Genomic DNA, 106,104 nt, shown 5'->3' with positions numbered 1-106,104 from the left:
AGTATTAGTTAGCACTTCTGTTACTTTCACTGGAGAACTGTATAAGCAGCTCTTTGCTCTCCAAGCACATACCTGAGGTGGGACTGAGTTCACTGGTTCTAATCATCTGAAAGTTTATTTAGTCCAAGTCAATTAAGTTTCCTTTGAGAGAGTAAGGAATCTCAGGAGGAAACTTGTCCTGCCCGTCTTGATTAACAATTCTAGTACAGTATAAATCAGTCTCTAGAACTACCTGTCCCTCCCATCCCAGAGAAGGAATCTTGAGAGCCAGTGCAGATGAGCAGCATAAGATGAAATTAATTCCACCTGTAAAAATTATAACCTCTTAACCTTCTCCTCTTTAAATTTAGATTTTTCACTAGCAAGCATACTTCCTAATCTATTAATTATTTTCAGGGCTTTTCACTGAAGCCATTCCAATTTGTACAGGGCCAACTTGGACTATGGAAATGTGCAGGGAAAAACATCCCCCCACTAGTCACAGCAGCATTACCATGCACACACATTGTAATACCTAATACATGCACAATAACCTCCTTATCAAGACATGATATCCTGTGTCCTGTTGCTCATTACTTTAATTATTTCTCAAGTTTGCACTGTAGGAGTTCTGGAATATCTTCCTCCATGTTTTCTCCTTCAGGAAAAAACAGAGATTTGCTACTGATGATGGCCTATTTCACCACAACTAAGAATTAGGGAGTGAGTCAGAAGAAACATGGGGGAAAGATGAAAAGAATGAGGAATCAGAAGAATGCAAACCTAGGAGCTTCTTTTGACTCCCATAAAGGTGAAACAAATCAGCAATGAATTAATAATGAAGGCTGGTAGTGGACAGACTGGAAGGGGGCTATCTTTCAAGTGACAGATGGAAACAGTGTGCTGTGACTTCCATAGATGCAAAGCAGCAGGACCATCATGATCAAGAGAAAATAAAATGTCACCAGCCATTATTCACAAGAAAACATTTGGCATGACTGAGAGGCACAACTTGTCTCTTTAGGAACTCTGCACATTAGGTTATTGGTGAAGGACATGGTAGATTTTTTGTTGAAGGGATGAAAGTGTTTCATTTCCTCATGTGTTCTGAAGTATGCCAGTCCATTTGCACAGGAACATTGTTTAGAGGAAAGAGTTGGAATTTCACTGTTCTCATCTGCTTTGCATCTTTAGCTTTTGCTCATCTAGTTCAAGAGAAAAAAAACTGAGCTCAAATAGATTCTAAACAAAGGCCAGTAAAAAAAATAGGCATTACATAGCAAAGACTGTTGGTTTTCAGTTCAGAACGTGTCTTCTGGTCACTACTTTAAAAACACTGATTATCTTTGAGCAACAACCTTTGATAAAGTCTGTCCTTAAGTCTGTCTCTCTCTGAAGCAGCAATATGGTACCTTCTAAGGTACTTTAACTTTTTAAACTTCTTTACATCTACATAAAACCTTGCTTTCCATTCTGTCATTATCCTTGCCTATATGGGTGACCTGTGGACCCATCCCACAGGAATTCTCTATAGCAAGAACTGACATTGCCCATGAACAAACTCAGTGTCTTTAGAAATTGGTACAAGTCCACATCCCAGATGCCATGGCAGTGCAAAGCACCTCTGCATTCAGGTATTTATGCTAATAACAATAGTGAACATCACCCCAAACCTGAAAATTGATTTCTTTTGGAGGAAAATTTTGCAAGAAAAAAGAGAAGCAATAGGAAATTGGATCAGCCTGAACTGTAGCTAATTGTCAGGAAGAGATTAGCACAGTGCAAGGATGAGCTTGACATTGGGGAATTAATTTATGTTAGTTTGAGGGTTTTTCCCTGCTTTTTCTTTGTTGGTTATATTAGTAAGTATGCATATATAATCATTTTTAATCCTTCCATCAGAATGGTGGTTACATCAGTCACGGATTTGTAAAAGTGGGCTCATTAGGACAAACAGATGGAAAGGAAACCAGAGACTATGAAGTAGGATAGCAGGAATGCTTTGAGACATCACATCAGTTTTCTTCCACTCCTTCTTGGGGTTTCATTACACAAGCAGTCTTGATGAATGGCTTCTCTGTGAGATCTAATGAAGGGACATGTGACTGACTCCTTGTTGTGCAGGAGCCTACATAGCCCTCCTCCACTGAATGGGAAGCTGCCTCTATACCCTTTTGACCAGGAAGATCCTTAAGTCCACATAGACAGATGATAATAATAAGAAAGCTAAAATTATTTTGCTATAAAAATTTGTGCACTTGTATTAAATAATCATGGCATCAATCGGGACCTAATTTTGGGTGCTGCTCCTGCCTGGGGGTGGGAAAAGCCTGGGCTGTCACCTTCTCTTGGGGTTCTCCATGATCCTTGCCCCCATCCCCAGGCAGCTGCAGGCCTGGCTGCACCGTGGTTGTCAGACCCGTGTTCTGTCCTTGTGCTGTGGCTCTGTGTGTGCTCAGAATGTCAATGTTTACATTCACTCATTGCTCCTACTAATAGGCTTAATCTTGTAGGTTTTCCATTTAATGATCAGTCCTACTTTTGAATGCATTCTGATTGATAAAATATTCATTTTTTACTTATTAGCTCTAGATGAATGTCAGACTGTGAATGTTGAATTAAAACTCTTGGCTGTTAACATTTACCTCTCCAGTTAACATTCACTGCTAATCAAGATAGATTTCAGTCATGGCTGATGCCACTGTAGAGTGCAGGGACAGTCTAGACAACCTGCTGAGATACCTTGCAGCAGTTTTCCCCTAGTGGAAATCCTGGCATGCAGTTTATGCTCATTTAATTGTGCAGTATTTCAAAAGCACTGACATGCACTGATTGCATGAGAAAAATTTGAAACTGTGCAAAATGTGTGTTTAGAAACATATTTAAATCTGCTTGTCTTCTGCAACAGAATTCAGCAAGCACGAAGGCACTGAGCAGGAGAGCAGCATGGCCTGGTCACAGATTAGGGAGGTGTCAAGCCATGTGCACCCCTCCTTTGAGGGATTCTACACCAAGGATGAAGTGTTGGAGTCAGTAAGTCAGGAGTCTCTCTGATTTCTTCAGAGAGAAATCAGAGTGCAAGGATTGAATTAAAGTCTTTGAATAGAATGAGTAAGTGAATAAATGGAATGAATAAGTAAGTAAATGAAATAAGTTTTAAGTGCATTTAGTGAGTAAAAGGTGTTAGATGCCTGAAAAGTAGTACATGTTCTAGTAAAGATTGAAAAACACACTAGTGTTTCCTTCGAGGCTCCAAGAACTTAGCTTCAGACATAGAAAAGTTAGAGTTAAGAATATTGCTTAAATTTTTCAGTTAGAACAAAATAGGCCATGAACGTAGTATATACATAGCCTGGCATGCTAAGAAACTAGAATTCTAATATGTTAAGAGCATATAAAAGAGCATACATTAGAAAGAGCTGGTGCTCTATGCAATGGCTTTATGCCACGTGCATTTTGCCATTGCATTTTGCCATTGCAGTTTCGCCATTGCTTTTGCCATTGCTTTTATGCCATTGCTTTGCTTTGTTTTTGCCTTTGAGACTGATGTGCTTCTACAATAAATAACTTTATAGCAACTATTAACTTGCTTGGCTTTTTAAAAAAGAAAATAACCCAACAGTGTGGGTGCCCAAAAGGCACCCGGAGTTCCACAAAACCTCACAATGAAGTGCAAGCACCAAATTCACCGGGTGCCTGAAAGCACCAGGGCTCAGGGCATGCTCAGGGCACGTCAGAACAGTGGTGGAAAAAGGTGGGAGGAGAATGAACACCCAGGAATCACTGACAGGGACCTGGCACAGTGGAGTTTGCATTCAGACCGGGAATTTAGAAGAATTCCTGGCTTCAATCACACCCCTGCACCTGAAGCAAGTGCTAATATAGTCTGCAGGTAACAGAGGAATCCATTCTGATGCTTTGGCTAAAGGTTATGTTAACATCCATTTACTTGCCAGCAGGAAATTTCAGAGGTGTGAACCAGCTTGTCCTGAAGAAGAGACTTTTTCCCTGAACGTGTTGAAGAACAACTGTAACACATAAAAACCAACAAAAAACCTGTTGGTTTTTTTAATGCACTGTTTTTTACCAGCCACTGACCAGACAGGAATGAATCATGCACCTAAATTCTAACTCTTACACTTTGTAAATGTGGAGATCTTTGGCTTTGACCCCTACTCCATCAACTTTCCTCAACTAAGTCCTCAAAATTTAGTCCATGGCTCTCAGTACATTTTCTACCAGACAGCATAGCTATTATGCCATTTCATTGCCACAATGACAAAGAGCTTAAGAAAATTTATGAAAACAATGTGTTTTATCTCAGACAAGCTCTAGTCTGAGGTCACAAAACATGGAAGTTCTCAGCTGCTGTATTTTCACAGAAAGTTTGCTCTGCTTTTAGCATCATGCTTTCAAAGGATAATGTGCCAAAAGTCCAGGCAGAACACACTTTATCTATTTAATTAGTTAGAACCACATGGGATGAGAGAAGTAATGGGACAATAAAAACCAGAAACTGAATCCTAATGTGATTAGATGAGAGGGTTCCAGACCAAATAAAAAAATACAAAAAACAACTCATCATCTTTATGCCATCAAAGAGTCTTTATTAGAGTTATGTACACCATTCTGCTCATACCTGTTGAACACAGATACTTTTGGACTGGGGCCTGTGTATGAAATCATTATTAGGATCTGCAAATGTGTGCCCCAATATCTGAGGATCCTAAAGTGCTTGACAAGCATCACAACATTGCAAACAGAAAAGCAAAGAGGGGAATACAGTACCTGCCTAAATGTACCGTGGTGTGCTGGTTTTGGCACAGGCTGGGGTTACTATCACATATGGTGTAAATATTTCAGAAGCAGAAGCTACTGAGATGAAATAAACTAACCTTTGAACCAGACTTTCTGCAGAAGAGAGGAGAGAAAGACCACTAACCTGGCTTTGGGAAAGGTTTGGCCTGCTCTAGGCAGTGCTAGATTTATTCACTAGCAGGATTAAATAATGTGTCCATGAATATACAGAAATAGACTTGATGACACAGATGTTTGCTCTATTGTGTCTTAAAAGGAGTCCTTTTAGGTCTTTGTGCCCACCAACACTCCCACGGACCTTCATGTGACTGTAAGATATGCACCACATACCCTCAAATGCAGGCAAAACAGCCTTCTGTTTCAAACACTAGAAAAAAAAATTAAAATATATTAATTCTTAGAGCTGCAAGAGAAAAATAGGAACCAGAAGAATCCCAGGAATAAGTATTACATAATGGGAACATTAGGAGGCTGTGGCACCTGGCATTAAATACATAAATATAACCATAGCTACTCTTGACAAGAGTCCATAAAATTATCCACTTCTGCTTTTGGAATAGCCTTCCAAAGTCTTCAGTGTTTCATATGGGATTTGAAATGTCTCTGAAAACATTATTTCTGATAATTTGGCAATTGTGTCTCAGGATAAATAGGTCTTGGAGTTTGATTTAATCAGACATTCTTTTAATCAGAGAAAGAATATGTGTTTCTATTTTTATGCTATTTCCTGTCCCTTTATTTTTCTTCGCATTTTCCCTAAAAATGCAGGACTGTATACCCATTGTAGTCAATATTTGTGACTCCCATCACAGATGCCCCTGTCTCTGAACCCCATAAACTCTCACTTGAGGTATTATGGAAGAGGGACAGGGAACCTTCTCCAGACTCTCATGGCCCTGCTTTTTCCTACGTCCAGCTCCAGGAAAAGGAGAATGACAGAGACTGGACAAGTGTCTGGCTCAGAGGATGTCTTGGAGCTGGGAACCTTCTGCCTTGTGCCTGCCGAGTGTGGGAGGTCATGTGTGACTGACATGAGTGCTGGATGGGATCTGTGCAGATACACCAAGACCAAACCAAACACATTCCCATGCTTTGTCCATCCCCAAAGCCCATTCTCCTGGTGCCAGCCTCACAGTAAAGCAAAAACCTGAGCAATGGAAGGAGCTGCTGGGTGTGTAGGGGACCAGCCTAAAGCATCCCAGTGGATTTGATGACGCTGGACGAGCCAGGCTTTGTCCTGTGGGTGGGTCCCTGGGGGTCTCACACACAACTCTGTGTTTGGGGGCTGGTCTGGAGGAGCACTGACACATGTCACTGTCACACAGCACTTGGCACCAGGCGCCAACCCTTATTCCGGGGGGCTGTCACAAGGAAAACACCAGCTGCTCTGGTTGCAGAGTCCCTCCCCTCGGTAGCCTCAGGTGCCCTCCGGCAGCCCCAGTGTGGCTGCAGAGGGGACAGAAGTGGATGCCACCACAACCCAGCAGAGATCCCCGACTGCCGCACCTGGGGAGCTGCGCTGCTCAGCCAGGGGCTGATTCCCTGTCCGGACCGTGCGGGAGGCCGGGCAGAGCCAGCCCAGCCCCAGCCGCAGCCGCAGCCTGTCCGTGCCTGTGGGTCAGCACCCAGCAGCAGCAGCAGCAGCAGCAGCTCCGCTCCGGGCCGGCTCCGCAGCGGGGGCGGTGCCAGCGGCGGGGCGGGACCGGCACAGCCCGGACGGAGCCGAACCGGAGCCGAACCGGAGCCGAACCGGAGCGGGCAGCGCCATGGCCGAGAGATGCGACGTGATCGTGGTCGGGGGCGGCATCTCAGGTGGGTGCGGGGGTCGGGGACGGGGCAGCGCGGCCGGGGATGCGCGACCCCCGCCCGGCCCGAGCGAGCGCATCCCCGGCGGCTCCGTACAGCCCCGGGAGCCGCGCTCGGGCGGAGAGCCGTGTGCTGCAGGCAGCATTTTATTGCTATAAACCATTAATAATTTCAATTGTCGTGTTATTTGAGCTATTTTTATCTTATTTTTATTTTATAATTTATCATTGGTTTAATTATTATTATTATTATTAATTTTTATTATTATGTATTTTATTAGTGTTTATTTTTATTATTACTTATTTTTATTATTTCTTATTTTCATTATTTTTTATTATTTATTTCCATTATTCTTTTTTATTGTTATTTATTTCCATTATTCTTTATTTTTACTGTAATTTATTTTCATAATCATCTATTTTAATTATAATTTATATCCATTATATCGTTCATTTTTACTAATATTTTTCATTTTACTAATTTATTTTTTTTTAAATTCAATTTTATTTTATAGATTGACATTTTATTTTTCTAGTTCTTTCACTGCCCAGTCCTGGCATCCCCTGAACTTGTGCAATTCTTCCAGCATCCCTGGATCTTTTGGACAAGTGAGGCTAGAAGCACTCTGCATTCTCTCCACCCTGTCCAGGGGTGTTAGTCAGAGGCCCTCGGTCACATGTGATTAATTTGAATCCTTGGCTGCCTTTTGTTCAGCGCAGGTAGAGGCATAAAGGAAAAACGCCTGAAATCAGCTGGATGATGAATAGGACGTTTCTAGCTGCCCTTTCAGTATGGGTTTGAGAGCATGAGCAGCCTGGCAGGACGGACAGACAGCGCTGGGAGCCCGGAGCCTTCTTGCACTTGGGTGACAACCAGATGCTTTTACCCAGCCTGGGCTACAAGACCTCTGTGCCTGCCCACAGTCAGTCTCTCCCCTGTGCGTTTATTCCAGATACACCTGCCAAATAAATTGTGCATCAGCAGTAGATTTTTTTTCTCCTTGTGCCTTTGGCATATCAAAGAGTTGTTTTTTGGCCCCTTAGCATTGGGAGGTATGGAGTGATAGCTCCTGTCCCGTGTGGTGATCTCAGAGCATGGGTGTGCACACATCCACAGATCCAAGCAGCCAAACCACAAACAATTACTTGAGATCTGTTACAAAATGTGATTTTGGCCATCCATTTTTCACATGGCTTTTAATTTCCACTACTTACTTACATATAATTCTAGATGTCTGTTTAACCATCATGTTAAATTGTGTAGTGTGCAATTTGAATGATACACAAAATGCAGAGACAAAATCACAGGCATTATTTCCTAAGGACGATTCTCTGATAACAAACTGCTGAATAATGTTTGAATGTTTCAAGTATGTTTATACAAACAGCAAAAATTAACCATTGCTTTTCTATAAAGCACAGTGGATTCTGAACACAATATTATGGCTAATTTTTAACTTACACCGTGTGTCACAGTGAAACTCAATTAAAGTAATTAGCCCGTGGTAAATGTCTGTTCATGCCTTGTAAACAAAAACATTTTCAGTGGCGTGGTTTTGTACAGCAGTAGTGCTACGTTGCCTCTGTTCAATGAGTTGGAGTGAGAGTCAGTGTAACAGCTTTTAAGCTACCCTTGTTATTCGGGTTGCCATGGGAATATTTTCGTGGCAGGCCTGCACAGCCCACTGAGGTTTTTCTGGAAGAGCATCAGAACAGAGAAGCAGTGCTAAGTGTGGTAAATCCTGTGCTTCACTCTCCGCCACCTGTAGACAGCAGCAAGTGGCAGGCGGAACAGTTTTCCATTTACTTCTCTTTGCACTAAATACCCACCAAAATGCTCCTGTGTCATGCTGTGGCAACTTTTCTCCTGTTTTCCCACAAAGGCTGGAAAAATATACAGGCACAAAAATTGCTGTTGACTAAGCACCCTTCTTCAGTCACTTTCCTTTAGCTGTTCTGTCCAGCTCTTGCTTTGCCTCTGATTCACACTTGTCTGTAAATCATTGAGCTTGCAGCCAGGTGATGAAACCATGGCTTTAGCTCTCCTTACACGGATTTAAAACCCCTGCTAGCATTCACAGCTGTTGCAGAGATCTCTTCTCCTGTCCACCAGAGTGTGACTTTTAAAAAGAGGCACTCCTTGGAGACTGGGTTTGTTGCTGCTCCACAGCTGGTGTGTGTTCCTTCAGGAAGTCTGTGCTTTTGAGCTGCCTGAGGCTCTTCTGCCCGTGGCTCTGTGGGTGCTGCCTGTAAAAGCAGCAGAAGGCTCCTGTCACATCGAGCTGTGCTCCAGCCCTGAGCAAAGCAGGTAATTGCAGAGCAAACAAAGACTTGCTGTGCCAGCAGGAGGATGCAAACAAACAAGTGTCACCGAGCTGCCACTTGGTTATCTCCTTTCTGTTTATTTCTGTGAGTAAAACAGGCTGTCCGTTTGCAGGCTCAGACCCCCTTTGGCAGCAGCTCTGCTTGTCTTTTTATTCAGATGTAATTAGTAGGGTCTAAAATTTAAAGAGTGAAAACCTGATAATGAAATAACAGTGCAGAGGCCTTCACAACCCTGGCAGTCTCTGTTCTTTCATCTGAAGATGCCACTTCCTTTGCTGAATCATTTTTAGTGTCCTTTATTGCAGGTCTGATAAAAGGGAAGAATAAAACTAAGGAACTGGCCAATTTAAATTTTATGTAATGAAAATCTACTCAAAATTAGTCTTAATTTCTTTCAAGTCAGAGTAATGGTCTGTGGCTTTTCTGAAGATGTCAGGTAGTCTCAATGATATTAATGATAGACTTTTGAGGAGCAGGAGGATTTACTAAGGGTAGATTCTGTTTTATGGGTAAAACTTCAGCAAAAGTCTTTGAATTTTTTTGCAAATGGTGCAGATTAAAAATAAATATTTTAAAGGAAAATTTCCCAGAGTCAAAAAGTGTATATGAAATGCTTAGCCACACATTGCATGCAGTATTCCTGGTACTAAAGAATATTTAGATCAGAAGCATAACAGACCCTCTTAGAGCTGGAATGTGCATTGTGACAGGTTCTTCTCTTTGCTTAGAGTCTACTTTTTTATTTTGAAGGGTTTCTCTAGCATGAGGGTCAAAACAACTATTAAGAAGCTATAAAGTTACATCATCAAACTTGTTTATCTTCTTAATTGAGACACCAATGACTTCAAATGAAATCTGGAAACGTGCTCAGAGATCTTGTTTAAAGACTTTCTCCTTTTGTTTTCAAAAGTGTCTTACTGTCCCTGCTTTTGCCTTGGGAACTGCTTTACTTGTTTTGCTTTCAAGTAAATTATCAGATTTTATACTAATCTTATTCCAGTCCTACTCAAGAAAATGCTTCTCTTAAATCTCTAGTGCACAGATTTTACAATCAGAGTGAGGTTAATTGATTTTTTTTCCTTAAAGGTGATATATCTTCTTAATTATAATGTTATTTGAAGTATGCTTGATGTTTTGCTGTTCACAAACCACCTGTCATGTTGCTGTAAATTTAGAACCAAAACATTCTGTAAGATAAAGCAATTCTATTGTTATGTTGGGTTTTAAAAATATTTCCATACCTATTCTGACATTATTGAGATGCTACTGTGCTCTCTAATCTTCTTAAGCCGCACTTTTAATTTGTGGGACAATTTAATGTGCTATATAATTACAGTAGCTCTCACCGCATCTATGAACCACAGTTAAGTTACTTTAAAAATAAAAATGAAACCAAAACATCCCGAAACAGACCAGGTCTTTTGAGTGCATTTAATCTGATAATATTCTATCTGTCTAAAAATAGACTGATACAGAGGGTAAAATTGCTTTTTAAAACAAATCTGGGACACATTGTAGGAAAACTTCAGATGTAATACATAATATTCAGTAGAAACTTGTTTCTTTTTGCCCTCTGGTAGTAAATTACAATGTCTCAATACTCCTCCTCAGAAAAGATGGTTTACTAAACAAGACAGTGTTTTTGGAGAACATTACTAGTCTGGGAGTCCTATGCTAGGGGTCCATTTGGAGAAGGGAAAAAAAAAGCCACAAAACGAAATGAGGGCATGGATGAAATCAAATCAGAAATGGATCAGCCAGTGGGGAGGACTCTGACCCTCTCCAGGGAATGTCACCCTCTCTGGGATGCACTCTGGCAAAGGGAATCCAGGAATTTTCCTGTCAGTTGACATGATGAAGCTCTTGGTTCACATTTTCAGTCACCTGTCTGTATCTGACAGCAGGAAATTATTCCTTTTGTACTCAACCACTCTCACTGCTAAAGCAGTATGAGCCAATTAGATGGAACCTGCATTTGACTTCTGGACGTTGCACATTAAAAAACAAACTTGGCAATGCACAGTAAACAGAACAGAAAGCAGCTGCATAATGTTGTGAAATAGTTTGGTAGCCTAGGCAGCAGGGACAGCTCTTGTAATTCACTGTCTGAGACCTCCTAATTGTTCTGAGAGTTGATTTGATAAGAGGCTTTCCAGTCTACCTGCAGGAGCCATCTCATCTCACAAGGCTCAGGGTGATGCATCATTAAGGAAAGGTTTTCCATTAGCTTATTTAACCATTATGAAAGGGAGTTGTTAGGGAAAGTTCATTCAGTCTGTTCAGCAAAATGTGAAAACTACTATGGTAGGGGAAAAGAGGTAAGTTAGGAAGGCAAAACTTTGGGAAAGAAATTGCTGTTATGTCTATTATGGGAAATATGTTAAGCTATTATGGGCAATAAGTGGTAGGGAACCAAAGTTTATGTGCAGCAGTTTGTGCCAAAGTTACAAACTGGAAAGTCCATAGGATTTTCTTATCTGTGCTGCTGATTTTTTTTTTTTTTTTTTTGATAAACAAGATTCTAAACAGGAGAGGCTGGAATCTCTTTGTAAGCAACTTCTGGGCATTGTTTGCTTTGACAACCACCTGCAGGGGTGCTTTTATTTGGTGAGATTTGTCAGAGTTTGGTTGAGCACTTGACTCAAACCTAATCATACTGGAGGTGGGGATTGGTGTTTGTCTGCATTAGGGAGTTGGTTCAGATTTTTTCACATAGACACTGCCAGCTTATTGTCTTGGGAAACTTAAGTTTCCCTGATCAAAGTTACTGACATGGAAAGAGTTAGTATTTCAATTTTGTGCTCTTCTTCCTTCCACGAAGACACAGTTAAAAATTATTTAATTGGTCATCTTGACCACAGATGTGCACCTGCATCCTCCATGTCCATCTTCTCTGTTTTCTCCTTGCCTACTTCTTTTTCTTTCATTTTCTTGTAGCATCAAGAGGCTGCCAAAAGATCACATTCTTCATACTTAGGAGTCGTGATTTGCTCATTTTACTCCTTGGCACCATCAAGTTCAGGAGCTGTTTTAGAGAAATGTAATTCATTGTGCTTCCCCTGCTGTAATGAGTGAGCAGTGTCAGTCCCCAGCAAGTACCACGATGTCAGACACTGCAGTGGCACAGGTCTGGGTTCAACACTGGTGCCTGTGGTCCCAGTGGCTGGGATGAGCAGCCCACTGCTCTGGCTCCCTCCTGGAGTGTTCAGGCTGTCTGGGATGATCTCAGGAGTGTGTTGACAAGGATACTGTTGACTACTAGGGGTACTCTTATCAACTGGTGTGTGTATGTAGTCTTATCCAAAGCTGGAGAGATGTGCCAAAAATCTGTGTATTCATGTTTGCACTGCCTAAGTAGGCAGCCTGAGCAATGTGGGTTTACACAGCCCTGACAGTCCCAGAGGTAAACTTCCAATGCTGCTTGCATTATCATAAACCAGCAGAGAGTTTGCTCTATATTTACATATCTTACACAGCAGCTAATGACAATGAATTAGGCCTTACGCTTAATTTAATAATTTCAAGAGGCTTTTCTCTTTCAGAAGTTATTATTCTGTATGTAAACAATCTGGGGGGGTTTTGGCACATTTCCCACTGCCACAGTTTCCTTCTCCATAGCACAACTGACAACTGTAATTAAATAGTTATGTTATTTCATGATAAAAAGCCATGTTGTCTCACTGCTCCTTCCCAAAACAGGAATTGTTTGCCTTTGTGTTCTGTCTCCGTTCTGTAGCAGTTATTTCACAGAGTGCACTGATACAGCAGTGGAGTTTATCATGGTTATAAATGTTTACTGAGCAGGGCCCTAGACTGAAGATCTTCCTTTGGATTTCCTTTGCTGAGAATGTGTAGTGATGTACTTACAAAGCACTCGGGGATGATTCTAAAATCAATCATCATTCCTGAGGAATTGTAGTCATAGAACAGTTTGGGCTGGAAGTGACCTCCAAATGTCATCTATTCCAACTGCACTGCAATGAGCAGGGACATCTCAGAGCCCTTTCCAGCCTGGCCTTGGATGTTTCCACCACCTCTCCTGTCCAATCTGTTCAGCATTTCCCCATCATCACTGTAAGAAATTACTCTCTTTACATCTAATCTGAATCTACCCTCTTTTAGTCTAAAATCATCCCTTATTGTGACAGGCCTTACCAAGAATTTCATCCTCACCTGTCTTATCAAAGCCTCTTTAGGCACTGGAAGTTGTTGTAGGGTCTTCCCAGAGCCCTCTTTTCTCCAGGCTGAACAACCCAAGTTCTCTCAGCCTTTCCTCATAGGAAAGGTGTTCCATCCCTTGGATCTTCTTTGTGGACCTCCTCTGGACCTGCTGCAATAGGTCCTTGTCTTTTTTTGTGGTGAGGACTCCAGGGCTTCAGCCAGGCTTCAGTTTCTTGAGGAAATTATACTCATCTCAATAAAGTTTCAATCATTTAATTTTTATATAGCCATTTTTGAACTTAACGTGGTTTTCCTTCTGGGCTGAAAACCTATTTCATCTTTTTATAAACTGACGTCAGATATTATTATTATTGCTGCCTTGAAGGATGGTCAAAATATGGTCATTCATCTAATCCACTAACTTTTTTTTTCCTAGTGGACTAATTCATGTCTAATGTTTATAATTTTGTAATGCTGCATTATTCTTGTTTAACATTTTTTTGCTGTTTTCAGTGATCAGTGAGGCTGCACTACAGGTCATTGGTATTTAAACCATGAATGACTATCATTCTTCTAAATAACCCACTCATGCTCTTATATTTTGTACAACTTCCTCTGTCCTGTCAGTTTTCTGTTCAAACAGCTTGCTTAAAAGAAAAATCAGTATAAAGTCACTTGGAAAACTGTATTTTCTCCACAAGTCCTTATTTGGTTTTGGGCTTGAAGGTAAGAGAAAGAAGAATGGTCCTAAGGATCTCGTTTGGGGAAACCCTGTGTTCTGGATAGGTGATTAATAAAAGAGGTGCTGTAAAGTGTAAAGAGAGGAGTTGCATTGACCCAGTCAAGAAACAGAATATTATTTATGGGAAGAGCAGGCTTCTATTCCTATGCCACCCACAGCCCCACAGGACTCAACTGTGAGAGTTTTGTGAGCTCTTAACAGCATCAGGAGCAGCAGCAGCAGCAATGGATGGAGAGCAGGGACATGCACAAGGAAATGATGGGCATCAGTATTTTTTTAGGGGTTCTCTGTGTGATTGTGCAGAAAAAGAGGAGTGCAGGGGAAAGGAGAGCAAAGGATAAGGATGGGGAAATGCAAAGTGAAAACCATCCCTGGAAGAATGGATGGTCTGTCTAGGAAGTCTGAGACCTTGTGGGTTACTTCTAGTAGCTGGCACATCTGGCAAAATAAATCCCAGCTGCACTAATTTTTACCACTGAAGAGTCTTGGCTGTGGCTCATTAGAGGCTTGGGCATCTTGCAAAAATTAAGTTATGATGGTGACCTGGCTTCTGTTGGCACTTTCAGGTGGTTACAAAGTTCCCTGAAGTTTTGATTTATTTTAAACCTGCTCATCTTACAGATATTACTTTGTACTATTCAAGTTTTTCATGCTTTTCAGTTTCCACACAGCTGGAAGTGAGGAGGGTGGGGAGGAAAGATGCCCCTGTAGCCTCCTGCCTCCCAGGCAGCTGGTCTTTATCTTGATGGTATAATTCATATATAAAACATTGAATTGAGTCTGTTCAGTTGACTGCACACAGCAACAGCTGATCAAACAGCAGGTTCATACTGTGCACCATGATTACCTGGATTACTAGGACAGCTTGAGTATAAACTGGGCTCATTTTTGCTTGAGTGATAAATCTGTGTTTGAATGTATTAAATTTGGAGCAAGACACCTCTTTTGTTCCAATATGAATTAATTTTTTATGAGATAGCTTGGCCAGAGGCTCAATCAGTGGGTTATGCTAAATAATGAGCATAAATGAAGAAAGGAAAGGTTGTAAATGCCTTTATTTTCCACTTTAGATATTTATCTTTTCTTCTATGCTTCCTTCACCATTTTTGTCCCTACACATTCTGTCAGAATGGTGCAATTCTAGTGGTAGCATTTTTTCTTTGATAGCAGTGATGTTTTCATGAACTCTTTGGCTCAAACATTCCCCTGCCTGCACTTAGAGGTGGATGGATGGAATCACAAGATTTAGTGGTTCTCTTTTGGGCTTCTCTGCATGACATGTATGTGACATGTATGTTCGCAGCCTTTGTTATCTCAGCTGGGGAATGGTTTGGGCTTTCAGAATGTTTTATTTTAATTTTTCAGTTGTTCAAATAAATAAAATGTTCACAAATCCTTGTAGGCTTTACAATTTAGCCTGTATGTGTGTGTACACACCTACTTGTAGTTGTGGGCTGTGGTGATGATAGGAATTTCCAAAGAGTGTCTGGGGCTCTTTGGAAGTGACACTGAGAGGTGCTCAATATAAATCTGTAATAATTATGTGCTATTTGTGTGAAATTCGTTAGCTGAAGATCAATTAAAATGTAAAGCAAAATGGATAGCCATGGGATGAGGATATGATGAGTCTGCTGGGCTTTGCTGCTGCCCAGCCTGGCCTAGGTGAACACCTAGGAGTCATTAGATACTGAGAGATCTGGGAAATTACATGTTAATATTTAATGTCAAGATATGAAAATGATGTTCTGTTTATTTTTAAAGTTCACTTCTTCCAGTTGATTGTGTTTTTTAGCATCTACTTTTCATGGAGTACTAAAAAAAATGAATTCTTGGCTTGAATTCTTGAGAACAAGCAAGACTTGGCAAAACAGATAAGCATTCTTTTCTGAGGCAACTGTTGCATAGTTTTGCAAAATTTTCTAGATGCAGCTTAGCCTTTTTTTTCCCCACATTGCTGTGTATGAAAGGCAAAACTGTTCTTCACAGTACACCTGTCTGGCATTTTATTTGCTTGTAGATCTCTTCATAATAGTAATGCCTAAAAGGATGCTTTTAGGAAACTTCCTGTATGGAACCTTAGCCAGGTCCCTGTGCTCAGCTTTATTTGATCCAGTGCTATGATCTTTTTGTTGTAGCACTTTCAGTTCTCTCTGTCCTTCTTTTCCCCCTCTGTTGTGTCTATTGTATTCTGAGGCAGCCCAGACTGTAAACTAGCAGAAAGGGATGACCTAAGCTAAAGGAGGCTCTGGGACTGAGGGTGTGTGATAATATCAGAGTATAAAATATACTTACATTATTAATATTAACTTTAACTTTTCAGTGTATCCTGAAGCAATAACAAAGGACACACAGAATGTGTTTGGGTTTGTTTTTTTTTTACGTGACTGAAGCCTAGAAGAAGACTTCTGACATGCTTTTAAAGTGTGAGGTGGGCATGGCTGTTCATGACAAGTCCATTAAATGAAGAGAGCCCAGTAAGTGATTGATTCCAGAAATACTCAGCCTTTGAAAATCTGGAGTGCTCAGTTTTGTCAATCTGAAGTTTCAGGGAGAACTTAAGATGTAAAAGTGAAGTGGAAGCAAGGGAAGCCTTGGGCAGAACAACTGTGCCTTCAGTGCATAAGTCTGGGTACCACTGTAGCAAAGGTGTTGAGTTTCCACCCAAATATCACAAATTGTCTTCATCCCATGCAGGGCCTGAGCTTACCATCCCCCAGCTTTGGTCATCTCACTCATGCCTGCCCAGGCTCTGTATCACTTAACCAGCTGCAATGCCTGGGACAAGTGAAGGCTGAATGTTTGTAATTCTGGTTTTAAGAATTTAATAAATGCTTAATAAATGCTGCTCTCTGCACCATGGATGGATTATCCAGGAGCTCTTGCAGAGAAAAGAGCACAGAAAGCTAGGACTAGAGTTTATGCTCCCATGAAGTCCCATTAACTCATGGGGATGCTCATACTGACCTTGGTGACTAAATTACAGAATTAGAGCTCAGACAGAAGAACTCATTGCCTTGGCTAGACAATGAAATGCCAACAGAAATAAATCATATTTGCTCATATAGTGCTGTATCTTAGGCAAAAATGTTAGGTCTTTTGTACAAATATTTTAAGTAAATGTACATTTTAAGCAGGTAGGTTGATAATGTCTCTTTTTGCTCCTTGGGGTTTCTGAAACTGTTAATTTTGTTGTTTTCCTAAGCTCCATAATGTTCTAGGTGAGTGATGCTCATTTTAATGGCATTAATTGCAGCACAATGATACAGTTTAGGAAAACAGAGTATCTCCCCCCATGGCCAAAATACTTGGGTCGAATAAGAGTTGCTTTGCTAGATTTCACTGTACTGTTTAGGCATGAAGTTAGGCACCAAGAGTAACAATTGACATTGTCCCAGCTTTGCCATGGTTTTAGGTTCTGAACTGTAATTTTTGAATTTTCTGTGATAAGGTTGAGTCAGATATCTAAATTACCATTGTTAAGATGGCCAAATTAGAGAAGTTAAAAGGTTACCTTCACACTGAAGGCACAGTATTCTTCACAAGAACAAAATTCCTCCTTCATGTGAGGAACATTACAGAACAATCCTGTGCCACCTTAACTCACCCAGACCCTGGGCCAACGCTGGTTTTGCTTTTTTGTTGCTGTTGCTGCCTTGGCTTTTGTTTTATTTACAGTCCTTATCTATAATGCCTTGCAGGCATTATTGTCTCAAGCCATTATTTCAATTAAAACATTTTAGCTGGCTAATGATGAGTGACAGAGGTAAAGGTGGCCAGTGCCAGGTTCGATCTCTCAGTGGCAGAGCAGTAATCGGATTGTGTTCATTAGGGCACAAACAAGACCGATGCTATTAAATTGCAATTTCTAGCACAGCAATGCAATAAGGAAGCTGTGGAGGACAAAGGAGAAATCCCACTGGTGCAAAATGCCGGCTTGGCTGTGGGTGAGGTCATTTCCCTGGTCCTGCCCTCCATCCCTCCAGGGTCACAGTGACATGGAAACTGTAGCTCATGCTGATGGCACTGAATTACCGGATGTTGTGGGGACATTTCTTAGAAGGAGGTCAGAGAGCCCTGAGTATAAACAAGGAGGTTTTTATTTGAATTTTTGAGTAATTTTGTCTAAGCAACAGCAAACTGGATTCTTCTGCTAACTGATCTAATTTTTACATGCTAGAAACTTAATTCCTGACCGAGGGAGTTTTTTTTTTTTCCTCTTTCCCCCACAATTTACCTCACCTGCTTGGGGCATATTCCTCTGAGTTTCTTCTTACTTACCTCATTCACTGCAGCTGTATTGACCACTAACAGTGGTGTTCTCCCCAAAATGTCCTTCTGCAACATTAACAGATGGATTTTGTTTCTTTGAGTACAGTGCAGCAGTTTTGGCCAAATTCATTTATTTGCTGTATGTATTTTGCAAACATTCCAAAGATGGTATCGAAAGTGGTAGCATCAAAGGTGGTAGGTCACGGATATTGTACAGAGACATCTAATAGTGAGGAAAGTTGTATTTCTTGTGTGATCCCACAGCAGTACCAACTTCTATAACTTTTTGTAGGTTTTGACAGATTTCCTGTTTTCTTTCTGAACATTTTAAATACTTCGGGCAGGGATTTTCAATTTTTTTGAGGGGGCTTGGGGTTATTTTAGGTTTGCGGTTTTTGTTTGTTTTTTTTTCTTTTGAAACTCATCACTTGAATTAAGAAAAGAAGTTAAATTCACGGCCTCTCTGGTCAAGACATTCATGATCAAGAAGAAGAATACAAAGACTACTGAAATAACAGCTTCAATGTGTTAAATATCCATAGACATCCATCTGTTGAATAATTCTATTAAAAATACTTGATTTCATCTACCTTAGATCCTGCAGTCTTACTTGTCTCTATATAATCAATTACCTTTTGTTTCCTTTTTTTTGCTGTCAGTCTTGTGAAACATTTTTGCATCCCACACTTTCTCCATTAACCCCCGGGCAGAGGACTGTGCTGGTCCTGCAGGCTGAGTGTTGTTATCCCATTTCCAAGGTGCATTTTTGGGCACATCCCCATGCTGAGCCTGGTGCAATGTTTGTTTGCTGCCCTGGACTGCACCAAGGCTGCTCTGCCCACTGGCTGTGTCAAGCAGCATCTGGTACCTGACATCTCTGCAGACTCAGTGATTTAGATGTGGCTGAACAGGTTGACAACCAGGAAAAAAACCAAAAACAACAAACCTTTTCAAACGTATCTTCTGTGTCAAAATAAATAGAGGGAGGAAAATGTTGGCAAATTCCATGAATTGGAGGAAGTTCTGCATTAAGACCTGCAAGTTAATACAGCACAGGTACAATGGCAGCATTTCTTCCTGCTCAATCTACAATTTTAGTAAAAGGGAGGAATTTTTATGCTTATAAGGTGAACAATTTTTTTTGTGCCAGCCATTTTAGAAGCTATTAATTGAATGCCTGTGGCTTAGAACTTTCTTTGCTCCCTCCATGAATTAAAATTTAGAATTTGTGGATGATTTTTATAATTATATAAATGAGATAAGGGAATCTTTTCTTAGAAAGGAGACAATAAATATGGAGTAACGTGATAAGTAGTACAAGATAAAGTACAACAGGAACACCTTCAGAAATTTCCTTCTTTTCAGAGATGGAATTTCCAGTCATGTCCTTTCTAGTGTTTTTTTGTTTGTTTGTTTGTTTTTGGGTTTTTTTTGTTGAAATGCTAAGATTAAAGAATATTTCAGTAAAATTGCTGATTCCAGGCAGAATAGAATGATGCTATTAAATGTCAATCAGATTTTTTAGTAAATATACTTTTAAATACTCTTTAGATAGTCAAATGCATTTGATGATAGGGCTATATTGTAGGGCACATGGGGGTCAGATGAAAAATGAGAGTCTTCTCACATTTGGCAATTCAAATATAAATATAATAAATATGTTATAATATTTGTATTATATATAATACAAGGATCTATAATCCAAATATACATCCATATATATATACATATATAAACTTATATAATTATGGTTGGACTCTATGATCTTGAAGATATTTCCAAACTTTATAATTCTATGAAATAGCAGTTTGGATTTTGCCCTAGCATAAATATTTAAGATTTTCTGTTTTAAAAAAAAAAAAAAAATCTGAATTAGTCATTTTCTCAGGGTAAGAAAGCTGTTGATGTTAGGAAGTGAGGTTGTAACAAAGCTGTTTAGTGAAATGGTGCAATTTAAGGTGTTTAGTAGGTACAGAGACATCAAACAAGAAAGAAATAAGTTGGAGCTGAAGATGAAATAATTACTGTGATGATTACATTGGAGTCCAATCTGTGTGAATGCAGAGTGCTGCACGATGGGGATAGAAATGATTTTCGTGACTTGAACTTGCATTATGAGATTCTGGGGGAGACAATCTCCCACCAGGATCTCTGGGTGGCTGCTGTTGGGTACCGGGTTGCCATGGTAACAGATGGAGGCTTGCCCAGTTAAGCATCCTCTAAACACGGTGGTATTTTCAGTCCAGGGCTTCAAATAATCATCTTTGCTTCTTTGTTGTTTGCATTAATTATCTGCCTGTTGGTTCTTTGAGCAGAACTGCAGGTCAGGCTGCTTAACTCTTTGATTTCTGCTGTATCTCTCTCTATTTATATATATACATATAAACATATATATTTATATATGGCTCCCTGTGACCCCTTGGAAACTGGACCTCGTTTCTGTCTTCTGTGCAGTGGTGGCAAAAGTGGCTGAGCCCTTATATTGCAATTCAGATCTGATTCTACTGGAATGCTCCTGAGGAGGAGGGAAAGTTGCCTCTAGGTGACAAAATGCGCTGCACAAAATAGGAGCAATAATAGCATCAGTCACAGTTTTGGATGGCTTTTGCATTTGAATGCAGCTCTTTGCCTCGTTTGTGAGGAGTGGGGGCAATAGCAAAGATCTGCCTTTTGTTAGTGATGTGTTAGAGTGGCAGGTAAGTCAGATGCAATGCTGGAATGTGAAGGGTTAAACTTCTCAGGGGGGAGACCTTATATCACGTGTGACTGATTTTTCCAGGCTTTGCTTCACAGATATCTTGTGTGCTCTGCAGCAATTGAGGCACAGAGAAAACCTCTGACTCTTGCTCAGAAAAGAGGTTTTGTTTTGTGGGATTTTCTGCAGCAGGTGTTAGTTTGTGAAAAGCTAACCTCAACCTCATGCCCCAATATTCACATTCTAGTGTTCATTTCCATTTTAATACACTTTTGGTGCTTTACCTGCCCTTGTACCACTTTGCCTCAGAGCTCTCCCTCCACAGCATCCAGTCCTCTCACGGGTATTATAGTGACAGTCCAAGAGCCAAGTTTGGGTCCGGCTCCAGGAGCAGGTATGGAGTGATGGGGCAGTACTGTGATTCCCAATGTGTGAGACACCAAAACCAGCAACATTCCCACCTGGCACTTGCACTGTCCTGTGGTATCTGTCACCAGCAGCCTTGAGTTATCCTGTTCTGTGTGTGCTGGTCCTTTGCTGTGCCCTCTGACCCCCCTGACCCTCTGCCTTTGCTTCTTCCATCTTTTTCCTGTTATGTGTTTGTGATGATTTGTGTGGCCAGCTTGGGACCAGAACAGTGATGTGGCTGAGAGGAAGGGGGGAACCACAAACCCTTGAACTGATCAGGTGATGCTTAGTTTGGGAGCCCTGCAGACTGCATCCTCCAAGCTCAAGGACACATCCCTCTCCCTGCAGAGATCAGATCTGCTGGAGGATGGGCATGGGCAGGGCGGTGAGATATATTAACAAGCCTGATCCTTACCTCTACGCTGTTTTGGTTTTTTGTTTTTGCCTCAGGAGAGAGTAAACTCTTGTCTGCCTTAAACAGGTCCATGTGTGAATGTGGCAGGGGGTGGGGGAAAGGTGGCACATGTCCCAGAATAAACAGTGGGAAATAAATGCTAGGTGCAATCAGGTGGATGAAAGGTGCAGGAGGAGTCAAGGAGGTGGCACCTGGGCTGCAAATCAGCTGCATGTCAGTGGAATCTGGAGAGTTATCCTTTCACAAACTTCTCTGTTGGTTCAGCTCCTGGGAATAAACTGCCTTTGTTCCCAGCTGCACTGAAATGTTTATTCATTAGATTTTAATAAAGAAAGTCAAATCTCATTGCCCTTAATCAGTGTTGGTAACTGAATGCTATTAATTGATTACTCAATACCTGTTAGCATGAAAAGCCAGCAGAGGCCTTCAGTGACAACAGCCTTCAGTTTATGCATTCGTTCTGTGAATTATTAATGACTACTATTGATCCTCTCCCAACTAATGAAATATTTGCCTTTTTTTGAGAAGTAGCTTCTTTTTTCTTTAACAGATAAGCCAGACTTTTATTTAGGAGTTTTGTTGCTTATTTTTCCTCCAGAAGCCAATCTCTCTTTGCAAGCTGTTTGAAGGAGTTGTCCATGTTTACATACCATGGCTGTTTCTGTATTATGTTCTTCCTTGGTATCTTCAAATACTTTTGAGTGTAGTCAAGGCCACTGATCCAGCCAGATGTTTTTGCAATATAATTTCCTCAGTAGGAAGTATGGAAAGACCTTTATCAGTTTCATTACTGGTTTTCTCACCAACACTTATGTGAAAACCCAAGATAAATAAGCCCATGAAACTAGGGAAAAAAAAAAAAAGAAGCAGGAGGGTATGATGTATTAATGGAAACATCTGCAGCTTTTCTTCAGAAAATGTCAAATTCTTTAGATAGATAGTTCTACACTATTGTAACTTTTTTCCTTTCTATTTTATTGGTTTTTTTCACATGGGGAAAGAAAGAGCTTATCTGCAGCACATTGTAGCAGTTTCACTCCGGGGCTAGGAACAGGACTGGGTTTTCCTACTCCCAGTCCATGAGCTGGTGACCAGAATGTTCTGTAGCCTCTCCCCAGGACTGCTATACATTCTTCATTTTCATTTCATTCAATCCTGCTATGTTAGCTCGGGCCATCTGTTTTTGCTGTCAGTGCTTTTTGCCATTTCTTCCACGGCTGCTTTCTGCTTGGAACAATCTGCTTGGATGACAACTCAAAAACTGCATGTACTAGGACACACAGAGGGAGCTGATTGCATTCTCATGGTAACAAGGCAGGGAGCCAGAAAGGATAGATAACTTATGATGTATGAGTGTGGCTTCCAGCCTGGCCTCTTGCTGAACTTTATTCAGCACATTCTGCTGGTTCAAAAGGATGGTACAGCCTGCTAGAATATAACTCTTGTCCTACTAGAAATTCACATGTAGCCAAAGTAAGCACCTTGGTTTATTTAAATCTCAGTTTGTGTGCTGAAGTAAAAGGCAGAGATGATCTTGGGAAGCTGAAAGGTTGTGGGCTGGATTCCCTCCATCTGCACCCTTTCTAGTTCCCTTCATGCCCACAGCAGCTTGGCACACTTGCTGCAGGGCTTGACACTGATATTTTCCACTGCAATTTTGAGGATTTATGACATCACAACTAAAAAGAGATATTGCCTCCTCTGTTTTTACACTTGGGTGTCTCAGCATCAAGAGTCTCAAGATGAAAATAGAATCTATTAAAAAATGGATGAGGAAAAAACCAATTCTTTGGGGTAGACTTACCCACACTTTTAGTTCTTGTTGCCACACGCAGCTGCACATTCTGTCTCTTAGTCAGACCATGTGTTCTTCTGGAGATGAGCCCTGTGGCATGACTGTGTGGGAACTTTGTACTTCAAAATATTCAGAACTGGAAAGCAGAGACATCGAACAAGTGTCAGGAAAACTTCACAAATTTAGGACTGTCCTATTAATTCTTCTTCCTTTTTTGTTGTTGGGGTTATAAAAAATGAAATATTGGGGAGGACAGCTTTCTGTTTACAAGAAGTAAAGCTTGTAAGTTCTCTGCCTGGCAGGGTGACCATCGTACCAAGTGCTGGCTGATGCATCAGAATTCCTGAGCATGTGGTGCAAAACTTACTCAGCACATGTAAAATTGGGCAACAAACTATTTAATTAGGTGGCTTCATTTCCATATAATGATTATTGGGTTTTGAGGGTTTTAATTCCACCACCTCACCACTCTGGCATAGTGTTTGAATGAAAAATTCAGGGTTTGGATGGACAGCTATGAGAGTATTTACATATCAAGTCACAAAAGCTGTGCAGTGCAGATACAGAAGTATTCTTTAATTGCTTTTCTTTTTATCTTTTAGGTCTCTCAGCAGCCAAGCTACTGACTGAGTCAGGCTTGAATGTGGTGTTGCTGGAAGCCAATGACAGAGTTGGTGGAAGAACTTTCACCGTTAGGGTAATTATCCCCAGAGCCATTTATATCCTACATATTCATACTTACAGTATGTGCCATGTGGGGGAAAATCTCTAGATTACCAGCAGGTGGGAAATTTCCTGATGTTGTACCAATAAGAGTAAGGGAAGACTGGCACGATGGTGGGGACAGAATATTTCTGTGATCTTCGAGCTGTGGAGTCACCCATCTGAGAAGGAGAACACAATGAGCTAAGTTTCAAAATCATTTCCTGGGGAAAGACACTGCAGAAATCTCTATGGAAGAAACACCCATGAGGCCAACAATGCTGTGAAGAGTCTTGAGCTGAACAGTGACATGGCCCATACAGAGTGGTGTAGGGCAGAGGAGTGTCAGGGCTGGTTGGGAACTCGAAGCACCATGTCTCCTTTCACTCCTTTCTTCTGCTCTGTCATGATGTGGGACACTCTCTCTCACTCTGCCCATTAGAAAATCTTGCCTGTGCTGCTTCCTAGCATAGGATAGTGTGTTTTAAACTGGTCATTGGTGAGATGCCTGACACAGCAAGAGCTGCACAAATGTCTCTGACTCTCTCCTCTCTCTGCCTGCCAGGCTCTTTCCTCTTTTTAAGGCTGTAATGTAACGATGGGCCACCTATTCTGGTTATAAACTCCAAATTATAATCAACATGCTGTTTATGAGCTCAGTAATCACCACACCAGAACTCTACTGAAGAATTTGTTTTCCATGGGGAGAAGAATCTTAGCCAAAATGCTCTGGGAGTATTTAATTTCATTTTGCTCCTCTGGATTGCTCTTTTAACTTGTGTGCTATTTACAAAGGATTTATCTCTTTTGGTTTTTCTTTTTTTCTTCCCTTTTATGTGTGTTGTGTGTGATAAACCAGAATAAGCAAGTTAAATATGTGGACCTTGGAGGGGCTTACGTGGGGCCAACACAGAATCGTCTCCTGCGGCTCTCTAAAGAGCTGGGAATAGAGACATACAAGGTGAATGAAGTTGAGCACCTGATCCACCATGTCAAGGTAAGAGACACTCTCAAGCTTCTGCTGCAAACATGGACATTGTAGTCATGTCCTTTCTCCTTGTTTACCACTTTTGCTGCCCTGGAGAATACCTGTTTGAGTATGCAGCAGCTGAGTTTGTGGGTTAAAAAAATAAGTGTGTTGATAATGAAATGACCAACAAATCACTATACTAGTACAAATTACGACATGCACACGTATTTATGTGTGTACCCTGTGGGTGCATGCTGTTAGCTCATGCCTTGGTTCAGGTCTCACCTCTTAGTTGAAAGCTCTCAAAAAACTTCTTGTTTATGAATGGTGCAACTTTGACTCTTCTGTGCGGGTCAGCTCTGATATGCACTGCCCAAGGTGTCTGAAAATCCCTTTCAGAAGTCCTGGATGTATCTCCAAGCAGGCTGAAAGTCTCTCAGGATGGACTTCCTAAACCAGTGACAATTATTATATTGACAGAGAGAAACGTGAGAGGTTATGTCTGGTTTTGCTGGTGGGGAGACTCAACATGCAGAGTAGCAAAATAGTAACTGCAAAAGGCTCTGGGAATCAGAGTCTTGTGGAGGCAGATCTGAGCGATCTGTTCGTGGTCTGAAATAGAACAGCCATGGAAAGCTGTTAAAAAGCCCACTCAGTAGTCATCCTCCAAAAGAGCATCCTTTCTCCTTTCCTGATATAGACCAGAGTTACACTTGCACAGAAAGGAAACTTTCCAGGTTAGACTCAGGGAAGTTAACTCTGAGTTTCATGATATGCTCGGGAAAAGCCATTGTGCAATGACTGGCAAAATATTTGTAGTTGATGCTTGATCAAAGGTTAAAGAAAACATTGAGAGTTTTTAAAACAGCAATAGAGAAAAGATGTCCTGTCATGCTTTCCGTTATATTTCCACTCAATTGTTATGAAAAAGAAGAGTGTTCTCAAAGTGATTTGCTATGGTTGCTGTCTGTAATTACCATTTCTGTGGTAGAACTAATGGATACATCCACACTGCTCTGTTTTGTGTGCCTCTGGCATTGTCTTCAAAGCAAGATTTTCTGTTTGTTCACAGTATTTAGCCTTCAAATCTCCCCAACAGCAGTAGGTCGTCCTGCCACGAGGGGAAACACTTGACATGGCCAGTCAGGATGGCCAGATTTTCAGGGCAACCTGCTGCCCTAGCATGGTGGTGTTCCAAAATACTGCCAGAAATCACTGTTTCTTGAGGTTGTTCCCAGTCAAGTGTTGAAAGTCTCCAAGGAGAGAGATTCTAGGTGCTGGTTGAGTACTCCCAAACCATACAAAGAGCCTAAAGATTGTATGGAAACAGTTTGTAGGCTCAATTGCCTGTAGGAGTTCCTGGAGAGAGGAAGGAGAGAGCTGTGTGCCAGAACTCCCTGGTAGCCAAGTAAGAAGTAAAGAGAAGAGATAATTCCACAGTCAGTAGCACATCCTTTGCATTTCCTGATTTCATTCCTTTAAAATTCTTTATTCTCGTTTTTATTCTGTGTTTATACATTTGTGGGGAAGTATTAACACAGTTAAAGAATTACAGTTAAATAATTGGCATGTGAACACTATATAATAAACCTATGAACTGTCTTGTGGCTAAATCTTCAGTATGAAATTTCAAATATCTTCAACACATCCCTCACAGGTTTCTGAGCCATGTGGTTTGTCTGTGATTTCCCCAAAAATGAACAGTGCTCATGTGCTCCTGGAAATCCAGGCAGTGCTCCCAAGTTGCAGATTCCAAGTACACAAAGGGCTGTGTCCTCTGTGTGAATTTGAATTCATGTGCTGACCCGAGCTTTGTGACTGTGGCCAAATGTAATTAAATTCTGGACCACAAAATTATCTGAGCCCAGAGAGGCAGTGAAACCTAAAGGTTTTAATTCTTCTTTTGCTACACAAAAAACAGGCATCACAGTGCATCTTGTAAAATCAGCCGCTGTTTTTACTTATACCCAAAGGCAAAATCAAGCCTTTCATAGTTAATTAAATTCATTTTAGAAGCTTTTTAATATGAGTAATATATGCAGCTTCTTTGTACTACAAAATGAAAAGAGTGCATTTTGTTGATCTCTGGGTGGGTCTCTGCTAATTAGGCTTTACCAACTTGATTGGGTTGCATGGTTCTTTTCTCCTTTAATCTTTTTTAATGCCAGGTTGTATTGTGAGATTATTTTTGGTCTTGCTTATATTGCGTGTGATATCTTCACAGAAACTCAGAATTATATTTCTTGCCCTATATTTTTTTCTTTTTCCTCCACTTGTTAAGCAGCCTTTTTCATGGTCTTTGAAAAGAGATTAGTATGTTCTTTTCATTTTTTGTAAATACTGGTTCATCAGCCTTAGTGAGAAAATTAGTATTGCTCTGTAAGTAGTATTTGGTAGGCAAATTGCTGCCTGAACACCATTGATTTTTCAATAGCCTAACTGAAATTAGGTTCATAAATCCAGATTTAAGAAGCAAAAGCAGAACTTTCTGAGAAGTAATCATCTCCTAACAGTTCTCCCACTGGACTGGTAGGCAGCTGTAAAATCTGTAAAAATGCTTCCTAAAATGAGAACTTCTCAGCTGCCCAGGAGAGGATTCAGGGTCCTACCTTAGATATGCAAATTTGCATACTTTTGACTAGTTGGTGTTTATTTTCCTCACTAAAATGACAGTTTTTGTCTTTTAAAAAAGGAAAGCGAAGAGCACATAGTCCTGGTAATTTTTACCACGTAACAGTGCCTGGAAAGACTGAAATATGAAAATGTGCCAATTATTATGGGGTTTTAATTAGCAAATTTTCCTAGTTAATTCAAGCTGTGCTTCACTTCTGTGGAGTCTTGTTAGCCATGCCAACTTTCTGCATTTTAAAACACAAATTTACTGTATTTTCAGTTGTAACACAGGTTCATTGTCCAAGATGACTGTGGAACTGGTTTGCTCTGCTATCCTAAATCTCTATGAGGAAACATTTCTTTATATGAATGGTTTGCCCAATGAATGTTTTTACATTATTCCTTCATATTCTGTGAGGATGATCCACTCTTTGTCCAGCTATGCTGGCAACTGAACATCCTCTGATCCTGTTTTCTACCAGATCTTTTTATGGGATAATGCCATCGATGCTTCCTGGAAATTCCTTATTATAAAAAAATGGTAGGAACATTTGTTCCTTGTAATCTCTGTATTGTCTCAGGGCAGGCTGTGGGTAGTGCTGGTAGCTGGCTGAGGTAGCTGGCTATTTTCACAGCCTGTTGCACCTGACACATTCCTCATGTGGTTATAATTGAGTTATTTCTTTAGTACCAAGGAGGCTCCATTGCCATGGCACCCATCCTGGGGGTCCTTCAGGTTAAGATGCTGGGGGAAATGTGAAGCATCCCCTCCTCAGTCTCTGGTTAAGTTCTTGACAGGAACTTGCCACCACATCATCACCTCAGTGAAGTTCCCTGGATGGAATTTGCCCATACTCATCCCTTTGGAGGTGTCTGAATGCATGTCATGCCCACTTGAAGTTTGGCACCACTTTCATACAAGGATAAATCATTGACAGCTCTGGGGAGAGAGATAATGTGAACCCTGCCTGCAGCACCTCGTGAAGGTGAATATTTAATCCTATGCACACAGTACTTTTAACCAGGACCCCAAACCTGCACTGATTTTGCCAGGTTACCTGCTGATCTACAGTAGACTTGCAGAACAAAATTTTACAGCCCTCTTGGGCGTCATTTATTTTCATCACTATTGTGCTTATTAAAATGTAGTTTGCAGTGGTCTTGTTCATGAATTAGAAATATGATGGCCACGTTGTATTGGGATTTAATTAGCAACTGGATAAGTGACTGCTGTATCTAAAGCTACAGAATTTAGTAGTGTTTCTTCTGTGGTATCTGTGATATATGCACTGAACCTAAGCAATATGATTTATGTAAGCTTAGTTTGCAAAGCTAAGGGCAGTATCTTCTGGCATCGTCTGTAGTATAGAACATAACTGCTTAAATGGATTTTTGAATGACTAAAGTGCTTTCATTGTTCTTTGTATATCTCAATTAGAGTGCAGTCAGAGAATGGAAAGACTGTGAGACTCTCAGTAGATATCAGTTTAAGTGAGATGGAATAGCCTCGTGCATTTGTTTTCTCCCCTTTTTGCTGACAATTTGTAAATAAGAATTTGGGGAACTGAGAAGAAGACATCTGAATGTTGAAGAAGCTGGGCATCTGATATCTTGAAAAGGAAGCCAAGTAAATTTAAAGACACTTAAATTGCTGCAGGGTCTTGATAGTTTCACGTGCCATTATTGGAACACAGATCTATGTTATTTTAACTCTTTACTGGAGATGAGGGTGCAGACATTCCTGCCACAAGATGCTGTGCCATGATCACACTCACTTGTAGCTTCAAAAGTGAGTCTGAGGTTGACCAGGCTCAAGTTGGTGAAAGCATCTTCCAGATCCCTGGAAGGGGTGTCCTCCACTTGGACAAAGAAGAGCAGATTTTGGCAGGAGTATAGGAAAACCTGGACTTGTTTGGTCTCACTGGACCTGCCCTGTAAATAGAGGGGCATCTTCCCTTTTCTCTGTGCCAGCCAGCTGGCAGTATTTGCAAGAAATTTTCTAATTATGACTTTTTAAATTAAAATATAGATATTTGTATTACAGCAGCTTAAAAGAAGCAATTATGGACAGCAAATCTGCAAAGTGATCTCTGTCAAGGGGGCTGTAAAGCAAAGTCTTGCAAAGGGTGTTTATTGATCAGGAAGATTGAATGGAAGGCTGGAAGCTGTGACCTAATGGTGGCATGAGGATGAAAGCAGTAAGAAAAATGAACTGTGAATAAAGTATGCATTTCTTAATTAAATTTGAGGGGAAAAAAATCTTCCTGAGTCTTAGCTTTCCCAGACTCCACGATCTGTTTGTGAGGAGACAAGGAAAAGGACTTGTGCTCCCACCTAGATTATTTAATAGAGGCTGCTGGGAGAAAAGCTTCGATTGCATCTGATTTTTATTTCCCTTGAGAAGCTGATTAATGTCTACAGGAAAACAGAATTAGAGAAATGTATATTTAATACTGGAACAACTGGCTGAGCATGTTTGGTTTCACATGTCTGTAAACTTTTCTGTAAGTTTTCATATTTTTAGCGACCCCAAAGTCATGTTCTACTTAAACCCAGTGTTCTAGCTGTGGGACTTTGTCTACTCAGTTACACTGTGGGCAGATGCTCTTTTGAAGGCTTTCTTTCAAATGAAGCTCCACTTTTATTTTGTTTTCATTTATTTATGCTCCATTTATCTGCTTTTTAGAAGGGAAGGAAGTATTTCTGTATTTCTAAGTCTAGAAATACTGAAAGGTTTTCAACTGATTTTATCGATTTTGTTGACTGGTTTAATTCAGGTGTTGAAAACCACTGCAAGCTCAGTATCAAAGAGTATTTAGAAACAGAGTCCCTATAAATCTATGCTTTATAAGATACCTTAATTTTTTTTCTAAAGGTGTTTTTTGTGTCTGAAAACAAACAAAAAAAATCTCATTCTAGTAGGAAGGAGAGTTGGTTAATTATTTTCAGAGGTGATTAGAACAAATAGTTATGTATTTATGTGGTTATATATAGACTTCAAATTCAGAGCAGATCCTCAAGATCCTCAGTTTCACTTGCTATATCACTTTGATGGTGTTTCTCTAATTCTACTTTATTTCAAGTATGACAAGTATTTACCAGATTGCATGACCAGTGTAGCAGAGTGAGGATGGACTTTATTTCCATAATAAAACAGAAAAAAGTTCTTCTCAATTCGCTCCTTTCCTTATCAGGATGCATATTTCAAGCAACTGTGTCTGACTCTGCAACACTTAAAATGGAATTAGTTTTCATAATGAAATTCCCAAGACATGTTGGCATCCACAGCTTATGAACTCAAATTAAATATTGAAAGATATTTGGAGGACGTTTTGGCATGTCTTAATGTTCTAGCTTTGCACCATCAGTTACATGGTTTTGGTTTTTTTTCTACTGCAATTACATTTTCTAACCTATGATCTTCTCACCTTTAGAATTTTATAGTTACCAGCCAAGCATTTGAGATCCTGAGCAATTTTGCAATGAAGGGAGCTTTAATGAAGCTCAGCTCTGTTACAGTTTCTAAGTAGGTTGTAAAATCTCTCTCATTTTGTTCCAGCTAGTTGCCATTTTTTACTTGAGAATTACGATTATACAAGAGGTTTAGTCTCAAAAATGTGTCGTTAGATGTTATGAATTAAAACCAAAAAAACCTCCAATCAACCAACAAAAAAAACCCCCCAAAACAACAAACAAACACACATACACTTCCCAAAAACAACAAACACATACCCTGCCAAAAAAAACAAACCAAAAAGCACCCACAAAAAAGTCCCAAACCTAAATTATACTTTTCCACAAGGCAGAAGATGAGAAACAGCATCTGAGACAGGTACAGAGTTAAAGCTTGAAGTGATGCTTTTCTGTTTCTCATTTTCCTCGTCACAGCTTGGGGTCTTACAGTTCCTGAGCTCTGTATGAATGCCATTACTGGGATGTTAAACTGGGAAAACAGGGCGTGTGTGGAGCACCAGAGCTGTGAATCAGCAGAGGGCACTACGTGCCAATAAACCTGTGTGGCTGTGAATTAAAATGCAGAGTGACAGGCTTGGTGATGTGAGCCTCAGCTAGTCCAGGGTTTAGATGGTTTAGCTGAGGGAATATCTGTGCTCGGTGAGAGCTGACTTTATTTATAAGATGTTTATACTGTCCTATGAAAAATGCATGGATCGTTGTCACCAGGGGCTTCAGTTCACAGTGCTGCATCTCACTCTGGCACTACCTGGGTCTATAATGTTTAGGGGAGCCTGAAGTTGTCCTGGGCCTGCAAAAGCAGATTTTCTCCCGAGAATCCCACTCTGCATTGAGGTACTGATATTTCCTGGCAGTCCTTGCTCAGCTAAGCATTTTCTGAGGTCTGGTCCCTGTGCCCCACTGAGTGCTGGGGCTGATATCCAAGGGGCTACTGCTATTCAGTTGTCATGTTATGGGATTCTTTCTCCTGTAATAACTCATTTTTTATGTCAGCTATTTGACCTGAAACCGACTTGGTGTGTAAAGAGATTTTATTTCTGCACGACTTACACAGGTCCATCGTCACTCAGCCAAATGTTGGTTGACGTGATACAGATGGAGAAAAATCTATTGGGAATTGTAAAGTTTGTGACAAACACTGGGTTTCTCATTTCCCTGCTGGTTTATTCCTGGGACAGATGGGTTGCATGAGTTTCCTCCCTTTAGTTTCAGCTTCTTCAGTGAGCTTTAACCTCCAGAGCAGCAACAGCCTTTGTGAGCAGCAAGTGATCCATGCAATGGCAGGTAGATCTGCAAGTGCTGATGCTGCTGTTGGGTTTTTGTGAAGCATTGCAAGTGGCATCATGAAACCACTTCTAAAATTTTATACACTAATAAAGAAAGGATAGGAACTACTTCTGAGCATCACAGAACTGGTGTTGAAACACCGTGTCAAGTGATTGGAAGGGATGGTTATTGTTGAAGGTTTTATACAGCTCTGATTTAGGTATAAAAATATTTGGAAAGGAAATGTTTTGTGCATCTTGGTGCATGCAAGTGCCTTTTTTTCTTTAGAGATTACATACCACCAGGAGACACAGAGAATGCTATTCCCAGCAAATAAGCAAATTTTGCCTAAATATCAAAAAGGTTTTTGTGTTTGCAGAAATGCAAATTCAGCACAAGTGCAGCTGAAATGTTTTGGTTTGTTGGTAACTACTCAGAGCCATCTGTAGTCTTTCTTTGCTGCTGCTATTTTTGTTTCTATGTAGAGCCTAGTCTGGCAGTCTCTCCTCAAACAAAATTCTGATTGACAGCTCCTGGAGTTTTGTTTGTGCAAGAAATAAGGATCAGGTCCTTAGGAGATGCCTTAGGAGCTCTTGAAAGTAACTTTCAGAGAAACTCTCTAACTTTGATGACTGTTTTTATTTTTTTTCAGGTAGAAGTTTATTCCAGTTCTTTATGAGACTTACCGCCCCAGATCCCTACACAAGAAACATAGCCAAGGTTTTCCTTCTGGCAGTTCAAATGCAGTGAAATAGAAGAGCAGTAGAACAGAAATATGGTTTGTGTGTCTCTTAGCCGTGCGCTCATGAGGAAGCGCTGCTGGGAATTCATAAGACTTGAGTTAACTCAGAGGGGATAACTGGGTTAGGGTTGCCTCTGGCAGACCAGGAAGCTCAGAACAAAATCAATAATTAGAATAACCCATTCTGATGCTGTCCTGGTTTTCTTGAGCACAGCAGCATGCTTGTTTCATAAACTTAAATTTGGGAAATAGCAGGTGTTTGAAACCAAACTGATAACCTCTAGCTTTGGAATACTTACAGGATGCTGACACAAGTGAAGGCTCCAGAGTTCAGAAGCCACACTAAAACTGACTTCTTGAGGCCACAGGGCCAGTTATGGAATTTTAATGTGCCTCAAATATCTAAAAGGTAATTTCCAACATGGTTCAGATGTTGTCACCTGGGACAGGAAGGCACTTGGTCTGAGAGGTTTAGCTCTTCTCTCACAGCCCTTTGGCAGCCAAGTATGAATTGATGTGTGCCCCAGTATAAATTGATTCCATGTGAAGAGATTCCATGAAAATACCCAGATGTTCATGCTGGGACCACATGCCTCTGATGAAGGAAACTTTTTCTGTTCATCTCAATCTACAGGGGTATATTTTCCTGATTCCAGATTTTGTTTTCCTGATTCCAATATTTTCATACAGTTGAGCACAAAAGATGTAGAAATGCACTTTGATTTCGTGCTGAATGAAAAAAAATAAAGACAGCCCTCCATTTTCTGAATGAACATGTGCCATTATATCCATCCTTAAATTGGAAGTGCTAGGTTTTCGACCTTGGTGCCTCTGGCACATGAAGTGATTGGAGACCTACTCTGGCTATGACAGAACTTCTGATAGAAAACATCTAAAAATTTGTTTTTAGCACTGTAAAAGCCTTGATTTATCCTCCAAAGCACTGCAGAATTAAATTGTTGCCTGGTAGCTACTTCCTGTCCATCTACCAAAGAATTAAATCCTTTTATCTCCATTTTGCTTTCTTCCTAACTTTCATTGCCTTGGTGTTTTTGACAAGGATTCCATTAGAGTCTTCTCTCCATAAAGACTAGGTGAAAAAACAGTTTCTTCCTCACTTTCTCTGACCTGTTTGGGAGATTTGTTAAACTAATTTTCTGCTATTCATAGGTTTGATTTTTTTTTTTTTTTTCTTACTGATTTCTGAGTATCCTTCTCTTTGAATTAAAAGTCCTCAAAGTTGTTAGCCAGCATTTTTCAGTTATATCTCATTTTGTTATTTCCAGACCAAGTTTTGAATCTTTCAGGATCCCCTTGTGCCCTTTTACTGTATCTTCTGGTGCTTTCAGACACCTGCAGATTTGAATAATGTGCTCTCTGTCCCTTCTTTCACAGTATTAATAAAGAAACTAAATCAAATCAGGCCTGACATTTCTTTGAGTAAGTGGTCTTTGGATACTTCTCTTCAAAAAGACACTGTTGTTGTTGTTACCTAGTTATAAATATTAAATCCTGGTGCAGTATGATTTTGTTAAGCCAGTGTGAATACATTTTTACTGATGGCTGGTGTGGCACTGCATCAAATATCTATTAAAAGTTAGTACTTCTACTGTTTGACATTCATGCTCACGCAGTGCACATTTAAATACATAATTTAGTGTAAATTTTGAAAAATCAGCTGTGGCATGCAAAATGGCCTTTATCATTTATCTATCTTATGGACTCCATAATGCATTGTGAAAAAGCAAGTGCACACATAATGCTAATGAGCCTCTCTTTGTGAATTTTTAAAGCTATTGGGCTGCCAGCCATATAGTCAGCCAGGGGAATCCCATGTAAATAAAACAGCTCTACAAACTACCCATTGTCTTCCACTCTTAATTAAGCTAGACTTTCTGAATATCTAGTAATGGAGATTTAGATATAAAAAGTCTATTAAATGTGTAATGATGCAATTTGGACATTGGTATAGGTCACACTAATTTACAGCTAGGGGTCTTGGGATGGAGGAATAAGTCTAATTAGTAAATGCTACATTTTCTGCAGGGCTAATAATTTTTAGGTTAGCTGAGACGTTTTTATCCCCAGGAAGGTGTCTGAGTTATGATTTATTGTATAATGAAGCTTTTGATATAAATAAGCAACTACTTTTGTCTGATTTTGAAAGAAAAAAAACCTCAAACTGCTAAATACAATCAACAGTTAGGTGTTTTCATGAACAATTAGGAGGGATAAATAAATAAATATCTCCTTTTCAATAGTGAGTAGCCAAATTTTCAACTCAGTCAAACAATGCTGTTTCATCTCATTTTTTGAAATCTGATCTTAGTGACTCTACTGCAGGTTGTTAGTTTGGTTGCCCAGAAGTGCCAAATGTGAATTTGAAGGTAAAGTATCAGTTCTACACTGACTTACTGAAGTCTGACTTGCTAATTCAGCTGTGTATCACACCTGAACTGCACATGCAGAATAACAGGAATAACAGAATAACCACCTGAGCTGCTTTCCCAGGATCATGTTCAAGTAACCTCTGAGTATCTCCAGGGATGGAAGGCACCACAACTTCTCTGGGCAATCAGTGCCAGTGCTTTTTGGATCCCAGAAACCTGGGAGTTTTGAGCTTTCTGTGCTTTCTGGCTCTGACCCCCAGGAGAACACTGCTTTTAACCTGAGGCCTTGGAGAAGGCTTCCAAATTTGAGTGATGGAGTTGAAGTCATGGGTGTGTAGTTAAATAGAAGTGTGTGATTTCACATGGTGAAGGGTTTTAAATTTGAGTTTTTTATACTATAGTAATAGGTATGGGACAAGATGGAGGATTTTGAGTATTATCTCTTTTCTATCTTCTTCCTTCTTCATGATTTCAAGTAGTAGTTTCTGGTTGGACAGTCAGTGCTGAACTGAAGGTCACAGGAGTTTGGCTATTGGGTCGAAAGTATAAATAATATAGGTGTGAATTCTCTATTGGACTGTTTAGCTTTAAGAGACCTTGTAGCAGCTGGATTCACCTCTGTTTTGCTCACTTTTGGCTGGTAGCTAGAAGTGTTGCAGAACTTTCTGTACTTTAGATAATATTTAATAGACAACCAAGCCTGAACATGAGAATAATCCATTTCCTTCGTGTTTTTAATTCTGGCTCTGAGTGAAGACAGAAGAAACTTCAGACAAGCCACTAATTAAATGGTGCAAATAGCACAGTTACAAGGGCTCAGGCACCCTCGTGGTGAAAAAAACATTTCCTGATGTTCAGAAGGAATCTCCTGTGTTTCACTTTGTGCCTCTTGCCCCGTGTCCTGCACACACAGACAATGACCCAGCAGAAGCTGTCACATAGATTGATTAAATTTTTCTGGTTTTTGTGAACATTCAACCTTTTGATGCCGCTTCCCATGCATGGAACCCAGGATTATTGTTATCTTTTGGGTTTTTTAATGATGTTTTTATTTGTTTTTCATCTTGCAGGGTAAATCTTACCCCTTTAAAGGCCCGTTCCCTCCTATGTGGAATCCCTTGGCTTACCTGGACTACAACAACCTCTGGAGGACCATGGATGAAATGGGAAAGGAGGTATGGCATGAGCACTGCAGCTGAATCAGCTCAGCTTGTCTCCAGGAGGGGCAGAGGAAGGGATTAGGGTGCAGACAGGCAAAGCTGCTCTGGCTTGAGCAAACCCAGTGCTGGCAAGGGCAGCCACACATTTTGGTACACACTGATGGCCAGAGCACATCTGGGTGTGGCCTCCTGGCAAACTCTTATGAGTCCCGTGCTGCTGAGGCTGTGTGCACACATCCCTTCGTTTTTCTGGCTGTGGGAATGTCAAGGTTTATGCCTGTGATTGATTTTTACCACTTTTCCTGGTGATTTGGTAAATAATATTTTAAGAAGCTTGCCCTTTTCTACCCTGAAATTCAGCTTGTCTGTTCTAATTTGTTGCCAGTTGCCAGCTACAAAATTTGAGAAGAGGTTGCTTTTACTTGTCTAGATAATGTGAAAGATAGGAAATAACATAGAGACATTTCTTAAGTCTAAAATTGTTCTCTATTTTTCAATCTAAAAAAAGGAGAACAATGTTAAAACAAGCAAACAAACGCCCTCCTCCAAAAGCATTCTCTGTTAAGTTCACTGTGTTACCTGCCAGAAATTTGCAGGCCGAATTAACATTTAAAGACAAGATTATTTGTATTTCTTTGCCACTCATTCACTTGCTGATAAATGCTTTTCTTTATGTCTCCTTAGATTCCCAATGAAGCTCCATGGAAAGCTCCACATGCAGAAGAATGGGACAAAATGACTATGCAAGATTTCATAGATAAAATATGCTGGACAAAGTAAGGAACGTTTTAATATGAAATATAATGGCTCATATTTATACACCTTAGAGCTCCAAATAAGCATTACTGCTTTGCAAACAGATACAGCTAGCACTAAAATACAGCCCTTTTAAAGAAAAGAGGTGAGAAAGTCCTGTAATAATGGACCACGACACCTGTCAGCACATTCAGTAGATTCTGTTACATTTCCCTCGCTTTTTAGACAAAAATAAAAATAAAGAGGAAAATATGTTTGGGAAGGGATATTTCTAAAGAGACGGGATAATCTGTTGTGTGCACTTTCCTGCACTTTACTCTGTTTTTAGCCTTTAAGAGAAAAATGGTTACAGCAGGTTTTTGAATCAAACTCTTGATGGAACAATACACATTTATTCTGTGCTGGACCAGCTGATTTTACCAAAGTGCTATAAAGATAACATTTGTCTTTCAGTAGCACTAAATCACTTTAGCACTCATCATTCTATTGTTTAGCTGTTGCACTGTATACCACCCAGGGAAACTGAAAATGCTTCCTGTTTTTATGTATACATCAAAGCAATTTTTCTTTACTTGCCATTCAACAGCAGTTTGATTGTTTTTCTTCTGACTGAAGGGGAAAAAAAAGCCCATTAATCCTGGTTGCTGTAGAGCAGATTGATTTCTACAGCAACCTCTTCAGAATTGTTGAGTACCCAACACGTGGCTGCCACGAGCTGGAGCTTGGTGATGAAACCTGTTAGTGCCCACTAGAGCTGGTGCTGCCATTGACATTTTATGGGGCATTTTTATGGCTTCAGGCAGCCTCTAGAGAGCATCATGGCCTTTGTTGTTCATGTTGGGCCTCTTCGAGTGAGTCCAGATGAGGCCACAAAGATGGACCTGGGGGCTGGAGCATCTCTGCTGGGAAGATGGGCTGAGAGGATTGTTCAGCCTGGAAAAGAGAAGGCTCCAGGGAGGCTTTAGAGCACCTTCCAGTGCCTAAAGGGGCTACAAGAGAGCTGGAAAGGGACTGTGAATAAGGGCATTAGTAATAGGACAAGGGGCTCTGGACTTACACTGAAAGAGGACAGGGTTAAATTGGATATTTGGAAGAATTTATTTACCACGAGGGTGATAAGGCAGTGGCAAAGGTTGCCCAGAGAAGCTGTGGCTGGCCCATCTGTGGAAGTGTTCAAGGGCAGGCTGGAAGCCACCTGGTGTAGTGGAAGGTGTCTCTGCCCATGACAGGGAGGTTGGAACTGGAAGTGATAAAGGAAACTTTAAATTCTTTCACTATTCTGTAATTCCATGATTGTCAATGGACAACAGATGTTGTCCAAAGACTTGGGAGTCTTCTGGTTCATAGCTTTGCTTTCACAAGAGTGACATTGCACAGAAACATTTAGAAAACCTTTCTCATTTGTACCAGGGTCCATATTGAGTAAATCCAAATGGAAATGTGTGCTGATAGCTGTGCTGGCTGTCTGAGCCTGGGACAGGGTGAGCAGCTGTGCAAGTGAGCAAAAGACCACACACTGGTGCTCACTCAATATCCAATAGCTCGTGTGACTACAGTCAGGTTTTTTCCAGCTCTGATGGAATAAGACTTGACATTTTACCTGAATACTGGCATAAGCTGAAGATGCTTTTCAGATTTTATATGTGCATCTTGGCTTGATTTGCTCAGTTTGTTCAAGATTGAGGTAACATGCTGCAGAAAATTCCCACCCTGGAGGGCAATGATCCAGAAGGGCAACCCTCTACTCTTTCCTCTTACCTAACAGAGTGTACAAGTTTTCTTTTGGCTAGAGCTGCGTGCTGGAAATATCCTGAGTGCTCTTGGTTGAAATCATAGTGCCAGTTCTAGTTAAAACAGCAGGACCTGAAAAGCAATGGGAGAAGGTGGCAGAATCTGGTGGAATGTAACCACCATGTAATAACATCTGCTTATAAAATATTAATAAATACATATACATTAGGCAAAATATCTCATAGAGTTGATCATATTTTACAGTATGTGCTAATACAGATGAAAAGCTTATAAAAAATTTCTGTATTATTTTTGGCTGTCAAGAATGAATTTAGAATGCACCCATTTTTCTGAAAATGGATCAGCTTTATAATTGAGTGGGACTGCATTTTTAGGAAAGAAAGAAGATGCCTTTTTCTATATTGATCTAGAGTTCTTTGAAATAGCATGTTAGAAGGGTTTTTTGTGCTGTGGGTTTTTTTTGGTTTTTTGGCGTCTTTTTTGTGTGTGTGTGGTTTTTTTGGGATTGTTTTTTTTTTTTTTTAAAGTTTGAAGACTGAAAAAAAAGAAAGCAGCAATCAGAAGTGGATTCTGCACTGGCTTTGATGCCTCACATATGAAGTATCTATAGAATCTTCATCCCTGTCAGTTACAATGCAGTTAAACTGAGCATCTTCTGGTCCTGTTCATGTCTCTTTAAACTCTTCCTCAAAGTGAAGACAGAGGGAAGTATTTATTTATAACAGGAGGAATATTTCCCTGATTCTCAATTAACTCTATCTTAATGCACCCCATAATATTGTACAGTCTTATACAGTAATTTGCAGTAGAGCTGCTATAAAAGAAAAGGACATAGAGCAGTGGTCCCTTTTCAGACACAGGTCAATTTTCTGTTTCTGTGTTCATTGCCACTGGATACCAGGACGCTGTTTAAAATACTGAGTTGAGCTACCAAAAGTATATTTTCCTTTCCCCCTTTTTCTTTTCTCCTTTTCCCCTTTTCCTTTTCCTCTTTTCCTTTCCCCTTTTGTCTCCTTCCCCCCTTTTTTTTTCCTTCCCCCCCTTTTTTTTCCTTCCCCCCTTTTTTTTTCCTTTCCTTCCCTTTTTTTTTTTCCTTGCCCCCCCCCTTTTTTTTCCTTACTCCCTTTTCTTCCTTTCCAGACTCTGGCATGAATGCTGTCTCTTCTGCTATGGCTTCCTGCTTGTATTTCTTTCCTTGTTGTGTTCCAGCTGCAAAACTCCCTCAGCAGAGGATTGGGCAGTGAATGGAGATGCTGACTTATCCATAGATCTTTAGATAATTGATAATTAGCTTAGAAAAAAACCCTAACTTTTTTTCTTTATGATGGGTTTAGAATAATCTCTGTGCTGTGCTCTTGAGGGGATGGACATTCAGCAGGGGCAGACAGAGATTCAGATCTGGTTTGTAACCCAGGAACTGGGACAGGGAGGTTTTGGAGTCCAGTGGAGGCAGGAGAGCTTGCTCTCCTTAATGCTGAGGCTAGGATGACAGGCTAACTTTGCATTAGTAGCATAAAGTGATATAATCTTGGGCTTTTGTGTCTCCCAATGCCTTAATTTGCCTGGAATACAGCAGTGTTTAATTAATATTTTTTGCAGGGTTACTTGAAAAATACTGCATGAAAGGAATTGATAGTTCCTTACTTAGGTGAAATTAAGGAATCTTTTGCCCCCACAGTAAAAGGCTGCCAAAGAGAGGCTCCTGCCTACTCAAGAACAATCTTGTCAGCATTACTCTGTTTTTAAATTAACTAACTTCCTTGTCTTTGTTGTAGAGCTGCCAAGAGTTTTGCAACTCTGTTTGTGAATGTGGATGTCACTTCTGAACCCCACGAGGTCTCTGCCCTTTGGTTTTTGTGGTACGTGAAGCAGTGTGGGGGCACAACAAGAATATTCTCAACGAGCAACGGGGGACAGGTACTGCCAGCATCACCTCCTGCAGCTCTTGGCAGGCCCTGGTTTAACTTCGTTCTTTTGCTGGTTTATTTTAGCCCAGAGATATCCATGACTTTTGGGCCAGCAGCACACTGATAACCAGTTTTATTCATTTACTCTTTAATCTGGATCTTGCAAAACTGGTGTTGAAGATTGCTCCCTACTGAGGGCATTGCCCCCAGTGATCAGAAGATTTGTATCTGGCTTTTTTTTTTGATACAGATTAAAACATGTGCTTTGCTTATCCACATTGGAAAGAGAAAAATTTACTTATGCTTATTTCTGTCACGAGGCTGAAGCCATCCTTAGCACTGCAGAAGCACTTAATGGAGATGGCAATGTCAGCTGCAAGTTAATACTGAAAATGTAGCCCAGAGCTGCGTTCCTAAAATGCAAATTTCCAAGCATTAACACCATTAAGATTTTAAAATCAGCCTAAAGAAAATGAACACCCCAGCTTAAATATGGTATTGCTCTGAAATGTTTGCAATCTGGTACATTAGAGCTGCTTCTGCTCTAATTTGAAGAAAGTGAAGAATCTGCTAAGTCTTCTACTTGAGAAGTGCAAAATTCACTAATTGTATTAGAAATGGATATATTTTTAGAAATGCTAATTATTTAATCATAAATAAAAATGCAAATACATTAACCATATTGAAGTGCATAAATATGCATAGATAAGCAATTACTGTAGATAATTTAAGTTAAATATGTTTAATTAAATATTATTTGAATTCTGTACTATGTTAGAGATGATTTGAGTTTAAATTGGGTTGAATTAGGTACTGCAGCAGACACTTTTGATGTGAACTGTGTTACTTCTTACACCCTGTGATTTATTATGAGGATCAGGTTTCCTGCTTCTGATAGACAGAGCTCTGCAGGGATGAGTGAACTCAGAGAAAGGTTTGAAGGTTTAAGCACTTTTCAGAAGTCTTGCTGATTCTCACAGGCCCGTAGAATCTTTTTGGAGACCACATTTGGAGAAGGGATTTTCTTATGGGGTTGCTATTACTTTTAGTTTTGACTAGAGTTCAAATGGTGCTCAGATACGGGAAGGATTTGAGAAGCTGACGGAAAGAGAAAATAAAATGGGTACAGGTGAGACTGCAAAAATTCCCAAAAAACATTTTGATAACATTGGAAAAAGGGAGTTTGTTTTGAATGCAGTGTGATGATACACGCTCCTCAAGCACTGCTCTGCTGAGCTGTCGTTCTTGTGTTGCAGGAGAGGAAGTTTGTTGGGGGCTCTGGGCAGATCAGTGAGAAGATCATGGAGCGCCTGGGGGGGCGGGTGAGGCTGCGGAAGCCGGTGGTGCGCATCGACCAGTCCGGGGACAGTGTCATCGTGGAAACCCTGGACCATGAGCTCTATGAGGTAATGGCATGTCCAGTGAGAGAGCATTAATGCTGGGGTGGGTGGCTACAAAACCTTGAGCTTCTCCTTTTTGGCTTCTCCAAAGTGCTGTACAAAAATGCATTGGAGATTTAAGTGACTGTGACAGAAAGTCGCGCGTTCCCATTGTCCTGAGTAACAGCAATGTTAAAGTGATGCCTAAAAGCAAAGTGTGGATCCAAACTTTTCCTTTCCTGGCATCTCTTTGTGTCCAGTTACTTTCTGAACTAGAGGGTAATTGTGATGTGTAAAATGTAATTTAGCAACAAACTTCCAGTGAAAAACACTGCAAGCTTTGCTCCCAAGTTGTACCAGAGGAGTCCAGATGGAAGGGAGACCAGTGGACTCTTAAGGCACAGAGCTTTCTTCTAAACACCAGGGGAAGGGCAGCTGCCCATCATTTGAACAGATGGCTGTTTATGTAATCCTTGTTTGTTATTTAATGAGCAGGATTTTGTGAGGGTTTAGTTTTGCAATTCTTATGCTAAATGCCAGAATTGCTTCACAAGATACACAATGCAGCCTCCCCAGATGTCTGCCAAGACCATTAGAGCAGTATACTTGGGCTGAAGTAGGGGAGAATGTATTTAGCTTATGGATAATTTCTTTTCCAGGGCAAATATGTGATCAGTGCCATTCCCCCAGCTCTTTGTTTGAAGATTCATTTCAACCCACCTTTGCCTCCAATGAGGAACCAGCTCATCAACAGAATCCCCATGGGCTCAGTCATCAAGTGCATCGTGTACTACAAGGAAACTTTCTGGAGGAAGAAGGGTATTGCATTTTAATTGAAAGAAAGAGTAGTGACAGAGAGAGGGAAGAGGGTACCTGGCAACAGAACAGACTCTTTGTTCAGAGCATGCTAAACTTCAGGAGACTTCATATTCTTCTATGCCATTTTTACCATACCCTATGACAGAATCTTGAGAGATCTTTTGGGAGGAGAGAGTGGATGAGGGAATAAAATAAGGAGGTAGTCATGAAGGGAGAATTCATGCCTTGCTTATTGCCTTGGTTGCTCTGTTGTCCTCTCCTTGAGTGGCACCTGGGTGTGAGATGAGCCTCTCTGACTTGTACAGGGACGTAAAGGTACAAGTGATGTGTGATGGATGGAAGAGTCTGCAAAAATTCTGCTTTCTCGATGGACTGGTCAGCATTAATTGAAGGTGTCTTTACACAGACATCTTGCATGCTGAATGCTTCCATCATGACTCTTCTTTTGGAATTTACTGGATCCAAGGCAAGCTGCAATGCAGTAACTCACTTACCATTTTTGGCTATAATGAGCCCACATCAGTTTGCCTACAAATATCATCCACCCCCATCTTTGTAAATGAACTTGAGGGTTCTGGATCCTGTCATGTTCTGGCTATTAGTCTTGGGATGGATCAGATGGAGGTGACTGAGAATTTTACCACTTTTTGAAAGCTCCTGTGTTTGGATTCATGGATCATGACTGATTTACCACCTTGTTCTTATCAGGCTATTGTGGTACCATGATCATTGAAGATGAGGATGCTGCAATTGGTCTAACACTTGATGACACTAAGCCTGATGGCAGTTTTCCTGCCATAATAGGGTAAGGGACAAAGAAAGTGTCTTGTCTAGTTAATGCTTTTTACTTTGTCTTAGAGGCAAGAATTGAAGTGGAAAACCTGATACTTCTGAAAGAAAATACTTTAGAAATAATTGAAAGTTGAGTTTCTCAGTGCATGGTGATTTTCTATGATTGTATTACTTCAAAATTTTCTTCTATGATGTTATTTCTAATTTAAAAAATAAAATTCTCTCTTTCTACTTTTTATCACTGTTATCTTTTGCCTCTGTGTGTGGCAAAGTATAAACTTGGAGAAGAGGAAAGGCAAGAAAAGAAAAAAGAGGATGATTGCAAAAATTTAAAGTTTTCTCCAAGTATTTCAGTTCTGTAAATGAAAACTTTTTTCTATAATTAAATTTTATTTTGTTCCGGTTATTTTAGCAACCAGAGAATATGATCAGTCTTAAAAGTTTTATTGAAATACGATTTTGAGCTCAATCCCAGGTTTCGTGTCATTGCTATATGCCTGCACCCAAGGCTGTATAAAATTAAAGTAATTGGGAAACAGCTCATGCGAATATTTTTACATGAATTTCAGAGTGGTTCCTTCCTAAACGAGTCCTGCAAGCAGCAGGTAGAGCATTTTGCAGAGAGGTGAAATGGATGTTTTTATTAGAGACCCTAAAGCTATTACTGTGAATCACAGCATCTCATCATAAATTATTGGCATTTTAAATAATGCAAGAAATGTAGCAGCATAATGGGAGTAAATTGTTTTTGGTCTTACAGCTTCATTCTTGCTCGGAAGTGCAGAAGACTGACAGGTCTCACAAGAGAAGAAAGGTAAGTACAAACCCTGGAGATATGTGTAGAATTTGAGTCAAAAATTTGTTGTAAATGACCAGAGCAGGAAAAAATTCCCTGATTTGAAGGAAGCTGTCTGTAACCTTGTGCCAGTAGGCAGGCATTAATAAAGGAGATGCCTTACTTGGTTTTGGATGAAGGACCCATAGAATTCCCACATAGCTCTTGCCCTTTGGAAGCTCTGGTCCTGGTTCTTATTTTCCCATGAGGCTTCTCTGTTTATGTGACTCCTGCTAAGGAACAGCTCTGAGGTGCTGAATATAAAAGTAGTGTTGATATTCTGCTGGAAAATGCCCAGGACCAGCCTCCTTCCCCCACTGGCTTCCTGCATGTGCTCTGAGCTCTTGGAAAGCTTGTCAGAAGGAAAAGGTTTGGCCTCTGTGTTTGATTTTATCTTTATTTTCTGTTCACCCTGGAGGGTCTTTTCAGTGGCTGTAACTTAGTGCAACTTGAACCTGTGGCTGCCACAAGCAAGCTTCAGTATCATGAAAGCTGCCTCCATCTCTGCACCCTCAGTGTGGAGGAAAAAAATCCCTTCAGGCACAGATGAAGGTCATTTTACTGTCTCCTTGAAACAAATCTCTGCATAGAGTACTGCTCTTTGGTATATTACTAAAATAGAATTTATAAAGTAATGATTTTTTTTATTTTCCATCTCGCTGATTCACTGTATCTGATCAAATCAAAGCTGCAAGGAGAAACTGTGGCTTATGAGGAGAGCCTTGGTTTGACAGGGAGAAAATACATTTGATATTAAAGTATGATAAAGGATCACTGTGCCCAAGTAAACATTTTTGCAGTAATAGCTGGTCTAACTAGAGAAGATGCAGTTGTCTCAGATAGTCTGGCAATCTGTGGATAATGGGTCTAAATGGAGCTGTTTATGTCCCAGTCTTTTCAAATGACAGCCTGGTACCACAGAGCCCTTTTAATTTTGGCAGGAATGGCCAAGCACTGAGGCTTTGAGATAGAGGCCCAGCAGGTGCCAGATGATAAAAGCCATGTAGGTATTCTGAAACCCAGTGTGCCCAGCATTTTGAGCCATCCTAAACACCAAATGGTGTCTTTCACTGTGTGTCAATGCCCTCAAATGAGCATTTGCAGCCTTTGAGAACAGCTTTTCTTCCTATGAAATTAGGGTCTGTCCTGGCTGTTTGCAAGGCACCATCCTTTTCCCTGGGCATTAAAAGCACAATTATCTGACTGTGCTGCTTCCAGCAGCCAAGTTTTATACAGGAGTTTTGAACTCTTGTCTTTTGGGGAAGGAACCTTAGACTAGGAGGGGCTTTGCTCTGGTAAGGAATGGTTTTGAGCCATGCTGGCTGTACCCTGGTGCAGGGCTGCCTCTGGCTCTAGGAGTCTTGGCCAGAAATGGCAGGAACCTGCTGGGCTGCACTGCACTCACGTCCTCCCCAGAAGCACAGCTCTCCTTCCAGTGGAATTTGGGGAGAAGGCAGAAGTGAACCCAGACCTTGTCCCAGCGTACACTCAGGGTGCAACCAGTTTGTATAGTTTAGATGAGGGCTGTGGTGTTGCAGGGAGCACAGACTTGTGACACCCTGCAGAGATGCTCTGCTCACCTACCAACACAACCTGGGCTCTCCCTTCATCCTGCTGGGGACAGGGTGAGGGTTTTGGTAATCCTTAACTATGAAAAGTAGGATGTAGAGTCTGTGGCAGCTATCCTAAATCATGTCTGAGAACAAAAGTTGTGAGAGAGAATGGAAACCTCTTCACAGCCTAAGCCAGACTGGAGGGAGTAAATGTCACTGCTGCCTTCCAGCTGGTCTTCCCAGTTCAGGCACCAGGGCTGAGACTGTGCCCTGCCTTTCAGAGCTGTGCAGTGAAGGCCATGGCATCACACACTGCCGTGGAATGAGACCAGGAAAAGAGCTGAGTGTCTGCATGTGCACTTCTTCCACACTGGGCACAGTGTGACTCAACAGGACCCTACCTTGGTAGCTCCAGGCATAACATTCCTTTTATTTAGTGCTTATAGCAATTTCACAGCTGAGCCCAAAGCCAAGAAATGAGGATTTTACTCACTGCATATTCCATGTAGTGCTATTATGTTCCATGCAAGCATTAATAAGTCTGTTAATAAGAATGTATTTAAATTTCTCTATGACAAAAAGTGCAAATCTTGCAGAGAGACCAGCAAGATGCAAAGATTGCTCTTATTAGGGGCAATGTCCTCGGTGATTGATTTATGTTGATACAATTCAATCCTTTAGAAATTTCTGGGTTTTGTTTTGTTTGCTCATTTGGGCTTTTTTTCCATGTCAAATAACACTTTATTACTGATGAATAATTCCTTCTAATGTCTACACTTAAGAGTCTGAAGATGCCCTTGACCTGAAGCTTAATATTTTCCTTTGCACAGCTATCTTAAAATAACTAATCTGTGTTTGCAATGCACTCAGCACACAGCTGTGAACTTGCACCTTCATGGAGCCTGCAGTTGGCCACAAGTGGCAATATCTGGCATACCTGTCACTGGTGTGCCATTTCCAGGCTCCCTGGAGGGTCTGCAAGTCATTGTGGAAAGAGGACCGGGCACAGGCAGGTCTAGAGGAGTCTTTCCCATCCCTGCCATGGTGCTGGGAGGAGCAGATGGGTCCCAAGGTGATAACTCACTTTCCTGTGGAGCTCTGTGGGGTTTCTGACCTGCCCTGAAAGGAGGAATTGATAGCATTTGTGAGAGGTGGTGGGCAGACCTCAGCAGAGGCTTGGCTGGATCCTGCTGTTAAAATGATTTTCTTCTGTTCAGACACTGGGTAAGTGCTGGTGGTCTGCAGGGCACAGTGCTCACCTCATTTATGGAGAAATTGGGAAGTCACCCTTTCCCTTATGGCTGTTGCTGGATTTGTGTCACCCCAAAGGGTGCAGAGGAATGTTCATGGTCAGGTCCTGGAGCTCTCTGAGCCTTCCTGGCCCATCCCTGCTTCTGGAGCAGGCTGAGCCTGGTCCTGTGCCCCAGGGCAAAAGGAAGGGGCTGTTTCCTTCCCCCTGCTGCTGCTGGGTTTGACACCTGAGCTCTAGCCACCTTCACTTTCTTGCTCCAGTTCCTGCATGTGAGGACATCTTCAAGGCCCTTCAAGTCATCCTGTTTCTCCTCATCCTCTTTCCTCTTCCTTTGAGTTCAGCTGCTCATGGGTAGAGCTGGGCTCCTATGGAGCTGGGTTGCTTCTTACAGCAGTTATGGACGATTTCCTGATGTGTTTTTATAGCTGAAAGGGTAGCCCTCACAATTACAGAGCTGGGACTCCTCTATTTCTGTGCCCAGCAGGGCTTTTTTGTGGAGCACTGTGTTTTATTCCAGAGCTAAATGTCTTTCCAGAGCTGTGTTTGTTTTCTATAATTGTTATTTCATCCTGATCTTCTTGTTTTTGGGAATTGGTGCAGCATGGCTGAGAGTAAAACCCAGTAGCTTGTAGGAACAAACTTAATTGCACTTGGGGTTTGCTACAGAATGAAGTATATTCAATGATTTATAGATTCATAAACTTAAAACAGGAGGAAATTTTATATAAACAGAATTAAGTGCCAATTACCTGAGAGCTACAGTATATTGAGACCTGCATCTTTGTAGGAACAAACAGTAAGTTAGACTATGTGCCAAGACAAAAAAGTGCAATGCTTTACTACTCTTTTTCCTGGCAGCCTGGAGACCATTTGGATGATTTGATGGTTTGGGCTACTGGAGTTATCTTAAGAGAACAGCTTGCAAAACTGCTGGAAAACCAGCACTTATGCAGCATAGGAGCTTGGGTTATTTCTAGTGATCCAGAAGCTGATGAACTGGGAGAGATCCTAAAAAGCTGGAACTTCAAATTCCAGCAGATGCAATACTTGTCCTCTAAGAATAGGGTATATTAGAAGTGATTTGTTTCCTCTTTCCTCACGCTGAAGTCTTCTGTTGCTTTTCTCTTGCAGGAAGACGAGGCTGTGTGAGCTCTATGCAAAGGTTCTGGGCTCAGAAGAAGCTTTACATGTAAGCACAAAATCTCTGGAAAAGGTTCCTTTGGAAAAGGTGCCTGCTATGGGGGCACCTGCTGTCCTCACTAGAGGAGTGGAGATTATGGCAAGCCTTGGGTTGGGTTTGACAGTGAGGATAAGAGTGAGCTTTATGAACATCAATGAAACATTAAAAGATGGGTTGTTTTTTTATATATATATATTCTTGTCCAGCACCATGGATGGGATTCTCAGTTCTTGTCACCATAAATCTCAGCTGCTGTCACATGTGACAGGCTTGCTGTCCCTCTCTGTCCATGTTCTGTCTCCTAGTTGTTCACATCCACTGCTGCATGTGTTGGGTTGTTTTTCTTTTTTCTTTCTCTTGCCTTCTCTTTCCTGTAAAGGTAAATGACTGTTGGGGTTTGTGAGATCTCACACTTGGATTATGTGATTAACGCTGCTTATACTTTTAAGAACAATTTTACAGGGTTAGAGGTTGTAGACACCAACCTGGAGAGCACACAGTTTTTAACACAACAACATTGCACACAGAACCATGCAAGTGCCACACTTTGCATTTTTAACAGTGTATTTGTACCTCAATGTACACATTACAAGTATTACAACTGTATGCACCAGAGGTTAATTTTGCTTTACATGGCTCAAAGCATAAATTAGTGCACAAAGCATAAATTAACATTGACAGATTAAGAAGATTATGCTCTACAATGGCCAGATTAACTAGTTTTTTAGACAGGGTATTTCTATTTTTAAAAAAATAGAGCTTATTGTGTTGCCTTCATGCTGCATTAAGAGATTTGTTAAATGTGCTCATCTTGTCAGACATTGACATGCAACAAATGATGAGCTGTTCTTCTCTGCTCTCTCCTCAGTTCTGTTATTAACTTCCTCGAGACTTTGTCCTTTCCCTGAGTGAATTAATCTCTGTTTTACAGCCCGTGCATTATGAAGAGAAGAACTGGTGTGAAGATCAGTATTCTGGGGGCTGCTACACAGCCTACTTCCCACCAGGCATAATGACTCAGTATGGAAGGTACAGTGTCTATTTATAGTGGGCTTTGGAGTGGTAAGATAAGACCAAGTTAATAAATATCCTCAGAAAGGGTCATAAATCCTCTGTCACTGTTCACTTTATACCTTTAAGATCACTGGGGGATGTTTTAAACAGATGGGATAACCTTCCACTTGTCTCTGTTGGGTTTTATGATGGATGAGTACAGTATCATTAGGGCCTTTATCCTCTCCTCTTATTTGGTGAGCTCAGCTGAGGAGGTTCTGGGAAGGGAGCTGGGAATCTTCCATAGTCTGCTTACAAAAATGGCTTTGGGTATTTGAGATGAGTGTAACCCTTTCAAGCACACCTTTAGCTGATGATTTAAAAATATTGACAGAGAGTTCTTGCCGACTTTGATGGTAATGAGTGATTTCCTTTCTTTTTAACATAAAAGCTTAATATTGTGATCAGTGTGCCATTGTATACAGTCCTCTCCCACTTAAGTTTTTGCATGAAAATAAGATTTACCAAGTAGAAAAAGATATACCTCAGACTGGTGATTGGATTTAGATGCACAGGTTTTAATGTGGTAGAAGAGCTGTACTTTTGAAGTTTCAGTTCTTATGATTTAAAAGCAACTTAGAGCAATAGAGCAGTTATAACAAAGAGCTTATGGAGGCCTTAGTATTTGAAGTAATGAAAATTATAATTATTTCATATTCTGGCAAAAATAGTTAAAACAATGCTTTTTGTTTATTTACTTATTGCTTCAAATATTATGGAGATATATTTCAGAATGCTGCATTGTGCCAGTAATGCCTGGCATTGGTATTTATGTCACAGGCTGGAACAGTCAGATAGTGTAAGTCCCATCTCAAAATAGTTGTTCTTTTCACTTATAGTTGTAGTTTTCACCTATGAACAGTGTAAACATTTTAAAAATGTGAACACTGTTGTGTTCACTGTAAGAAATTAAATACAACCCAGACTCCTCCTCCAGCTCCACTCACCCAGTGCTATTATCTTCAAGTGCTTGCTGTCATTTAGAACACTTTTATTCCAACATTAACCCAGCTATTTCAGCTCTTTCCTGATTCAGCTGATGTGACTTTTTGCTTGTCCCCCTCCAGGATCATTCGGCAGCCTGTTGGCAGGATTTATTTTGCTGGCACAGAGACAGCCACTGAGTGGAGTGGGTACATGGAGGGGGCTGTCCAGGCTGGAGAAAGAGCAGCCAGAGAGGTAAAGCTGCTCGGGGGACACTGTAAAATGTTCTGAGGAAAATGAAAGATCTTGTGGTTGGAGGGAAAATGAGAACTGGATGTTGACAGCTTCAGGTGTTCTGAATGTTGATGCAAATCCCTGCAAAGGGGATTGACTCCAAAAACGATGAAGGTTTTGCACTTAGATTTGGAGTGCTAGGAAAGGCTCTGGCTATTTTGTCAAACTCTCCCTTTCTTTCTAGGATTAAATTCTTTCTTCTTTTACAGAAGTCCCAAATTCTTCCCTGGTCATTTTTCTCCCAAATCTGTTAATCATCATACTGAGAGATGCTGGCTGTTCCAGCATGGCAGAGCTCAGTCCTGCAGCTCTGCACACCAAGCCAGACCCTTCCTCAGTGTTTCCAACTCAGTGATGTTCCACTGAGACATCCTTAACTCAGAGTCACTAAACAAGGACTTAGATATTTTTCTTCTGAGAAAATGCCAATTCCCCAAGTGTTTTAAGGAACATTACAGTTTATGGGGCAGCAAAATAAATTTAATCTTTCTTTTTATGACGTGAAGGGAATCTTGTGGCTAAAAACTAGTCAAGGAGCACAACTTGTACTGGAAGGAATGTGAAGAGTTCATCTAGCCTGTACCCCTGCCCCAAGAGACAGAGATCAATTGTTCATAAATTATCCCATTGGAGAAAGTTCTACCTAAGGTGCTCCTGAAAAGCTCCAAATGCCTCATGACCTACATGTAATGTAAGGACATTACAGCAGAGCCTCCATAGGCCTCAGCAGAGTGCACTTGATTGGTAAAAATGTTGATGTTTTCCTTTCCTCATTTACTTATGAAAGGAAAATGTGATGAAAATTCAGTGCTTCTGCTTCTGTCGACTCTCCTGCATTGAAGAGTTGACAGGGTCCATGAATCTTGTCTACACTAAAAGCCCCTTGTAAAAGATGTTATGTCTTAAATTTACAAGTGTCTGGAATAGAGAAAACTTCATTTTTATAACTTCCATTTTATTTCACAGTAGAAGAAGCTAATCTTGGTGTCTTCCCTGAATGTAATTTCAAATGGTCTTTGCTATCCTACTGATCTCTGCTGTCTTTGATGCTTTGAATGGTAACTTTCCCATTGCAAAGGTTTTTGTTTGAGTTTTGCTTTTCTCTGGCTGAAAGTAGTGGTCTTGTCATTTCTCCCAGGACGCTGTTCCTCTTCCTAGATCATGACAAAATTTGCAAAACAAGCTGTTCCTTGTAGCTGGTGTCTTCATGGCCCACTTTGCCATCAGTGTCTGCTTAACTCTTCGTCATAATCACATTATCCTGTTTCCCTGGGACTGGCCAAATTCCAATATCTGCATAGACTAACTAAGCATAAAGAGATGTTTGTTACTGTTTCTGTGTTCCACTAGGAGGAGTGTCTTATTAAACATCCCCAGAAATAAGTTGTAAAAGGTTGAGTTTTCTTCTAAAATTTGAATACACTGTGATTTATGTGCTCAGTTATCATGCCATTTTTAAACAACAATGGAATCCAGCTTTTTTTTCTGTCTTGAAGAATCAGTGATACTTAATGAGAATTATTTATTTTCAGATACTGTTTGCTATGAGGAAAATCCCAGACAGTGAAATTTGGAAGCCAGAACCTGAATCAGTTGTAAGTATTTATGTAGATAAAATAGATTGGGGGTTTTTTTCTGCTGTTTTGCTGATGAGATAATTTTTTGGTCTGTTTTTATATAAGTTCACTAAATCAAAGCCACAATAAGCTTTCCCTTATTCATCAGAAGTGCCCTTCCCTAAAAAAGGAAGAGGATGGAAACCCATCTGACAAGTCTGTAAGGCAGGATTGGAAAGAGTTGCACTTCTTAACTGGGCTATGAATCCTTTCCATGTGGGTGTTCTTCCCTTTAACTGAGCAGAAATTCTGAGTATACTGCTTCTTGATAAGATATAACTGCTTCAATCCAGTTCCTTTCCTGCTGCAAGAATCTCTCAATTTATATCCCTCCTCTCACAGTGATGTTATGTGGATAATGGATGCTCTCCCCACAGGATGTGCCAGCTTTGCCCATCACTACAACCTTCTGGGAGAGGAACTTGCCATCTGTGCCAGGACTGCTAAAGCTGATTGGATTTTCCACTTTCTTCACCTCTGTGGCTGCAGCTGGATTATTTGCCTACAAAAAGGGACTTCTGGTTCGAAACTGAAAAAAGGTGCCAACTCAAAGCCTCACAATTGAGGGATTTTCTTTTTTTTCCTAAAGGTTTTATTTTACCATGTACTTTTCTGTCTCCAAAATCTGAGGAAGAGGTGAAAACAGTAGAGAAAATAGGCTGGAGGGAAGGAATGTAGGAAAGGGATCCATATTGAAAGAGAACACCTGGAATCCAGGTCTACTTCTAGCAGTAACTTTTTGGTTGTTGAATTTCTGGGGTACCAAGTATTATCACCTTGAGTTTTTGGTCCAGATCTTAGAACAGAAGTGACAAAATACCTCTCTAAAGCCTATTCTGATGAGACTTCTGGTTGATTTTACTCTTAGTGTCAGAACCAGACCCTGAATTCCAAGTCTCCACAGGCCCTATTTGTACTGTACAACAAAATCTCTAGTTGTAAAAAAGATGATTTCTGCCTTCCTGTGTGGTAGACCGAGGAAAGAAATCCACATCTTACAGAATAATCAGATAGTTCATGCAAATTACTGGTAAGAAACTGTTAGTGTTTTTATTTCTTACCCAGATGTCCAGAGCCCAGAGAGGACCTGAGGGACAAGCCAGGCTAAATGATCCATTTGGGCTATGCAAGTGCAACCATAAGATGCTGGCATTTCCAGTGGCATATGTGTCCTACACTGAGCTAAAGGACAATACTTCTGCTGTGTTTGGCAGTGTGGTTGAATTTTAATCTGCCCAGATGTGTTCAGAACTGTCTGGCACAGCAGAGCTCTTATCCAGTGGAGTCTGTCCCTGTGAGCACTTTGAGGCTATCTCTTGCCTGCTAGGGCACAATGGGCTTGAAAATGTAATGTTTGCATTAAACAAACAAAATAAAACAAAAACAAACAAAACAAAAAAATCCCCAAACTTGTCTGCCCCCAAACTCTTGCTTCATGCTGAACAGAGATTTGCTGATTCAGAGTTTTGGTCTTTCCTAACAACCGTATTGATGGGATTAGCATTTCCACTTCTGCCTGCTGTGCTGTGTTGCACTGACTATGCACTTTTATAAGTAATAACTGGTAACTGATCAGGGATCTAAATGATAGTGAGATCAAAGATCTGTGGATTCGAGAGTCACATGCAAGTGCTTCTGCTCTCCATAGCTTGGTACTGTTCAAACAATGGGAAAAAAAAAAAAAAAAAGAGACGATATAAAGAAGGCAGTATGCAGGGGTGGTGGAGAAGTACAAAAAAATCCACCCACCAAAACCTCACTGCCTACTTGTCAGCATGTTGACATCTTGTTCTAGATATTTCTGCTGTGTTACCTGTGCACAAGGCAAAGCAGGAAGAGACAGGTACGGCTGAGAACAAGATCTGCTGCACACGAAGCTGGAGATGTCTGGAATTTTTCATTGCCTGTTTGCTGCACCTCTCCCTTCAACGTGTAGCAATTTATATGTAGAAAATATTGGATTGCAGTAAAGAGCCATGGAGGGAAGTATAATAATAAATTCAGCAACTGGTGTGAGCAGACGGTGGAGGAGCTGTATCACCAGTCTCAGGCAGACTTTTTGGGCTAGCATCTGATCTTGCCTGTGTAGAGCAATACTTTGTTCTCCAAATAGTCCCTTGGAAATTTACTGAACTACTTGGAAAGCTGTAATATTTGTGAGCAGCACCTCGCATTCTGGCCCTTAGGTTTTGTTCTTTTTAACTTGATGTGCCGGTTTAACATCATCTTGTAGCAGCAGCTTGGATTTTATCACAAATGAATAGCCTCATAACAGCCTTTTAAAATGCATGGGGGAACTTTTGAGGCATAAAGATCTTTAAGGCAGAAGAAGAGTGCAGCAGTGTACATATGGCCTCTCTCGTTGTATCACATCGAGCTCTAATTTGCTGGGACATTTGCCTACTGCAGAGAACTTGTACGTGGCTTTCTCTCCCTGTGATTTATTTACTACATGAATTAGGAACTGAAAGCTGAATAGGAAGTTCAGAGCTTTTGCAGCTCACACAATTCTCAAGCCAGAAATAAACACAGGAACCTACATTTGGGAAGACATTTTTAAAGTTTTTAAAGTTTGTAAGTGCTAGATGGTGAATACATATGTTACGTATAAATAGCTGCTGCATTTGCAGGTGATTTTTCTGCCAGAACTGTTTGGAATTCAGGTCCTGCTTCTCCACATTTTCTAAAGGGGAGCAAATTCATGAAACTAATGAGGACAAATCCGTTTTATTCACATTCAAAATGTATTTCTCTCTTCTTTGCTCCTGAATCTGGCAGAAGTTTTTCCCAGTTTAACGAGATCGTGTTGTGTGCCACAGGGGGAGAAATTCAAATCAAAATCAGAAATTAGGCAGTTAGAACTGAACTGAATCATAACCTAAGCTTTTCAGGAGATTGGCTAATTAAAATAAAGTATTGAAAAGTTTCTATACTTATAAACCTTTCTTATTCTTAGTTTCAAAGCAAAAGAAATATGGAAAAAAAAGTAAACTAATCTCACAAAGCATTTCTCATTCTGCCACAACTAAAGTAGGTGAGACAGGGAATTTCAAAATAAAGTTGTATTCCCAGATTTCTAATCAAATCAGGTTGGAGCTGGGAGGTCTGAATTGTGACATCAGTATTATTAACACTCTAAAGTCTCTGTCTTCTTCCTTGCAGGCTGCCAAAGCTTTAGGAAAGCTCTCTCTGTCTTTACAGCCGTGTCTTGCTATGGTTGTGCTGTGGACCTTTACCACCACTATGGGATTAAGAAAAGGATTTGCTGCTGTTTTCTCAACATTTTCCACACAAAAGGAACACGTGGCACCTTGTGTGCATGGATGCCAGCGTGATGAGGGAATTGACAGGGGAGGTAGAGAATCAAGCTGCTTCCCTATGGGTAGAGGGAACTGTTAGCACTGGCTTACGTTTTTGAAATTAAAATTCATGCCAACCCTTTGAAGGGAGGAATGAAGTCTGTTTTAATGGATAACCAGTCGTGCTGTATTTTTAATTTATCAACACATTTGATGAGACAACTGCTGTCATGAAAGTTCCAAGAGTTTACCAGCTTTGTAAAATGTACTATAGGAACAACCATGGAAATAATTGTATTTAATAATTGTATTTGTCTCTTATGATCTGAACTGTTACCATGTATATTTTGTAATGCTCTTAAGAGTTTACAAAAAAAAAAAAAAGAAATTTGCTTTCTTTTACACTGTTCTGATAGCCACTGTACATTGCAAGGAATAACGGGTCATGGCATAGAAATCTGTGTTAACCAAAGTGCTTGAAATCTAATTGTATAAACTACTCAACGATTACAGGGATGTGAGCAATCTGAGGCAGCCCCCTGTCCTCCCTTTAATATGTGTTTGGTTTTTTTTTTTCCCCCAGTGCAGATCTTGATTCCAAATAGCACATCTGCTCTCAATACAAAGACATTAATCAAGTAATTAAGTACCTCTCTGAGCATTGTCCATCACTGGAAATCATGGCCTGGACAAGAAACTATGGGGCTTAAAGAAATATTTCTGTGTCCACAGTAGGATTATTGTTTCACTGAAATAGGCTTTACAGATGTGCAGAAATTTTAAGATTTTTTTCCCTTTTTTGAGACTTTTAAAAGTAGTATTTTTGAGGAAGAAGGAATTTTCTGACCTCCAGAAATACTAGGGAGTCAATACTAAATAACAGACCTGCCACTGCTCTTGGGCAAGAAGCAAACCCCCTGAAATCACACGTGACAAACGTTCACAAATGTAAACCTCACCTGTGTTTAAATGAACAAACATTCCCTCTCCCATCTCCACCACCTTAAGATCACCTTGATCTTCCTTCTGTTGAAGAACAGATTGTAAAAATGAGATGGCCAAGGCAGCCTGGCTTTCCAAGTGTCTGTCCAGTGAATTCTTTAGGCGTTGTCATAGACTGCCGCTTATAGCGTGTCTGCTGTGGTCATGTGCAGGTCAGTGCTCAGTGGTGCCTGCCTCTGTGTTTTGGAAAAAAATTTAAAAAGAGTGACTTCACTTTGCAGGAATATATATGCTCTGTGTGTGATGAATTTGTGCCTTTTATAACCGTAGCATTTTCTAAAGTGCCTCTGTTGTGACTGTCTCCCTTGGTTTCCTTCTTCAGTTCCCTTTCCAATAGGCTCTGCAGATATTTTTATCTGACAGCTGTGAAATTTTTTTAACCTTAATTAGAATCAATAAATATTGTCATGTCATATGTGCTGTTTGAGGCTTTTCTTTTGTGGAATCCCCTTTTTGAGTCGGTTGTAGTGGTATTACTGATAGCATTTTGCATTTTGTACTGAAACCTGTGAGGTAACTTCAGCTTTTCTTAGTAAAGATAGCTCTTTAAAGGAAAGGAGAGTATAAAAGAAAAAAAAATACAAAACCACCCAAGCAACCCCCCAAAACAGTGAAAAAAATCTCACTCAACTCCTTAAATACAGAATTTTTAAAAAACCCACATTTGGTAGTAATATAGATGACGATCTCTCTTACACTTAAGAGTTAGTTTTTACTATTGTAGGGCAGGCAGCTCAAACTGAACATGAGAAGGAATAGACCTTGTACCAAATACTATGTGATGTAAACATAAAAACCCTAGAAAAAATAAGAGAGACAAAAATCACTTAATTTCACCCAGTAGCTCAGTGTCAGTGCTGGAGAGATAATAGAACTGAAGAACAAATTTGCTCCTGGGAAGGGACCTGTGTTGCACAAAACTGTTGGCCATGATTACTGGAGAAAGTGTAACCATCCATGTGAAAAACATCTAAAGTGTGCAGTGCTCTTTGTATAGGCTTACTTTCAGCATTACAAGTTATAAAGGAGCACAAACACAATGAAAGCAAACACCCTCAACTAATCCTTCACACACTCTCTAAAGCATCTGTCCCCTAAGAAACGTGTCAGAACCAGCAGTGCATTTCACAGCCCTCAAAGTAGCCAGCAAGTGATTATGTCTCTAAAACATTGCTGCTGTACTGGGTTTGTGTGGCCAGGTTTTGGTAGCAGGGGGGCTACAGGGGTGGCTTCTGTGAGAAGGTGCTGGAAGCTTCCCCCATGTCCAGCAGAGCCAATCTCTGATGGCTCCAGGATGGACCCACTGCTGGCCAGGGCTGGGCCACTTAGAAAAGGTGGCAACACCTCTGAGATAACAAATTGAAGAAGGGAAAAAAGTTACAGTGCAGATGTAATTGCAGCCAGAGAAGAGCAGGGTGAGAATAAGTGAGAGGAGCAGCCCTGCAGACACCAAGGTCAGTGCAGAGGGAGGGGCAGGAGCTGCTCCAGGGCTGGAGCTGAGATTCCTCTGCAGCCCCTGGGGAGGCCACGGTGAGGCAGCTGTGCCCCTGCAGCCCCTGGAGGGCACAGGGATGCAGGAATCCACCTGCAGGGCACAGAGGGCACAGGGATGCAGGGATCCACCTGCAGCCCATGGAGGAGACCCAAAATGGAGCATGGGGATGCTGAGAGGAGGCTGTGAACCCATGGGAGGCCTGTGCTGAGCAGGGTCCTGGCAGGGACCTGCAGCCCTGTGGGGAGAGGAGCCCACCCTGGAACGTTTCCTGGCAGGACTTGTGACCCTGTGGGGGACCCAGGCTGGAGCAGGCTGTGCCTGAAGGACTGACCCCATGGAAGAATAACCCACAGTGAAGCAATTTGTGGAGAACTGTTTCTCATGGGATGGGCTCACATTGCAGAAGTTCATGAACTGTCTCCCATGGGAGGGATCCCACGCTGGAGCAGGGCAAGGACTCCTCTCCCTGAGCAGTGGCAGGAGCATTGTGTGATGGACTGACCATAACCCCCATTGCCCATCCCCCTGTGCCACTGGAGGAGAAGAGGGAGAGCTGGGAAGGAGGGAGGGATGGGAGGAAGTTGTTTTTACAATTTATTTTTACTTCTCATTATCCTGCTCTGATTTTGTTGCTAATAAATTCAGTTTTGCCCATGACAGTATTTGATGAGTGATGTCTCCCTGTCCTTATCCTGACTTATGAACCATTTGTTGTATTTTCTCTCCCCTGTCCACCTGAGGAGAGGAGTGACAGAGTGGCTTTGGTGGGTGTCTGGCATCCAGCCAAGGTCAACCCACCACAATGTTTTTGGTGCTGAAAACCAGGATCATGATGATTTTGAGATAAGAATGGGAATTGGAAGAGATAATGGGCAAAACATGGATTGAACAGTGTTAGAAAGTAGAATGTTCATGGTGAATTTTTGCTGGAATTGTTGTGAAGGCACAAGCAGTGGATTTTGTGTGAATTGCCAATTTTTGTTCTGTGTTGTGATGACGTTATTTTGATTTTTGTGTGGGGAATTTTTGTCTTGCTTTGATTGGTTGGTTTTGTTGATGTTAGTGCAGGTTGTGCGATGGATGTGGATTTTAATGAGAATTCTTAAACAGTTAAATATGTGATTCACAAAGGTGAGGGGTGGAAAGTGGAGTCAGATTTGACCTGCCTCTTTAACCCTTTGTTCAGACATATCCTGGAGCATCCCAGAGGACATAACTGAAATGGTATTATTAATTTAGTTATTTACAAAGCTTTCAGTGTGCATTTCAAAGAGACTCAGTCAAGAGTGTCAGCCAAGAGGTACTTCATTATTTCCATCAGTCTAGTGTACAGAAAATTAATGTGGACAGATTAATACAGAAGAAATCCATTTTGTTTAACATCTATGAAAGATACAAATATGATTACCCAAGAAACCAATTAGAAATCCCGCTCATTGTTTAGAAGAGGATAGGATGTGTGCACAAATTATTTGACTAAATCATACAAAACTTAGTGCTACTACAAGAGCTGAGGATAATATTTTCTTCTTGTCTTGTGTAATTATACCAATTGCTCATCTGGAGCAAATCCCAAAATGTTAGGGGGACTGATGAGTTTTTCTTTCTGGCTCAAAACAGGATAAAAAAATTCTCCCTGAGCCTGTGGAATTGCCTCAGAGGGGAAAAAAAAGCATCCAAGAATGATAGGCTAAACTGGGCTCAGATGGTAGAACCAGAGGACAGTTTGGTTTGGTATCTTCTGGGAAAAAGACACATTTTTTCTCAGGTTGGTCCTGCTCTGTGCTGTGGGTGTGGAAGGGGACTCCTCATCTGGTGTTTCAACCCATTCAGGTACTGTAGGACTCCTATGGACATGTCCTCTCTGTGTCCATGGAGGGATGGATGGGATTTGGAAATTCAGTTATTGGATGGAATTTGCTTGCATCTCACTTTTTCTTCAAAGAGCACATATTTACCCACCTAGAGGGGAATTCATGAGCCAAAACTCAGTTGCCTTGTGCATCTCAGATATTCGAGGACACCATGTTCAGCCTTCAGCTGCTGCCCCAAAAGGAGGCAGCTCTTGAAGAAACCCATGGGAAACGTGTCCTAAACCAGCCCCGCCCTGTGGCACAGATGATCGTTGGGTACCAAACTAAGCAGCTTCTACCTCCCACACTGTTGATGGCAATTAGGTACTTCTTGGGGCATTTAGCTTTGGAGAAATGCACCAGGGTTGATGTGGGCTCTGTGAATCTAACACGTTGTGAGTTAATGTCTTTCATTAATAGGTAGCTGCACATACAATGTGTTAATACACAGCTGTCCTTTACCCAGGCAGGCTATAGATGAATTTGTTTGTCATTGGAAATGGAGCCATGATATTCTAGTCATAATGTTAGCAGAGTTTGCTAGAAAAGCCTTCAGTTAGCAGCTGAGTGCCAAGATAAGCTGTAAAAAAATACACCTGAGTAAGAGTCTTTGTAAGTTGATTTTAGTGTGCATGATTTGTACAGTCAGTAGCAATAACCTATTCTGAAGCTGGGCTAGAAAAAGCTCAAAAATAATTAAAAAAATAATCATAGAATAGTTTGGGTTTGAGGGGATGTAGAAAGAGAATCTTTCTTGGTCATCTAGTCCAACACTTCTGCCATGGGCAGAGTCATCTTCAACTAGACCAGGGTGCTCAGAGCCCCATCCAGCCTAGCCTTGAACGTTTCCAGGAATGGCTCATCTACAACTTCTCTGGGCAACCAGTTCCATTGTTTCACCTGATATCTTATCTAAACCTATCTTCTTTTCCTTTTAACCCCTTTGGTCTAACACAACAAGGCCTGCTAAAAAGTCCTTTTCCAGCCCTTTTAGGTACTGGAAGGTTCTCTGAGGTCTCCCCAGAACATTCTCTTCCCCAGGCTGAACATCCCCAATTCTCTCAACCTGTTCTTATAGGGGAGGTGCTCCAGTGCTGTGATCAGCTTAGTGACCCTCACTGGACCCACTCCAGCAGGGCCATGTCTTTTCTGTTGTCAAAATACCTGTGAAACACACACTGCTTCATCCACAGGGACTGTACCCAGTGCCATGCTGGCTCATCCCAGTTTTCCATTCTTCCTGGCACTACTGAAAGAGGCAAACCAAGTTGTTTTGAGTCCAAGCTGGTCTCACTCTGTGCTTTGACAGAAGGTGAGATGCTGTTTCTAATATAGAAGCAAAGGGTATTAGCTTTCTTCCAGGGCTGGTTTTTGCTGTGTACTCAGGGAATTTTCTGATAGCAATGCTTCTAATCCTTTCTTAGCAGAAATATTCCATATCCATCCAGCTCCATTTACTCTGACATGTACAGGCTCTGTACATTCCCACCATCCCTGCAGCTTTGTGGGGGAGAAAAAGCCTCATCCAAATCTAGGTGATCCATTCATCTGACACTTACAGCAGCAAGGGGCTGAGCACAGACCAGCCTCGTCTGCCCAAGGGCATTATGTCATTGAACTTTAGCAGTGTCTTTGAGAGGGGGAGTGTCTCTGAGTGCCATTTCCCTGCAGCAGCAGACTCCAAGAAGCACTTGAGGAAGTGGTACCCAGCAGAAACACCAGCCTTTGGATAATTTAGTGTGTCGAGTGGCTCTGCTTGCCCCTCTGCCTACTGGGATTTAACACTGCACTTGAATATGCTCCAGTGCTTGGCTGGGAAGGAGCAGGGGAAAAGGAAACATATCAATAATGCACTGAGGCATCCTTGTCAGCCCCCAGGCCAAATTTGCATATGCTCCAAGCTGTAAGAAAACACTTTGCACAGCAGTATTGCATTTAGCAGAAATTACATTATAATTTCAGATGTGGAAACTTCTATTCCAGGTCTGAGGCAGGGAGGTGCCCCATCAGGCTGTGCATCATTATCTCAAACAATTGAAATGCATGCTTGTACTTCATAAAAATCAAGGAAGACATTACTCCAGCCTCCACTTCCCAATTCAGTTCAAAGTGGAACAAGAATATTTAAATTAGATAATATATTATTTCCCAATAATTCTACATGAGAAGAAGTTTGGCCAGAGCAATTTTTCAGAGTGTGCATATTTGAGCCTCTAGCCATCTCTGCAAACCAAAATGCCCCCACAGAAACTCCCTTCTTTGAGAAGGGGAATGTCCAGGTGCATTTAGGATCTGTGCTGACACTTTTCTTCAGCTCCTTTACACTGCCAAGCAGGAGAAAGGACTCGAGTTGCTCTTTGGAGGAAGTTTTGCAGTGTTGGCAGGGGCTTGGTGCCTCAGCCATTTCACTGCCCTAATTTCTGCCAGGGACTGGCCAGAGCCAGGAGGCAGAGGCTGCAGGGATGGAGCTTGCCTTTCTCTGCTTCCTCCAGTGTGGCACATCAGAGCTTGGAGATGGGTGAGAACTTATGCTTAAAGCTGGGGATTTGCATCATTTTCCTTTAATGTGCTTCTCTTCCAGAGTTCGACAGGAAGGGGGAACACCAGTGCAGAGACCTTTTTGTAAAACCAAAATGTGAAGCTCCTGACACAATTTTTTTGTGAGGTGATAAAATACTGCTATGAGGTAGCCCAGAAGATGACAGCCTTTATTTCAGCCCTCAGCTCTGCTGTGCCATGCTGCTGAGCTGGCCTTGCTTCAGCTCAGCTGTCTGCAGCTGGTGTCTGCTGACAGAAGTCCTCCTCAAATGCCAGCCTCTGCCTTTTGGAATTCAGCCAGGTGTCCTGGATTTAACCAAGCTTTTGATGAAAATGATAGAACTCAGGCTATAATCCAAGGAGTTTTCAAGTGAGTGGTCTGGTCGTGGAAGTCCAAATGCCAACACAAGCAATAATTACATACTTTGCTTCATTTTCAACCCCATCTCAAGTGGCAGCTGTCCTCTTGTACTGTGAGTGACAGGCATATTTCATAAAGAAGAACTGTGGGAAGATACAGATGGCAAAGGGCATCTGTCTTATATTTTCTTGTGCTTGGTAAGGTTAGAGACAGTGCAAAATCATGCCTCAGTCTGATCTGTTCATTATAGACCAGGCAACACCACATCCCTGGGTCTCTGGAAGAAGAAATGTGTGGCATGAAGGCACTGCTGACCTCCTCTAGCACCCAGCAAGGTGCCAGCACCACTGCTAAAGCTTCCCTCTCCTCTCATCTCTAATGGGCTCTTGCTTGGGAAACTTTTTCCCTGCTCCTTCTATGTATCCTGGGTTATTCTGTCTTTGTAATGTAAGATGAGTCAAAAAAGCCAAAACAACGAGAGCAAGGAGCAGGGAACAGAGCCTGGAAAGCCAAGCACTACAAATAAAGAGCAGAATGGGAATTGCAGCTGGAGCCCAAAGCATTTGTTGCCAAGTATAGAAGCTGAGTGGGAAAAGAAAAAGTTACAGTTCACTAACAAAGAGCACATTTGGTTTTCTCTCCTGGATTTTCACCAAGATGAACTTTCCTTTCTCTGTGTGTGAAAAGCAACTGTTGCAGGGGAGAGCCAGCCCACAAGGAAGAGAACTGACTATAGCCATGTTTCCACAGTAGAGCACTCTGGTTTGTCTGGTTTTCTATGTTTGGTGCTAGGAGCTCAACTCTGTGCAGGGAGCATAAAACCAATCCCCAGCTTGACCCCAGCATGGTTTCTGGCTGAGAAAAGCCCTTGATGTCAGGCATAAGAACCTGGTCAGTGGGACATGGGAACCAGCTGGTGGGAAACTTGGATGTTGAGTTGTGTTAGTGTGTTAGCACACTACCCTGGGTGGTATTTTTGTTCAAATATATAATGTTAATGTTGCCATTAGTTGGGGGGTATATTTGATCCTGGGAAAAGAGATCAAGTATGAACCTGGAGGCTGAATCAAATGTCAATTGAAAAGTACTGCTGGTGAAGGACTTGCAAAGAGACCAAGTGAAGGCAGCAATCTCTTGCTTCCCCAGAATGGATTTTCACATAGTAATAGAATGCCTTAGGTTGGAAGGGACCTTAAAGATCATCTCATTCCAATTCTCCTTTGACAAAAACAAGCTGCTTGGAGCTCCATCCGGGGGAACCTTCAACACTTCCAGGAACGGGCAAGCCCAAGTTCTCTGGGCACTCTGTCCCTCACCATTTTGAGGCTGGATGCATCTTTTTAGCAACCTAGGTGTGTCTGGTCAGACGTCCCCCTTGTCCCACACAAGGAGCATGACTGGAGGGCCACTGTGCCCTGGGGGACATCCACATGCTCCAAAACATGGAGTCCCTGTAACCTGGCACTGCTTCCTTGGGGTGGTGGCCCCTTCCCAGACCTGTCACACGGCGGTTTACAACCAGAGGGGCTCAGGTTGTCAGTTCCCATGGCAGGAGGTTGTGGCCTGGGCAGATAACGAAGGAAGGAAAGCCTTGCTAGGCTGATGGTGCTAAAAATCAAGCCAGTGGCTCTTCTCCTGCACCTCTTGCTCACCCAGCAGCCCATCCTGCTTCAGGGTCCCTGTCCCCATGGGCTGGTTGATGGCAGCCAGGGGGGAACAACCATGCCACCCTTTACAGGTAGGAGCTGCATCTAAGGGGAGAGGGCCAAAAAGGAGGAGGGAGAATCTCACAGGAGTGTTTTTCCATCCCCAGGGCTCGGGCAAAGCTGCCATGCTATCTGTAAGCAAACTCAGCAGCTTGATTAAAAAGAGACAGATCTTCTCACATATATCCTCTCCTTGCTTATTTTGGACCTCCTGATCTATGTGCTCAATGGTGCTTCTTATTTCACTGCTACTGTGGAGTATTAGGGTTTTTTTCCTCCCTCTGCTACTCCCTCTGCCAGTGCTTGCCCTGGTCTTTGTTTTACTTCCAGCAGCCCTTTCACCTAAGCTTTTCCCATTTCCCAGGGGTGTCAATACATTCAGTTCCCACACTGGTGCTGAAGGACTTGCTGTGGACCTCGGCCTCTCTCATCTCACCCTCTATTTAAAGAGGACAGAACATTTCCCACTTCTGCCAAGGGAGTGCAAAGCCCTTCCTCCAAAACCTGGGGCACTGGGCACCCCTGGTTAGGGAAGATGTCCAAAGGCTTTCCCACTCCTCAGCTGGGTGAGGGCTCTGCTTGGTCCCCAGAAGAAAGAGGTGTTCCCCTGGTGCTTCATCCTCACAGCTTTAATACCAGCAGCAGCTCACCTGGGGAGTTGTCAGTGGTGATAAACTCGGTCCAATTCTCTTTCAAAATTGGTTTAAGAAAGATGCCTGGCTGTTTAATATTTAAGCTAAATGTTTAATGTTTAAACAGGGAAATTGGTGTGATTGTCAGAAAGGGCATTAAAGCAGGATGGGAACTGGTCTATAATCTCTGACAAACGCTGCCCTTTCTCTGCAGCAGCTTGGTGCCTGGGAGCTGCAGGACTTTCAGAAATGCCAATTTTAATCAATCTCTCTCATTTCACTTCCTGCCTGCCAATCCCACAGCAGTGAGACGTGCTTTTCCCTGGGAAGAGAGAATGTTGTACCTGGCCCTGTTTAACAGTTTGAGATGAGTTCAGCTGAATTGCATTGGTATTTCAAACCCCAAACTAATTTCAATAGAAATGTGCGTGGATAAGGTGAAAAGTGAAGCTGGGCAGTGTTGGCTCATGGGTGTCTTGCAGATGACTTGGGGTCCCTTTTGCATGTGCACACAGAAGCTCTGATGTCAAGTCTAAAGTAAGTCTGCAAATGAACAGCTCTAATTGCTACAAATACACCTACAGATAAATTATTTTTGAACGGGTATGGACAGTGTTTTTCAGGTGGAAATGTCCCCCTGGGGGAAGCGTGTAGCAGTGTAGAACTGTTTCACACCACAAAAGGCTCATCAGCAGCCTGTGCTCCCTCCCTGAGGAGGCACTGTGGCTGTGCCAGGCTGAATGCACAGGGTAGACTTTGTGCACAGGAATCCCTGATCAGCAATGGCTGGAGCTGGGGAGAGCATATTCAGCAGAGAGCCCTCGAGTCAATCAGCAATTCATGTTACTCACAAAAAAACCAAGCAAGAAAGAATCTGAAGAAAAGTTTATAAGAAGATCAAGGTTTCAGGACTATTGAAAGGCACATTTCACCCATGTTGAACAACAGTTGAGTTCATGGACACGTACAACGCTCAAAATTCATGGCAAAAAGACGACATCATGATGGTACATTGTGAAACATACATTCCAGAGTTCAGTAAAACACTAAAGTGATTATTTTAAGTGTATCATGTACATAATTAGAGCGGAACAGGCAGATGCATCCAATTACTGTAATTTACAAGGCAGTAATTCGAACCTCAAATGCATTTCTCCTTATTGGAAGAAGGGGCTACAGATTAGCAGTGAAATGAGGGGCAACAAATGGACACGGAGCCAGGAAGCTGCTGCCATTTGGAAAATAACAGTCAGCACCTGCTGCAAGTCAGGGGAATTTAACTTTGCTAATTCCTTTCACTGTGCTGTGGCAGCACAAGGCTGGGCTGGATGGATGCTCTCAGGGCAGGCACCCTGCAGAGCAGATGTGCACAGATGTTTCCTTGGCAGTGGGCAGAATGAAGTCCAGCCATGCCTCCTCTCTCCCTGTTCAGTGCTGTGCCTCGTGCTAATTACCTCCTTTCATCCAGCTCGGGGTTAAGTTTCACATTGCGATGATTAATAATTAATCATATGCATTTGAAAATTAATTTGGCAATTCTACGACTGATCAGCATGCTAATCTCTTCTGTGCAGCAGGGATGGTATGGGAATAACCTCGGATGTTCTGAGGTGAATGCATGAGGGCATTTACTATCTCATGTGGTGAAAAATAAAACACTGAGTGGGAACAAAAGCGTTCTCTGAGACCTCTCTGTGACTCAGAAAAGGCGTGATCTGCATTTTGACTTGCCTGTATTGAGAATATATCATTGATATTACAATGTCCCACCAAAAACAAGTGGACAAATCTGAAAAACGCCCCCACAGTAGATTTAGCTGGTAGCAACTGCAGTAGATTCGATGCATTAATTATGGGACTGAAAAGAAAAATCACAAGGAGAATAACTTTTGCTCTTTCCAGCTGTCCATGCCACTTTTCTCCAAAATAACACTCATCTGGTAAAAGGGGATGAGAAGGGGTGTGCAGCTCCCACTGGGCGCGTGGTCCCCGCTAGTTTCGAGCGATAAGTCCCTTTTTACAGGCAAAGAGTGCTGCAGCAGCCACCGAGGTGACACACAGGGTGCAGCTCAGCAGGCACAGCAGCCCTGGCGCCGAGGGCAGGTTCCTCTCCCAGAAGGTGGTGGGGAATGGTCGGGCTGGGACATCCTGGGGGAGAGAGGAGATGGTGTCTTAGGTTGCAATACAGGATGTGATCAAAAGTATTGTAAAAGTATTCTATCACCATCTGTTGAAACCAGGTGGGGCAGTGATCCTTACCTCTGTGGGAGATATTCTCTGTTAATGGGCCATCTGTTAAAACCAAGTAGGGCAGTCATCTTTATCTTTTCCACAACCCATCCTTCCTCCAGGGAGATCTCTCCTGTCAATGGGGCATTGAGTCCCAGTGCATGACTGATAAAATGACATCATCCCATTGGGAGATGCTCCAGCCAGGAGGAGGAGCCAAACATTTCCTACTTAGATAAAAACTGAGATTTGGAACATCAGAGCAGCCTTTTTCCACTGGATTGCAGAGGAAAACCAGGTCCTTCTACATCATCACTGGATCTTTGGTGGAAAACTGCACCTTCTACAGCACCACTGCTTCAACTGAACCACATCTGTCACTGCAGGAGGATGCAGCCACCATTGAATGGGACTGCTACCAACACCCTGACTGACTGACACGGTGTCAGGTTGTATTCTGACTCTGTCAGTGTTTTGGGTTTGTTTCTTGTAATACTATATTTCTATTTTAATTTTTCCTAGTAAAGCACTGTTATTCCTATTCCTATATCTTTGCCTGAGAGCCCCTTAATTTCAAAATTATAATAATTTGAAGGGAGGGGGTTTACATTTTCCATTTCAAGAGAGGCTCCTGCCTTTCTTAGCAGACACCTGTCTTTCAAACCAAGAAGATGGTGACTCTGCAGGGTCCCCCTTCACCATGTGAGCAGGGAGGTGGCAAATGCCTGCCATGAGGCTGGGGAGGTCACAGGTTTTTCCCAAGGATCAGATTGTGCAGGAAAGAAGAGTCATGGCTTTGAGATGTGTTTTCTGTCATCCTGAACACCCACAGGGCAGTGAAGATGGAGTTACTTGTGGCTGAAATGAAGTTATGTTTGGCTTTAAACCATAGTCTGGGACTGGGCAGAATTAGACTGCACTTTTCAGTCCCCCAGGCTCTGAGATCATTGCCCTTGGCTCTTGGTCATCCACCCTTCAGACATGGGCAATAGTATTCCTTGGACAAGTCACAAAAATTAATACCACCAGCATGTGAGATGACTAAAGCCTTGCCTGGGAGCAGGTGCACAGGAATCACTGAAATAGGGACACACTTGACTGAGGGGTGTGTGCCTGGCTGGATGACAGTGATACTCTGGCTTACCTTTGACTCTGGCTCTGGCATCCAAATTTCACCCTTGGAGATCTTCCCCATGCTGTGCAGTACCTAGAAGAAAAAATTATTTGTACCATGTGAAAAAAATTATAACCCACAATGCTTCCAGTTTTGGAGAAACAGAGGAAGTCAGAGAAAGGTGACATTGATAAAAGGTGTAACTATGACTAGCTGAAAGTCTTTTGAACCAGAAAATGTACAGTGATTTCTACTAGAGCTTCTCTAAATATTTTTGTGGGTGGCTTTCCATTTTAGTTTTTTTTTCTGAGTAAAAATGCTTTATCTCAAGGCAGATTGAAAAATACCAAGGTGAGGTCACTACCATGCACTTAGGACACAAAACCTGTTAGGAGTGATGCTTCTGGGGTATAGAGAGAGGAGAGATGCAACCCTGAGGCTCTCACAGCATTGAATTATGGAGCCCTCCCTTGCCTATTCAAGCAGTACAAAGCTCATCAAGGATTTTTCTTGAGAGTAAACTGATTGCAACAATCATAGGTATTCTTGGGGGCAAATGAACGACTCCAGAAGACAGCTCAGTGTCTTTGTAACTACTGCTCACAGGAATGGAGAAAAGATAAATTAGGTGACTTGAAACTAAGCAAGTAATAAGGATTATAAAGCAAATATGACATTCTGTCAAATGGAAATAAAGGACTGATTTTGCCTTATATAACAACTCTGTGGCTTTGCCATGCAGCAGTTGTAACTGTAATGTGCACACTTTAATGCTTTTTTCCCCTCCCTCCAGATTGTTGTAAAGGGATTTCACTGTCACTGGGATCCCAGCCCAATGTGTGCCATTCTTAGGAGATTTAGACATTATCAGAGTTGCACATTACAATTTCATAAAGCTCAGCTAACAGGACTGTCTTGTAAAAGAAGAAGCAGAAGGGATAGATCAAAAACAGGAACAATGTTCAGATTTCCAGATTTCTGCACAGGAAATAACTGTGAGCATTTGAAATTACTTAGATCAGTTTTAAAACATGCAGTGATTAATTTGTTAGAAACTGAGGTACTGTATTTACAAGCAGCATCAGGTTGGGTTTTTTTCCCTCTAGACATGCAGTACATGCCATAAGCTTTATTTTAAGTCTCCAGTTCAGTAACATTCTGATTTGGTTGAGATTCTTGGCTTCATTTTATTCAACAACTAATTAAGTACATTAAAAAAAATAAAAATACTTCGGTAACGTTGTTTTCTGAGATCCCTCCCTGTCAATTCTAGGACTAAATCATACCCTCCAAGCTGTACTTAATCCTTTCTAGCCTTTTGATAGAGATGTAGAAAGCAGAGCAGTGGTCTGTACCTCTCTGGCTGCTCTCTCCCCTGCCTGCACGGCCCCCTCCATGTATCCACTCCACTGGGTTGCTGTCTCCGTGCCAGCAAAGTAGATTCTGTCAACAGGCTGCCGAATGATCCTTCAAAACAAGTGGAGAATGTCAGGTGACAAGTGAAAAGAAGGCAATGATCCTTCTAAAAGCAATTTATGGCTTTGATAGAGCACGTGGCTTCAGCTCTCCAGAATCCCTGCAGACCTGGGCTGAGGTGCAATAAGCTGTCTCTGCAGGACCACCTGCTTGCTTCTGCACACAAAATTCAAGATCTGAGAGAGAAAAACCTAAGGCATAAATCAGTGCTTCCAGTTTCCATGCAAAATAATACAGGCCTTATTTTAGTGCTGGGATAAGAGATAATCCTAACAGCCTCCAGCAATGCAGTGCAGCTGATAGATTTATGTCTTCTGCATGGCAGCTTTGCTGTTATCCTGACATTACAATGGAATGAGAATGATATTTTTGCAGTGAGAGATCACTAATATCAGCTTCTCTTTGGAGGCTGGACTTGCCTGGCTGCTGAAGGCCAGGCATTCAGGGAGCTGCATTCACCCCATAGGGTCATAAAGGCAGTCCCTCAGCCCTGCAGTGCTGCACAAGCATTCCAGCCAACCCAGCTGGAGGTACCAAGCTCCCTCTCCCACTGGGAATGTGCTTGGTGTAAGGGCTCCCATCTAATCCCCCATTAGGTTTTCCCTGTCTGCTTGAGAGCAGCTTCCCCAGGCCAGACAGCTCACCCATCACTGTCTGAGTGCTTGGATAAATGATAGGAGAAGAGACTGCACATGGGATGGCTCCTCCCCACATGACCTTGGCTCAGACAGGGTGTAACCCCATGCTGGACATGTTGAGGAACTTTTGGGCTTCTCCTGAACCTGATGCTCCACCTATACAGTCAGTGGAGACTCTTCATCTGTCCAAGATGTGTGTCCTCAGGGGCTTGGGGGTCTCTAGAGGGATGCACTGCAAATACTGCATAGCACAAACTACTGTAAATAATCCAGTGGGGAAAAGTTTTTGGCTTTAGCAGGTCCCTTTGTGACTGTGTTTTTCCCTTGAAAGCCACAAGAGAAACTCTGCTCTTAGTAAATAAATAACAAGATTCCTTGTTAGCTGGGAAGTAGGGGAGTGGAAAGAGGGTTGAAGTTCCCCTGATATTCTATACATGCCATAGGTGTGTTGCATAAGGTATAGAGTTGTACATGAGCTAAGAAATGTGAATTAGAAAGCAAAGCATTCTCTGTTTTACCTTCCATAGGAATGCATTATGCCTGGTGGGAAGTAGGCTGTGTAGCAGCCCCCTGAATATTGCTCCATGTTCCAGTTCTTCTCTTCATAATGCACAGGCTGTGAGTATCAACAGAGAAAACAGTGAAACACTGGCAGAGAAATTGGAAATAAAGAGCATATTTCTTTTGAAGAGGGGGGAAAAACCAGGCTAAGAATACCTGACAAAGGAGGGCCATGTTATCTGGCTAATAATGCTATCCATCTGCACAAAACAAATTTTTGTGCTTTTACAGAAACACCAGTCTCCCATGGGCACACGACAAGATAAACTAAAACATGCACTGCCTTCTCTTTTCTTGTGCAGGGTGAGACTGGCAGTTCTTTTCTTCTTCTACCCAGTAGGGCCCTCCCCTTGGGAATATCGATTGTGTGGCACAACATGGAATTTTAGGCACACATTTTGGGTGCCAGGAACTTTGCTTTTGTTATCCAGAGCGAAGGAGCAACATTATTGTACTAGAGAAGCAAAAAAGGGCATTAATTCCTTACTTGTAAGGCCTCTTTCGTCCCCAGTGCCTTGGCATATGCCTCACAGATCTTCTTTTTCCTATATGAAAATAAAATCAGAGTCAGAAAAAAAGAGAGAGGGGTGAGGGGAAATCTCTCCACTCTCATCTTTCTTATAAAAATTCCAAATTTATTGCAACATATTGGAAAGAAAGTTGGGCTAGGCTTTGTTTTTAAGTCTGATTTCAAGTTCTTATCTTAACATACATATTTCAAATGCTGATGCCTAAAAGTTACATCTAAAATGGACCCAGGGAATGGGAAATGAAGGTTGATTTTGGCAATGAGCTCTAAAATAATAAATCTTTGTACAGCTATTTTAGGATACAGAGCCAATTCATTCTCATGTTCTCTGGCATAAGACCAGAAGAAAAGCAATATAAATCAATTAAATCCCTACAGATTTACTATAGCTGGGAATAAAATATGAGCTGAAGAATGCAGCTTACATACCTAAGCAGAGCACCTCTTTCACTTGCTCAATACCAAAATTCACATTTAGAAAGTACTGTTTGTTCATTGCACTGACTAATGGGGAAGCTGTACTTTTGTAAACACAGAAGTTCAAAAATTTTATCACCCAGTCTGAATCTGAAGGACACCCAAAAGGAGACATGTCAGCACTCCTGTATCCCTGAGTTAAATCATCATTCAGTGGAGATGTAGTCTGGAAACATGGTTTGAAGAATCTTCCCCATCAACACAGAGACTCAGAATTAGTAAATCATAGCATGGAAGATTGGGCAGGACTTGGAAATTTCGAAATATCCATAACTGGATGAATATCAGCATTAGTGTCTCAGCCTGTTTATGCTAAAATCTCAGTTTCTGCCCCAATTTCCAGTGTTGGTAGTTACACTGAGCATGTATAAATGTGCATATACACAAACATATTCACACACATTCCTGTGGGGAAGCATCCCAGAACAGCAATTCGTTTCTGAATATCTACAGCTTCTGAACTCTTACCTCTCTTCCTTGCTGAGATGGGCCAGTTTGAAAGCCTTTCTGGTAAGGATGAAACTGAAAAGAAAAATAAGGCATATGAACATCACTCCAGCTGATTTGCAAGCTCTTGCTCAAAATTACTCTAAAAAGGGATTGACAGAGCACTTTCCTGGTATGTCATGAGCTTCATGTTTGTCATCATACCTCAACATTTAATACTAACAGGTCACAGAGGTGAAAAACCTGTGCAGGGTAACTTGCAGAGTTAACTGAAAGGGAGGGTGTGCATTCCCAGAGGGCACCTATCTAGGTCTGATCCAAAAGGACTGAGACCCTGAGCTTCCTTGAGCTTTTGAAGTCCAGCAGGCAGCTGCCTGTGTCACTTGGTGTTAGGAAGTGATGGCAGCCTGCTGCTCTGACAGGCACTGCACAGTGTCATGGGTCACTCCTGCAACAACTGGGATTAATATTTATTTATCTTGAAGGAAACAGATTTGGAAATTAGTTCATCTGACCCTAGTGGAGATATCCAGGGGATGAAGTATGTTCCTACACTCTTTTAGAAAGTCACATAAATCCACGAGGAGAAAGAAAGCTGGAAACTGTTTGCCATATGGGGTTTGGAGGAGGCTTGCTGCTCTCATGGAAGCTTTTAAGCCTTGAACATGCCCATAAACATGTACAGTTCAGTAGAAGTGGGGAGCTTTCCCTGTCAGACACTTAAGGAGTAGTTGCCTGACATTTATATTGGCCTTTTTTTTGCAGTCTCACCTCAGATTACAGTGGAAACACTTGTAAAGATTGTTTGTTCATTTGGTTTCAGCTATTTTAAAAGCCACTCAGTGCTGTCATGTATTTTCCCACCTGTTTGTCTAAACTGTAACATTTTTACTTGTCAGTTTCTACAGAATCTTGATTTTTTTCACTGCTCAGTTGCCTCCCTGCTCCAGCAGCTGATATTCCTTGTCCTGCCTCAGCTCAGTGGGGAGAGGAGACGAATGAGGATTTCTTGGAGAACTGCACTGTCATTTTGGACCAGGCACTAAATATAAAAACCCAACATGAGCCAAATACAGGCTCAAACAGATAGGTAAGAGAGGGATTTATTCCTAAATCTACTCCACAGAAAAAAAAAAAAAGTTAACTGAATGCGTAAAAAAGACTACAGCCTAATTCAGCAACTCCTTCCCAATCACATCCTTTGTATTAGACTGTTTGTAGCAGAACCTTCACCAAAAAGATTATATGGACTAGAGAGGCACAAGAGGCTTGGCAGAAGTGCAAACTCCATTTGTGCAAACTGTGGAAGTGGGAAACACTGATGCAACCTGGTCATTTCCCCTCTCCCTCCTGCTCCCACTAACTCTTACAAGAAGAAATTCACATCTGTGAGTGTGGGCTAGCAGCTTTTACCCCATAATGGCAGGGAAAGTTCCATCAGGTTTTGTGTCATCTATGGTTATTCCAATTGGAGAGTCTTCATCCTCAATGATGAAGGAACCACAATAACCTAAGGGTAAAGAAACCCCAAGATGGTTGTTAGAAAAACCTGTTGATGATCACTGTTTCTGATAGTAGTGAGCAAGGAAAATTATCCATAGAAGGAATTGTACAGTAATTCCATTATTACCAATAACACCTATGTGTCTGAAGTGTCTCTGTAACAGTTTCTCTACTCTCTTCTCTCTGACTCTGTGAAATTGTGTACACAGACTTGTAAAAATCTTTAAAATTCCATTGTTACTTAAGGAATTTCTGTGGATTGCTGCAAGTCCCTTTGGCTTTCTATTTTGGGGACAATAAACATTAAAAATAAATTGATCTTGTCAGAACTATGATGATTTGTTCCATGAGTAACTTTGACCAAAACAAAACCCACTGTAATTACATCTGGTTACTGTAGGCTCAAATTTACACTATTTTGATTTTGCTGGTGATAAGATTGTTAGGAATGGTGTTCCATAACAGTAATACAGCAGAAGCATGGGCTGTCTAATCCAGGATCACATCAGGACATGTTTCACATGAACATAAGAAAAATCTGACATAGAGAACAATTAATACACCTGACTGTATTCCTACCTCATCTCAAGGGCCAGTTTATGCCCTAAAATATGCAAAAATAATAATACTTTGATTAAGAAATATTCTTACCACTCTCAATATTGTTAGGAAGAAAGTGAAACTAATCTGTTCATACAAATAGTTCTGAAAATGGTATCAGTTAAAGCTGAGAAAAACATGATATTACAGCATGGAAAAAATAATCTTGAGCTAAACAAAAGCCTAACCTACTTTTCCCAGTCCTCTGAGATATCAAGTCTGCAGAACAGAAGATTAAAATCAGGGAAAGGGCTTGCTTACACCTTAGGCTCTGCTTGTCATCTGCTGTAAATTCTCTTTGGCTGACCTAACTGTCCCTGGCAGGAGAAGGGAGCTGATGTAGCAGGGAAGCTGATGCTGCTGTGCTCTGCAGGTTTCAGCAGGGTTTCCCAGGGAAACATTGCTTGTCCTCTTGGTCATCCCACCTCAGCCAACTGCAATGAGATTTGGGATCCTGTTTGGGGCTGGACTCATCCTTGGGACAAGGCATAACTCAAGTTCAGAGAAAGAGTTCTGTTGTCTCAGGAGCTTTACATTTCATTTTTCTGTATGTTTGATTTTGGGGTTTTGCACCCCCCCTTGGATTGATTCCCTGACTGTTAGACAGCAGAGTGTCAAAATTTGCACAGAGTTCCCAAGTCCTCTGCTTTCCCCACCTACCCTTCCTCCTCCAGAAGGCTTCCCTGTAGTACATCATGCACTTTATGACACTCCCCATAGGCAAACGCTGAATTAACTGGTTTCTCTTTGGTGGCAGCTCAGGTTTGTAATGAATCTTTGTTGTCAGGATTGGAGGGATGGCACTGATCACATACTTGCCCTGAAATGTAGAACAAGGTCAGCACAAGGCACTGCCTCCCAGCGAGCTCATCCCACAGGACACATTTGAAAGACACTCTCAATAGCTGCTAACAGCTTTCCCACACCTGACCCTGCTAGGTGGCTTTCCCACGCACACATTTCCAGGTGACAAAACTAATTCTGCCATTACAGAAAAAAAGAGGTGGAAAAAACAGACCAAAGTTGAAACTTGTCTGGAGACAGGTGGGGAAATGGGACAAGAAACATCCTATGGCCTAGGTAAAACTGCCATTTATCATCTCCAGAAAAATATGACCCACATTTGTACCAGTTATAAGACGCTAAAAAAATCACATTTGTGCATATTCACAGAATGTTACTTCAGGACAAGGGACACTAATGGTGGTTCCAGCTTTCCTGAACGTGCTCCATCCCTCTCACAGGCCCTAGGTCTGACTGGAGCAATGCAGGATCCGTAGGTGACACTATATCACAACACTGCTGCTCTCAGCATGGTGGGACTACTGCTGCCCCATGGGTACCATTGTGAGTAATCATCTGCTGATGGAGCATTTCAAAGCACTACAGTACAGAGGCAAAATCTTACAAAAGGTGTTTGAAATGTCTTTTTTTTTTTTGTGCTGTGAACCACAAACTTAGACACAAACAGGAGGGTTATTTTTCCTTCCTTTGAAATGGTTTCAATGTAGAACTAAAACTTAAAAATAGATAAAGACATAGAAAGTTAAGGCAGAAAAGTCAGAGTAATGACAGAAACCAAGTAGCAGAACACCAAGAAGAGAGCCAGTCATAAATAAATCTATAAAGCAGATTCCATGGAGTGTCAGCATAGTCCAAGGAGTAGACACACACAAATGGGTACTTCCTGATTACATCTGGCTAAGAGCTATAGCAGATGTATTCCCCTACTAAATGCATACTCTACTTTTATTCTGATTGAATTACCTCATATATCTCATGGTTCAGAGTCTCCACAAGGACATTATCACCTGTCTGATCAATACTGATCACAGGTCTCTCCAGTTTAACTCTGCCTTGGAGGCGTTCCATTATTTTCTCTGATATCTGACCAGAACCCCCTTTAAACTTCCTCTCCTAAAACAACAAAGAGAAAAGAAACACAAACAAAAAATCAACAGCATTAATTACAATGACATTGGATATGACTTCTTCTTACCATCACGAAATTCCAGACCAAATCTTCAAGTCCTAAGGGTGCATAAAGACACACAGACTTTCAGAAGAGTGAGGACATAAACCTGAGCCTCCGTGGGGATTACTGACTAAACCACTTTTGCAATGGCTTCCCTAGTGACCTGGCTTAAATACTCTTTAAGCCTAGAGAACACACACATATAATGCAGGCTTTCTAGCAAAAATAAATATATCACTTAATTCAAAACAGGTTTTAAGTATTTTACCCACCACTGTGCTACCCAAACCCTCAAGTGTGACAAAAAAAACCAACTGTAAAGTGAAAGATTGTGCCAGCCCAGAAGCAAGACGGATCTTTAACTGAGTCTGGTCTCAAGGTAGTGAGCTTTCTCTGTCCCTAGGAAGACACAAAGACAGTGCTGTCAGGAAAAAAGCACAATCTGTGACATACATTTCCCTGCAATGTCTGTGCAGAGGGTCAGGGGAAGCACTAAAACCTCTTTCATTTACCAGCCAGCAGTGGGAGATAAAGCAGCTCACTTTTACATGTAAGATGCTGGTACTGGCAGGGAGGAAAGGATCCATAAAGCCTCATGCTGAAAGACTGAAATGGCTGCCCAAGCAGGTTTTATAAGACTTGTCAGGGCCACTAAGTCAGAAACCCTTAAAGCTTTTGCTCAACTAAAATTGATTGGGGTGAGGGAAGAAGGAAGCGTGATAGGAACAAAGACAGCTTTTCCCATCCATCTACAAAGAAAAGGAAGTGCTCTTCCCAGGTAGCTTTCCTTTCTCCACATGTTTTGTTTAGCTATGAGTATCTTAGGATTAATTTCATTTTTAACTCTTTCTGCAATGGCTAGAAGTTGTTCATGTTGGACAGCACACATGACTGAGGGCTCCTGGGGAGGAAGGCTCTTTGTCAGGTCTGTCTCCTACCACAGGACAGCATCAGCACTGCCTACATCCTTCCTGACACATGGCTGTGTATTCTTACCACAAGGGACTGATGTTGATGGAAACTGTTGTCATGTGAGCTGACCCAAGAAGGAAGGGCCTTTTGCTATTTACTTCCAACTCTTGTCATGAGAAGCTTCAAAACCAAAAAAACACCCACATTTCAGTCTGAAGTACACTTGTTCTGAACCCTTGTAAACATTCAAATGTGCCAAGTAACCCAGAGAAAATAAATTGGCAAAAATGCAACACAACTGCAACAACAGTACTGTGCTGAAGTGAATGCAGAAAACCCTCAATTGTTTCAATTGTCCCAATTTATTCCACATGTTAGCTAATAAAATCCTTCATTAAACATGGCTAGTTGACAGGGCTGTATCACCCCATGAGAACACACGTGCCACATGCTCTCATCTTTTCATTAAGTGCGGGGTTTTGGTGGGTATAACACTGCACTTGCTCATTGCAGTTCCAAGAGAAGAGGAAGGAAATTAGACATTTTGTACCTGGCCCCCATTGGTGATAGAGAAAATCCTGAATGTGCCTCCACACTGCCTCACATACCACAGGAACCAGAGGGCAGAGACTTCGTGAGGCTCAGACGTGACATTGACGTTCACAAAGACCGTGGCGAAGTCCCTGACAGCTCTGCATGAGACACAGGACCAGAAAAGACTGTGAGAAAATATGACTTCCTGACTGCTTCCAGGATTTTATTTGTCATACTAAATAAGGGCTGCTTTTCCAAAGTCAGAAAAGCCAAGGTGATTAATATCTGTTCAATTTTTCAGTCTGGAGTGAGTCTGTTTAAATGGATTTCTACTAGCACCTCCCTCCCAAAGTATTCACCCATTTAGTTTGAAATCCCACGGATTTCACTTTGGTTAATTAGTTTCCCAGCTGCTATTCCTTTCACCAGAATAAATATTTTTCTCAGCAGAAGAACAATTTTTATAATTTGTTAGTGAAACTTTTCTGCATTTCTCATGGGGAGCTCGTCGGGCACATCAGTTCCAGGGTTTGATGGGTTCTGAGGGACTGAAGCAGCCACACAGCCTGGACATTCCCCACCTGTCATGTAACACTGCTGCACTGCTCTTCTGTGAAATCAAGAACCAGACTTGGTAAATAACCCAGACAGAGAAACAAAATTGGCAATGATTGCCATAAAAATAAGGAAAGGGTCACCTATCTACCACAGGACATCCTCTGAATATAAACAGAGAAACAGCAGCAGGAACAGAGGATCTGGCTATTCACATTTCTTGCATTTGTGGCCACAGATTTCTAAGAAAAATGAGATCATTTTGCAAAAAAGTAAAAGGGCCTTGACTTCGATTAAGTTTCATGAAACAACATGAATTCATAATCACTTGATAAAGAACTTTGCAAGTTATGTGGGCTAAAATATGTAACTTATAAACTTTTATAGCCTCATTTCCCTAAGTATGAAGTCCATTCACCCCTATTTCATCCTATCAGCTAGGATATGAAAACAGCCTGCACACAAGAACCCTCTGTGGCAACCCTGAGAGCACCAAGACACTAAACAGTGCAGCAGGTTCAGGCCTAAGAAATAGGAAAAAAGTCTCCAGGATCAGTAGACGCTGATCTGTGACACAGGACAAACAAATCTTTTGTAATCTTGGCCCTGAGTCATACAGAAAATGCTATGGAAGAGTTCTTCTGTTTAAGCACTGTAGTAGAGAAGTCTGTTAAAGGAGGGATCACTACAAACCCAGTCCAGCTTATGCTCCACCTCTCTGGCTAAAAGCAGAAGTAAAAACCAGAAGAGGAAGAGTTATTGCACTTGCAATAGCAGTTCAAAGTAACCAAGTTTTCAGGCAAAAGGCTCATAAAACTAATTGCATAGAAAACTCCAAGGCCACTGAGAACATGAGCAAGTCCAAATGGCTGTACAGCATATCCCATGGAGCTGGAGCAAGACTTAAGCCATAAAAAAGAATTTTAAATGGAAAGTTTTGGTCAGGAAGCTGTGCAGACACAGCACTAAACTGCAGTCAGAATGAAAGGGTAAACAGAGCACAGCCACACAAATAAAAGACACTGAATAGGAGGGAGGAGAGTGTTAGAGAACAGCAGAGGGGCTGGCACAGCAAGTGGGGACACGAGCGCTCATAAAAGCACACTTCTCTTTGCCTTATAAAAAGAAATGATTGAAAAGAGAAAGGAAAGAAAGAGAATTCCCAGCTGTCATCACCTCAATGTATTGAACATTGTTCCTTTTTTTATTTGTACAGTGCCGTCTCTCACAGAAAACACATTGGTCATTTTACAGATGATACAAGACCTTGAGCCCTCTTCCTACCAACTATTGTTAAGTCCTGTTGGATTTGTTATTCACAAACATGGAGCACCTGTGGGATGATGCAAAGGTGAAGGGCAGCCTTGGCTACAGTGACCATGAGACTGTGGAGTTTAAGATCCTGAGAGGACTAGAGCAAACAGCAGAATTGCAGCCCTGGAATTTGGAAGGGCAGATTTCATCCTCTTTGAGGGCCTGAATGTCAGTGCCTCATAGGAAATGGCAAAGAGCCACAGGAGAGCTGGCTGGAGTTCAATGATCCAAAGGCTTGAAGTGAAAGGATGGTGGGAAGAGCCCACTCCACCACCACTGCTGTGTGCAGGGACCTGTTGAAGCAAACCCCAGGCTCCCCCAGCACCTGCCAGCCAACCAAAGCCCATCTCAAACACCTCCTGATCTGTACTCAGCTCTACCACAGAACCTGACAAAAAGCCACCATCATTCCACAGCTGGAACTTCAAAGCAGGTAAAGATTTACATACTTGGTCCAGCAAATCTTATTTATCAGCTCTTTCATGGTCATTTTGTCCCATTCTTCAGCATGTGGAGCATCCCACGGTGCATCAACAGGAATCTGGAGACAGAGGTGAAATATCCACGAAATTATTCAGTATTCCACCATTGCCTGGTCACAGCTAGTTAGCAGCACATTGATATGTCAGCCAGAGTTTCTTTAGTCCTCTGCACATGGATATTAATTTGGAACAAATTCACTAAATGGAATAGTTTCCATTTTCACCTTTGGGAAATATTTACACCATAACCACCAAATCTGTCTTTGTCTGACCAGTGAACCATATTCTTGTGTTGGGACTCATCTGGCTTTTAGTTGTCCAGAAGCAATTCCAATTTAGTTGTCTTGGTGTCCTCCAGAAGCTGAGGGGAAAGTTCTTTTCCCATTCAGTTCCAAGATGAGTATCCAAAGGCCCTTATGTCTCTCTGCTAATTGCAGAGTAAGCAAAAGTGTCTAGGTACTTCTGAAATATTTTAGGCAGTTAAATTCTTAATAATAATTCTTTGCATGTAAGTAACATGACGTGGAGGATAATACCATATCCCTAAACCTTTGGAAAAGGTACTTTGAAAAAAAAAAGTGTAGTATAATACATAAATTTGATTCTGCAAAACTGCCTAAAACCAATGGAATTTGCAGGAGGATAGTGAGTTATGCTTGAAGATTCTGTAAGGTAAAGCCCTTTGGTTTGTTGATAGATTATATGGAAACTGATGAATATTTCAAAGAGAGTATAATGCTCCAGGGGCTGCAGTTGTACTGCTTATATTTTGAACTTTAAAAATAAAGTTACTGTGAAGTTAAACTGGAGCCCAGCTTAGGCAGCTACAAAAAAAAAAATAAAAAAAATCACCTTTACTCAAAAGGCTCAAAATCATGAGAGAAGGGGAAAAAGCCCCTTCTAATCTCCTAGCTCATGGAATATTTTTTCCTGTCATGAGAAAATACTTACACTGTGTTCAACTTCGTTTTTTCAGATATCTTAGACACGTCCAGATCTTTTTGTCTCCTCTCATAGAATAGTTTGGGTTGGAAAGGGCCTTTACAAGTCATCTAGTCCACCCCCCTCCCAGTGAGGAAGACCTATTATTTCTGACACTTCCTGAGCAATACAGAAATCTTTCTGATGGATGCTTTCTTTCTGTTATGTTTTGGTTTTGAGGGTCTTTTTAATATTAAAGAAGCAATAAAAAACCCTGCCAGAAAAAACAAAAACAAAACCAAAACCAAACCTGATTTATTCACAGCGACATGAGCATCATAGGAAACACTGAATTTTCACAGCCTACCTCTTTTCCCATCTTGTCCATGGTTCTCCAGAAGTTATTGTAATCCAGATAAACCAAGGGATTCCATGTTGATGGGCAAATTCCTGTGAAATCTCGTGACTTTCCCTGAAATGCATATAATGCACATAATGCACAAAGCACATTGTGTTTACAAGCAACTGAAATACAACAGAGCAGATCTTCATTACTCAAGAACACAAAATTCTCACAGTCATCAAGTGTTTGGCCTTTTGTCCCAAAAGACCTCTCTGGGTTTTTGGTTTTTTCTTCTTTTTTTTCCCTGCAAATGCATGCAAGCGATGGAATGCATGTTGCTAAGCAGGAGGAATAAAAACAGCTGGACTGGCATTAAAAAGGACAATAACACCTTTTTATGTTTATTATTCTGAAGGGGTGGGGTACATTTGTTCTGAGCAGGTTGTCAAATTCTGGGCTATGGATACTTAAGCCATGGCCAAAGATGTAATATTCCTTGTTCCTAAGGATCCTTCATTATTAAATTTACTATTTAATCTACTATTTGCCTGCTGCTGGAATGTGCATCCTGAAATTTGCCTAGGTCTAAAACTGAATGCATTTCAAACTAGTTAACTGCCTTTATGCTACACCTTACTTTAAAAGCAAACATACCTCTTTATTATTCCATGGAAGAAACCTAGCCTACAAAAAAAGTCTGAAGAGGAAGTTTTTGGCTGCAGGAAGAAAAATATTGTACACTTGCAAAAATGGTGTCAGTACTTACAATGTGTGTAACACAGAGCTGCAGCAGTGGCTGAAACTGTTATTATCTGAAACTGTTTCAGATAATCCTGTGATATAATGATAAGAGAAACAATCTAACAGCAGCTGCTCCTTCGTGATAACTTTAATCTGAAAGAGGAGAGGATGAGCAGGTAACATTTCCTCTTGTTAAATTGCTTTGAACCTTCCCCCACATAAGTCAGTGGTGAATTTCTCATCACACCTCTCTGTTGTCTGCCCTTCCAGATGTGTCAGGAGTTTGTGAGGATGCAGGGAACACTCTGACCACGGCAGGGAGGAGCTGTGGGGCTAAAGCAGTTTGCAACCTGCTTCTCAGTGCCATGGACCCTCTGCCAGCCCGTCACACCTGGCAGGTGGGAGTCACAGACCAAGAGAGAGGCTGCAGTGCTTCAAATGCAGGAAATGAGGAGCCAGGGACAGAGGACACGAAGCAGGAGCCGAACATGCCTTCCTCACTCTTGATGAGAGAGAATTTATTGATCTTCCCCACTGATGATTGTGCATTTGTGTGCAAATACATATGGGTTTCTGATATTCTGCAAAACATTTTTCTCTGCAAAGATCATAACAAGTATAAAGGGTACAAGACGAAACTCAGAGATCACAGTGAGCTTTCAGACTTGGCAAAAGAGGTGAAATACTGAAGTTCCTACACTTGGGTGAACTTTTGTCAGCCCCAGGCCAGGTACAGCAGGGGAGGCAAATGTATGTGGGTAAGGGACCACAGCAAGACTTGGCTGACCCTGCCTGGTCCTCTCTCCTCAGAGCAGGGCTCCAGCAGTGCCCAGCCCTGGAGCCCATCAGGTCACTCTGTGCTCCTCCTCCTCCTCACCATCTTCAGTGAGGGCAGCAGCAAAGCCACTCTCCTGTTCCATCCAATTTCTGCTCTGGGCTGAGCAGAACACCAGGTTGTGATCTCAGCACTTAGTTCAGCCTGAGACCCACAAGTTTAATGTCTTAGGGCTTTTTTTAAAATTTCCAACAAATGTGCTTTCAAATCACCAGGAGGTGGTTGGATTTCTGGGTATGTAATCTCAATCTTGTGTACCACATACTTTTTTCTCTCTTTTTTCTCTATTTTGTTGTCTTTCAGACTTACACTGAAGGAAGGTGGCAGGGGGGATGCTGCTCCAGCCTTCTCCAGGTGCACACATGCATGCAAAACATTTCTGCCATGGCAAGAGCAGAGTAAATGCCCCTGTGAACTCCCAGTAGGGAATCCTCCAAACAACACTGGATCTTCCTTTCACCTGAGGACAATTTCTGACTGCCAGGATGCAGCACTGTCTTCAGCCACAGAAAAGAGGGCCAAACAGTGCATGCAAAGGGATACACTGCATCCTACAGCTTTTGCTGTCATAAACTAATGCTGTATCAAACTAGGAAATACTGATACCAAGCAGTAACATAATAATTTTATTCTTATTGCACAACATTTTGCTTTTCTAAAAGGTCATCAAACACTGCTTTTTAAAATTCATTTATTGCCAGTCTTTTCATTCTGGTTGGGAACATCCACAATCCCTCCTTGAAATGCTTTAACACCAATAATTCTGCCTTTCAGCAGAGATGAGGTACAATGTTGTCAGGCCACACAAATCACGGTGAGGAGAAGTTATTACTGCCCTTCTGTCCTGTTGATACTGTAGGGGGGCAAAGGGAAAAGATAAACCTGCCTCCAATCAGGAGTAGCAGCAAAATGTTCCTGGTTTTTCACTGTTCGGTGAAAATCTATTTTCAAAAGTCTTTTTGATAAATGTGTGCTTGTACAGACTAATGCAACTTGCAAACAGCTCTCCTATCCTTAGCTTGCTTAGCTTAAAACATCTTTTGTCGATGGCATAGCCCAGGGAGATCAATGGGAATATGTTTTATCCTGAGAGCTACAAAATGCCAACTGACAAAAAAATCTAAACTTGTGTTACTTGTTGCTCTCTTCTGCATGCAAAAAACCCACAACTTCACTAAGACTGGAGTCCAATGGCAGGAAAAGCTGGAAAAATACAACAGTGCTAACAGGCCTGGAAGGGGCTAAGACTGAATTCAGAAAGGCTGAAACAGTTCATAGACACAGTAACCCTTGTGTGGCAGGGCTGGACCTCTCTGAGAGGGGATCAGAGGAAAGCCAACTCTAGCAAATTCCAGGAAAGAAATTCCCATTTCCCATTAAGGAGTATGAGCCCAACAGCCTTAGAAACATTAGTTCTCCAACTTTCTGGCACAAGTATCTCCACTGCAGGGAGTAAATCTAGCCTGAGTGAGCTGAGGCTGGTTAAGTTATTAATTTGGTTTTAATATTGTCTCCCTGCTCAGCAGAAGAGCTCTGGATGCAAGTTTCACAGAGGAGCTCACTGCAAACAGGGAAGGTCTTGCAATATTCCATTTTTAAACAAGTTCATAGTGTTCTGGATGTATTATTTTCAGAACTACTGTTTACTGAAGGGCAAATAACCTACTGGCTTAGTTCCCATGCTAACACATGGCTGCCTGACTGACCCACAGAGTTTATCTAACTTTTTTTTCATTTCCTGGTGTGTCAAGTGGTTTCCTGCAGACCTCAGATCTGAGTCCTGCTGCCTGCTTGGATTAGTTACCCCACATCAATCCAAAGAAAACAAGATCCTCAAGCACCTTTCCTCAGTGGTTAGAAGGGAGGGAGTGAGAGATGAGCTCTGCAAGGTCCCTTCCCTGCCCAGGGCTATGCTGGGGTTTGTAGCCACAACTACAGGAATTAGCCCCAAGCTGTGACACCACCCCAACTTTCAAATTGTGCCAGAGGAGCAGACAATTTTGCCAGACTTGAGAAAGTCAAGTCTGTCTCCTGCCTGCTGTGCCAGGGACAGGGCACACATCAGGAAGCACAGGAGGAGCATCCCCCATGTTCCAGAGCAGGGGTTGTTATTGCCTGGGGCTGTGCACAGCACAGAGCAGCAGCTCCCTGTGGTGTGATCCCTCAAGTGAGAATCCTCCCCTGGTCCCCACCTCCAGCAGGTCTAGCCCTGAAGCAGTGCTGTGCCTGGGACTGTCTGATCCCTGTGTCTGGACAGCAAGTTTGTGGTGATGTACAGAGTCTTAGTCACAGACCCACTTGCTGCACCCTGAGCTCTTAATCTAAAGGCAGGATGAGGGAAGGAAAGGACCAGAATGGCTAATCTGAAGTACTGTATAGAAACCCTCATATTTTATTAAGTGTTACCTCCCTCTGAAAATTATAATTCCTTATTAAGTAATATTATATATCCTGGAGCTGTGTGCTGCTGCCAGACACTGGAGGAGTGCAGTTATATGAGAAGGTTGATATCAAACCAAGGCCCAATGCCTTTACTTTCCAGGGTCTTCTACTAAAAAGGTGAAAACAGCACAGATCTTCAAGGACCTCTCTTAAAACAAAAAGCTGTCTGCCAGCTTAGGGAAGAGAAAACTTCAACACATCTGCCCTTTCTCAGTCCAGAAGAATTCCTGCTGAATTATGGGACAGTAGCCACAGAGAAATTTAGCTGGAAAGAGGGCTCATGACAAACACTGAAGTTTTAAGTTACAGATTTACAAGGACAGGATAGCAAACAATTCCTGATTGACATTAAAGGAGTCCATGTTACCATGCTAACTGATGGGAAAGAAAGAATAAATGAAGGAAAATAAAAAAAAGATAAACAATAGTTACATATTTGGTTTTCCAAAGAAACTGTAACTACAAAGGAAACCTGCACCAATGAAGCAACTTGGCTATTAAAGCTTGCAGTACATGGAATTTTTCCACACACATATGGGAAAAATTCTGTCAGAGAAAAGAAGCTCATTAAATCCCTCTGGGGATTTTCATTTTCTCTTGGCTGCTTCCACTTGCTTGGATAAATCATTTTCCCACTTTCTCCCAACAATCAAAGCAGTATCCTGGAAATCTTCAAACCAAGTTAAATTGAACCAATTGTTATGGTAAAGAAAAGACCAAAAATCTCTTAATCCAAGAGTGCTGAGATTACATACAGATGTCACAAACACATCTACAGCTGTGCTAGTCATTGCTCAAAACATTTCCTCCCCTCTGACAAAACCACACAACACTGCAGACTTCGGAGAAAGCTCTTGGGAGGAGACCTTCCTGTCTGGCCCTGGCTACACACTCCTGGACAGCCAGCAGCTGACAGAAACAACAGCTGAGACACACGGGGAGATTTCTTCAGACCTTTCAAACCTAAAAGGCAACAGGTGGCCCATGGCTGATGGTGTACTAGCCCAAGAAGCTGAAAACATCCATCTTTCAGATTCATATTTAGTATCTGGTGGATATGATCCTGTAATATCAAACGATGCCTTTGCTAACACTTTCAGCAATCGAGGACATACCACAGGTGCCTGTGTTCCTGGAGCATCTTTAATGAATATAGGGGTGCATCAACAGCTGGGAGAGCACAAACTTCTACCTGCACCTCACCATCCAGCCTGGTAACAGTGTGCAGCAGGCAAGTAAAAGAGCCCTGGGCACTGACCAGCCCAGCCAACATAGCCAGGACTGCACAGATAGAGTTTAGTAAGCTTCTTCTAGAAGTGGGATATGAGAGAGGGCTCAAGACTTCCCTAAATCAAAGGGCATGGTGACTGTACAATGCCTCAAGGAAAAATAAAGGAAAAAAAGCTGTGGAAAACCTTAGGAAAAGAAAATGGAAGAAAAGGGCTACAACTCATGGGAAAAGGATGTGGGAGAAATAAGACCTATAGGAAGGAAAGCGTCATTATTATTCATCCAGTGCTTAAATCTGGGAGACCTTAAAGCCCCTTTGCTGTCACCCTTTTCCAACAACTACAACTCCCTTGGGACCCTGATTAGCTCAGCAGGACCACGATGACAAATCCAGAATTGATCCACAACCAGTGATCCAGCTGAATAGCTCATAATGCTGCCTCTTGCTTTGAAATACTCTTTCACTTCAAAGAAAACATACAAAATTACATGGTCATTAGCAGGGATGTGCATAATGCAGTGTGGGACAATAAAAAGCTGCAGCTTTGGTGTCAAAATGGATTAAGGGCTCAAAGTAATGTAACCCATTAGAGCCTTTTATTTAACATAAAGAAGATAAGTGCCTTTTAGGATGCTGAAAGATTCATGCCTGAGCTTAAATTAGAGTGGGACAAACATTCTGCTGGTACAAACCAGCCCATCCCTCTTGCTGTAGAATTACATCTATTTTGTATGAGGGGGTGACAAACAACTTTTTTAGTATTATGGAGTGGCTGTGCAATTATTTAGGATGTGCCTGTTTTATGAACATGGCATCAATCTGCCCAATAAGGAGTGCTTGCAGAACCAGATGGTAAAACTTTGCAGCGTGAACACATTGCTCTAATTCTTAGGAAAAAAGGGGGAAGGTAATAGAAATGAAACCAGTTAAGGATCCACCACATAGGATGGCTTGTCTATATCAAATATGTCAACTGTGACTCATACAGGCTTTAAGTCTGGTTCTTCCAGAGCCTGCTAAGTATCAAACTAAAGAATATTTTTTAAAAATTGAAATTGATGATCTTCGCAAATTAAAATAAAACTTTGAGTTATGAATGCAGGCAGTCACATCTCACACCTATCAATCTTAGGCCTTTCTTTGTCCTTCTCCCTGCTGCTCTCACCCTGCACTGGTTTTGGCCTGGGTAGGACCTGTGCAAAAAAAAATCACTGGGCTAAAGATCTGGCAGAAGGGCTGGAAATCTGCTCTGAGGACAGGTTTTGTTCCTGTTCACTTCAGCCACACCAGTACTTGCTCAAGAGTGGCCACCTGGACTCCTGCTGCCCCGCATCTCAAGTGAAACTTTTGTGACTCTTGGGAAGGGCTTGTGTGTCACCATTAGCTAGAGTGGGAACCTCAGAGTCTCAGATTAGATTATTAACTTCCAAACACCCATTTGTGAAATGAATCCCACTCTACAGGACTGGGAGAGATCTCATGTGAATCCAGTCACATTGACAAAATAAATTATCCTACTCCCAGGCTAGTTCCATAATACTGTCGTCTAGTATCATCATTTAATACTATCCACCAATACTGTTATTTTTTAAATTTAAATTTGGCTTTTATTTCAGAACAACTATTTCCCGAATTTCAGGCAAAACTTCTTTGGAGGGTATGTTCAAAGACAATGTGCCAAATGTATCCCAGATTTTTAGCTGCTGTCAGCTTCATTTTCTGAACACTTTTAAAAAAGAATATAAGAACCATTTAAGTTCTTAAGTTCAGTATGTTAAAACAGAGTAACAACACTACAAGCAGGTGCTTTCTGGATTACTAAGGGTGAGTTTTAAATGAAACTCTTTTGATGACTGTCAGTAATTTCCAAGTTTCAGTGCTACCTTTGGGTAGCTCAGCATGGAAATGCAATACTTACCCCTTTATGATGGAACATTTGGCCCTCAACATACACTTTATAGTTCTCCACCCCCAGCTCCTTCGCCAGTCGGAGAATCCGGTTTTGGGTAGGTCCCACATAGGATCCACCAACATCTACATAATTCACTTTATCATTCTGTGAAAAAGAATACAGGAATCAGAAACTGTGCAGGAAGCTCCTCATTACAAACATCTAGAAGCTGAAAAAATTATTCCATACTGAATATGTATGGAATATATGTGTATAATATTCAGGAGGAGTTTGTTCATGGAAAAGCTTGTCAAACATTGAAATAGGCTGCGCAGGGAGGTGGTGGAGTCACTACCCCCGGAGATGCTCAAGAAATTCACATTACTTTTCTTATCATTGCAAAACATTTCTGCAGTTGAAACCATCTCCAGCATCAAGGCCTGTTTTCTCTCTAGATACCTGCTTAAACGTAATGCTGCAGGTGCTGAGCACTGCACTGCAGTTTTCCAGGAGATTAATCTCCTTTCCACACCTTGCACACCTTGGCTCCAGCCTGCTGCTGTCTGGGCAGGGAGCCCCAGCCATGCCTGCCATGAAAGGTGCTCAATGTACCCCTCAGACAGGCACCCCACTCACCTGGGAAGTGGGAAGAAAGCAGAAGGTTTCAGGGATGCACACTATTACAGCAGGCTGATCTCCCAAGACAGTAACTTTTTTTAACACTGTTTATAGTGAGTATTTTAAGCCTGGCATTCTCAATGTCACAGAAGGATGGTGTTTATGCTCCATGCTTCACACACAATGATTTCTGCTGGAACACTACTGTTTATCTCTGGTTCCCCAGCAATGGCATCTGACATAATTTACACCTCCCTCAATTCCAGGGTGGGAAGCAGAGGTAATGTCTGTATTACATTAGCCTGCACCACAAGTGACTCTTCATTTCTTTCATTTTTTTTTTCTAATGGCAATTGAGATGCAGTTCATTTTTAGAAGTAGGAGTGTTATTTCAGATAATTTTAAAACATTCTAAAACATATGTCTGAGCCATAATGATGTCTGGTCCTGCTCAGGCTGCTTCTTACAGGGCTCTAAGTCATCATGCCTGTTACAGTATGCAAAGGGAGATGGGAAAAAGAGGGGAAATGCTCTGACACTCATGGTCCCAGATGAAGGTTTTCAACACATTATTGAAGTCTAGGTAGACAATATTCATTTTTCCCTCATCTACTAAGCCAGTCACTGCACCTTAGAAGGCTGTCAGGTTGACCAAGCAGGAATTCTTCTTGGTGAACACATGCTGATTGATGACTTTTGGATTAATTGCTCTGTCACTTTTTGAGGGATTGAGCTGAAGCTGTAGCTCCCTGGATCACAATAATTGTAGTCCCCTAGGTCAGAATAATAGGAGTGACATCCATCACATCATAGACCAGCAGGAGTGAGAGTCCACATGTCATGAAGCACTTACCCTGATAGTGAATGTCCTTCCTCCAACTCTATCCCGGGCCTCAAGGACCACCACGCTGACCCCAGCCTCAGACAGCAATTTGGCTGCTGACAAACCTACCAAAAAAAGAGAAAGTGCATTAAAGCAGGTGGCAGCAGTCAGCCACATTAATGGTCAAAAACTGAATCAAAGCTTCAAGAGACTGTTCTCAAAAATCCCTAGAATAAGTGAGAAACTTTGCATGATATGCCACCACAGAAATCATGTGGCTGCTGCTTAGTTGCATGTTATAGCCATTCACAGCATTCACAGACTGAAGTTTCCTCCTTGGGTTGGCATTTTGGCCTTTTAAAAGCAGCAAAATTTCAATTATTAAGGGACAGACACACATCTTGCTCTTCATTTGTGCAGCCTATGGAAAGGCAGCACTCAGCTTGGGGGACTTGCAGTGTTACAGTGACATCAATAATGCTCCTCTCCCACATCAACTCTCTGCTCCTCTGCTGCCCCTTGTCCTCATTCACATGCAGAAGGAAAGTCTGCTTCACTGTCAGGATTCACTTCCAGCAATGGAGTTTGACCATGACAATCAAACAGGCTGCATGTAGATACTTTATAAAAGGAATTATAGTCTCAGCAAAAATCATCTAATTATGGGTCTTTGTGATGGAGCCACTAGAGACAACTGAAAATTCAATAGGACAGGAGACCTCTTTGCTTCTGACAGATGCAAGCTGAAATTGTAGAAAGCAATCATGAGTTGGTGAAATCAGATTATCCCACTGCCCTGCAGGCCAATTTGGCACTGAAGCATTGTTTCTTTGGAGTTGTTTCCCCTCCTTAAGTACACGAAAGGCAGCCCTATTGATCAGAACTTCCAAGATACCCTTCAGGCAGGAGTAATGATATTACCCTCATGTTTATTACACTACCTTGAAATGTGATTAAAATCAACTGTTTGTGAGCCTACAAAGAATGCATGTCTGAAAAGACCAAAGGAGAGGAATCATTCTGGGAAGAGTTAAATGCACTCCTTTATTCTGTATTAGGGCAATACAGAACTGACCATAAACTTCTATGCATGGAACCTTTTCATGGGAAAGTAGAACACCATTCACTGGACACCAGAACTGAGGAAGTTCAAATGTCTTACATAGGCAGAAATTATATATATAACTTTCATACTCATCTAAAAGTAACTTTACACCCTTGCACCATATTGTTCAGATTGCTGCTGGAACAGAAGTATACTTAATTCTTCCATCTATCTAATATTCTAATTTTTTTAATTGCAAGCCATTTTTCAGTGGAGTGGATATCTTATAAATTGATCTAATTTATTTCAGCGATAATTCTTTTTTTCCATGGAACTCTAGAAACAATTTTTTTCTAGCTAATTCTTTAATCCACTGGGTGATAGTTTCTCTTCCTCCCCAACATAAAAGTGGAAAACAAAAATCTATGATGTTGAAAACACAAACTCAGTATTTTCTTTTAAATACATAATTTTTTATATGCAGAAAAAAGAGATTTCAAAATACACAGTGGGTTTTGTCACAAAATAGTGGCTATCCTACATGTGTAAAATAATAGGCTGAATTTCTCTATTCTGTGTAAATACAACTGGGCACTCAGACATGACTGGGTAATTCTTTTGTAAGAAAGTTTACTGTAGATATACATGCCTTGAAAAAATTGAACATGAAGCCGAAAAAAGTCCAGGCTAGGTATGAAAAAAGAATTAAATGCAAATCTTTGTTGCCTAAGACCATAATTTCACGCTGAATACAACAGCTCTGCTCCTGCCACAGTCGTTTAGGAAGAATTATGGTTACAGTGGACTCAGTTGGAAGTTAAGCTCACTACTGGATTACAGCTTAATTATGGCATATATCCAAATAAAGAAGGGCTGCTAAGGGATGAAGAATGTGTTGTAATGTGACTGAGGTTCTCTAACCTGTTTGCCTGTTAAACTGTACTCCAGGCTTACAGGTGGTTAAGTTTCATTATTGTTAACCCAAAGGTCATCTGAGAAACTGGTCCAAAAGAAGAAAAAGGCTTTGAAGTTTCATAGACTGGGAAACAGCAATAAATAAATTGAGACAGCCAAGGCCTACTGGGAACTGGGAGAGGGCATGACTCACAAGTAAAAACAATATAAAATAAGTTGATTTAAGATTACTACACATTTATTTGTTCATAGCATGGAAAGTATTTTCTTTCAAAACAAAGGACTAGGAACAACACCTGCACACAGCATCTCTATGTCTATCTATATTTCTGTCTGATGGACTCACCTCTTTAGCTCCATCCTGGCAAGACTGAAGTGCACCAGGTCCAGGTGCTTTTTATACACAATTAACCTCTAAACTGACTGCATATTTACTCTTCATCTTCCCCATAACTTGATTGCTGTTCCAGTATCCTGGACAGGACTGGACACCAGAGAGTGACGATTTGATTGATGGGGTAAGAATGAGAGAGGAAGGTATGAGACCTTCTCCTTTCCTGCTCCTTGCCCCATCCCTGCCTGCTCAGCTCCCCTCAGGCTGCATGGAGCTATCCTCTCACTTCCTCTACAACATCTCCATCCCAGAGGACATCATGAACTTCAGCAACTGCCAAGGAGCAGGGAAGAAGTTGTGGATGTGCCATCCCTAGAAGTGCTCCGGGCCAGGCTGGATGGGGCTTTGAGAACCTGGTCTAGTGGGAGGTGTCCCTGCCCATGGCAGAGGGTGGAATGAGATGGGCTTTAAGGTCCCTTCCAATCCAAACCACTCCTTACAGACACACTATTCCAGGCCAAAAGGAGCACTGGGCTCAGTGCTCAGACCAGGCAGTGGAAGCACTCCAGGTCTGTTGGTGTGACTGTGGTGCAGACACTCCTGTCACAGCTGAGCCTGTGGCTGCATCACCTCCACCTCCCCTGAGTGCAGCCTTGAGATAAAGCTGGAAACCATCCCAAACCACTGGACAAACTCCTTCCAGATATCCCCCTAATCCTATGAATTAGAAATGCACTACTTGCCTCAGAGAGATGGAAAGAGCCTGCCAAAACCATGCCTCGTTCTCAGTATCCGGCTGTGGAAATTCACTTACTGTTAAATGAGAACAAACAAGGCGAGACATCCTCCACAAGGGTTTCTATGGAAATCTCACAAGCAGCTCCCCTCCTCTGAAGATGCCATGCAGGAAAGCTATTGATTTTGCAGTGCTATTAAGGACTCAGAATTGCTGCTGCTACAGATCATACTGTGGCTGCTTTCATGCCAGAAAATTGTCATAATTCTACCACAAGCAAAGCTCTTTGAAGTGCATCAAACACTGGACATAGAGTAAAAAGAAAAGCAAAAAGAAAAGAAGCTAAGATGAATTGATGCCAACCTGCAGACTACAAGACACACCCCATGACTGAAACACAAGGATGCTGAACAATACTGAATTTTGTAATACAACAAAGCCCATCTCTACCTCATAGGAAAGAAAAGTTCAACTCCACAGGTAGTGAACAACACTAGGATTTATTGGACTTGAACTTGAATCCAGAGGAGTCCTGTAATGAGGAAAATGGTTCCCTGTTTGGTAGGGAAATGTTCATAAGAGTAGATTTATGAGAATAATTCCAAGTTGCCTCAATACTGAGGTTGATACAGGGCATATGAGCAGAGATGAGTTCTACAGTACAGTGAGAGTTTTAATAAAAGTTACTTTATTGGAAATGTCCTAGTGATTGTATACTAACAGTACAGAGTTATACTTTTCAAAATCTAGGCTCTGTAAATACAGAACATTCCTTCATAAAATCCTTATTAATCCACCCTACTGTACATGGCATGGGATAGCTACATTGTGAGAAAGATGATTAGCTCATTACTGTAGTGTTCTAGCAAGCAATTGAGAAAATGGGAAAAAATCTTCCAATAAAATCCCTACATTTTTCTGATCTTGGGAGAGGAAATAACTTTAAGACTTTTTTTTGCTCATTTTTCACATACACATCAGTAAAAGAAGAGAATTGGCAATATATCATTATTAAAGTTTCAATGTAATGGCATTCTAATGCTGTGATTATTTTTACTGTTTCATTGATAGAAAACCTAACTTTTTCCAAACACAATTGAGTAATTAAACTTGGCAATGACACCTTAAAATCAGCTCTCATTTTTCCAGCTAGAAATCCTTTTGGCAAGTAAAAATGAACCCGTCAATGAGGGATGAAAAACATTTCTGCCATGACCATAGGGTAAAATCTCCCTTTCTCACCTCTTTATTCTTCTGCAAACCCGATTACCCTTTCATTGGAATTTTTGTGCACATCGTAGCATTTATTTAAGTTTTAAAACACAGTTAAAATGTGCTCAGTTATGTCAGATTGACCAGAGAAGCCACTATGGGCAACAACACAGAGAAAGCTGAGAACAAAAAAACTGTTTCTTTTCACTGACATAGGATTTTAGGATTTTAAATTGCCACTGAAAATATTAAAAGAAATCCAAATCAACAATGCTGTTAATTCAGTAACAGCATCTTAAATCCACACAAACAGCAAGAATGCACAGTGTGGATCACAAGTCCATATTTATTTTTATTTCAGTGTTGCCTAATACCTTAACATCACTAATTTTCTGCTTGTCAGAAACCGTGTTTTATCTTGCCATACTTTCTTTCACATCCCTTCTTGAAGAATACTTGGTACTGGAGAGAGATTATGTATTTTGTCATTTTCGGGTAAACGTATTTAATTCCTTTTTCATCAGTATTTTTCCCCTTCCAGGAAAAAAAAAATCCACTTGATTCAGCAAAGCTCTTAAGCAAAAGAGAATAAATATTTTTTATTACAGAGTACATTGTCCAAATGAGACCAAGTCTCAATGGCATCACTGTCCAAATGCTTTCTTACAGATGCAAGCCTTGTTCTGAAGGGCACAAAGACAATTTCTCATGCACAGTGTTAACAGAAATACAGTGGGCAGGAAGAGGGAATTCTAACCCAAGGGTGAATCCACTCCTCCACACACTGGGATTTTTCATGTCCACGGGTTCTTGCAGTAAACATTCCTTCCCCAAAGTAATGCCCTTCCCCAAAAGGCAGAAAAAAGTTAATGAGTATAAGCACAGGGTTGGAAATGAGGCATCTTTCCTTCCATTACATATTAAAATGAGCATATTTAAATGATGATAGTTTGATACCACCTAGTAATAGAAAGAACCAAGGTAATTACACACATTTATGACTATTGACAATTTTTTTTAGTGAGTGTTGTGCTGAATAAATTCCTGTTACCTAAATGGTGTCCTTCAACTAAAAAAGTATGTGAAAAAATGTTGTTGCTAAATTATGATCAATGTCATCACCACAAATACCAATAACATCACTGCTGGTATTCCCAGAAAAAACGGGACAGGCATTTTGCCCCATGCCTGGTTTTGTTTTGTTTGGGTTTTTTAGGGACTTGTCCTAACTACTTGGCTATTTGTTTTGCATGTTGGGGCAAATAACACTCATAAGACTTCAGTAGCAAAACAGCAGAATACATTATGAAAAATGAGGCAAATGGATATTGGTACTTCTGCTTATTTGCAATTATTGTATAAAGCATCCATTATGCTTTGTATGGGGTTCTGGGAGTTTTGCTCCTGCTGTACATTTTTTGTCATAAAGACAGTCAGCTTAACAAGGAGTACATTGGGAACTCAGAGATCTGTGAAACATTGTTATTTATTTCTGCATCCCCAAAAATGGTCTTTAGGAATCTCTGATACTAAATGACAACATTATCACTGATTATCAGCTTTGTGGTTGGATCAGAAAGAAGGAAGGAACTGGGCAGATGGAAGCCAGCACAGGGAAAATGTAAAGAGATAAATAGAGAATACATTTTATGAATCAAATATTACATTCCTATAGGTCAAATCCCAGGTAAATACAGAAGTAACAGTAGGGAAAAAAAATCTATTGGAAACTACTCCAGACTTACACAGGTCGGACTGATTCTATCTCACACCAACAACTGTGTGTTTGACAGTTTATCTGACACCACTACCCACCAGCAGCTTGGCGTGCTGTCAAAACAAACAGGGCAGTATACAACAGAAATTGTGCTGCCAGGATGGCAAGCAAGGAAAATCTGCATTTCCTCATTATTCAGTCTCTCACTCAGAGCCCAAAGCCAAGGCGTAGGTAGCTCGAGGGGTAAGGCTGTCGATCACACACTGTGGAGCGGGAGATGCCAACACACAGTGCTTTTCCACAGACAGAAAAACAGAAATGTCGTAATAACATATCATATGTTTTATTTCTATATAAAGACTAATCACTACTATTTTTACGTCCCAGCTTTTCCTACAATTTGTGGCCCTTGGACTCCTCCATAAGTGCAGCAGAAACCAGTGCTGTTTCCTGCACATGGCTGGGAAATCTCAGCTTTGATTTTGTAGAACCATGCAATCTCCTTGTTTCTAGACAAGAGCAAACATTCTTTTCTGTGGAAATAAGAACTATCCATGTCAGCAAATTCTAGTCTTGAGTGCAAGATTCAATTACGTCTGTTTTTCCCTTGTGTTTTGTACTTGCAACACAATGTGCTGAAATTTCTTCCAAAAGATATTTACATACAAGATTTTTTGGACTTCTCTGCTTCTGGACATACTTCTCCATATCTGCTGCCTCTCTGGTTTGCATTATATAGACAGACATTATTCATTCTCCATGCAATCTTCTGATAAACTTGGCCTGCACACAAGGTGAGGCTGGCACATGAATATACTCCCATGAAAAAAATCGAGGTATTTTGCTTACATTCTTTTTCTTTTTTTTTTCTTTCCAAACTTGGAACTATTTAAGCTTGAATTTTCAGGGGGTGTTTTTCTGGGTGCGGTTTCTTGTAATTCTTTTCTGCTGGAAAATCTTGGTCAAAATTGACTAGATTTCTAAATGCACGGGGTAAACATGTTCTTTGATTTTGAAAATCCTGCCTTTTTAAATTCCTATTTTGGAAGTTGCAGCAGCAACTTGAAATTTGGCAGGGAGGGAGCCCTGTCAACATAGTACACTTTGTTATCCATGTGAAAATATGCCCCAGTTAGGTCAGTTAGAAAGTTTTGAGAAATTACAGGTCACAGCAATCGTTTTTCAGACCTGACAAGCTGAAATATCTGAGGTTTCTGTCAAAACTCTCGGAGTACTTAATGCTGTCCAGTTGTTAATGTGCCTGAGGAGTGACTGAACATCCAGGATCTCCTTACAACATTTTGTGCCATCAGCTTGCTGGATTTCAACAAAAAAACACAATCAAGTAAAATTAATCAAGTCAAAATCAATCCAAAACAACACTCTTCAGTTCAGTAGAAAAATAAATAGAAATAAATATAAATAGCTATAAATAGAAATAAATTTTCTATAAATAGAAAATGGAAGCAATATTCAAGCCATATAAATAAAAACTTAATGTGGGTTTGGGGAAAGTCTTTAACTTCAAGCACCAGTTTATTTAATATAAGTGGGTATAAAATGCTGTAATTAATATTAACTGTATTACAGGGCACATTATCTATTAAGAGTGACACAAACGTGTGCCTGGGGCTTTTACTGGCTACAATCCACATTTTTAACATGCAAGCCCAAGTGGAGAGAGGAATCTATCCCAACCTCTGCAGCTCCCTTTCTGTAGGGCTCCAAAGGCACTTCCTGATGCAGCCTGGACAGTTTGAGTGTGATTCCACAAGGTACAGCAGGAAAATCTCAGAGGTAGAAGCCACCCAAGCAGAGATTTCTTCCAAAAGCACTCTGCAGAAGCTCCCTCCATCCCTAGACTGCAGTTCCCTACAGGCAGAGTGGATTATATATTATAGTGGACTATATATTATAATGCTCAAAAACCCCAGGTTTCTGGGATCCAACAAGTGGATTCTGTTCCCTGGAACGACCACACTGTGGTGTGCATGCAGAGGCCAGGAGCATGGATGAGTAGAACATGTTAGGCATTGTTCAGAAATTGCCACCCAGGACCACACTTTGCTTTGAGGAATAGACAACTCCAGAGCTGCCTGTCAGGATTTCAGTTTCATTTCACAAATACTGGACAAATACTTTTAAAGCCATAGCATCACTGCTGAGAAGTTCACACTTAATAGAACAAGCATCTTTCTTATACCTCATACAGGTTTTATGTATTTCCAGTAAAGAACTACTTTATCCCAGGGTTTCCTGTCCTCTCCTGCAAGCACCAGGTAGTGAGAATTAAAAATACAGTAGAAGGAGATGAGACAGAAATCTCACCAGATGAGTCAACTGCAAATTCAATTTCAGAGATACAAACAGCAAGTCAAGACTGGAGTCAGAGAGATGTTGAGGGGAAATCTTGCCCATAGTGGAGCATGATTTGTTATATATTCCACCAGAAACAGAATTCTAGATACTGATTTTTAAGATATATTTTTTTAAGACCAGAAAGCAAGCAGCACTGTCTAAGCTCTTGCAGAACTGAGGTGTAGGCATATTGGTACAGGAATGGTAGTGACAGAGAAGCTGTGAGAAAAGCAAAACAGGCCAGAGGCTGATCAGAGTCTAATCCCCAGCTATGAATGGCAGTGTAGAGTAAAGATGGATTAATTATTAAATAAGGCATTTATCGGTTATTTTTCAATGGCTATTTTCTTGAAATTATGCCTGTTTTAATTCATAACAGGCAAACACCAATTTCTATGCCATGACTTTTCCATTTGCAGGAAAAATGTTCCTGGACCCCAGGAGTGCTGTAACATGTTTGTTTGTCTTCCTCATGCCACGAACAAATTTTCAGGGACTGAAATTTTCTGCTTGGATCCATTTCAATCCCCACACCAGGTTTTGGTCCAAGGCATAAGTGTTGCAAAGTAACTTAATGTTTTTGTGCTAGTGACATCTCAAAGCATTTTCTGATACACTGCAACAGGTTGGAAACCTGAAGGAAAGAGGCACCCTGAAGAGCTTCTCAGAGCTCTAAAAACCATATTAAGAGGATGTCACCATCAGCTGCACACAGAATGGGTGGTAATTCTCTAAGGACGCTGTGTGAATTACAGGAACCCTAAGGATTGAATAACCAAATGTCTCAAGCTAGCAGGAAAATTACCAGGCATCTGGTAAAACTAAAAAGCAAGGAAATCTAGGTCCACACTATTCCTTTCTGTTTAATGATGCTATAGATTATTTGCATATTTACATATTAACAGATAAGTATTTAAATAATTACTGTTCTTTTAGTAAATGAAATAATTATGTAAATAATTTTCTGTTTTATGCATTAATTCACTGCAGATTACACCAAAGGAAAGTGTCTGACTCCTTCTCAATACTAATAAAATCTAACTTTACCCACACCAATAATGACTATAGTATTACTGAAGACACACAGTCATAAAACTCACCTTTTCTGAATCACTAGTGAAGTAAGGACTGCCTGAAAACTGAGACCTGGCCAAAGCTGCCAACACAAAATTGACCTGAGAGACAACCTAAACACTAATTTTCTCCAACACAGCAACATTCTCATTGTAGGTAACATAAAAAATAATTAATTAACAGGGTTTTTTAAGCATAAGGATGGGGGGTCATGATGCAATTGCTGGCATCAAAGTAGATCTGAAGAGTATTTTGGGAAGTGTTGCCTGGTGAAGTGTGAAGAGTGCACGGCACTTGGGGAATCGGGCTGCCTCTAGAACAGCTCTTCTCACAGCAGCAAAACCTAACCTGGAGGTGTTAAAAACCTAATTCCCAGATGTTTACTCTGCAGCATTTTTCCAAACAAAGCAACAGCCACCGCGGCGTGGGCAACCCAACAAAACCACGTCCAAACACCATCTTTGCGGGGACGATGCTCCGGTCCCAGCCTGTATCCCCGCGTCCCTGCCTCGTCCCGCACCTCGGGCTCAGCCAAGTCACTTTCCTCCAGCCCCTCCCGGCCAGCACCCGGAACGAACCAAGGCGAGGAGCAGGATTTGTCCCTAACGTAGCGACACGGATCACTTGATCATGTCCCCTGTCCTGCCCCGAGCGCACCTGCAGCCCCCGGGGCTCTCGTCCATCGCCCCCCCCGCGCCACCGCCCGGCCCCGCCGCCGCTGGACGCGCTCCGGGAGCGCTCCCGGGGGATGCCCCGGGGAAGGCCGGCGGGGGCCACGCCGTTCCCCCCTAACCCACCGGAGATGCCGGCCCCGATCACGATCACGTCGTATCTCTCGGCCATGGCTCTGTCCCCGCTGTCCCTGCGCCGGCTCCGGCCACGGCCGCGGCTCCGTCCCGGCCCCGCGCTCCCACAGCGCCGTCCCGCCCGCCCCGGCCCCGCCCCCGGGCGTGGCCCCGCTGCCTTTCCACCAATGGGAATCGTTAGAGGGCAGGGGCTTGTCTGGCCACGCCCACCCCGGTTCTAGCTGAGCGGCCCGACGGGGAGGGGGATGCTCGGCGGCACCGGGAACACCGGGAACAAGGGAACACTGGAAACACGGGGGACACCGGGAACAAGGGAACACTGGAAACACGGGGGACACCAGGAACAAGGGAACACTGGGAACACGGGGGACACCTGGAACAAGGGAACACTGGGAACACGGGGGACACCGGGAACAAGGGAACACTGGGAACAAGCAAACACTGGGAACAAGGGAACACTAGAAAGACGGGGAACACCGGGAACAAGGGAATATTGGGAACACTGAGAACAAGGGAACGCTGGGAACACGGGAATACCGGGAACAAGGGAACACTGGAAACACTAAGAATACCAGGAATACCCGGAACAAGGGAACACTGGGAACATGGGAACACCGAGAACGCTGGGAATAAGGGAACACTGAGAACACGAGGAACACCGGGAGCACCGGCATCAAGGGAACACTGGGAACAAGAGAACATTGGGAACATAGAAACACCGGGAACAAGGGAAGATCGGGAAAAGGGAACACTGTGAACACAGGAACACTGGGAACACGGGACACATGAATACCGGGAACACCGGGAATGCCGCATCCCGGGGCGCGCATCGCTACCGGCTCCGTGCCGCCCCACAGCTGGGGGACACAGGCGGGCGGGCAGGAGCATGCCCGGTGCAGGATGCAGAGAATGAACCAGCCCAAATTCGCTGAACCCCCTGCTAGTCACCCGCAGTGACTGCGGGGCAGGAGGAGAACCACGGAGCCAGAGGTTACAGCAGCCTGCAAGCCTCACCTCCCGCTAGAATCAAGTCATACTTGATCCATGAGCCAGGGAACAAGGGGTTAACCTTTCCATGGATGTGTCTTCCCAAAGACAATGCCTGAAATAATAATTGCTTGTCAAAATTCTGTTTGTGCTTAGCTACTGTTACTGCTCTGGAATGCGTGATGGTTGTGATAATCCTTGCCACGCGTTTTAAGTGTAAATGCTCTGTGGAGCAGAAAAAATAGAGAACTTGTCCATCCTCTTCCAAGTAGACACAGCAGACCTTTACAGTCCACACAATTACAGGAAATCCTAATGCTGATTCGTGTTAAATGTTGGCATCAGTTCTGAGAGTTGCCCAATTCTGCAATCATACTCCATGCCTGGGTATGGCCAATGAATCCAGTGAGACTCCAATAACTTTTGTGTTCTTGGAAATTAGTCGGTTTTCTCTTCTATAGAGAAAATATAGGACCTTTGATTTTTTGTTAATTATGCCAAATGAGTGAGATGTAGATCTGTTAGTGGGACCCAGAGGAGGTTCTTCTTGGAGCACTTCTATCAGGAACATCTGAAAGAGCTGTGATTGTTCAGCCTGGAGAAGAGAAGCCTCTGGAGAGACCTCATTGAGGCCTCAAAAGGAGACTACGAGAAAGATCAGGACTGACTTTTCAGCATAGCCTGTTACAATAGGACAAGGAATAACAGGTTTACACTAAAAGAGCTGATTTAGGTTTGTTATAAAGAAGAACTGTTGCAATGAGGGTGGTGAAACACTGTAACAGGTTGCTCAGAGAGGTAATGGATGACACATCCCTGGAAACACTCAAGCTCAGGTTGCTCCCAGCAATGTGGTGCAAAAGGTCCCTGCTCGTTGCAGGGCGAGTGGACTGGTTGAGCTTTAAAGGTCCCTTCCAACCCAAATCATTCTGTGGTTCTATGACAGCAGTGACTGAATGCAGAAACACTGATAAATCACTAAGCAACGGTGCAGGAGACAGAGTAATGGATCTTCCTCACCAGTAAGAACAGGTACTTTACAAAGCATAAGTGCAGAGCTCTGTAAGTGTGTTGCAATATCTGCAGACACAGAAGTGTCAGGCACTGCAGAACAACAGATCCCTGCTGCTGTGGGAGATCATCTGCTGACACAGAAGCTCATTATCACCGTGATTGCTGCTGCTCCTTGCCAGGGTAAAGGGAACACAACAGGAACAGACCAAGGCTGTGAGAGTGGTATGGATTCTGAAACAGAAAACCTAATGTACCAACACCCACTTTGTGCTCAACGGGGAAAAAAGGCTCTGTTTCTCGAGGGAGATAAGGACACCCACTCCCACAGCTCTGCTGGCTCCAGTGGGCAGGTCACAGGGAATCTGACAAATAAAAAGCGTCACCCAGGGGCACCTCCCTCATAATTCAGAAGCCAAGTTTGGAGGAAAGCAACAAAAACATCCTTTGTGATAACAGCAGGAAACTTGTGTGCATCTAGATAACTTGCTGATAGATAAGCTTGCCAACAGATCTCCAGTGCTAAAGGAGCCTGTAAGTCTTGTGAAAAGGCAGTGGAGACTGAAGTGGTTCCAAATGTGAATCCAAGTGTGAATATCCAAGTGTGAATTATACAAATTGTTGGCTCAACCATTGTAGTAAAGACTGAAAAAAATTCCTGAGGGGTTGTCAAGGGTTACCTCGGGCTTTGACAGATTCCAAAGGTAGCAATGCCTGTCAGAGCCAGGTGACTGCTCAGTCCTTGGCCTCAATAAGACCACTCAGAACAATTCTCTCTCAACTCAGACCTGCAAACATCAAGGATTTGGGGGAAAAAAAAAAACCCCGAAGCTTTGCTTGAGAACAACAGAATAACCCAAAGAGACTTGCTGAAAATGCAAGAAGTAGGGAAGGAAAAAGGTGATGTGTCATACTGAGAGTGATCCTTCTCTTCTAAATGTGATGGCCACATTTTTAAAAGAAGATTTGAAATGTGTCAGAAATCAACAGAAATTAAAGGGATGCCAAACTTTACACTAAAGGAAATTCCAAGCAGATAAAATTTTATTTGGAAATAAATCAGTTGTTGCTCAGAAAGGAGAGTTGATTAAGAAGGAATTGCTCACCAATGGTCCCTCTTTGTTATGCAGTATAAAAAACAAGGAAACAACACTAAAGGATGAAATAGGAAGCTTCTGTTGCTGAAATAATTTACTAGCAATTTCTTGAGTTGATTTATGTCTGCCTCAGTGATTGATTTTCAGCAATAATTTGCTGAGCCTGCAAAATGTGCATGATCATAAATGTGAAGGTATAGGAGGTCACAGACACAGAATTTCAAATTTGCCAGGAAAAAAACACTGAAAGTTGATGAGAAATACAGTGGAATATCAAGAACAAAGCTTTCACTTGAGATCATATCTGTGTCATCAACAACAAAAAACTGTTGGGTAGCCCCAAGAATGGGCAAAGTTGGATCAATTTGTTGATCAAAGAACACGAAGAAAAGTATCCAAAAGCAAGTGGCATCACCAAGTCCTTTACTGTGCTACCAGTGTTTTGCTTCCAGTTTTGCCAACTACTGATGTGAGGAAGTCAAACTTCTCAGGTCATATCATAAGGAGTCACAGTTCAGTGTTATTTTGTGTCTGCTCAATACCCCAAATGAGTAAAATCAGTCATAATTGCTGTGAAAGACACAGATATTTTGCATTCCTTTCTGATTTCAATGTTACTTATTTTGCCAATGCATCCAAAAATTAGAACACAAACATAGGGAAGATCTCTCATATTAAATTAAATTGTTTTTGTAAAAATAAAATATATTATCTGTCGTACATATATGTATATAGTACAGGGGTTTTAGCTATTTATTTGTTTTATGGATGTATTTTGAAAGGTAATAGAACCTAAGTGCTGTAAGTGAAGAGTGCATTATCCCTAGAAGACTGATTGTCATTATCAAGGTCATAATTACCACCACTTAGCCACCTTTAAGGTCGTGTAATTCTTGTATCTTAATCATACCAACAGAGCTCCTCTAAAGTACCCTAGAACCTGTCATCTTCAGTGTTACTGTCAGCTGAAATTTTTGCCATTAACTCATCATCTGAGCTGATTAGCACTCTACTGTGCACGCACAAAGATGAGCTTTCCAGGGAACGTCAGAGCCTTTTGCAGAGCCTAAATCACAGAAATTTGCATTCGCACACATTTTAATTTTGATAATTATAGCGTTAGCAGTCTGGGTTGCATCAAGCTGAAATGTGAAAAAACGTGAAAAATAAACTCTCCCAGACATCAGACTCAGTAGTTCTGTTGGGAGCCCTTTTGGGGGGCAACAGGGCAGGTGGTGTGGAGCAACTTCAGAACTCAGCTGTAGGTGATGCTGTATTTTTAAGAACAGTTTTACGTTTTGTAACAGTATCTTAGACTATCTTAGGCTAAATTTAGGGTCAACGGGTAATTTATATGGCTAATGATGTTTATAGATGGTACTTTTCTTCCCCTTTCCCTTCCCCTTCTTCTCTCCCTCCTCAAGGACTTTATCAGTAATGGAGAACATGAAATACCATGTAGCACATGGTATTTGGACAGTGCTGGACACCATAAGTAAGGAAAAAGGTTCTATAAAATATTCCAGGCTTTAGAGTATTTTCCTCTGATACAAATTCCAAACAAACAATGGCAGGTCATTGTCTTCAAGGGTTTTGTGCAAGAGGAAGGAATGAAAATGTGTATTCACTAACAGTAAGGAAGGGGTAACCCAGCCTCCTGCCCAAAGCAGATCCAGGGCTTGTGTAGCTTGAATGCACTCAAGGATGGAAAAAACATAAGCTCTGTGGGCTTCAGAGTCTGACCACCCTAGGAGTAAATCCTTTTTTTCCTTATATTGAGTTGGCATTGCCTTTGGCTCCAGGTTGTGCTTGTTGCCCCTGTTCCATCACAGGATACTTGGGGTACTTTTGTGTTTTGGAACTTCCCCTGTTGGAGGCATTTCAAGAAGCATTA

General features: G+C 41.6%; 2 protein-coding genes across 3 annotated transcripts; one reads left to right on the top strand and one right to left on the bottom strand.

Annotated features, from left to right (window-relative positions):
- The first annotated feature begins 6,493 nt into the window (after positions 1-6,493).
- Positions 6,494-57,555, top strand: LOC106853514 (amine oxidase [flavin-containing] B-like). Of its 2 annotated transcripts, none has more exons than XM_014876801.2 (16): positions 6,494-6,609; positions 24,015-24,109; positions 24,974-25,111; positions 36,640-36,744; positions 37,414-37,505; positions 41,013-41,154; positions 42,401-42,550; positions 43,183-43,342; positions 44,051-44,147; positions 44,895-44,948; positions 48,906-48,963; positions 49,886-49,983; positions 51,075-51,186; positions 52,758-52,820; positions 53,219-53,380; positions 56,004-57,555. In XM_014876801.2, exons 1-15 carry the CDS (start codon positions 6,564-6,566, stop codon positions 53,372-53,374), a joined length of 1,566 nt encoding a protein of 521 aa, XP_014732287.1. In that variant the 5' UTR covers positions 6,494-6,563; the 3' UTR covers positions 53,375-53,380; positions 56,004-57,555. The 2 variants fall into 2 exon arrangements, with proteins under 2 accessions (XP_014732287.1, XP_014732288.1); XM_014876802.2 differs by having other exon boundaries at positions 6,500-6,609; positions 56,043-57,555.
- A 9,042-nt stretch (positions 57,556-66,597) lies between these two features.
- On the bottom strand, positions 66,598-101,237 carry LOC106853521 (amine oxidase [flavin-containing] A-like). The gene is made up of 15 exons (XM_014876821.2): positions 101,107-101,237; positions 90,949-91,043; positions 89,505-89,642; positions 82,362-82,466; positions 81,041-81,132; positions 78,739-78,880; positions 77,069-77,218; positions 75,962-76,121; positions 74,612-74,708; positions 73,220-73,273; positions 72,233-72,290; positions 71,703-71,800; positions 70,426-70,537; positions 69,101-69,163; positions 66,598-67,875 (listed from the first exon to the last, which is right to left on the bottom strand). Exons 1-15 carry the CDS (start codon positions 101,150-101,152, stop codon positions 67,720-67,722), a joined length of 1,566 nt encoding a protein of 521 aa, XP_014732307.1. The 5' UTR covers positions 101,153-101,237; the 3' UTR covers positions 66,598-67,719.
- Between the last annotated feature and the right edge of the window lie 4,867 nt (positions 101,238-106,104).

The sequence above is a fragment of the Sturnus vulgaris genome, chromosome 2 (genome assembly GCF_052056855.1).
Source record: "Sturnus vulgaris isolate bStuVul1 chromosome 2, bStuVul1.hap1, whole genome shotgun sequence".
Classification (NCBI taxonomy): domain Eukaryota; kingdom Metazoa; phylum Chordata; class Aves; order Passeriformes; family Sturnidae; genus Sturnus; species Sturnus vulgaris.
Note: the sequence above shows the minus strand (reverse complement) of the source record. Positions and strands in the feature narration are given on the sequence as shown.

Excerpts from the sequence above, each read along its gene's own strand:
- LOC106853514 (XM_014876801.2), top strand. The coding sequence starts at position 6,564 with ATGGCCGAGAGATGCGACGTGATCGTGGTCGGGGGCGGCATCTCAG. Across the intron at positions 25,112-36,639 it reads ACCTGATCCACCATGTCAAG|GGTAAATCTTACCCCTTTAA; the intron begins GTAAGAGACACT and ends TTCATCTTGCAG. Across the intron at positions 44,148-44,894 it reads AGTTTTCCTGCCATAATAGG|CTTCATTCTTGCTCGGAAGT; the intron begins GTAAGGGACAAA and ends TTGGTCTTACAG.
- LOC106853521 (XM_014876821.2), bottom strand. The coding sequence starts at position 101,152 with ATGGCCGAGAGATACGACGTGATCGTGATCGGGGCCGGCATCTCCG. Across the intron at positions 89,643-90,948 it reads GAAGGACATTCACTATCAGG|AATGATAAAGTGAATTATGT; the intron begins GTAAGTGCTTCA and ends TCTTTTTCACAG. Across the intron at positions 69,164-70,425 it reads GGGAGAGAGCAGCCAGAGAG|GTACTGCACAGCATGGGGAA; the intron begins GTACAGACCACT and ends TTTTTCTTCTAG.